General features: G+C 39.8%; 2 protein-coding genes, 1 non-coding gene and 1 pseudogene across 9 annotated transcripts; 1 reads left to right on the forward strand and 3 right to left on the reverse strand.

The window, feature by feature from the left end:
- Nucleotides 1–28,335: 28,335 nt before the first annotated feature.
- Nucleotides 28,336–28,460, forward strand: LOC113603742 (uncharacterized; annotated as a pseudogene).
- A 740-nt stretch (nucleotides 28,461–29,200) lies between these two features.
- Nucleotides 29,201–40,275, reverse strand: LOC106965433 (C-type lectin domain containing 6A). The gene is made up of 4 exons (XR_008300090.1): nucleotides 37,979–40,275; nucleotides 37,121–37,213; nucleotides 35,337–35,438; nucleotides 29,201–30,982 (listed from the first exon to the last, which is right to left on the reverse strand). It is a non-coding gene; the product is annotated as a C-type lectin domain containing 6A (transcript).
- Nucleotides 40,276–44,109: 3,834 nt separating this feature from the next.
- Nucleotides 44,110–98,022, reverse strand: CLEC4A (C-type lectin domain family 4 member A). Of its 7 annotated transcripts, none has more exons than XM_015061342.3 (9): nucleotides 83,227–83,564; nucleotides 82,366–82,461; nucleotides 68,855–68,935; nucleotides 66,296–66,431; nucleotides 61,550–61,666; nucleotides 60,218–60,319; nucleotides 47,891–48,042; nucleotides 46,686–46,801; nucleotides 44,110–45,661 (listed from the first exon to the last, which is right to left on the reverse strand). In XM_015061342.3, the coding sequence occupies exons 4-9, from the start codon at nucleotides 66,375–66,377 to the stop codon at nucleotides 45,514–45,516; spliced, it is 717 nt and encodes a 238-aa protein (XP_014916828.1). In that variant the 5' UTR covers nucleotides 66,378–66,431; nucleotides 68,855–68,935; nucleotides 82,366–82,461; nucleotides 83,227–83,564; the 3' UTR covers nucleotides 44,110–45,513. The 7 variants fall into 7 exon arrangements, with proteins under 7 accessions (XP_014916828.1, XP_053081761.1, XP_053081762.1 ...); XM_053225786.1 differs by having other exon boundaries at nucleotides 82,366–82,560; XM_053225787.1 differs by lacking the exon at nucleotides 68,855–68,935.
- NECAP1 (NECAP endocytosis associated 1) lies at nucleotides 95,942–109,133 on the reverse strand. Its single transcript, XM_027074197.2, has 8 exons — nucleotides 108,981–109,133; nucleotides 103,158–103,258; nucleotides 102,639–102,743; nucleotides 101,637–101,718; nucleotides 100,673–100,781; nucleotides 100,397–100,580; nucleotides 97,949–98,051; nucleotides 95,942–97,654 (listed from the first exon to the last, which is right to left on the reverse strand). The coding sequence occupies exons 1-8, from the start codon at nucleotides 109,073–109,075 to the stop codon at nucleotides 97,606–97,608; spliced, it is 828 nt and encodes a 275-aa protein (XP_026929998.1). The 5' UTR covers nucleotides 109,076–109,133; the 3' UTR covers nucleotides 95,942–97,605.
- Between the last annotated feature and the right edge of the window lie 19,828 nt (nucleotides 109,134–128,961).

The raw sequence follows: 128,961 nt of genomic DNA on the forward strand, positions 1-128,961 counted from the left end.
GTCCCACATCAGGCTATGAGGCTGATGGTGTGGAGCTTGCTTGGAATTCTCTCTCTCTCTCTCTCTCAAAATAAGTATATAAACTTTAAAAAAACATAATGATTAAGAAAACAATCTGGCACTATCACTTCGTGGCCTTTTGGCTAAGATGAAGTAAAGAAAAAATCTGGCACTAAACAGCCACTAATTGGACGGCTTTGACTCTAATTAGCTTTACACTGGATAATTTGCTTTAAATATATTCATCAAGAAACTCAAAGGAGTAAACCATTCTCTTTCGCAATTGGAAAAAAGGAAGGAAGGAGGGAAAGAGGGAAAAAAGGAAATCAGGAAGGAAATAAGGAGGGAGGGTGGGAGGGAAAAGGAAAGAAAAATACTAAAGATAAAGGTAGAAGCCCATAAAACGGAAAATAAAAAATAGAGACATTAACAAAACTAAAAGGTTACTTATCCAAAAGACTAAAAAGATATCCAAATTTCAGCAAGACTCATCAAGAAAATAAAAAATTAAATTTAAAAAATAGAATAGGAGCACCTGGGTGGCTCAGTTGGTTGAGCATCTGCCCCTTGATTTGGGCTCGTGTCACAATCCCAGGGTTGGGGGATTGAGCCCCGAGTCGGGCTCTATGCTGAGTCTGGAGCCTGCTTAAGATTCTCTCTCTTTCTCCCTCTGCCCTTCGCTCCTGCTTGTGCCCTCTCTCTGTCTCTCTAAAATAAATAAAATAAAACTAATTTTTAAATAAATAAAAAATAGGTTAAACATGGGGCAGCTGGGTGGCTGAGTCAGTTAAACAATGACTCTTGACTTCAGCTCAGGTCATGATCTCATGGTTCATGAGATTAAGCCCCCTGTCAGGCTCTTCACTAACAGTGCAAAGACTGCTTGGGATTCTCTTTCTCCTTCTCTCTGGCCCTCCCCTGCTAACACGTTCCCTCTCTTTCTCTCTCTCAATAAACAAACATTTTTTAAAAATAGAATAAACAGGAAGAAATAACTATAGATAGAGATTTCAAAACAACAAACTCTCTTTGGAGTAACTATTTGCTAACATGTTTTTTAAATAGATGAAATAGAAAAATTCTTAGGCAAATAAAGATGTTAAAATCAATGGAAATACACATAAAAAATGTGAATGGATAGATATGGAAATGCCCTACCAAAGTTGAAAAGAGAAGCATAGAATGTTTCTAACATTACAAGGGGAAATTTCAAAGGCTATATATATTTCAAGGGTGTGGAGACATTGCACGTGTCCTGAGGGAATAAGTATGGGTTTCATATTGGATATAAGTGAGCGGCTTTAAAACAGTATCAGTGTTTGGGTGCCACTCCCATAGATTCTGATTTAATTGGCCTGGAATGAGTATCGGACCTCAGAATTGTTTAAATCTCCTGAGATTCCAAAGGGCAAGGTAAGTTTGAGACCCATAACTCCAAGGAAAAAAATGTACAGAAGGATAATTTATGCTAATGGAGCATGAGGAGAGACAACATTGGGTGTGTCATCCCTGAGAGGAAGGGAGGACTCATGACTCATGGGAAAAAAAACCTACCTGGTGGAATCCCATTTTCATTAAAGGGAAGGTATACAGTTGTTATCCAAAGGAAACTCTATCAGACTAATAATGTGTTTATTTTCTACACATAAATCTTAAGTAGAGGAGAAAGGATGAAATAGAAAACATTTAACAGATATCAGACAAAAGTGTCCTAAGGAAAACATGATCATTCTGAGAGAATTGGAAGACATTTTTTAAAAACATGGAAATTCTAGAGATTAAAAAAAATGAAATATCTGAAATAAAATTTTCATTGGATGGAATTAATACCAAATTAGACACTGAAGAAGAATAGTTAAGTGAATTTGAAGACACAGCAATAGAACTTATCCAATTTTTTTCAGAGAAAAAAAAGACTGAAAAAATGAACACATCAGAGACCTGTGGCATAATATCAAGTAGTTTGATACATATATTTGGAGTCCCACAAAAGGGATCAAGAAAACTATTTTGAGTGAAAATATAATTAAAAATTTTCCAAAGTAGCTGAAAACTATAAACACATAAAAAGCTTAATGAACCCCAAGCAGGACACACACACACACACACACACACACACACACACACAAATTCAAGGTACAGTGTAACCAAATTACTTAAAAAAAAAAAAAAGCAATAGTAAGAAAATCTTAAAAGCAGAGAAAGAAAGAAAATACATTATGTACAAAGGAACAAAGTAAAGAAAGACCACAGACTTCTCATCAGAAATTTGGCAGGTTTCAAAAGATTTACATAGACATCTTCAATTTCACTTCTAAGAATTTACTCAAGATAAATGAAAACATGTGCTCACAAAAAGACTTGCACATAAATATTCATAACAAATGTATTCATAATAGCTAAATTCTTGAAACAACCAAAATGTTCATCAACAGGAAAATGGATAAACAATTTGTGTTACATTTGTACGGTGGAACACTAGTCATCAATAAAAAGGAATTAAACTTGCTGTTGAGAATGCAAGCTAGTGCAACCACTCTGGAAAACAGTATGGAGGTTCCTCAAAAAACTAAAACTAGAACTACCCTATGACCCAGCAATTGCACTACTAGGCATTTATCCAAGGGATACAGGTGTGCTGCTTCAAAGGGGCACATGCACCCCAATGTTTATAGCAGCACTATCAACAATAGCCAAAGTATGGAAAGAATCCAAGTGTCCATCGATGGATGAATGGATAAAGAAGATGTGGTATATATATATACAATGGAGTATTACTCGGCAATCAAAAAGGATGAAATCTTGCCATTCGCAACTATGTGGATGGAACTAGAGGGTATTATGCTAAGCAAAATTAGTCAGAGAAAGACAAAAATCATATGACTTCACTCATATGAGGACTTTAAGACACAGAACAGATGACCATAAGGGAAGAGAAGCAAAATAATATAAAAACAGGGAGGGGGACAAAATATAAGAGACTCTTAAATATGAAGAACAAACTGAGGGTTACGGGAGGGGTTGTGGGAGGGGGGATAGGCTAAATGGGTAAGGGGCATTGAGGAATCTACTCCTGAAATCATTATTGCACTATATGCTAACTAATTTGGATGTAAGTTAAAAAAATAAAGTTGAAAAAAAATAAAATAAATAAAAAGGAATTAAACACTGATAGTCACAATAATATGGATGAATCTCAAAAACAGTATGCTAAGTGAAAGAAGCCATATACAAAAGAATATACACTGTATAATTTTGTTTACATGACAATCCAGGAAAGAAAAATCTAATTTATATTCACAACAGATCCGTGGTCTCTTGAGGCTGGGGTTGAGAGTAGAATTGGCTAAGAAGCAGCTTAGGAGAATTTTGGTGTAATGCAAATGTTTTATCATGACTGTGTTAGAATTTATAAGGGTGTAAAAATTTGTCAAAAGTCATTGAAATGTACGTTTAAAATTGGTGTCCCTCCCCCCCCCCCCACCCATATGTTGAAATCTTAACACCAGTGTGATGGTATTAGGAGGCAGAACTTTTGGGAGTTGATTAGGCCATAAGAGAGGAGCCCTCCTGAATGGGATTAGTGGCCTCATAAGAGACCCCAGGAGTGGATACAGTGAGAAGACAGCAGTCTGCCATCTGAAAGAGGGCTCTCACCGGAACCAGACCATGTTGGCGAGACAGGACAACTAAAGGGACACCATGAAAAATGGTTTTTGCTGCTCCTTTTCCAGCTTCTATTCTTGCTAGAATCTACACTTCCATCTTCTACAGGCTTATGAAACAGACAATGTATGTCCTCCTTGTAAAGATCAAGGAGTTAATGATTTCTTTGGAGTCTTCTGGCACAAGTAACATCTAAAAAGTTACTGGGTGGGTCGCCACGAAGTTCTCCAACACCCAGGCTCTGGGGCATAAGTGACTTTTGAAGGACACCTAAACACTCGTCTTTGTTCCTGGATGCCTGAGAAGACACATGCAGCATAACACAAGCCTCCATAAAAACCCCAGACCCCAAACTAAGACTCACTTTTTTCCTTTCCAAGGTCCTGGATGTTCTGTGTCTACACTCTATGTCTTCCATAAACTTTGCTCTCACGTTCTCTCAGCTCACATTTGATTTCTATTCCACACAAAGCCAAGGACCCTCTTGACTGATCCTGTGGGACCCTGTCTGGGTCCTCAGACGCAGTCAGCCTGCACCATTGGAACCCTGATCTCAGACTTCCAGCTTTCAGAATTGCGGGGAAATATGTTCTGTTGTTTATAATCCACCAGTCCCTGGTCCTTTGTTTTAGCAGCCTGAACTAAGGTGTATCTTATTATGTAAGTTATGCCTCAATAAAGTTGATTCAAACAAGGAAGGCAGAGGTGCCTGGGTGGCTCAGTCAGTTAAGTTGCCAACTTCGGCTCAGGTCATGATCTCATGGTTCATGAGTTTGAGCCCCTCATCAAGCTCTGAGCTGTCAGCACAGAGCCTGAAGCCTGCTTTAGATTCTGCGTCTCCCTCTCTCTCTGCCCCTCCACCACTCATGCTCTGTCTCTTTCTCAAAAATAAATAAACATTTTAAAACATTATTTAAGAAAACAACAACAACAACAAAACAAGGAAGACAGCATGGTAAAAACCATTCTCTCTTCTCTGTATTTGTCCTCAATCCCTAAAGAAGAATTTCCACCAATACTTCCAATACGTTTCTGGGTCTCTTCATTTCTCACAGTACCCTAGACTCTTGAGATGGGGTTTGATGCTTTCATTATTTCCGTTGTGAAGAATTAATTAAAAACCAGGATTCAAGTGTCCCTTTTCTCTCTGGGCTCTCTACAGGAAGGTGAAAAAGAGGACTTTTTCTGCATCCAGCCTATACCCCTCTCCCAAAACAGATTTCCATTTCAGACCTGAAGCTGAGACAGTAATAGGAAACACTTTTTAGCTGCAAATTCGATCCACATTTTCCAGTACAGCTTTACCAGAGATAAAGCTGGTATTCGGATCCCTTCCTGATTCCTTTGCCTATTTCATAATTTCCCTAAAACCCAGAGAGTAGAGGGGTGTCACTAATAATCATCTTAAAGTTCTAAGAAATAGGATTTGATAATAGACGAGAGGGTGTAGAGTAAGCACCTGACAATTTATTTTTATGGTAATGCAAATGGCTGACTTAAGCTTTTGACTGAAAACCATCCACCTCAAAGATGGCTATCTCAAACACCTTGCCAACAACGTAACTAAAGAGGCAGGCCTTCTTTTGGCCACAATCTCAGGAGTTCCCTGGATGAAATCTGAGATTGACCCTCATACACAGAGGGCAAGGAGAGACTGAAGAAAGAAGCAGACCACTCCAGACTGGTAGGGGGCGGTTTCAAGAAGCCAGAGAACTTACAAATGAGGCTTGTCTAGGCTGGCTACTAGTAAACCACCACATCTGCCCCCCAGATTTTGAAAGTTTGTATAGAGTCCTTAGCAGGGTTCAATCACGGATTCAGTCCAGATGGTCTCAAAAACACATTACTCACTCTGAACTACATCCTTAAAATGACCCCAAATGCAGAATAAGAGGCAGAACATATGCTCCGAGGACAGGAGAAGGACTGAGGTCCAGTTCCCAGGGCAATCAGTGGTCACATCTTGATGACCTCCTCCAATATTGCAAGCCCCCCTCCCCCACCAACCACCACCACGTTTCCTTTGCTTTAGAGACCTTTGGTTGACTTAGATAACTGACCATTTGGCTGCTTGTTTTTCCCCTTCTACACTTCAAATACCACTCTTCAGTTTTAAATTCATCAGTAAAGAGATTAACTCACAAAACCCTAAAACCTCCCCACCCTCACCCCCAATAAAAGCAGAACCCTAGGCTTATACAGCCTCTCTTTGTCTCTTCCCCTGACCTCAATGTGTGGCCCCAGGCATGCCAGGACTTGAACTAATAAACCTTTTTTTTTTTTTTTAAGTTTCCTGATGGTCATTGCTGGGGGCATCTTGCAATCATAAAAAGAACCACAAAGGCTGGTCCGGACAACATTGATTCCAAAAGGGGAGATAGATGTCTGTGGGGACTTGCCATGGGTCCTTGTGAACTCCCCAGGCCTGTCTAGCTGATAGCACCACTATTGATAGGCTGAGACCAGCACAAAACAGAGGGTAAAAAGAGGAAAATTATTGAAAACTGATTCTTAGATTTATAATTTTGAGCACCTGGGTTTATGTTGAATCCATCTACTTAAGAGGGGAGCTCTAGAAGAGGCAGTTTTTTGGTAAAATCTAGGGACTTATTTCAACTTGTTAAGTTTTAAATTCTTATTTAAGATCTCTAAGTGAAACAGCAGGACCTACTTATTTGGAACGCAGTATGGAGATCAAACTAAATGAAAATTATACATTAGAACAAGAAGTCTGATTACGCACGACAAAGCAGCGTCTTTCAATAGGATTTCACTTCACAAGTGAGTCATAAAAATACCCTTGTCAAGGGTGTCTGGCTGGCTCAGTTGGTGAAGCATGGAACTCTTGATCTCAAGGTCACAAGTTTGAGCCCATGTTGGGCTTAGAGGCTACTTTAAAAGAAAAGAAAAAGTCAAATTTCCATTATGCAGAACTTCGATGAATCATGGGAAAAGAAGAAGAGGTTTATTTCTGTTACACTTCAGTATATGTTAGTCTAGAAAGTTTCATATTTTTATAAACCACCAGAACACAACCCTCTCACAGATCACTTTACCCCTGTTCTCCCGCATTTATTCCATCTCATGTGTTTTAAGATTCAAATCTGCCAGCATGACTCTAACCGTTTAATAATAACTCCCTTCAACCCTAAATATATTGTCTTCTCTGTGATCAACCTTAAGAAGGAAAACTTTGCTATCTCAGAGCTTGCTTATATTTGTTTAATTAATTTATTTATAGGCTTATGTATGTTTTCAATGTCCATTTCATTAACAGGTAAGAGTTACAGTTTTTTGTTTTTTGTTTTTTGTCTTTAAGTAAGCTCTCTGCCCAACATGGGGCTTGAATTCATGACCTCGAGATCAAGAATTGTACACTCGAGAGACTGAGCTAGTCAGGCACCCCAGAGTTATGGTTTAAATCAGGGACTCTTAGGTGCCCCACTGTTTCCCCAGCACCAGAAAAATAGTAAATATTCAATAAAAATGTGTTCGCTTACAGGCTGTCTACTTCTCTGTATTTTATTATTCCTTGTGAAAACTCATGGGCTCTATGGGGCGCCTGGGTGGCTCAGTCGGTTAAGCGTCCGACTTCAACTCAGGTCACGATCTCACAGTCCTCGAGTTCAAGCCCCATGTCAGGCTCTGGGCTGATTGCTCAGAACCTGGAGCCTGCTTCCCATTCTGTGTCTCCCTCTCTCTCTGCCCCTCCCCCGTTCAGGCTCTGTCTCTCTCTGTCTCAAAAATAAATAAACATTAAAAAAAATAATTAAAAAAAAAACTCGTGGGCTTTTTGAGCGTTTCTGAGGTTTTCAGTTAACTAGTAACTACAAAGAAACATAAGGGATAAACTAACAAGGAAGGAAAATTGTCAATGCTTTGAGATGTCTTAAAGGTCTTACAATAAAAACTCTCTCTTTATTCTTTGGCAAAAAGATACACTGATCTGTCTCAGTTCCTCATTTCATTTTCTTGCTTCCTGTATTTATTATTGTTATTTTTCATTTGTGGAGACTCAAACTGATTAATGAAATACCTATCCTTAAACAAATTTTTCTGTCTAGCACTTGACCTTGAAAAACTAAAATGGAGCTACCTTAGGTGATGATGTTATTTCTTTGGATTATACTAAAGTCTCGGAGATTTTTTTTTTTCTAACATTCGAGAAAATTTCAGGTTGCCCAAACTAACATGTTCCCAATTCAGATAAGAAGGCATCACTCCACCCCCCAGGCCAGAGAATCTTGGTGCCAAAAAAGATCCCATCGGAGGAATTTCACCACCACCCCCTACCCAGGGAAAAAGAGAATGGGAGAAACCCAGCAGGCTTCCCCACCATGGAGATGTGCAGCCTTTGTTACAGAGGAACCCCACAGCCTTCACCAACGGGGATCCCAGATGATGGAACAGCCCAGAGTCCCTGCTGCTACATCTCCTTCCCAAGATGAGATGTCCACTGTGATGACACCTGTCCTCAGGGGCCCCAGTCACTGCTGTGCCCCATTCTCCAGGACCAGGATGCCACAGCACCTTGCTATATACAGAGCAGAACGGCTGTGGCTCCACCCACTGGGTACCAAGTCATGCCTCCAATGCCACTATAATGGTGACCTGCCGCTGTCCTGATTCCACCCTGGGATTCCAGTTCTCGGCTCTGACCAGTCATTGCCAGGGCCAGCTGTCACTTCTCTGCCACCCGTCCCCAGGGACCCAGGGACTCCCCTGGGTTCTGACATGTCTCTAATAGGCCACCACCACAAGGGATGTGCAGCTGCTGTCCTGTTACTGCCCTGGGGAAAGAGTTGGACTTTGTTTTGGTTTTTTTTGTTTTTTTTTTTCAACGTTTTTATTTATTTTTGGGACAGAGAGAGACAGAGCATGAACGGGGGAGGGGCAGAGAGAGAGGGAGACACAGAATCGGAAACAGGCTCCAGGCTCCGAGCCATCAGCCCAGAGCCTGACGCGGGGCTCGAACTCACGGACCGCGAGATCGTGACCTGGCTGAAGTCGGACGCTTAGCCGACTGCGCCACCCAGGCGCCCCTAGAAAATTTATTTAAAGAAATAATGAGTTTAAACTACCCAAGTCCGGGGAGTCACATGGACATTCAGGTACCAAAAGTGCAAAGATATCCAAACAGATTCAACGCAGAGATCTTTGCTGTGATACATCATAATAAATCTCTCAACAATCAAAGAAAGGGAATTTTGAGAGCAGCAAGGGAAAACAAAGACTCATCACATACTAGGGAATTCCCAATAATGTTATTAGAAGATTTGTTGGCAGAAATCTTGCAAAACCAGGGAAGACTGGGATAATATATACTCAAATGCTAGGAAAAACAAACAAACGAATGAACGAACCCTGTCAGCCCAGCATACTTGACCTGGCAAAGTTGTCCTTCAGATGAAGAAGAGATACAGACTTTGGACAAGCAAAACCTGAGGGAATTTATCACCACTAGACATGCCTTATGAAAATAAAAATGGCAAAGAGAGGGGCGCCTGGGTGGCTCAGTCAATTAAGCATCTGACTTCAGCTCAGGTCATGATCTCATGGTTCGTGGGTTCAGACCCCCACATCAGGCTCTCTGCTGTCAGCACAGAGCCTGCTTTGGATCCTCTGTCCCCCTCTCTCTTTATCCCTCCCCTGCTCTCTCTCTCTCTCTCAAAATAAAGAATCATTAAACAAACAAACAAACAAAGCCCAACTATATGCCGCCTACAAGAGACTCATTTAAGCTTTAAGGACACTAATAGCCTGAAAGTAAAGGGATGGAAAAAAATACTCCATGAAAACGGTAACCCAAAGAGAGCAGGGTAGCTATACTTTGATATAAAACAAAATACCCATTAATTTAAAACAGTAAAAATAGACAAAGAAAGTCATTATATATGATTAAGGGATCAATTGATCAAAAGGATATACCAATTGTGAATTATATGCATCTAATTTCGGAGTGCCCAAATAGATTACACAATTACAAATGTATCTGAAGGCAAAAATAGGGGCACCTGGGTGGCTCAGTTGGTTAAGCATCCAACTCTTGATTTGGGCTCAGGTCATGATTTCACAGTTTGTGAGACTGAGCCCCACACCGGGGTCTGTGCTGACAGCATGAACCCTGCTTGGGATTCTCTCTCTCCCTCTTTCTCTGCCCCTCCTCTGCTTGTGCTCTCTCTCTCTCTCTCTCTCTCCCCCCACACCCTCTTTCAAAAGAAATAAATAAAAACTTTTTAAAAAATGAAGGCAAAAAGAGACAGCAATGTAATAATTGAAGAGAACTGAATACCTTACTTTCGACATTGAATAGATCATCCAGACAAAAACCCACTAAGGAAATAATTAACTTAAACTACTTAGATTCTGATTTCCCTTCTGATCACCAGTTTCAGTTCTGTATGAAAGTCCAAAATGGGGAGGTGAGTCCCACACCAAAAAGCAATTCTCCAACAGCATTTGAGGGTCCTAAAACTAAACTCGAGTCTGATACTGTCTAAGTGACCACAGCATCAGATCTCATTGCCCTTCCCCACCCCAACCCCAAACTTCAAATGCAAGTGGTAGTCCAAGTTGTCACCTTGCTTCTGACTGATTGGCTATAGATCTGAGGTTCCCATGGGCCCCTCCTTGGGCTTGATTAATTTGCCAGAGTGACTCACAGAACTCAGAGAAAACATTTTGCTTACGAGACTACCAGTTTATTATAATAAGATAGAGCTCAAGAAAAGCCAGACAGAAGAGATGTGTGCATAGGGCAAGGGATGGGGAAAGGACACAGAACTTCCATTCTCTTCTCCAAGCACACCACTCTCTCCAAATCTCCATGTTTTCACCAACCCAGAAGCTCTCTGAGCCTAATCCTTTCATGTTTTTATGGAAATGTCATTATGCAGACACAATTGATGAAATCACTGGTTATTAGTGATTAGTTCAAATTCCAGGCCCTCTCCCCTCCTTCAAGGATGGGGGGGCCGGGAGGAGACTGAAATTTTCAGCTTTCTAATCACGCGGTTGGTTTTCCTCGCAAGCAATGTCCATCCTCAGGTGCTTTCCAAAATCACCTTCTAAATATATCAAAAGACACCTATATCATTTTCATCACTCAGGAAAATTCAAGAGTTCCAGGAGAAAAAGACCAACCATATATTTCTTATTGTAAATCACATCACAATTACACTTTAGATGAAATGGACTTAAACACATGTCTAGAACATTTCATTCAACAGCATCGGGCTACACATTCTTATTAAGTGCGCATGGCACATTCTCCAGGACAGACCGTATGCCAGGTCCCAAAACAAGCTGTAGCAAATTTGAGAAGATGGAAATCATATCAAGTATCTCTTTCAACCACAGTGGTGTGAAAGTAGAAATCAGTGACAGGAGGAAAACAAGATGTATAGCTACGTGGAAACTAACCAACACACTTTGGAACAACCAATGGGTCAAAGAAGAAATCAAAAGGGAAATCAAAAAAATATCTGTAGACAAAGAAAAATGGAAACACAGTATACCAAAACTTATGGAATGCAGCAAAAGTAGTTTCAAGAGGAAAGTTTATAATGAAAAATGCTTACATTAAGGGAAAAAAGGAAAGATCTTTTTTTAAAATGTGTATGTATTTATTTCGAGAGAGAGAGAGTGGCAGAAAGAGAGAATCCCAAGCAGACTCCACACTGTCAGCCCAGAGCCTGATGTGGGGCTTGAACTCATGAACCATGAGATCATGACCCGAGCTGAAGCTAAGAGTTGGACGCTTAACCAACTGAGCCACTCAGGTGCCCCAAAAACAAAAATCTTAAATAACAACCTAACTTTATGCCTAAGGAACTAGAAAGAGACTAATCCAAAGTTAGCAGAAGTAAGGAAATAATAAAGATTCTAGCAGAAATAAACTAAATAGAAACTAGAAAAACAATAGAAAAATGAAACTAAGAGTTGTTTTTCTGAAAAGATAAAGTTGACATTACCAAAAAAAAAAAAAAAGACAGATGACTAAAATTAATTATGATTGAAAGAAGATGCATTATAACTGATACCACAGAAATACAAAGGATCATACGAGACTATCCAGAATAATTATACATCAAAAGTTAGGTAACTTAGAAGAAATTGATAAGTTCCTAAAACACACAACTTATAAGAATCATGAAATGAAATGGAATCAATCATGAAATGATAGAAAATCTTAACAGACCAATAATAAGCAAGGAGATTATATCATTAATTTAAAATCTCATGGGGGCACGCCTGGGTGGCTCAGTTGGTTAAGTGTCTGACTTCGGCTCAGGTCATGATCTCCCGGTCCATGGGCTCAAGCCCCACATCAGGTTCTGTGCTGACAGCTCAGAGCCTGGAGCCTGCTTTCAATTCTGTGTCTCACTCTTCTCTCTGCCTCTCCCCAACTTGTGCTCTCTCTCTCTCTGTCTCTCTCTGTCTCAAAAATAAATAAATGTTAAAAAAAATTCTTTAAAAAAATCTCATGGGGCCCTGGCTGGCTCAGTCAGAAGAGCATGTGACTCTTGATCTTGAGGTCATGAGTTGAAGCCCCACGTTGGGTAGAGATTGCTTAAATAAATAAGACTTTTTGAAAAACTTAAAATTAAAATCTCCCAACAAATAAAAGGGTAGAACCAGATGGCTTCACAGGTGAAATTCACCAAATCTTGGAAGAATTAATACTAACCCTTCTCAAACTCTTCCAAAAAATTAAAGACAAAAGGACACTTCCAAATTCATGTTATTAGGGCAGCATTACCCTGATACCAAAACTAGATAAGAACACTGAAAGAAAACAAAATTATGGGCTAATATCCCTGATCAACATAGATACAAATATCATCAAAATACTATCAAACCAAATTTAAGAGCACATTAAAAGGGTCATACACAATGATCAAGTGGGATTCACCCCTGGGGTGCAAGAATGTTTGAACACATGCAAATCAAGAAATGTAACTAATACAGGGGCAACTGGGTGGCTCAGTTGGTTAAGCATCTGACTTCGGCTCAGGTCATGATCTCGCAGTTCATGAGTTCGAGCCCCACATCAGGCTCTGTGCTGACAGCTCAGAGCCTGGAGCCTGCTTCAGATACTGTGTCTCCCTCTCTCTCTGTCCCTTCCCCACTCGTACTCTGTCTCTCCCTGTCTCTCAAAAATGAATAAACGTTAAAAAAAATTTTTTTAAAAAGAAATGTTAACTAATACATTTACAGAACAAAGGAAAAAAATCATATCATATTTCAATCAATATAGAAAAACCATTTGACAAAATTCAACATGGTATCTTGATAAAAATTCTCAAGAAATTAAATATAGAAGAAATGTTCCTCCACATAATAAAGGCATGTATAACCAGCCCAAAGCTAACATCATATTTAACAGTGAGAGGTTAAAGGCCTTTCCTGTAAGATCTGTAAGATCAGAAACAATACAAGAATGCCCACTCCTACCATTTCTACTTAACATAGTACTAAAACTCCTAGCTAAAGTAACCAGGCAAAATAGTAATAATAATAATAATAATAATAATAATAATAAATGAAATAAAAGGTAACCAAACCAGAAAGGAAGAAGTAAAATCATATCACTTTACAGATGACATAATCCTCTATATAGAAAACCCTGAAGACTTCACCAAAAAAATGTTAGAACTAAAAAATGAAGTTAATAAAGTTGCAGGATACAAAATCAACATACAAAAATTAGTTGCATTTCTATAACAACCAACTATCTAAAACAAATTAAGACAGAAATCTTATATACAATAACATCAAAACCAATAAGATTTAGGAAGAAATTTAACCAAAGTGGTGAAAGACCTACCCTGAAAACTGTAAGACTTTGATGATAGAAAGTGGAAAAAAAAAAAAAAGACAAATAAATGGAAAGATATACTGTGTTCTTGGATCAGAAAAATTAATATTGGTAGTGACCCCAAAATGGTCTGTAGCCTATACTACCCCAAATGATCTACAGATTCAATCCACTCGCTATCAACACTCCAATAGCATTTTTCAAAGGAACAGAATAAACTATTCTAAAATTTGTATAAAGCTACCAAAAAAAAAAAAAGAAAAAGAAAAAACAAACAAACAAAAAACAAACAGCTAAAGCAATCCTGAGAAAGGAGAAAAAATGTAGAGACATCACACTTCCTGATTTCTAGCTATAGTACAAAACCACAGCTAGAAACAGTATGGTACTGCATAAAAACAGGAACATAGACCAGTGGCACAGAATAGAGAGCCCAGACATAAACCCATGTATATATGGTTAACTAATATACACAATGGGGTAAGGATAGTCTCTTCAATAAATGGCCTTAGGAAAACTGAATATCCACACGCACAAGCGTGAAACCAGCCCCTTACGTTACACACTCACAAAATTAGCTTGAAACAGGTCAAAAACTTAAATGTAAGACCTGAAACCATATAGCCCCTAAAAAAAAAGCATAAAGAAAAAGATCCTTGGCATTGGCCTTCGCAATAATTGGGTTTTTTTTTTGATAAGACACCAAAATCACAGGTAACAAAAGCCAAAATAAACAAGTGGGACTACATCAAACTAAAGAGCTTTGAACAGCAAAGAATTGAAAGGGAAAAGGAAACCTACAGAATGAGAGAAAATATTTGCAAAACATATATCTGATAAGGGAATAGTATTCAAAATATATAAAGAACTCATACAACTCGATATCAAAAAAGCAAATTTAAAAATGGGCAAAGGATCTGAATACACATTTTTTTTCAAAAAACACATACAAATGGCCAATAGGTATCTGAAAGGTGTTCAACATCACCAATTATCAGGTAAATGCAAATCAAAACTACGATATCATCTCATATCTGTTAGGTTGGCTATTATTAAAAAGACAAACAATAACAAGCATTGGCAAGGATATGGAGAAAAGGGAATCCTTGTACTCTGTTGGTGGGGATGCAAATTGGCATAGCTTTTATGGAAAATAGTATGGCAAAAAATTAAGTATTAAACTACAATATGATCCAGCAATCCTACTCCTAAGTACATATTTGTAAGAATTGAAATGAGTGTCTCAAGGAGATATCTGCACATTTATGTTTATTGCAGCATTATTTGTAATTGCCGAGATATGTCCTTCATTGGATAAATGGACAAAGAAAAATGTGGTATATATACAATTAAATCTCATTCAACCATGGAAAAGAAGGAAATCCTACCATTTGCAAGAGATGGATAAATCTGGAATGCATTAGTGAAAGAAGTGAAATAGACCAGATAGAGAAAGATAAATACTGTCTGGTATCACTTATTATCACTTATATGTGGATTAAAAAAAAAAAATTTATGGAAACAGAGAATAGAATGGTAGTTGCCAGGGGCTGAAGGGAAGGCAACTTGGGTGATACAGTTCAAAGGGTACAAATTTTCAGTTATAAGTTCTGAAGTCTAATGTACGGTTGGTGACTATAGTTAATAATCCAGCATTATATACTTGAAAGTTACTAAGAATAGATCTTAAGCATTCTTACCACCCACACTAAAAAGGGTTCATTATGTGTGGTGATGGATGTGTTAATTACCTTGATCTTGGTAATCATTCTACAATGTGTATGTATATCAAAACATCACACTGTATTCTTTAAATATATACAATTATACTTGTCAATTATTTCTCAATATTTTTTTTTTTAGAAAAGAATCCAAACTGGGGACATAGCTAGAACCAGGCAAAGTAATTGAAAGTGATAGTCAATGAATTTTTAAAAGGCATATTTTAGGTCCCTGGGGGGCTCAGTCGGTTAAGCAACTGACTTCGGCTCAGGTCATGATCTCACGGTTGGTGGGTTCGAGCCCCGCATTGGGCTCTGTGCTGACAGCTCACAGCCTGGAGCCTGCTTCGGTTCTGTGTGTCCCTCTCTCTCTGTTCCTCCCCTGCACATTCTCTGTCTCTCTCTGTCTCTCAAAAATAAATAAATGTTAAAAAAAATTTTTTTAAATAAATGAAAGGCATATTTCAGTATTTTAAGAGCTGTTGTAAGGTCAAGAAGGAAAATAAAATCTTATTCTATTTGATAAACAAAGGAGGAAGTTACAGTAGAAATTGACATATTAAGACGGAAAGAGAAAAGTATTTTGAGGGACATTTGTTCAACAGGCTGTATTGGAAGTAATGAAGAGATATCTCCATTTCAAGTAAGAATTTATACAATAGACTACAATGAAACAACAACTGAAGGGTAGAATGAAAACCATAGAGGGGTGCTTGAGTGGCTCAGTCAGGCGTATCCAACTCTGGATTTGGGCTCAGGTCATGATCTCGCAGTCATGAGATTGAGGCCCCCATCGGGCCCCACACTGGGAGTGAAGCCTGCTGAGGATTCTATCTTCTCCACCCCTGTGATCGCCCCACTTGCAGTCTCTTTCTGAAATTTAAAAAAAAAAAAAAGTAATTAAGTAATTAAAAAAAGAAACCATCTATGGTACTCAGAGGTTTCTCCTGGGACCACCAGGTCGTCCTTCTGTCAGATCTGCAAAATAAAGGCAGAAAGTAACAATCCCCTCAAGCTAAGAGCTCAGGAACCCAGTTTCCTAGGAGTCTGGAGCATGGAAAGAAATAATTAACGACCTAAGATTAATGATAATGGGTAAAATTTAAGGTGGGAGAATCCTAGAAACACCTGAACAAATGGCCGAACTTAGGCGGTACTGAGAAGTCCCTGCTGCCCATCTTCCTATTCTCTCTTCTTGAATGGCAGTCTCCCTTTGCTGCCTTAACTCTCCCCAAATATAATACTTGCTCCAATTTTTAATCTCCCAGAATTATGAGTTTTTTAACCCTCCTAATTGCTCAGAAGGCTCAGTTATTTCTCTAATTTCATCTTTTTCTAACCTAGTGTCATGCTCTGAGCTCCATTACAGTACCAGAATTATCCAATCTTAGAGTTCTTTCACTCGTTTGCTCGCTTAATAGAACATCACTCTCAGAATCAACACCATTTCCTAATACTCCATTCTTAGTTTTACTTCTCCCCTCCTCTGAAACTAAAAAGAAAGTAAGTTCTCACTTCCACTCTGAGGTTATTTTTCTAGAAATACTTTGTATGCACCCACTTGGTGAGGCATACCAGGAACCTCTTATGTCTGTTTCTCTGACATTTTTATCCAGGAACCCTGGACTTGTTCAGAAAAATTAGACCTTTGTCGTCCTACTCTTAAAGGGAACTTCAGATATAAAATTCACCACAGATAAAGTAAGGGCTAAAGTCCCCCCGCTTCCAAAATTTAAAAGCATTTTCTTTATATTCAGAAAAATATAAGCATAAAAACATTCAAAAATAAAAGAATGCTAAGGACTTCTCCAAATATGTTCACATTCCCTGGTGTTTCCCAATAAGTTTCTCTATTCAATTACCATGTTGGATCTTGCAGAAGATAAGCATGTATATGACATACAGGTAATTCGTTTATATATCTTCCTTTTGGCTTCCAGTAGCCTGATAAATAGTTCTCCATCCCCTCACTCTCAATCTGAAGGTGTCCTCAGATCTAAAATGAGTCTCTTGTAGACAGCAAATAGGTGGGTCTTGTTTTTTTATCCATTCTGATACCCTATGTCTTTTGGTTGGTGCATTTAATCCATTTACATTCAGTGTTATTATAGAAAGATACGGGTTTAGAGTCATTGTGATGTCTGTATGTTTTATGCTTGTAGTGATGTCTCTGGTACTTTGTCTCACAGGGTCCCCCTTAGGATCTCTCGTAGGGCTGGTTTAGTGGTGACAAATTCCTTCAGTTTTTGTTTGTTTGGGAAGACCTTTATCTCTCCTTCTATTCTAAATGACGGACTTGCTGGATAAAGGATTCTCGGCTGCATATTTTTTCTGTCTAGCACCCTGAAGATCTCGTGCCAATTCTTTCTGGCCTGCCAAGTTTCAAAAGAGAGATCAGTCACGAGTCTTATAGGTCTCCCTTTATATGTGAGGGCACGTTTATCCCTTGCTGCTTTCAGAATTTTCTCTTTATCCTTGTATTTTGCCAGTTTCACTATGATATGTCGTGCAGAAGATCGATTCAAGTTACGTCTGAAGGGAGTTCTCTGTGCCTCTTGGATTTCAATGCTTTTTTCCTTCCCCAGTTCAGGGAAGTTCTCAGCTATGATTTCTTCAAGTACCCCTTCAGCACCTTTCCCTCTCTCTTCCTCCTCTGGGATACCAATTATGCGTATATTATTTCTTTTTAGTGTATCACTTAGTTCTCTAATTTTCCCCTCATACTCCTGGATTTTTTTATCTCTCTTTCTCTCAGCTTCCTCTTTTTCCATAACTTTATCTTCTAGTTCACCTATTCTCTCCTCTGCCTCTTCAATCCAAGCTGTCGTCGTTTCCATTTTGTTTTGCATTTCGTTTAAAGCGCTTTTCAGCTCCTCGTGACTGTTCCGTAGTCCCTTGATCTCTGTAGCAAGAGATTCTCTGCTGTCCTCTATACTGTTTTCAAGCCCAGCGATTAATTTGATGACTATTATTCTAAATTCACTTTCTGTTATATTATTTAAATCCTTTTTGATCAGATCATTAGCTGTTGTTATTTCCTGGAGATTCTTCTGAGGGGAATTCTTCCGTTTGGTCATTTTGGATAGTCCCTGGAGTGGTGCGGACCTGCAGGGCACTTCCCCTGTGCTGTGGTGTATAACTGGAGTTGGTGGGTGGGGCCGCAGTCCGACCTGATGTCTGCCCCCAGCCCACCACTGGGGCCACAGTCAGACTGGTGTGTGCCTTCTCTTCCCCTCTCCTAGGGGCGGGATTCACTGTGGGGTGGCATGGCCCGTCTGGGCTACTTGCACACTGCCAGGCTTGTGATGCTGGGGATCTGGCGTATTAGCTGGGGTGGGTAGGCAAGGTGCACGGGGGCAGGAGGGGCAGGCTTAGCTCGCTTCTCCTTAGGTGATCCACTTCAGGAGGGGCCCTGTGGCAGCGGGAGGGAGTCAGATCCGCTGCCGGAGGTTTGGCTCCGCAGAAGCACAGAGTTGGGTGTTTGCGCGGAGCGAGCAAGTTCCCTGGCAGGAACTGGTTCCCTTTGGGATTTTGGCTGGGGGATGGGCGGGGGAGATGGCGCTGGCGAGCGCCTTTGTTCCCCACCAAATTGAGCTCTGTCGTCCGGGGGCTCAGCAGCTCTCCCTCCCTGTGTCTTCCAGCCTTCCCTGTGTCCTCCAGCCTTCCCGCTTTCCGAGCAGAGCTGTTCACTTATGACCTCCCGGACGCTAAGTCGCGCTTGCTGTCGGAACACAGTCCGTCAGGCCCCTCCGCTTTTGCCAGCCAGACTCGGGGGCTCTGCTTGGCCGGCGAGCCGCCCCTCCGCCCCGGCTCCCTCCCGCCAGTCCGTGGAGCGCGCACCGCCTCGCCGCCCTTCCTACCCTCTTCCGTGGGCCTCTTGTCTGCGCTTGACTCCGGCGACTCCGTTCTGCTAATCCTCTGGCGGTTTTCTGGGTTATTTAGGCAGGTGTAGGTGGAATCTAAGTGATCGGCAGGATGCGGTGAGCCCAGCGTCCTCCTACGCCGCCATCTTCCCTCTCTCCTCGCCAAAATAATTTCTCCAGAGTAATTAACAGGCGTTATCTACCCAAGGAATGGAACAAATAGGAAGTTCAGGTTCTAAGGAGCTGCCTTGTTTGTGCCAGTGGCCCCACGCTAGCTCTTTATTAATTGCACCACCTGGGATGCTGATAGCGAACTGAGCTTTGGAACATTTCAGGCCTGGCATGGAATGCGGTTTTTACACAAGCTGCCACAGGGCACTGCTCTCCATGTGCTTTCTTTCCTGACCACTCTTCAATTAAGAAGTGTGTTATTCCCTTTCAGCCGGAAAATTCTGTGATTTCTTGTCTTGTGGTTCAGAAATCCGATTTCACAGCTTATCTTCCATTAGATGAAAGTGTTTACGGTGTGTCTGGAGCTGGAGTAAGTTCCTGCGGGTGCCCAAGAGCAGGGGCCTCCTCTCTCCTCTCATTAATTTGCTGATGCCTAACTGCACTGACGCAGCGGTGAGATACCGGGGAGAGAGCTTATATATCTTCCATGTATGAACAAACATTCACGCCTGTTGCTATTCTTAACATTTTCTTCATGATAAATTTCCATCGGAAGTTGTGCCCATGAAGTAAATGCCTTAGGGGGAAACATAAGTCATCTCATTCTAGAAAGATAAACAACAGTTCAATTTCACAGATGTGAGTTAGAGCTTAAGGAAGGAAATAATAAACGGCATGGATCCATGAATATTTTGTAGTGTGGGATGTTCTTGGAAAAACAGAGTTCTTAAAGTTTCAAGAATCTGAGAAGATTGTTAATTAGTATTCATGAGTCAAGGTTAAGGTGAAGCACATGTTGGAAAAATATTTCATGATTTCCTTGGTTAACGACCAGTAGAATTACCAAAACAAATAAGGGCGACACAAGAGTTTTGGAATGTCAGGGGCAGGTCCCCTGTCTTCAGTATCAATAACTTGGTGGGGCTCTCTAACTTATGGGCCCTTTTTCTCACCCCAAATCATTGACTGAAGCACATTCTCAGGGGAGTAGTATTGAATATACAGAAACTTGAATAAGATGAGTTTTTTTTTTCCTCAGTGGGACTTGTCAAATGGAAGAAGAGTTACTGATAAAATGAAAACTCAGAAACAACCTGGAAATAGTACAAATTCCCGAAGGGTTCAGTGAAGTCAACAGCAATACAGGAAAAAGGAAGAGCAGACTCTGCAACGTCACCATCAGTTTTCAGTTCCCCTTGATAATGGAGGATGCAATAAACCAAAGACTCGAGACTAATTTAAGGTCCAAACAAAAGAGCAAAGGCATCTCTCCAAGTCATGTAAGTTATAGACCAACTAACAGTCCCATTTTGCAACTTGCTTACCTATTCTTCATGCTCTTTTATTTTTTATTTTTTGAGTATCGTTGACATACAACGTGACATTAGTTTCAGGTATCGATTTGCCCTCTGGGTACTGAGGGGAGGAGAAAAACTAAAAACAGGGGAGATGCCAAAGTGAAAATAAATTAAAATAAATCACAGGGGCACTTGGGTAGTTCGGTCGGTTAAGCATCCAACTCTTGATCTCGGCTCAGGTCATGATCTCATGGTTCGTGAGTTCGAGCCCTGCATTGGGCTCTGCACTGACGGTGTGGAGCCTGCTTGGGATTCTCTCTCCCCTCTCTCTCTGTCCCTATTCCTCTCTCTCTCTCTCTCTCTTTCTCTCTCTCTTGAAATAAATAAACTTAAAACTAAAATAAATAACAACATAAAAACACGGGCAGGGTGCCAAATTAATATAAAGCAAGAGCAGATTTAGACGTGGCCTCAAGCCACAAATGGAGACAGCAAAGGATCTTTTGACTCTGACCAGGCACAAGTACAAAAACAAAAGAACAGGAGAGAAAATCCTAGGTAAACTGGCAAGTATGGAGGGAAAAATGTATACAATGTCCAGTGAATAGTGTTCCTTGTGACTTGACCTCCTTTAAAAGGGTAAGAGTTCTTGGGGCGCCTGGGTGGCTCAGTCGGTTAAGCGTCCGACTTCAGCTCAGGTCACGATCTCGCGGTCCGTGAGTTCGAGCCCCGCCTCGGGCTCTGGGCTGATGGCTCGGAGCCTGGAGCCTGCTTCCGATTCTGTGTCTCCCTCTCTCTCTGCCCCTCCCCCATTCATGCTCTGTCTCTATCTCAAAAATAAATAAAACGTTAAAAAAATTTTTTTTAAATAATAAAATAAAATGGCATCCTTTTGCAAAGAGCTATGATTGTTAACTGTTATAAAATAGGCTGGCACTCGTTGCCCAAGACTGGTTTTCCTTGGATTTTTGCTAAAACAACCTTAGAAGTTTCCTCCATTGAAAATAACTCACGATTGCAAATGCCACTATCTCGCAGATATTCGAACTTTTCGTTTCAGCTTAGCCATATATTGTATGAATGTATTAATCTTAGCAGGAGAATGTTTTCTATGCCTCTATTCCAGTGAATAGACCAAGCACCAGATAAAAGGAGTAATTTTTAAAGTATTAGTTCTAAAGACTTCTAAAAAGACAAAAAAAAAAAAAAAAAAAAACCATAATGGCCTAAATCACTTATCCAGAAGGTATACATATTGTACTTTAATTCCATATCACTTTATTATTGAAAGCAAACACCTCTTACTTGAACTTACTTTATCACAACATCCAATGTATGCAAGTCCGTGCTCTGTCAAAATTAGTATCTAATGAAGACACGGTTTCGTTTACTGAGAGCCAAACTGAATGTGATGCTTTCAAATGAACTCAATACTTTTATTTTTATTTTTTTTTTTTTACTGTTTATTTATTTTTGAGAGAGAGAGACAGAACATGAGCGGGGGAGGGGCAGAGAGAGAGGGAAACAGAATCCGAGGCAGGCTCCCGGCTCCCGGCTCCAAGCTGTCAGCACAGAGCCCGATGCGGGGTTCGAACTCATGAATTGTGAGATCATGACCTGAGCTCTTGTTGGACACTTAACTGACTGAGCCACCCAGGCACCCCTGAACTCAATACTTTTCGAAGCGTAATTTATGTGTTCCTGAAGTTTCTAAATAGTATAATAGCAATTTGAGATGAATAATATCCTTTTCAGAGAGTGAGGGAGGAACAAAGAGAAAATAAGAAAAAGAAAGCAATTTGAATGCAATTTCTCTTTTCAATTTCTCTTGAATTTTGCTATACATACAAAGAAATATTCCTTTGTTTTGTGTACAAAAATATGCTATGGAACTCTATAGAAAACAGGGTGCTTTATAATAGATTCTGAAAAATATTAAAATAAATTTGTCAATATTTTCTCCTGAGCTTTATTAAATACTGAGAATGCTGCTTGCAATATTCTATGTGTACATTTACTTTTGTTTCACTATAATATAAATTAACATTGTCAAAACAGACATTCCTCAAATATAGAGGATGCTTTTGAGGTGTTTATATCTACTAGCCAATGCCTTACAATTAACATGCATGCATATTTAAAGTAAAAGTTAGATTGAGTCTTACTACATTGAAATTTTTCATTTTGTCAGCTGAGAACTGTATATATGTCTGGTAGAAACGCAAGCGAAATTCTGAATATTAAGGTGAGCTTTATAAACATTTTTTACAAAATTTTCCTGGAACTTATTACTTATTATATTACATTTAGCATGTTTCTATTTATCAATCAGATCTGATAATTTGTTATTTTTTTGTTTTAGAGATGATTCACCCTTAAAAATATTGACCTTCCAGATGATTGCCATTTCACCAAACAAATCAAAATGCTTGTTGATTGTATGATTAAATGTTGACACTCCTTTGAGAATCTGAGTATGGGGAAAAACAGAATTTTGAAACAGAAATTGTTAATTATTTGCTTGGGAAAGTCCTAATACAGAGAATTATGTGGAACCAGATTTCATTACACATGTTCCATTCATTCATTCATTCATTCAGCAGAAAGAAAATGGAAGGACCATACGGATTTCATCATTCTATTGTGAATGCTGAAAATAAAGAAAGATTGATAGTTTTCTATGTAAAATAAATAAATATTTACTTTTACAAAATGAAAAATGTCTTTTGAAAAATGTACCTGCTCCACTGACATTAGCAAGATGGTGGAATAGGAAACCCCAGGTCTTCATTCCCCCAGGTAGACACCAGAGTTAACAATATACAGACCAACTTGCCTTTATGAGAACTCAAGAAACCAGTCAAGACATTGCAGGGCCCAAGGCAAGTGCGAAGCCAAGCAGAGCTGCATCAAAGGGGGTATGAAAGTTTGTTGAATTTACCCACCACTTCATGGGCAGACTACAAAGCCATCAGGAGAAAACGGCCAGCCCGCAGCTTCTCTCATGGGAAGGAAATACGCCCAATGCTCTGGCTTTTCAAGGGGGGTGCTAGAGGGACTAGTTTTTGCCTTGCTTGAGTGGGAGTACTGGGACTGACTTCCTGCCTTGGCTCCCACCGCTATGTGTGTTGCAACTAGTCCCTGCCACAACGTAGGCAAATGCAGCTGGCCCTCACAGCAAAGTTTGCGCATACAACCAGCTCCAGTCACTACTGCTGCTCGCCCTAATCGCCACTGGACTTGAAACTACCACTGAGACACCATGAGTCCTTGTACCCTCTGTGGACCTCCCACAGTGCTCTCTAAGGGCCACAGAGCTGTCTGCTGTGTACCCTAGTGATCTGGGCCAAAGAAACTTCCTTACCCCCAGACCCTGTGCTTTCACAAGCCCCCATCCTTGATGCCCTGCCCCACTAGACCTAGGTCACATCACACTCCAGTGTGTCTCTACCCAGAGGTGAAAGTCTTCCCTTAGTTAAATCAACCCATAAAGTCTGGATAAGAGATTTTTGCTTATTTAAATGTGCAGACACCTAGGCAAAGTACAGGAATCACAAATGTGTGGAAAAAGTTTCCACCAAAGGGATAGAGTAAGCCTCTAGTATAGTTCCAGGGAAGTGGAGATCAGGAATTACCTAACAAAGAATTCAAAATAATTGCTCTTAAGATGTTCAGAAAGCCCTAAAAGAGAAATTGCATTCAAATTGCTTTCTTTCTCTTATTTTCTTTATTTTCCTTCCTCATCCTCTAAAAAAGATATTACTCATCTAAAATTGCTATTACACCACTAAGAAACTTTAGGAACACATCTACACTAAAAAAAAGAAAGATCACTAAAAACAACAACAACAACAACCTAACTTTACACCTCAAATACTTAGAAAAAGAGGAAAAAAAACCAAGCTCATTTGAGCTTAGAAGGAAGGAAATGATGAAGATCAAAGCAGAAATAAATGAAATAGAGACCATAAAAGACAAATGAAATCAAGAGTTGGGTTTTTTTTTTTAAAGATAAAATGGACAAACCTTTGGATAGACTAAAAAAAGTGAGAGGATTCAAATAAATAAAATCAAGAATGAAAGAGGGGACATTACAATTGATACCACAGAAATACAAAGGATCATGAGAATACTATGAATGATTATATGCCAAAAATTAGATTATCTAGAATAAACAAAAAGATTCCTAAAAATATATAACCTACAAATGTTGATGAATCATGAAAAAATAGAAAATCTTAAGATACCAATAATGAGTAAGGAGACTGAAAAATAATTAAAAACCTCAGAACACAGAAAAGCCCAGGACCAGATAGTTTTACTGGTGAAATTTAACAGACCTTGACAGAAGAATGAATACCAATCCTTCTTGAACCTTTCCAAAAAATTGAAGAGGAGGAACTACTCCAAAATTCATTTTATGAGGTCAGCATTATCCTGATACAAAGCCAGACAAGGATTCCACAAGAAAAGAAAATAACAGGCCAATGTCCCTAATGAATATAGATACAAAAATTCTCAACAAAATACTAGCAAACCAAATACAACAGCACTTTAAAAGGATGGGCACCTGGGTGGCTCAGTCAGTTCAGTGTCTGACTCTTGATTTCAGCTCAGGTCATGATCCTAGAATCATGAGATCAAGCTTTGTGTCAGGCTCCACACTGACCATGGAGCCTGCTTAAGATTCTCTCTCTCTCTCTCTCTCTCTCTCTCTCTCTCTCTCTCTCTCTCCCTCTGCCCCCTCCCCCACTCACTGTAAATAAATAAATACATAAGTATATAAATACATATACATACATACATACATACATAAAAGGATTAGACACCATGATTGAGTGGGCTCTATCTCTGGGATGCAAGGATGGTTCAATATATTCAAATGAATAAATGTGACACACTATATTAATAGAATGAAAGATAAAAATTATATGATCATCTCACTAGATGCCAAGAATCATTTTACAAAATCCAACATCCTGCCATAAAACAAACAAACAAACAAACAAACAAAAACAAAAAACAAACAAACAAAACTCATAACAAATTGGGTATAGAAAGAATGTTCCTCAATATAATAAAGGCCATATATACAACAAGCCCACAACTAACATCATAGTCAGTGGTGGAAGGTTGAGACTTTTTATCTAAGATCAGGAAGAAAACAAGGATGCCCACTCTCACCCCTTCTATTCAACATAGTGCTGGGAGTCCTAGCCAGAGTTAATTATGAAGAAAGAAAGAAAGAAAGAAAGAAAGAAAGAAAGAAAGAAAGAAAGAAACAAAGAAAGAAAGAAAGAAAGAAGAAAGAAAGAAAAAAAGAGAGAAAGAAAGAGGGAAAGAGAGAAAGGAAGAAAGGAAGAAAGGAAGAAAGAAAAGAAAAGAGAGAGAAAGAAGAAAGGAAGAAAAGAAGGAAGGGAGGGAGGGAAGAAGAAAGGAGAGGGAAATAAAAGACATCCAAATTATAAAGGAAGAAGTGAAATTCTGTTTGCAGATGCTTATATATAATCTTATATATATATAAAATATATATATATTATATATATATATAATCTTATATATAGAAAATCTTACAATTCCACCAAGAAATTATTAGAATTAATAAACAAATTCAGTAAATTGTAGAATACAAAAATCAGTTGTGTTTTTAACAATGAACTACCTGGAAAGGAAATTAAAAAGCAATCCCATTACAATAGCATAATAAATACTATACATAATACTAATAATAAAATACTTAAGAATAAATTTATCCAAGGAGATTAAAAATCTGTACACTGAAAATTATAATACATTGATGAAAGAAATTGGGAAAGACACAAATAAATGGAAACATATCCCATGTTCATGGATTGGAAGACCTAATATTGTTAATATGCCCAGATTACCCAAAGCCATCTGTAGATTTAATGTAATTAATCTCTACCTATTAAATACCTATAGCATTTTTCACCGAAACAGAAAAAACAATCCTAAAATTGATATGGAACCATAAAACACCCCAAATACTTAAAGAAATCTTGAGAAAGAATAAAGGTGGAATCATCACATATTCTAATTTTGAACTATATTACAAATCTATAGTAATCAAAACATTATCGTATTGGCATAAAACAGGAACATAGACCAGTGGAACAGAATAGAGAGTCCAAAAATAAACCTATGCACATACAATAAACTAATATATGACAAGGGAGCCAAAAATACTCAAAAGATAGTCTCTTCAATAAATGGTATTGGAAAAACTGGATAATCACTTGCAAAAGAATAAAATTGGACCATTATGTTATTCCACTTACAAAAATTAACTCAAAATGGACTAAAAACATATGCAAGACCTGAAACAAACTTCTAGAAAAAGAAACGTAGAGGAAAACCTCCTTGACATTGGTCTTGACAATGAAGTTTTGGATATAATACCAGAAGCATAGACAAAATTAAAGTGGGACTACATCAAATTTAGAAGTTCTGCACAGTAAAAAAACAAAACAAAACCAAAAAAACAATCAACAAAATGAAAAGGCAACCTATGGAATGGGAAAAAAATTTTGGCAAACCAGCTACAGATAAGGTTAATATCCAAACTATATAAAGAACTTACACAACTCAACAACAAAATTAAATTAAATAATTTAAATCCAATTAAAAATGGGCAAAGGGCCTGAATAGACATTTTTTTTCTTTTTTTCCAATTTTTTTCTTAATGTTCACTTATTTTTGAGAGAGAGACAGACAGACAGTCAGACAGAGCATGAGCAGGGGAGGGCAGAGAGACACAGAATCTGAGGCAGGCTCCAGGCTCTGAGCCGTTTGCACAGAGCCTGATGCGGGTCTCAGACTCACAAACCATGAGATCATGACCTGAGCCAAGTTGGATGCTTAACCGACTGAGCCACCCCAGCGCCCCAAATAGATATTTTTTCAAAGAAGACAAACAACTGGCCACTAGGTATGGAAAGATGTTCAATATCACTAATTGTTAAGAAAATGTAAATCAAAACCACAAGGAGATATCACCTTATACCTGTTAGGATGACTAATCTCAAAAGATATGAAAGAAAATAAATGTTAATATCGAAAGATAATAAATGCCATCAAGAATGTGGAGAAAAAAGGGCACCTATGTGCCCTGTTGATGAGAATGTAAACTGGCACAGCCAATAGGGAAAGCAATACGGAAGTGCCTCAAAAGACTGAAAATAAAACTTCCATATGATCCGGCAATCCCTCTTCTGGGGATTTCCAGAGGAAATGAAACCACTATTTTCAAGACATAGCTGCAACCCCATCTTTATTGCGGCGTTAATTACCAAACCCGGACATGAAAACAACCTAAGAGTCTATAAATGGATGAATGAATAAAGTGTGGGAAATATACAGCGTAACATGACTCAGCCATAAAAATGAAGGAGATACTGCCCTTTGTGACAACATGGATGGATGTTAAGGGCACTAAGCCAAACGAAATAAGTGAGGGAGACACAAGTACAGTACGATCTTACTCACGCGTGAATTCTAAAAAAAGCCAAACTTCCAGAATGAATAAATCACAGGGATAAAAGGCTCAGCATAAGGAATATAGTCACAGGTATTGCAACACTATTGTCGGGTGAAAGACGGTAGGTACCCTTGTGCCGACATAGCATGACATATAAACTTGTCAAATCACTATGTTTGTTGACACCTGAAACCAATGTGACAGTGTGTGTCAACTGTACTCAAAGAAAAAGTAAATTAATTAAATTACATTTATTTCATTTCAATTAAAAAGCCACGTATAGAAATAGACTATAACAGTCTACGGCCATACTACCCTGAACACGCCCGATCTCGTCTGATCTCGGAAGCTAAGCAGGGTCGGGCCTGGTTAGTACTTGGATGGGAGAAATAGACCATGACCGTGGTTCGGGTGCTGGAGTGCGGGGGAAATGGGAAGATGGTAAACATAAAGTTCCAGCTTCTAGTTACAAGATGAATCCAAGTTCTGGAACTGTAACGTTCAGCACGGTGACTATAGTTAACAATGCTGTGCTGGATCCTGCAAAGCTGAGAAGAGAATAGGACTGAAATATTCCAACCGCAAAAACAAATGGTAATTACGTAAATTGATGGATGTGTTAACTAACCTTTTGAGGGAATCATTGTGCAACACATACATACATCGTCCTCACATTGCACACCTTAAGCTCATACAATTTTATATGACAATTATATCTCTTTAAAGCTGGAAAACCGCCGTTGGAACTAATACACAAATTCAGGAAAGTTGGAGGATGCAGCATATACATGCAAAAGCCAGTTGCATGTCTATGCAATAACAATAAGCAATACAAAAAGCAAATTAAGAAAGCCACCTCACTTACGGTAGCATCAAAAGAACAAAATACTCAGGAATAAACTTAGCAAAGAAAGTGGAAATCTTATAATTTGAAAATTACACACAACATTTTTAAAGAAATCAAAGGAGACACAATTTTTTTTTTAATTCCAAGTTTTTATTTAAATTCTGATTAGTTGATACATATGGTAAAACTTGTTTCAGGTGTAGGATTTAGTGATTCATCACTGACATATAACGCTCAGTACTCATCACAAGCGCCCTCCCTAATACCCACCACCCATTTAACCTATTCTCCACCCTCCTCCCTCCACCAACCCTCAGTTTGTTCTCTAGAGTTAAAAGTCTCTCATGGTTTGCTGCCCTCTCTCCTTTTCTTTCCCTTCCCCAATGTTCATTTGTTTTGCTTTTCTTAAAGTCCACATATGAGTGAAATTTGTCTTTCTCTGACGGACTTATTTCACTTAGCATTATAATACTCTAGCTCCATCCATGTTGTTGCAAATGGCAAGATTTCATTCTTTTTTATGGCTGAATAATAATCCATGGTGTATGTATACATATGTATGTATGTATGTATTGAGATACGCACACACACACACACACACACACACACACACACACATACATATCTATACCACATCTTCTTTATCCATTCATCTATCTATGGACATTTGGGCTGTTTCTATATCTTGGTTATTGTAAATAATGCTGCAGTAAACATAGGGGTGCCTATATCCTTTCAAATGAGCATTTTCATATTCTTCACGTAAATATCCAATAGTGCAATTGCTGGATCATATGGTGATTCTATTTTTAATTTTGAGGAACCTCCATACTGTTTTCCCCAGAGGCTGCATCAGTTTGCATTACCACCAACAGTGCACGAGGGTACATGACAGAGTCTTACTATTGCTAACCATTAGAGAAGTGAAAATCAAAACCATAATGGAATATATAATCTCACACCCATTAGGACGGCCGCTATCAAAATAAAAAAGAGAAGAGGGGCACCTGGGTGGCTCAGTCAGTTAGGCAGCCAACTTCAGCTCAGCTCATGATCTCATGGTTGGTGAGTTCGAGCCCCCCATTGGGCTCTGTGCGGACAGCTCAAAGCCCGGAGCCTGCTTTGGATTCTGTGTCTCCTTCTTGCTCTCTCTCTCTGCCCCTTCCCGACTTGTGCTCTGTCTATGTCTCTGTCTCTCAAAAATAAATCAACATTTAAAAAAAATTATTTTTAATAAAAAAGAGAAGAAAATAGCAGGTGCTATCAAGAATGTGGAGAAATTGGGATCCTTGTGCATTCTTTGTGGGAGTGTAAAATAGTACAGACACAATGTAAAACGGTGCAGTTTCTTCAAATAAGTTAAAATTAGAATTACTATATGATCCAGAAATCCAACTTCTGGGTATATATCCAAAGCTACTGAAAGCAAGACTCATGGAAACATTTGCACACCCATGTTCACTGCAGCATTAGTCACAATAGCCAAGAGGTAAAAGCAGCCCAGATGTTCATTAACACTTGAATGGATAAATGATACGTGGTATATGCACAATGGAATATTAGTCAGCCTTAAAAAGGAAGAGAGTTCTGTTACTGCTACATCATGAATGAACTTTGAGGACATTATGTTACATGAAATAAGGCCGTCACAAAAAACCAAACACTGTGTGGTTCAACTTATACGAGGTGTCCAAAGGAGTCAAACTCATTGAAGTTCGATAGAAGGGGGGTTACCGGGGACTGGAGGTGGGGGGCAATGGAAGTTGTGGTTAAAAGGGTATAGAGTTCACTTTTGCACGATGAAAAAGTTGTAGAGATAGATCTTTTTGCAACAATATGAATATGGGTAACACTACTGAACTCTACATTTAAAACCAGTTCAGATGGTAACATCCGTATTTTCTTCCACAATTAAAAACAATTTAATGAAAAATAAACACAAGTACCTGCTCTGCTTCTGTGTTGATCACCACCAAGTGAGCACCCATTGCAACACAGTTCTGTTCACTCTTTGACCAAAAATTCTGCTCAGTAGAAATGAAGTAGCAGCTGGAACCAAATGACTTCCAAGCACATGGGCAACATGCCCAGACATTCCCTGTGTTGCATGAAAGATAAGAATGAGCGCGAGACAGCACGAATAAGATTAAAGAGGTATGTTTCATACACATAAAATTCCAAGAATCTGCATTTCTTTTCTAGAGATGGGTTTCTTATTTCACGTATTTACTGTTTCCCTGAATTATATAGCTTGGAGCCATAGATCTGCTTTTAAATAAACATTGTTTAGCATTAAGCCCACAATATTTAAGCCCTAAAGTTTACCTGCATAATTGCTCTGGATTTCTTGCCCAAAAAAAAAAAAAAAAAGCTATTATCATTGTTTTTCCCTGTCCTTCAAATCCTTTATACATTAGAAACATCAAGGTCTCTCAGGATTTCAAATGACCCGCGCAGGTGAATAATTTGAGCAAATAGTTATACATACATATATAAGATACATATATATGTGTGTGTATTATATATACATATATATAAATAAATAACAAGTCATTTAGATTTGTTGAGGTCTGAGTGTTTTTAAAGCTATTTTAATATATCTGGTCTTCTCGGGCTTAATTTTTTGATCCACATTGCTAAGATTCATCTGTGTTGCATATAGGTCTATTTTATTTATTTTGTATGTTATTACATCATTAAGGGACGACAAACAATGTACAGGCTTTTTTATCTTTTATAATACTATAAGTTGGATGAAATAGGCCACGTCTCTGCCATTTTAATATTAGCCACTTGTAGAAATCTATCTCAAGTATGTATTCTGTTCATTAGTTTTTTTTAAGTTTATTTATTTATTTTGAGAGACAGAGAGCGAGCAGGGGAGGGACAGAGAGAGAGGGAGAGAGAGATAATCCCAAGCAGGCTCCACATTGCCAGCACAGAACTCCACATGGGGCTCGAACCCATAAACTGTGGGATCACGACCGAAATCAAGAGTCAGATGCTTAACCAACTGAGCCACCCAGGCGCCCCTGTGTTCTGTTCATTACTAAAGACTGCATGGGGAGCCTGGGTGGCGCAGTCGGTTAAGCGTCCGACTTCAGCCAGGTCACGATCTTGGGGTCCGTGAGTTCAAGCCCCGCGTCAGGCTCTGGGCTGATGGCTCAGAGCCTAGAGCCTGTTTCCGATTCTGTGTCTCCCTCTCTCTCTGCCCCTCCCCCGTTCATGCTCTGTCTCTCTCTGTCCCAAAAATAAAAAAATAAAAAAATAAACGTTGGGAAAAAAAAAAAAAAAGACTGCTTTTCACAGCACTCCTCAAAGCATGTATTAACGTTATTATTTCAATTTAAAAAGTCTGATTTGGCTGACTGTTTTGATGGTCGGTACCGTCTTGGTCAACTAAATTATATACGGCAAACATTTTGCATATGATGAATGTGCTGAATCTCTAGCTCTGGGGTTGACAAGAATATTGATGAATAGAAGCACTTGTCAAAAAGGTACACTAACATTAATAATATTTTGTGTTCCCAATTGCTCTGAGAATAATGGACTGATCAAGTACTTTGACTAAAAAACAGTACCTATTAAGGTACCTATTAAAAAGCAGGTGTAATTAGAAGTCATTTGACAAGAGTTACTAAAACCTTTTCTAGTGTACTACCTTGAAATTGAGAAAGCAAATGACTACTAAGAAATAACAACCTTTTGCAGATTATCCCATTTATTATTCTTTACTCTCAACAACACTGAAGAATAATCTAATCAATGCTCAGTTAACACACCATTAAAATAATTTTTGATAACAGAAAACTGGATGATTTTTGGCAAATAACTTTTAAAAAGTTTAAAAACTGGTGATATTCTAACAAATCACCTTCTATTCCTACTTATTTATCTAAGTAAGATTTATTGGTATGTGTCACTAAATTGAAAAATAGGAACAGAACTGATGTTGAATTCTATCTCATTCTAGTAATACTAGGATACAACTGATTGTTTTTCCTAAATTTTTTTAATGTTTATTTATTTATGAGAGAGAGAGAGAGACGGATGGAGGGGCAGAGAGAGAGGGGAACAGAGGATTTAAAGCTGGCTCTGCACTGACAGCAGTGAGCCAGGTGCCAGGCTCGAACTCACAAACTGCTAGATCATGACCTGAGCCAAAGTCAGACACGCAACCAACTAAGCCATCCAGGCACCCGACTGATTGTATTTTTTTTTTTAAGATACGTAATGATAAGTCAATCTGGAAGAAATTTTACAACATGTAAAGCCTAATGGCCCTCAGGAAATGAAAATATCAGACATATAGTACATATTTTAGAAAATCAAGGAAGTGTGATGTAAACATTAGTTGAAGAGGGAAAAAGAATAATGTAAAACATCCAACTGTTAAAGAATACATACTTTTTTTTTTTAATGAATGATGGTAGTATTTCAATACCAGCAGAGAGATTTTGAAAGGCGTTGCAAGAGTTTTGTGTTTTAAATGTCAATACTTACAATATTTTATTTTTATTTTTTTAATGTTTATTTCTTTTTGAGAGAGACAGAGACAGAGTGTGAGCAGGAGAGGGGCAGAGAGAAAGGGAGACAGAATCCGGAGCAGGCTCCAGGCTCTGAGCTGTCAGCACAGAGCCTAACGCGGGGCTCGAACTCCCAAACCAGGAGATCACGACTTGAGCCATAGTTGGACGCGCAACCCACTGAGCCACCCAGGCGCCCCAATACTTATATTTTAGAACTTAAACCCTTCATTTCTACAACTTGGTAAAAAAAAAAAATTAATGTCAAAATAAATTGTATAAGAGGGTATGTAGTTTTTCAAAATCCTTGTTGGGACCTGAATTTGAAAACTACAGGTCTAGGTAGAGCTCAGCTCTACTGAAGAAACTTTATACGGGCATCTGAACATCTCAACACTCTGACTGGGACTCAGGGGGAAACAAATTGGAGAAGACACACTGAGACTATCAATTATTTCTTAACTGTAATTGAAATGAAAATTTTGTGTTTAGACTTTTGCTCTTCCTCTTCATTGTAATAAGAATTTGAAAAGATATTGTTAACATTGGGGCCCTTTTATTTGCTGATATGGTATTAAGTAAAATAATTTTATCATGTAAGCTTGAATCGTGTAACTTGAATTAGTTGTATTGATGAGCTTAGTTGACCATAAATAATACCAGGTTGGGTATTTTTTTTTTAGTTTTTTTTTCAACGTTTATTTATTTTGGGGACAGAGAGAGACAGAGCATGAACGGGGGAGGGGCAGAGAGAGAGGGAGACACAGAATCGGAAACAGGCTCCAGGCTCTGAGCCATCAGCCCAGAGCCCGACGCGGGGCTCGAACTCCCGGACCGCGAGATCGTGACCTGGCTGAAGTCGGACGCTCAACCGACTGCGCCACCCAGGCGCCCCCAGGTTGGGTATTTTTAAGGAGTAAATTTGCAGTCTCTTCTGCAAATGTAGGGTTCATTTCATTAATATCCATCTCTGTCTCGTTCATTTCAGAACATTCTGAAGGCAAAGGGTAAAGCACCCATGGCTGCTTCCAAGAAGGCATTCTTTAAAATTCCAGTTGTTGGAGTGCCTACCTCCTCAGTAGGGCCAGCTCCACAATTGTTTGACAAAAGAACCCCAAGGTGACAAGAGAACCAGAAGTCAGGGAGAGTAAAGAAAATCCTCCCTAACCACCCCATGTACCATATTGTTGCCAAATAACATAAAAGGGAAAATTCCAACATCTCTTAGAAATGCAAAGAAACATCTGCCCTCGTTTTACCCCTCATAGGTTTCCGCATAGAAGCAGAGGATTGGATTATTTAGTTCTTGAAAGTAGCAAGAGTCTGAAATCTACTTGGATTTTTTTTTTTTCTTGGAAAGAGTAAGGCCGTAAAGACTACTACAAACATGTACTTTACCTTTTTTTGACTTTCTTCACCAGATATAGTGTGGGGCAAATTATGATTCTGAATTCAACTGCCCCAGCTCTTCACATAGGAAGTTACCAGGACTATAGTTTACAGTGAGGGCAATCTCATCCTGAACCATGTTCCAGGATTCACACTGACCAGTAATATAGCTGATGCTTGGCATGCAGATGGCTATTACTGAGAACTTTAGATAAAAAAAGAAGATTTTCTCCATTTGATAAGGATGCGGTTAACGTGAAAAGAGAACTGTTATGAATAACTTCCAGTGTTAGCTTGAGCAAAGTACATGGTATGTGTTGGTAGCATTTATTGAGGTCAAGCAGTCTGGAGGAAAAATTGTTTTGAGGATGAATCTAAAGCCTGATATGAACATGTAAATTTAGAGATATCTGAAAGCAGAGACTTTCTTTTTTCAAAAAAAAAAAAGAAAAAATGGAATAAACCAATGTTGAACTTGACCTTGACCTCTCTCTGAGAAAAGAGAAAGTCTGGTTAGGCATTGCAACACCTTACCTCTCATGCTTGTCCCTTCACTGAAGCAGGTTAAACCTGAGTGGCGTGTGTGTAGTTCAGACAGCCTTTGGCCAGTTTTGCCATATGTAAGATGATAAGTCACTGTGAAGGAAGCAGAAGGATTAGTATTCATCATTTGTTTTTATTATAGAGAGTCATGCTCTATATCTCTTGCCAAGCTGGCTTGCTTCCAACCCCCACCAATCTCTTCTCTCTAGGCAAGCTCATAAACACTACGCTGAATTACGACTTGTTTGTATTCATTAATTTTGTTTGTTTATATGCCTGCCCGTTTATTTTTTGGTTCTTTCCGCACTGGAATTTAAGTTCTATATTCTTGGGCAGAGATTTGATCTGTTTTCCACATCAATCGATCGCCAACACCTGGAACAGTGATGGTCACAGAGTAATCAATAGATATTTTCTGACTCACTGGCTGTCTGTTTCTCCTTAATGTTAATAATCCTGAAGCAAGCTTGCAGGTTATTTTAATATTTTCTAAAGTTTCTGACTGTTGGTAGCTACAGATAAACGTATGGGGTAAATAACAACCAAGGGGAACTTTTGACATTTAAACATTTTATTTTTTTTTTCAACGTTTATTTATTTTTGGGACAGAGAGAGACAGAGCATGAACGGGGGAGGGGCAGAGAGAGAGGGAGACACAGAATCGGAAACAGGCTCCAGGCTCTGAGCCGTCAGCCCAGAGCCTGCCGCGGGGCTCGAACTCCCGGACCGCGAGATCGTGACCTGGCTGAAGTCGGACGCTTAACCGACTGCGCCACCCAGGCGCCCCAACATTTAAACATTTTAAATGTCTCAGATAAACATTCACTTTTATGCTCAAGGGTGTGTGCCTTAAGCATATGACCTATTCTCTCTCAGGTTCTGCCATGACTCTTCACTTACTTTTTCTTGCCCTTCTACTACTGAAGCTCAATACAGTCAAGACTTTCTACCTTGGGTCCTGAATATCTGCTTCCTTTAATGAAATAACTATTCTTAAACCTCCTTCTCTTTTGCACTTGACCATGAAAAGTAAAGCAGATTTTAACTTAGGTGATAACCGTGTTTTAACAAAGGCTGTGAGATTGGTTTACATCTCAGAAGGTATTTCAAACATGGCCCATTTGACATAGGTAGTCACTTTCACTCCCTCCCAGACTATTCAATATTATTTTTAATTACGTTATCAATGAAAAGAGGACCAAATTGTAGCTTAAAGAGCAAACAGATCTTTGAAACTTCTCACAAAATGAACTTGAAATATTTACTTGCAAGTAAATTGCACAAGGAAAACAAAACTTCATTCCCTTATATCTCCAAGATTGCATTTGAAAACTTTTTCGTCTCATACTGGGAAAGACTCCCATATGAAAATCAAAGAGCCTAATCTATATTATGATTATAAAAGTAATTATAGTTGAAGTCTCAAAATAGAGGACTTTTTGCCCAGAGAACAGTGATCACTAGGGAACCCGGTAGTGGATGATGTGTCTTAAAGGATGTCTACAACTAACACACATTCATATGTGAGGCCATAGTGGGGATCGTGTTAATAAAACCAGGTAAAGTAGATCCGGAAGCAGAGTCAATTATCAAAAGATGGAAAAAGAGGAGGGAAGGAAGGAGGAGGAGGAGAAATCAAATATGGTATTCCAAGTAAGAGCTAACATATTAATGAAATTAAAAAAAACAAAAACAAAAAACATACCCTAGGAAATCTTTATAGAACAGGATAGGAAAAGGAATCAAGGGAAGTGGCACCTGAGTGAAGAACTTACCCACACAGCTCACAATGAAACAAGCACTGAGGAGTGCTATGGAACTCACAGCAACAGACCAGAATCTTACTTGGGACCGCCATACTGCTTTCTCTGTCAGACCAGCAAGACAAAAGCAGTTATCAAGAAGCCAGGAAGTGAAAATTTTTAGGAAGCTTAGAGCAATGAAGAAACCAGATGAAGAATCTCAGAGTAATTAAAAACTTAAAACAAGAGAGAGCTTAGAAACTCCCTCAGAATAGGGGTTCCTGGGTGCCTTGGTCGGTTGAGTGTTGGACTCTTGACTTTGGCTCAGGTCATGATTCCAGGGTCATGGGATTGAGCCCTGCATTGGGATTCTCTCTCTCTCTCTCTCTCTCTCTCTCTCTCTCTCTCTCTCCTCTCCCTCTCCCTCTCCCCCTCACCCCCTCTCTCCCTCTTTCCCTCTCCCCCACTCATGCTCTCTCTAAAAAATAAGGGCGGCAGGGGGGCGGGGAAGACTCTTTCAGAATAAATAAGCAAGTAGTGGCTCTGTAGTCCTAAATGATCTGGGCAAAACTCACCCTCAGCCAACCATAATTCCCATTTCCTTATTCTTTCTTCTCAAATATTATGCTAATCCATTGAGTCTCTGTCTTGCTGAAAACATCACTTTGCCTCCCTCTTCCCATACCACTGTATTAGTATTTGGTTTCTTACTGTTTGAAGTGCTTCTGGCTCTGACGAATTATTCTTTCTTTCAGCTTCCCATCACTCTTACTACAGTGGCCCAATCTTGGTCCCATCAATCTGTGGTCTACCCCTTGTTTCCCAATGACCTTTATGAGCTCATCGTATACTTCTGCCTTCCTCTCTGGAACTGAGAAAAGGAATGCTCACCTCTATCTTGAGGTTGCCCTTCTCGTACCATCATCTTCTGTATTCAGAAGATTCAGGAGGCTCTTTTTTACCACTTGCTCTGAAGATGTCACCAGAGCTCTGCTTCAGTCAAAGAGATCAGAGCTCAGAGACAAACTGCTAAACACTCTTATGAGGCTAAGGGACTTCTGGTAAAAACTGTGTCTTGAAGAAGAAGTTGTGGTTTGGATAAGTTTCAAGTTATTTTAAAAATACTGGGAAAAATAAGAGGAAATTGAGAAACATATCCCAAACTGCTCATTGGAACTTTGACATGAATTTCAGATTATGTGTCAATTCCTGACATAAGATTTCTGATTCCTATTCTGGTGTGCAAAATAGAAAATTTCATATGCCCTAAAAGAAATTTATTTGTAGGCCTTAATTTAAGTGCTCCCAAGCCAAATTGGATTTTATGTAAATTTTAATCCATGTATTGAAGAGGGTCTTAGAAGTAAGCAAAAGTCTGATTGACTAGATATGGCCTCAATAATAAGGGTTAATATAGAAATTACATAAAGATCTATAGACATTGCTCAGGAATATGATCGTAAAATGGAAGATTCTGGAATCTATCTGCAAAGCGATGAAACATTCTTATTGCATCAAGACCAATATTGGGCATAGGTTAGTCATCTTTTTTTTTTAATTTTTTTTTTTTTAACATTGATTTATTTTTGAGAAACAGAGTGAGACAAAGCGTGAGCAGGGGAGGGGCAGAGAGAGAAGGAGACACAGAATCTGAAGCAGGCTCCAGGCTCTGAGCAAGAGGTCAGCACAGAGCCTGATGCGGGGCTCGAACCCACAAACTGTGAGATCATGACCTGAGCCGAAGTCGGACGCTCAACCGACTGAGCCACCCAGGCGCCCCAAGGTTACTCATCTTTTCTTATCTCCCTGAGTAGGTAAGGGGGAGCTTGAAGTGGTATAACAGCAAAGACAGCCTTCATTAATTTCTTCTAATTAAGAGCTTGGGGATCCTTCAAAACATACAGTCTCTAGAATGTAGACTTTTCTCTTTATTAATATCACAAATATCTCCACATTCTCAAGTGAGCAGTCTTGAATACAAAAAAAAAAATCCTAATGTGAATAAGTGCATACTGTACTCAACAAGCTTTTAAAGTGATGGCATAGTTACAGTGAATGATAAAACAGATATTGAGAACAGTAGTAAAAGCCCAGAAAATTCTCCCTGGGGTTGGTTAGAGAGATACAACAAGTCGTAAGAGGGGAAGGAGAAGTGGTTATAAAACATATGCATCTGCCTCCAGTTCCCCTCAGAGATCAAGAAACACAAACCCAAGGTATGAGATGGTCCAAAGAAAATTTGTAAACTTTATATATAGGAAAATCAGTTTAAAGAGCTATTTGCTCATTGCCCATCTCCAGTATGTGCTCCCTAAGTCTCTTTCTGGTCTTGACCACTGGCAGCCCTGTGCTCCATTTTCTTTTGTTCTTTTCATTCCTTATACATTTCTAGATTACAGTAGCAAGACTTTGAATAGAGCGCTGAGATGATATGAGCAAAGGCAAACAGGATCAAAACAAAAAACAAAATAAAAAATTAATAGGGAGAATGGGAGATTAGATCAAAAGGAGACTTGTGGTAGGTTCAGGTCAGATGTACAGACAAATATGGGATATTTGAGTCTAATAAGGGAGCCATGCAAAAACTAGCAATGGAAAAGATAATAACTTGTACGGATTGAAAATAAAATCACATACTATTAGAGTCAAAATGCATATTGTCCTTTTGACTTGAACTCTTTGGAAGGGAACATCAGGAGTGAATCGGCAATTTGAAACAAATGCTTTTAAGAAAGCAGCACTGTGTTGCCCTTTTGAAAATTACTGTCCATGATTGAACTAAGCAGACCCAGTTTGATTCTCCTGTTTAAGAATTTAAAGACAACTTAATCAATAGGTGGAGGCAAGCACTACCTTCTAAGAGATATTTAGACTCCGATATTTTCCCACACAAATGTGTTTAAGATATTTTTGGTCTACAGACTCACAATACAGAATATAGAGCATCTCATTATTTTCAACTCAAGAGATTATTATTGTTGTTTCTTATAATAACACTGGATGATAAGAAATTTCATATAAGTCATTCTTCAGATGATCCTTTGGGATTACATCAAGATTCTAGGGATTACCTAATTCCAAGAAATTAGAGGAAGAATGGCTGATCACTGTTCATGGTTATGTTGTTACCTTCATGTGCCTCAAATCTTCAGTGCCATGATAGCTCCCCAATGCTTTGAAACCAACTTCCTCTTACTAGTGTTGTTATTGTTGTTGTTGTTGTTACAAGGGTTGGTCTGTAACAAAATAGTTCCCCATTACCAGAAGGAGAACAGTTTATTTGTGTAACCTTCAATGATTTTGTTTTTCTTTAGCCCTTATCAGAGGACTGTAGTCGTGAAGATAAGATGTTGGGAAGTTGAAATCAACCAGATAAACAATGATGAAACTCTTCTGGGCCACTAACCCATTTGAAGTTCTGATGAAAACTTCAGATCCACTTAAAGAATTTTTTCATAGGGGCGCCTGGGTGGCTCAGACAATTAAGCATCGGACTCTTGGTTTCAGCTCAGGTGATGATCTCACTGTTCTCAGTTCAAGTGATGATCTCACTGTTCATGAGTTCAAGCCCTGCAGGCTCTGCATTGTCAGTTGCTGGGGATTCTCTCTCTCCCTCTCTTTCCCTCTCTCTCTGCCTCTCCCCTACTCACATGCGTGCTCCCTCTCTCTCTCAAAATAAATAAACTTTAAAAAATTAAAAAATAATTTTTTCATAAATGCAGTAACAAAAATTGTATACTTTTTATTTTTTTAAAGGTTTATTTATTTTTGAGAGAGTGCAAGCAAGGGAGGGGGCAGAGACAAAGAGGAACAGAGGATCCGAATTGGGCTCAGAGCTGACAGCAAGCAGTAAGCTGGATGTGGGGCTTGAACTCTCAAACTGCGAGATCATGACCGAAGCCAAAGTAGGATGCTCAACCAACCAAGCCATTCAGGCGCCTCAAATTATATACTTTAAAAAAAATTTTTTTTTAATTTTTGAGCGGAAATAGACGCTTAACCAACTGAGCTACCCAGGCACCCCCAAAATTGCATCTTTCTATTGAAAATTAATTTCCCTTGGCCAACAGACACATCAAAAGATGTTCAACATTACTCATCATCAGGGAAATGCAAATCAAAACCACAATGAGATACCACCTTACACCTCTCAGAATGGCTGGACTCGACGAGACAAGAAATAGCAAGTGTTGATGAGAATGTCGAGAAAAAGGAACACTCATGCACTGTTGGTGGAAATGTAAATTCCTACAGCCACTGTGGAAAAAAGTATGCCAGTTCCTCAATAATGTTAAACTCAGAAATATCATATGATCCAGTAATTCCACCACAAAGTATTTAGCCAAAGAAAACGAAAACACTAATTTGAAGGGATATACGCACCCCTATGCTTACTGCAGCATTGTTTACAATAGCCACATTATGGAAGCAGCCCAACTGCCCATTGATAGATGAATGGATAAGGACAATGTGGTATACACACACGCTGGAATATTATGCAGCCATTAAAAAATGAGATCATACCATTTGAGACCACATGGATGGACCTAGAAGGTATTATGCTAGGTGAAATAAGTCAGAGTGAGAAAGGCAAATACCATGTGATTCTACTCATAAATGGAATCTAAAACAAACAAAACTCATGGAACTGTGCTCTAAAAATGTTAGCTTCTTTCCTTAGATGACTGAATCCCAATAAAGTTAGGTCAATTAAAAATATACTATTTTATATCGGTCATGACTCAGTCAGACTTAAATTAGAAAACTTATTAGTTTTGATTAAAAATTCAGAGTAGAATATGCTTCAGGAATAGTTGATTCAGTGGCTCAACAATACCCTTAAGAAACCAGATTCTTTCCATTGTCCTACCCCATGGTGTTTCTGTCATTCTAAAGCTAGTTCCCCACATGGTGATAGAATGACTATTAGTAGCAGGCAGGCTACATACTTCTCTGTTCACATTCTTTGGGAGAGGGAGATTCGCTCCCGGATTCATTGGAGAACAAGGGGAAGGGATTCACTGGATTACCTTGCAATGTGTGCTTATTCCTAAACCAACCACTAGGGTGATTATTTTGATTGCCTTGAGTTAATCAGTATCCATTCACAGAGCTGAAAGTGAGGTCACCTGGGCTGCATGAAAGAAAATGACTCTCTGTAAAGAAAATCAAAGTTTTGCTTCTAAGGAAAACGTACAGACCAACAACATGCACCACAGTCCTAACTACTGGTTCTTTATTATGTGCTTCCATTTGCAACAATTTTCACTAATGCAGAGCATTCCATTATGTAGAGAAAATGTGGTTGATTTAATTAAACACATACTGAACAGATGGCTTAATACATTTGAATTGTGACATTATTTTTTCCCTGCCCGAGTCACTGAATTCATCTCTGATAAAGTGGGTACCATTGATGATTTCCATATTGGCAAAGACAAAACTATTATTAATTCATGTTTCAGTATTATCATCAAGACAAAATGAATATTAACAGGCTCAGAAGGGTTTGTCATGTGTCAGCAGATGCCCAGCTTCAGAAAAATCATCCAGGCTGATCATTTTAACTCCACTGAGCAAAAGTATTTTCCCCAGTACTGAATATTCCACAGCTTCTGCTTCCTTTTCCATATTTACTAAGTGGCAGGTTGACTAAAAGGGCTTTAGGTGTTGGTAGATTTATTTATTTATATGTTTGTTTTTAATAGCAACATAAAAATGAATATAGATACTAAAATTCTAAGTATATTTCATTCATAGGCTTAAATGTATCTTCTTAATAAACCAACATAAACACAACTTTCTTCAAATAGTTTTGTTTGTAGCTTGTATTTTTCTTTTTCTTTTACCTCAGATGGAACAATTACCTAAACTTCAATCAAGCATTTTCTTTTTTAAATTTTTTTTTAATGTTTATTTATTTTTGAGAGAGAGAGACAGAGTGTGAGCAGGGGAGGGACGGAGAAAGAGGGAGACACAGAATCGGAAGCAGCCTCCAGGCTCCGAGCCTGGACGCGGGGCTCGAACTCACAGACTGTGAGGTCATGACCTGAGCTGAAGTCGGACGCTTAACCGACTGAGCCACCCAGGCGCCCCCAATCAAGCATTTTCAAATCCATCTTCTAGAATAGTGGTCTGAAAACAATTTTTGTTTGCTCATACTTAATATTTGAAAAAAATTATATATGCACACTTAATATATTGAACTTTAAGAACCACATACCTCTGATGTAATATAATATGCCTACAACACAAGAGTAAGAATTAAATTGTATAAAAAACAAACACTTTAATTTTGCATTTTATTTACTTAATGATAAAATTAACCTACTCTCACTTTAAAACTGTCAACCTTTCTGTTAAAAACTGAGAACAAACTGAGGGTTGATGGGGGGGTGGGAGGGAGGGGAGGGTGGGTGATGGGTATTGAGGAGGGCACCTTTTGGGATGAGCACTGGGTGTTGTATGGAAACCAATTTGACAATAAATTTCATATATTTAAAAAAAAAAAAACTGTCAATCTTTTGGGGCACCTGCGTGGCTCAGTCAGTTAAACGTCTGACTTCAGCTCAGGTAATGATCTTCCAGTTGGTGGGTTTGAGCCCCGTGTCAGACTCTGTGCTGACAGCTCAAAGCCTGGAGCCTGTTCCAGATTCTGTGTTTCCCTCTCTCTCTCTGACCCTCCCCTGCTCACACTCTGTCTCTCTCTCTCTCTCTCTCAAAAATAAATAATCATTTAAAAATTTTTTTAAAAATTGCTTTCACAAATGGCTCGAGTTTGAGGGTGGGTTACTAGAAGCACAGAATGGCTGAGAGTCACAGCAAAAAAGGCAGTGCCCACCAGTTCTCGAGATATTCTCCCCCAAAAAACCCACAAGAAAAGCCCAAAAACTGTCAATCTTTTCAGAGACAGCAATGTGATTGAATATGTTTCATTATTTTGCAGAATCTGGTTCAAATCCACAATATAATTCACAGGTGTTTCAGGTATACATTGCTAAATAATAAACCACCCCAAAACGTTAGTGGCTTAAAGCAACTTTATTTTTCAAAATTCTGTCCACTGATTTGAAGTCAGCTGGATGCCTCTTCACTTTAATATCACTCTTTAAACACAAGTCTTACATAAACTCTGTCACCCACAATCTTAATTTAGTGGTGCTTTATGGAAAATTAAAGAAAATAGGATCTGAACCACATTCATAAGATATAAGGTGGAGATCAGAGAAAGTTCCAGCAATGACTAATGTCACCACTCTCCTTGCACTCCAGTTCAAGCACACCCTCTATTCTGAAAATCAAAAGCATTTTGTAAAGTGGTTCTTTTTGCTCTTCATTCCAACCCCTTATTATTGAAATAATAGTGAGGAAAACTCTTTGTCAATAAAGCTTCCCTGGAATTCTTCCATGATTGTAAGTTGCTCTCCGAGGAGTAAACTGGTAAGTTCTACATACTATGGATAAGATCAGACCTGTATAAAAACAACTCCTTTTTAGATACAGTCAGGAAATGAGTGGCAAATGTAATTACTCAGTTGTATCAAGATATTGGAGCATAATCTCAAGATGTCATACTTGGATAGCCATGGCTAGAATCAGCTTTACTATGATCAATTATAATTAGCATATGAAAGCAATGAATAACAGGCTTCATTATAAATCTATTTTATGTTGTAGTTGAAATAAAATGATCTGTAAGAATTCAGTGCAAAGGGGAATACAAATAAACCAGGAGCCATTTTGAGTGGCAATCTACACACAGATACTATAAAATTTAAGGGGAAAAAAAAAAAACTATCAGAATACCTAATGATTATACATCTATGTCAACTCACTAATAATAACTTCTAAATCTCTAATGTTCAGTTTTGGATTTCCCTCTGAGTGCACCCTGATGTTAAGTGACAGTCCAAGAATGAGCAGAGAATGCTAAGAATCCCAAATGGTCTACTGGGCCAAAGCCAGAAACTAAGTTCCATTGATGTGTATCATATTCCAACTGGCACATAACATGCTTCAGTTAAAGCTGATAAATGTCTGAGAGAAATGGAAAGTAATAGTTGGGATTATTCTGCTTTTGATCACTCTCGTGGAAAAAAAAAAAAAATCCAGACAGAGAGAGGAACCCCATCATATAATTATATCAATATCATATATAATTACGTCAATGCCTAACTCCTCAAAATTAGGAAAGGAGGCTCATGCTTCCTCCATCTGTCTGCAGAAATATGATCTCTGCACATGGAGAAGGAAGAAATGAATGAATGCGTATACTGATTCTCTCATAAATGGAAAAGGTGACGGCCTATGGAAAACTTCTATGGAGCTTCCTTCCACAAGATTTACACATGAATAAAAAGAGCAAATTAGCTATCTCTGTAATGGTGGGTTCCAATTCAACCACATGTTCATGCAGAATGTCCCATTCATAAGTAGATCTTCGTCATCTTGCAAAGTGACTTGTGATGTTCATTACAAGGAACATCATTCCAGCCCCATTCTCTCGGTCCATGACGAAGATGTAATATAACACAACGTTCATTAAGATTACTGGGTTCACTTGAGTGCCAAAATCTGAAAGGGAAAAAAATGGCTGAGGTTGTTTCTCCACACAGGGCTTTGAAAAGGGTTAGAGACAGTGAGGAAGGGGGCTGAGGTTGAACTGTGTGGATGTCAAGGGTGGATATGCCCAAATCATTCCGTCTCCATTTCTCATGCAGGTTCTCCTCCGCCTGAAACTCTGGCATTTCCCTCAGAAACGGTGCGTGCATCACCCGATATTGTGTCATTTCATTGCATTAAACGTTCGCCTAGCAGATAGCCCTTCTATTTGTCCATCATTATGTCCTGTTCCCAGGGGACTACCAGTCCATAAGCTCCCTTAAATGATGAAGAAGAAAAAAAAAAAAGATTTCATCCCAGTCCCAAATATCACTGTAGTGTGTTTCCTTTTTTTAAATATATATTGCTTTTGGTGTCTGAAGAACTAGTTAAAATCCCTAAATCTGCTAACATCCCTGTTATCTTGGACGTATAATTTCATTTTCCTGATTTCCATATCTAAAAAATAGAGACTAGAGTCATATTCCTTTATGATATGAGGATCAAAGGTAGTATTACCCTAAAATGCACTAAAGGATTTAAGAGTTTTAAAAGACCTACATGAATATGAGATATTATAAGTATCACAATTTAGCTTATTTGCTTTATGAGAAATATTAAATCAATAACTGGCCACGACCTTAACTGACGTAAATTTTTGTTATATTTAGAGATATAATGTAGTAGTTAAAAGTACGGACTTTGATGTCAAATAGAGCTGGATTTGAGGATCACTGTCGCCACTGTTGGATAACCTTTGTTGAGCTGTCTAAACTCTCTAAACTCAATTTCCTCAAATCTACGGTGGGAAAAATAATAACGTGTGCCTCACAGAGTTCTTGTGATGACTATATATGAGATAATAAAGAAAATTATTTAAACCTAGTGCCCAAGAGTTAAGAGTGAGCTTTTTTATTTTCATAGCTAATAGCTGGAACATTCTAAAATCCGTGCATGATCCAGGGCCCGGGATTCCTGTATCGAATTCTGTACTCACGTGACACTTTCATTGTAGGGTGTCTGATCAACCCATTGCCAATCTCTTTTTCCCTTTGGGTCTGACAGCCCTATATAATAAGCAGGAGACGTATCCACATTCTGGATGATAAAATCCTAAGGGAAGAAAAGAAAGGAGTTATAGCCTTTAAAGTATTCAGGTAGAACTAAGTTCTTTACGGTAGCCTTAGAAGACAAGAAAAAGAAAGGATCCAGGAAGAGCCACATGGGGCCCCTGCCCAGGAGCCGCAGTCTTCTCTGGCTGAGCAGTACAAGATCAAAGATAACACTTGTGACCATGATGTTTATCTTGGTCTGCTCAGGCTGCTATAACAACATACCCCAGATTGGGTAGCTTATAAACCACAGAAATTTCCTTCTCACAATTCTGGAGGTTGGAAACCGCAGATGAGGGTACTAGCAAGGTCAGGTAGAGGCCCTCCTCCTCATCCATAGACAGCTTTTTCTCACTGTGTATCCACACGACAGAAGGGGCAAGGGAACTATTTTATAAGAACATGAATTCCATTCATGAGGGTTCCACCCTCATTACCTAAACCCGTCTCAAAGACCCTACCTCCAAATACCACCATCTCAGGGGGTTAAGATTTCACCATATGAAGTTTGGTGGGGATATAAACATTTAGAACGTAGTGATGTTCAATATAAATGGAAGCCATTTCTATCCATGATCATAATGGATTCTGATCTCAGATTCACTTCCCTTCTCCACTTAAGTAGTGTTCTTCAAAATCATGCATTAGAAAATTTTTGCAGATTAAATCATTCTCCTTTCGTAACTTCAACTTCATTCATTTCTGATTGTTGACCGTGACTCTTCATGACCGAACTCTGTTTCTCTATTTGATATAATACCCCTTCTCCATGAAATAGTTAATACTTTCTAAAATATTTACAGGTTGAAAGAATAAACTAGTATTTCAGGCTAAGACATTTTCATTCTTCCACTCCAAGCCCACATATTATATTTTAAATGCCCCAATTTATTTTGGGAGAGATTCGTTTTATGGAAACAGGAAGAAGGTGCAGCACGTAATGGCTTAGGTATAGCCTTTCTTATCAATTATACTAAAAGCCTTCTGCCACACCACCAATATCCCCAAACAGTGAAAGCCTCCTTCTGAGACAAGAGAGGTAAACAACAACCAGATGGGACTCCTGGTTCCACCATCTATTAGAAAGCACCTGCTCGTCCTTGGTGTTGACCACCAGCAGGTGAGCCTTCATTGCTGAGCAGTTCTTCTCACTCTCCGTCCAATTTCTCATTGTATTAGAAATAAAGTAGCAGTTGGAACTGAATGGCTTCCAATGCCTTGGGCAGCAGCTCCAATCTTTCCCTGTATTGACAGAAAGGCCATAGATGTCCAATATAAAAGAAAAATTTTAAGTGTGTGTATTATTAAAATTAAGGACCAAGGAAGACCCCATGGAAACTGGAACTTGCATCTTCATCCAGAGGTGAAAAGGAGCCACCCACCAGGTATCAAGGGGATCAAGTCTACCCATACCAGGCAGTAACAAGGCAGGGCCCCCCTTCCCTTGCCAGAGTGGTGTCTGGAAAAGCCAGCTAAAACAGAGGTCTTAAATAAGATCCAGACTACTATACCAAATGTCCAGGTTTCAGTGGAAAATCACCCATCATACCATGAATTACAAGTTCTCAAAGTTAATTTTTTTTTTAACGTTTATTTATTTTTGAGACAGAGAGAGACAGAGCATGAACGGGGGAGGGTCAGAGAGAGAGGGAGACACAGAATGTGAAACAGGCTCCAGGCTCTGAGCAGTCAGCACAGAGCCCGACGCGGGGCTCGAACTCACGGACCGCGAGATCGTGACCTGAGCCGAAGTCGGACGCTCAACCGACTGAGCCACCCAGGTGCCCCTCAAAGTTAATTTTTAAAAAGAAAATAAATACATGCCAATATCAAGATAACAGAAATACCAGAATTATCTGACAGAGATTTTAAAGAAACCATGACAAAGATGCCTCAACAAGAAAGTACAAATATGTTTGGACCAAATAAAAAAAAAAACAAAACAAAACAATGCCTCAGAAAAGAAATAGAAAATCTCAGCCAACAGAGGCACCTGGGTGGCTCAGTTGGTTCAGGGTCTGATTCTGGATGTCAGCTCAGGTCATGATCTCATGGTCGTAGGACTGAGCCACGCATCGGGCTCGGCACTGAGCGTGGAGCCTGCTTAAGATTCTCTCTCTCTCTCTCTCTCTCTCTCTCTCTCTCTCTCTCTCTCTCTTCTGACCTGCCCCCAATGTACTCTCTCTCTCTCCAAAAAGAAAGAAAGAAAATCTCAGCCAACAAATTAGAGATATAAAGGAGAACAAACAAATTTTTATAACTAACAAATATAATAACCAAAATAAAAAGTTCGGTGGCTGGGCTCAAAAGCAGAGAAGACAGAAAAATCAGGGAATTGAAAGACAGAATTGAAATATAGAAATTACTCAAGCAAATAACAGAGCCAAAACAGACAAAAGCAAATAAATAAATAGACTTCCCTTTTCCAGGCTGGCACGCAAGAATCTTGGAAGTTACCATACCAACCTAAGAAGTAAAAAGCTGAACAAACCACAAATCAACAACTCCTCACAAGCAAAGCTGCTGCTCTTAAAATTATGCAGGCAGGCAAATACAGAGGATCACAACTTACTGAAGCAGAAACCCAGGAGCCAAAATTTTGTGGGAACCAGCTGCAGGGTAGGGAAACCTGAGGTGTAAATGGGGAATTGCTACAAGCATAGCAATTTGAAGCGCCCCAGTTTGAAGAGACAAAGCAAGCATCAGAGCCAGACTCGGATGTAGCAGGATATTGGAATTATCAGAACAGAAATTTAAAACAACAATGATTAATATGTTAAGGGCTCTCATGAACAAAGTAGACAGCATACAAGAAGAGATGAACTATGTAATCAGACAGATGGAAATTCTAAGAAACAAAAGGAAACATGATAGATGCTGTAACAGAAACAAAGAATGTCTAGGACGCCTGGGTGGCTCAGTCCGTTAAGCGTCCGACTCTGGATTTCTGCTCAGGTCATGATTTCCCAGATTATGAGACGAAGCCTCAGCTCTGCACTGGCAGCACAGAGCCTGCTTGGGATTCTCTCTCTCTCTGTCTCTCTCTCTCTCTCTCTCTCTCTCTCTCTCTCTGTCTCTCTCTCTCTCTCTCTCTCTCTCTCTCTCTGCCCCTCCCCCACTCCCCACTTGCTCTATCAAAATAAATAAATACACTTAAAAAAAAAAAAAGAAGTGGGACGCCTTGGTGGCTCAGTCAGTTAAGCCTCTGACTTTGGCTCAGGTCATGATCTCGTGGTTCGTGAGTTCAAGCCCCACATCAGGCTCTGTGATGACAGCTCAGAGCCTGGAGCCTGCTTTGAATTCTGTGTCTCCCTCTCTCTCTCTGCCCCTCCCCCACTCATGCACACGCACGCGCGCGCTCTCTCTCTCTCAAAAATAAACATTTTAAAAAATTTAAAAAAAAAAAAGAAAGGAAGGCAGACTGTCTTTAGTGAGCTCATTATTAGACTGGACACAGCTGCAGAAAAAAATCTAAGCATGAGGGTGTCTCAATAGAAGTCTCCAAAACTAAAAAAAGGAAAAGAACTGGGGGGGAAAACAAACAGAATATCCAAGAAATGTGGGACAGCTACAAAAAGTGTTAATATGTGCATGATGGGAATAGCAGAACAATAAAAAGAGAAAAGAACAGAAGAAATATTGAAGCAATAACATTTGAGAATTTCTCCCAAATTAATGACAGATACCATACTACAGATTCAAAAAAGCTCAGAGCACACCAAGCAGGATAAATGCCAAAGAAAACTACACCTAAGATATATCATATTCAAACTACAGAATATCAAAGATAAAGAAAAATCCTTTAAAAAGCTAGAAGGGGTAAACACATCTACAGAGAAGCAAAATAGAAATTACATCAGACTTCTCCAAAACCACGGATACAAGAAGAGAATGTAGTGAAATATTTAAAGTGTTCAGAGACAAAAAACTATCACCCTAATTCTTATCCTGCAAAATTAAACATCAAAGGTGAAGATGAAATAGGGACTTTTTGGACAAATAAAAATTGAGGGAAATTGTTGCCAGTAGAACTTGCAATGTTAAAAAAAGTTCTTTAGGGGGAAGAAAAATATTATAGGTCAGAAACCTGGACCTATATAAAGTAAGAGCATCAAAAAAAAGAATAAGTGAAGGTAAAATAAAAACATATTTCTTATATTCTTAATTGATCTATAGTCTTTTTTTTTTTTTTTTGAGAGAGAGAGAGAGCATGTGTGCAAGCAGGGGAGAGGGGGCAGAGAGAGAGAATCCCAAGCAGGCTCCACGCTCAGCATGGAGACCAATGTAGAGGTCAATCCCACACCCCTGGATCATAACCTAAACCACAATTAAGAGTCAGACACTCAAATGACTGAGCCAGCCAGGCACCCCTGATCTATATTCATAATTGATCTTTCATTTGTTCAAAATAATAATGGCAACAATGTATTAGATTATGTATACAAAGATGTAAATGAAATAAGTGAGAGTATTAACACAAGAGACAGGAGGGAGGAATTAGGATCATTTTGCTATTTTAAGATACTCTCACTGTGTATGGAGCTGTATAGTTATTTGAAAGTGGACTTGGATTAGTTGATAAGTATATTGCAAACTTTAGAGCAACCAGTATAAAAGAAGTATAATTGATATGCTAAGAATGCAATGAAAATGGAATTATATCAAATTCTCAAAACCACAGAAGAGTGAAAGACAAAAAAGGAACAAAGAACAAGGGCAAGATATAGAAAACAATAGAAATATGATAAATATTGATACAACCATATTAATAATCACTTGGGATGTCAGTGGTCTAAATTCACGAATTAAAACACAAAGATTATCAGAGTGGATCAAAAAAAAAAAAACCAGACTCAACTATATGTTGTCTACAAGAAACCCACATTAAAACTTTAGGAGGAGAATATAAAGACATGTGTATATTAAAAGTAAATGGGTAGTAGGGCACCTGGGTGGCTCAGTCGGTTGAGTGTCCGACTTCGGCTCACGTCATGATCTCACTGTTCGTGAGTTGGAGCCCCGCATCGGGCTCTGTGCTGTCACCTGGGAGCCTGGAGCCTGCTTCGGATTCTGTGTCTCCTTCTCTCTCTGCCCCTCCCCCACTTGTGCTCTGTCTCTCTCTGTCTCTCAAAAATAAATAAATATAAATTTAAAAAAAAATTTTTTTAAGTAAATGGGTAGTGAAAGGTATACTGAAAAAAGAAAGCAGGAGTAGCTATATTAATTGCAGACAGTGCGGGGTGCACAGCAAGTAAAGTTACCAGATATAAAGATGGTCATTGCATAATGATAAAGGGGTCAATTCTTCAAGAAGTCATAACATTGTTTAATGTGTATGCACCTAACAACACAGCATCAAAAAGTGAAACAAAATAGAACTTCAATACATATCCATTACCACAGTTAGAGACTTAAGCACTCCTCTATCAGAAGTGGTCAGATCCAAATGCACAAAATCAGTAAGAATATAGTTGAACTCAACAACAATATCAATAAACCATATATGACTGACATCTACTGACTATTCTATCTAACAGCAGAATACACATTCTTTCTAGGTTCACATAGAACATTCATCAAGACAGACCACATACTGGCCATAAATATACCTTAACAAACTGCAAAGAATAGAAATCATACAATGTCTGCTTTCAGACAACAAGGCTTATTAAACTGGAAATCAGTAACAGAAAAATGGAAAATAGTAAGATGGACGAGTAGGAGCATCCTGAGCTCACCTTGTCCATCGACACACCAAGGTAACAACTATCTCTATACAACCAACTCTGGAAATGACCTGAAGACTGACAGAATAGATCTTCCACAACTAGTCATAGAGAGAGGGCCACATCGAAAAGGGTAGGAGGGGCAGAGACACGGTTGGGAACCAACCCCTTGGCACAACTAGCCACAAATGGTAGGGACATCACAAGCATGGAGAAGTGAGAGGATAAGACACTGGTTTTAAATGACATTAGACCAGACGGATCTAGTAGATATATACAGAATATTCATCCAAAAACAGCAGAACACACATTCTTTCCAAGTGCACATGAAGCATTCTCCGGGATAGATCACAGAACAAAACTCAATATATTTCAGAAGACTAAAGCATCTTTTCCAACCACAACAGTATAAAACTAAAGATTACAAGAAATTACAAGAACAAAAAACTAGAAAAAGCACAAACATGTGAAAGCTAAACAACATGCTACTACATAATGAATGGGCCAACCAAGAAATCAAAGAGGAAATTTAAAAATGCAAGAAGACAAATGAAAATGAAAACACAACAGTCCAAAATCTTTGGGATGCAGCAAAAGCAGTTCTAAGAGGGAAGTTTATAGTGATATTGACCTGCTTCAAAAAAACAAGAAAAATCTCAAATAACCTAACTTTTCACCTAAACGAACAAATAAAAGAAGAACAAATAAAGCCCAATGCTGGTAGAAGGAAGGAAATAGAAACTAAAGAAATAGAAAAGATCAATGAAACCAAGAACTGGTTATTTGAAAAGATGAACACAACTGATAAACCTTCAGCCAGCCTTCCCAAAAAAAAGAGAGAGGATTCAAATAAATAAAATCAGAAATAAAGGATGAGAGGGGCACCTGGGTGTCTCAGTTGGTTAAGCATCCAACTTCGGCTCAGGTCATGATCTTGTGGTTCAAACCCGACATCCGGCTCTGTGCTGACAGCTTGGAGCCCGGACCCTGCTTCAGATTCTGTGTCTCCCTCTCTCTGCCCTTCCCTGCTCACAATGTATGTGTGTGTCTCTCTCTCAAAAATAAATAAACATTGAAAAAAATTTTTTTCTTTAAAGAAATAAAGGATGAGAAATTATCAAAATCACAGAAATACAAAGAATTATAAGAGAATGTATAAAAAAATGTAGACCAACAAACTGGACAACCTAGAAATGGATGAATTCCTAGAAACATACCATCTTTCAAAACTGAACAAGGAAGAAATAGAAAATTTGAACAGACCAATTATTAATAACAAATTGAACTGGCAACCAAAAAGTCTGAAGAAAAAAAAGTCCAGGATCAGATGGCTTTATAGGTAAATTCCCACAAACACTTAAAGAAAAGTTAATGTGTATTCTTCCAAACTATTCCAAAACTTAGAAGAGAAAGGAAAACTTCCAAATTCATGCTACAAGGCCAGCATTACTCTGATATCAAAACCAGATAAAGATACTACCTTAAAAAAAAAAACAAAAAACTATTGGCCAATATCTTGGATGAACACAGATGCAAAACCTCAACAGAATATTAGAAAACTGATTTCAACATTAAATTAAAAGTTTCATTCACCACAATCAAGTGGGATTTAGCCCAGGGAAGCAAGGGTGGTTCAATATTAGCAAGTCAATCAATGTGATACATGACATTAATAAGAAGGATGAAAAACCATATGATCATATCAATAGATGCAGAAAAAGTATTTGACAAAATATAACATTTGTTCACAACAAAAACTCTTAACAAAAGGGGTTTACAGGGAACATATCTCAAAATAACAAAGATCAATTTTTAATTTTTTGAGGAACCTCAGAGAAAGACAGATACCGTATGTTTTCACTCATAGGTGGATCTTGAGAACTTAACGGAAGACCATGGGGGAGGGGATGGGGGGGTAAATTACAGAGAGGAAGGGAGGCAAAACATAAGAGACTCTTGGATACTGAGAACAAACTGAGGGTTGATGGGGGGTGGAGGAGAGGGGAACGTGGGTGATGGGCATGGAGGAGGGCACTTGTTGGGATGAGCACTGGGTGTTGTATGGAGACCAATTTGTCAATAAATTATATTTAGAAATAATAATAATGAAGATCATATGACAAACCCACAGCTAACAACATAATCAATGATGAAAAACTGACAGTTTTTCTTATAAGATCAGGAACAAGACAAGGATGTTCACTCTCATCACTTTTATTCAATATAGTCTGGAAGTCCTAGCGGTAACAATCAGACAGGAAAAGAAATAAAAGGCATCCAGATTGGTAACAAAAGAAGTAAAACCCTCACGATTTGCAGCTGATATGATACTATATACAGAAAGTCCTAAAGACTCCACCAAAAAAATCAGAACTGATAAATAAATTCATTAAAGTTAAAGGATACAAATTAATATATTATATTATACATACTGTTGTATTTCTACCCACTAATAACAAAGTAACTGAAAGAAAAATAAGACAATAATCCCATTTATAATTGCACCAAAGACAATAAATTACCTAGGAATAAATTTAACCAGAGGGGTAAAAAACCTATACTCTGAAAACTACAAGATGTCGATGAAAGAAATGAAGATGACACAAATGGAAAGATATACTATGCTCATGAATCAGAAGAATTAATATCATTAAAATGTCCATACTACCCAAAGGAATCTACAGATTCAATGCAATTCCTATCAAAATAACAACAGCATGTTTCACAAAACTGTAACAAATAATCCTAAGATTTGTATGGAGCCACAAAGACTTGGAATAACCAAACCAATGCTTTGAAAGAACAAAGCTGGAGGTATCACAATTTCAGATTTCCAGATATACTACAAACCTTTTGTAATAAAAACAGTATGGTACTGGCACAAAAATAGACCCATCAGTCAAGGGAACAGTATAGAAAGCCCAGAAATAAACCCAAAGTTACATGGTCGATTAATCTACGACAAAGGAGGCAAGAATATAAAAGGGAAAAAAGACAGTCTTTTCAATAAATGGTGTGGGGAATACCGGACAGCTACATGCAAAAGAATGAAACTAGACCACTTTCTCACCATACACAAAAATAAAGTCAAAATGGATAAAGACCTAAATCTGAGACTTAAAACCATAAAACTCCTAAAAGAAAACATAAGCAGTAATCTCTTGGACATCGGCTTTAGCAACATATTTATGATATACCTCCTCGGAGAATGAAAACAAAAGCAAAAATGAACTATTGGGACTATATTGAAATAAGAAGCTTTTCACAGAAAAGGAAACCATTAAAAAAAAAAAAAGGCAACCTAGTGAATGGGAGAAGATATTTGCAAATGATATATCCAATAAGGGATTGACATCCAAAATATATAAAGAACTTAAACAACTCAACACCCAAGAAACCAAATAATCCTATTAAAAATGGGCAGAGGGGGGCGCCTGGGTGGCTCAGTCGGTTAAGCGTCCGACTTCAGCTCAGGTCACGATCTCGCGGTCCGTGAGTTCGAGCCCCGCATCGGGCTCTGGGCTGATGGCTCGGAGCTTGGAGCCTGCTTGGATTCTGTGTCTCCCTCTCTCTCTGCCCCTCCCCCGTTCATGCTCTGTCTCTCTCTGTCTCAAAAATAAAAAAAATAAACATTAAAAAAATTTAAAAAAAAAAATGGGCAGAGGACCTGAATGTTTTTCCAAAGAAGACATACAGATGACCAAGAGACACATGAAAAGATGTTCAATACCATTAATTATCAGGGAAATGCAAATCAAAACCACAATCAAATATTACCTCACACCAGTCAGAATGGCTAGAATCAGAGACGTGGAATCAAACAAGTGTTGGCTAGGAGGTGGAAACAACGGAATCCTCATGCATAGTTGGTAGGAATGTAAGTTGGTATAGCCACTGTGGAAAACAGTATGGAGGCTCCTCAAAAAATTAAAAATAATCACATAATCCAATAATTCCACTACTATATACCCCCCCAAAAAACCAAAACACAAAATCGAAAAGATATATGTACCTCTATGTTTATTGCAGTATTTTTTACAGTAGCCAAGAAACAGAAGCAACCTTAGTGTCCATTGATAGATGAGTGGATAAAGAAGCTGCGATATTTATATACAATGTAATATTATTCAGTCATGAGAAAGAGAGAAATCCTACTGTTTGTTACAGATGAACCTAGAGATTATTACACTATGTGAAACAAGGCAGACAGAAAAAGACAAATACCATAAAATTTCACTTTGTAGAACCTAAAAAACAAAACAAATGAACAACCAACCAACCAAAACCAAAAAATAAACGGACTCTTAAATGCAGAGAACAAACTGGTGGTAGCCAGATGGAGGTTACCGGAAGAACGGGTGAAACGTCCAATTATAAAAGAAATAAGTTCTGGAGATGAAAAGTACAGCATAGGGAATACAGCCAATAACATTGTAATAACATTGTACGGTGACAGATGGTGACTATACTTATCAAGGTGAGCATCAATATATAGAATTGTCGAATCAATATGTTATACACCTGAAACTAATATAACAGTGTATGTTAATTATACTTCAACAAAAATATTTAAATGATAAAATAATAAAATAAAATAAGCTAAGTAAAAACAACTACCAACTGTAATTCCAGTGAAAAGACTACCTACCAACTGTAATTCCAATGATAGGAAAAGACAAAGTAGGCAGTAAAAATTTCAGTGGTTACCAAAAGTTTGGAAAGGAGAATGGAGCACAGGGGACTTTTTGGGCGGTGAAGTTATTCTGTATGATACTGTTTAATAATAGATACAGAACATTATGCATTTGTCAAAATCCACAGAACTTTATATATTTGTTGTATAAAGCTTTAAAAATCCATTTAGGAAGTCAGAGAATCCATGGAAGAATGAAGACTGTGACAAGAGAATCTAACTGTATTACAAATGTCAGACACAACACACTGAAGGGGGTGGGAAGAGGATGATGACCTAAGTGACTTTGGAAATGGAGTCTACAAGAATAAAGACAAAAGACACCGCACACCAGCAATGTATTCTAGTTGATAAAGTTGTTTCCCATGGTGGTATGAGTTTACAATTCCGATACTGCTATATGTGTTCATTGGAATTGAATAATTAAGGAAACGTACTGAGCAAGTTAACGGGACCAGATTTCTCTCTGTTGGAGTAGTCACTAAAGATATCAAGGGAAGTAGGCTAGAATGATGCAATGTGTTAATGGAGAAACATTTCAGACATCAGTAAAAACTGATGTATACCTTATTATAGATATACATAGTTGCCTATAGAAATATTTGTCAATATGTGTACACGCACAGGTTAGTACACACATAGAGATTTCCTTGTCCTGTGAACTGGGAGGGCTAAAAGAACACCTCAGCAGCAGTGAGCATACCTAGTATTCAAATCTTGGTTTCTAATACCATTCTTCAATAACAGGAGCCAGGACTCCACAGAGAAATAGCTGATTCTAAGACTAAGGCAAGAAATATACAATATAAGCCCAGAGAATATTACAATCCCAAAAAGTAAGGAAGTGCTCAAAAACCAAGTAAAACAACAAAGTGATGGGGGCATGTCAAAGGGCCATGGGAGCCAACTGAAAGACTCCCAGGGGCAAAGGCAGAACAATTTGAGCAACAAAATAAATACAGTATTGGATTATAACGCAAAGTGTAAGATAAATATCCATGAGTATATACAGATATAAATAGATGACTGAATAAATTAATAAACAGGGTAGAACAAATATCAAATGCACAAGAATTTCTAGTAAACTACATAGAAACTTGTTTTGCACTGAATTGTGTTCCCCCAACAGTCATGTGCTGAAGTTATAACCCTCAATGTGACTACAGTGGTAGACTTTAAGGAGGTAATAAAGGTTAAATGAATCATAAAAGCAGGGCCTTAATCCAATAGGACTTGTGTCCTTCTAAGAGGAAGAGACACTAGAAAACTCTCTCTCCCTCCCCATTCACACAGAGAATTGGTTATGCAAGGACACAGCAAGAAGGTAGCTGTCTACAAGCCAGGAAGAAAGGCCTTGCCTTTTTTTCGTTATGACACTCAAGCAGGCTAATACAGATTTTGGCTCCAAAGTGGGGTGCTATTGTAACAAACACCTAAAAACGTGAAATGGCTTTAGAACTGGGTGATGGGTAGAGGCTGGAAGAATTTTGAGGTGCATGCTAGAAAAAGCCTAGATTGCCTTGAAAGGGCTGCTGATAGGGGCCCCTGGGTGGCTCAATCAGTTAAGCCTCTGACTTCGGCTGAGGTCATGATCTCAGGTTCAGCTCAGGTTCATGAGTTCAAGCCCCACATCGGGCTCTGTGCTAACAGCTTGGAGCCTGGAGCCTGCTTCAGATTCTGTGTCTCCCTCTCTCTCTGCCCCTTCTCCACTCACAAGCTCGCTCTCTCTCTCTCTCTCTCTCTCTCTCTCAAAAATAAACATAAAAAAAATTTTTTTAAAGAAAAGAAAGGGGGGCACCTGGTCAGTCAGAAGCATCCGACTTCAGCTCAGGTCATGATCTCATGGTTCATGGGTTCGAGCCCCACATGGGCTCTGTGCTGACAGCTCAGAGCCTGGAGCCTGCTTCCGATTCTGTGTCTCCCTCTCTCTCTGCCCCTCCCCTGTTCACACTGTCTCTCTCTGTCTCTCAAATAAATAAATGTAAAAAAAATTTAAAAAAAAAGAAAAGAAAGGGCTGCTGGTAGAAATATAGATATTAAAGATAATTCTGGTGAGGACTCAGTAGAAGAGAGCTGTAGAGAAACGTCCTATCGTCTTAAAGAATATACATACACAATAATGAACAGAATGTTGGTAGAAATTTGAACATTAAAGATGCTTCTGGTAAGGTCTCAGAAATGAGAAACACGTTATTGGAAACAGGAAGAAAGGCAATTCTTATTATAAAATAGCAAGGAACTTGCTGAATTGTGTTCTAATGTTTTGTGAAAGGTAGAACCTGTAAGTGACAGCCTTGGATATTTAGTAGAGGAGATTTCTAAGCCAAGTATTAAAGCTGTGGCCTGATTTCTCCTTACTGCTTATCGTAAAATGCAAAAGGAAAGAGATAAATTGAAGGAAGTGTGAAGTGAAAAGGAACCAGAATCTGAAGACCCACAAAAGTCTTAGCCAGACTGTAAAAAGTGAGAAACTGTGTTCTGCAAAGAACTCCAAGGATGTGGCTGGACAAACATTCCGTAAAGAGATTACCCATGGATTTAAACAGCCATCTCCACAATGAAGACTATTTCTTTGTACAGATAAAGATACGCATATAAGAATTTTAAGTCTTGGGGCGCCTGGGTGGCTCAGTCAGTTAAGCGTCCGACTTCAGCTCAGGTCACGATCTCACGGTCCGTGAGTTCGAGCCCCGGGTCGGGCTCTGGGCTGATGGCTCAGAGCCTGGAGCCTGCTTCCGATTCTGTGTCTCCCTCTCTCTCTGCCCCTCCCCCGTTCATGCTCTGTCTCTCTCTGTCTCAAAAATAAATAAAACGTTTAAAAAAAATTTAAAAAAAAAAAAAGAATTTTAAGTCTTATTTCTTTGTACACCTGAAGCTTGAAATGATCATGAGACTCAACTTCTTACTATGATCTGCCTGTGAATCTTACTGGAAATATTAACTTGGTATCCTTACATAGTGTAGTCAACCACTGAATTATAGGCACATTCATTTTTACCTTCCATGGTCACATTCTCTTTCAGGCATTCCAATTCCGTGTGAGGGAGCTCTTTTGCAGTCTTTTTTTCTTTAAGAAGCTGAGAATATTTTTGGAAGAAAACTGAAAAAAAAAAGGCCATTCATTTTCTGGTGTTGTGACTTTGCTCTCTATTGTTACTTTCTCACATTCTGTTTTATAGGAACAAAATCTACAAATGTCCAATTGCTTGAGTGGAAGGCTCCTGACAATGGAAAAGATTTCTCATCACCCCACATTCAATGTAATCCTAACCCCACTGATTTTGAAACTATAGATTTCTCCAGGAATAGCCAAAAGATCAGTAGTTGAAGGGAGACATGATGGTTCCATTATAATGAGTGCAAAGGGATTTATCCATATTTCCCTTCAATACTAAATGCAGAAGGTGAGCCCTGAAGGTGGGAGAATGGAGTGAAAGCAAACAGTTCTGTCTGAGGATGTACACAGCATAGGTCTGTTGTGGCGGAAGAGGGTGGGGGCCGTTGCAGACTGAGCTAATTCTGAGTTCTGGGTTACCTGTAAAGTGAGATTTTTTTTTTTTAAGCCAACATTGATCAGGAGATATGGGCATTATTTTCCTCCTCCTTCTTCCTTTACTCTATCCACTCTCAACTGGCTTTTTTTTTTCAGCACACCAATATACTCAAATATGTCACAACTTAAAAATAACTTACCTCTTCCTCCAGAAAGTGAATTTTCTCTTTTTTCCTCCTTACCTCCCATTTGCTCCCTGCCCCACTACATGCTGGCTTCGCTACTTCTTATGCCTTTTAAAATTTTGATATGTTCTTAAAGCCAGAGATATGAAGAAATCCACCTATTTGCCAAATTGGCTTTAGATCTTACATAGTCTTGGGCAGGAAAGACATGATTAAGGTGAAATTTCAATGGAAACTCTTCCTGGAATATCTCTTCCCATCGCCTTTTGTCCACCTGCTCATCTCACAATATATGTCTGTGCAGTCAAAAAAAAACCTGGCCTTATAAACACTAATAGGCAAACACAGATTTGTCCTCACTTACATAACTGTCTAGTGTAGAAATGGTACCTAATATATGTCCCTCTACAAGACACACACACACATATATTCAATTTCTTTATAGGGTGGATACCATTATTTTTATAAGGAAGTAACTAAATTCAAATAAGTAACAAAATTTCTAACAGATTCCCATTAATTGTGTCTCTCCCTCCCAAAGAAGACTTCTTTTCCAGATTTCTGGATAGACCCGTTATTAAATGTCAGTATCTAATGATGCCATCTCTTCACGGAAGGCAGACATTCCATATGGCTTCAGTTGGATACTTACTGATAAAAGCGATAAAAAATGAGATTGCCAATAGCAGCAGAAGCACCAGCAATGAGGCAAAAAGTAGCTTGGGAAAACTGGGATTACTTTTGTTCAGGCTGGTCTTCTCTTTGGGAGCTGAACGAGAAATCAAAGGAGTTTCATCAGTAACAAATTCTGATTTTTACTTTCCTTCTCCTCCCCTTCCTCTTCTCCCTTTTCTAGGATGACATACTATTACCAAGAATATGACATCTGAAATAATAGGAAAATAGGAAAAAAAAATGTTCACTGTAGAAACGTTGGAAACTACATAAAAACACAACCTCTTACCACTGGGGGAACTGTTGCTAATGTTTTGATATATATCCTTCCAGTAATTTTCAAAGTGTATATACATAAGTACACATTTTCCCACATGATTGACATACCATAGGTACTAGCTTCAGACCTACTATATTGTTATACACTAGACCATGAACATTTTTCATACAACCATATTTTTTCTTTAACGCTGTCTATTGTGGTTGTATAGAATTTCATTATGTATTTAAATAATCTTCCAGATTGTTTCCAATTTCAACTACTATAAATAATGCCATAGCAGATAAATCGTTATTATGGTCATCCCTCATCACATTCTTAAAATAAGGTCAGACCTTTCTAGTTACTATTTCATGGTTAAGAATTATTTTCTCAGGGTGCCTGGGTGGCTCAGTGGGTTAAGCTTCTGACTTTGGCTCTGGTCACGATCTCACGGTTAGTGTGTTCGAGCCCCGTGTGGGGCTCTGCACTGAGAACTCAAAGCTTGGAGCCTTCTTCAGACTCTGTGTCTCCCTCGGTCTCTGCCCCTCCCGCCCCCCACACTCTGTCTCTATCAAAAATGGATAAACATTAAAAAATAAATAAAAAGAATTCTTTTCTCAATGGCTAGTATCAAAAAGAAAAAACGTTTAAGGAGGGTACTTGTGATGAGCACAGAGTGTTATACATAAGCGATGAATCACTAAATTCTATACCTGAAGCCAATATTACACTATATATTAACTAACTAGAATTTAAATAAAAACTTAAAAAAAAAAGACAAATAACAAGTGTTGGTGACGATGTGGGGAAAAGGCAACCCTTGTGTACTGTTGGTTGGGATGTAAATTGGTGCAGCCACTGTGGAAAACAGTATGGAGGTTCCTCAAAAATTTAAAAATAGAGGGGCACCCGGGTGGTCCAGTCAGGTAAGCATCGACTCCTGATTTCAGATCAGGTCATGATCTCACAGTTTGTGAGTTCAAGCCCTGCATCGGGCTTTGTGCTGACAGTGCAGAGCTTACTTAGGGTTCTCTCCTTCTCTCTCTGCCCCTCCCCCACTCATTCTCTCTAAAAAATAAATAAACTTTAAAAAAATTAAAAATAGAAACATCATATGATCTATTAACTCCAGTACGGGGTATTTCCCCAAAGAAAACAAAGACATTTAATTAACTAAATCAAAAAGGTATATGCACCCCTATGTTTATTGCAGCATAATTTACAGTAGCTAGGAAAAGCAACCTAAGCGTCCATCCATCCACAAATGGATATACCAAGTGTGATATTTATATACAATGGATTGTTATTCAACCATAAAAAAAAAAAAGAAGGAACTCTTGTCATTTGTGACAACTTGGATGGGACTTGAGGGCATTATGCTAAGTGAAATAAGTCAGACAGAGAAAACAAATACCATATGATCTCACTTATCTGTGGAATTCAAAAAACAAAACGAAACTCACAGATACAGAGAACAGATTGGCGGTTGCCACAGGTGGGGTAAGGAGTGGTGGGGAATGGGTGAAGGGGATTAAGAGGTGCAAACTTCCAGTTATAAAATAAAGAAGTCATGGAAAATAAAGTAAGATAATAACAGAGAGAGTGTCAAACCATAAGAAACTCTTAACTATAGAGAACTGAGGGTTGCTGCAGCGGTTGTTGCAGTGGGGGGGGGGCGGGGGGGGCTAAATGGTGATGGGCATTAAGGAGGGCACTTGTTGGGATGAGTATTGGGTATTATATATAAGCAATGAAGCACTAAATTCTACTCCTGCAACCAGTACTACACTATATGTTAATTAACTTGAATTTAAATAAAAACTCAAAAGAAAAAAAAAGAAGTCATGGAGATGTAATGTACAGCATATCGACTATAGTTAATATTATAGATTATTATAATATTATCAACTATTAAATATTATTACATATTTGAAAGTTGCTAAGAGATGAAATCTCAAAAGGCCTCATCACAAGAAAAAAATTGGAGTGACTATGGTGATAAATGTTAACTAGACTGATTGTGGTGATCATTTCACCAATATATACAAAAATCAAATCACTACATCCTATACCTGAAACTAACACGGTAGTCCCCCTCCCCGCCCCCACCCCCGCAGTTTTGCTTTCCACAATTTGTTACCTGTGGCCAACTGTGGTCTGAAGGCAGATGATCCTCCTTCTGATGTATCCTCAGAAGGTACATAGTAGCCTAAGGCTAGGTCACAATGCCTAGGTCATTCACCTAACTTCATCTCATCACATAAGAATTTTATCATCTCACATCATCACAAGCAAGGTGAATACAGTTCAATATTTTGAGATAGACCATATTCACATAACTTTTATTATGGTATATTAATACAATTGGTATGTTTTATTATTAGTTATTGTTGTTAATCTCTTACTGTACCTAATTTATAAATTAAACTTTTATCATAGATATATATGTATAGGAAAAAAACCCACAATATATAGGGTTTGGTACTATCCACTATTCAGGCATTCACTGGGGATCTTGGACCATATCCCCCCAGATAAGAGGGGACTATTGCAGAATGTTTTATGTCAATCATACCTCCATAAAAAAATAAAGAATAGTTTTCCCAAAGTTATGAGGTATTGACAAGCAGGGGGACAAAATCCTCAATAATGTATAACATAATCTCAGCTTTAGAAAAAATAAAGTTAGATACAGCATTTATATCTGGAAAGATCTACACTGAAATGTAAATTATAGTGATCTCTAGATGGTAAAATAAATATAAATTCGTGTATGCCTCTAGTTTTTAATTTTTTCTTTAATGAGCCTTTCAACATATAATAAGGAAGTTTTACAAAAAATTTTAAGGGGAATGACCCAGCAATAGCACTACTAGGAATTTACCCAAGGGATACAGGAGTGCTGATGCATAGGGGCACTTGTACCCCAATGTTTATAGCAGCACTCTCAACAATAGCCAAATTATGGAAAGAGCCTAAATGTCCATCAACTGATGAATGGATAAAGAAATTGTAGTTCATATATACAATGGAATACTACGTGGCAATGAGAAAGAATGAAATATGGCCTTTTGTAGCAACGTGGATGGAACTGGAGAGTGTTATGCTAAGTGAAATAAGTCATAGAGAGAAAGACAGATACCATATGTTTTCACTCTTATGTGGATCCTGAGAAACTTAACAGAAGACTATGGGGGAGGGGAAGGAAAAAAAAAAAAAAGTTAGAGATGGAGGGAGCCAAACCACAAGAGACTCTTAAAAACTGAGAATAAACTGAGGGTTGATGGGGGTGGGAGGGAGAGGAGGGTGTGTGACGGGCATTGAGGAGGGCACCTGTTGGGATGATCACTGGGTGTTGTATGGAAACCAATTTGACAATAAATTTCATATTAAAAAAATAAAAAAATAAAAAATAATAAGAAGAAAAGAAAAAGAAATAAAATAAAATAAAATAAAATAAAATAAAATAAAATAAAATAAAATAAAATAAAATAAAATAAAATATGCAAGAAGAAAAAAAAGCTTTTTAAGGGGAAAAAACAGTTTCCCTGAGCGTTCTCCCTATCTCCACCAAAGTGTTTTGGAAAGCATGCGCAATCATGACCTCCCACTCACAGCTTCTTATAATACACATGCTTTTTTTCTCTTTTGCTCTATATCTGATATATCATAAATGATAACCATATTACCTTTTATCTACTCCCAAATTCAGTTAAATCCATCCTGGGGAGGCAGGATGCAATGGATTTCCTGAATTCACGGAAGACTCCCTTTGCAACTTTCTAGTCCTTCTTCTGCAACGGTCTTGGGTTACACTTTAGTCCCACGGTAACAAAGACGCCCATAACGCTCTCCACCCAAACTCTTCCCCTCTAACCGAGCCTGAGTCCACGGACTCATCAACATCCTCTGTATCTGGGCTGACGGTTTCAAGACCTGTACCCAATCTCTCTCTCCCTCTCTTTTTTTTTTTTTTTTTTTTTTAGAGAGAGTGAGAGAGCGTATGCAAGTGGGGCAAAGGGAGAGAGAAAGAAAATCTTCAGCAGGCTCCATGCTCAGCGCAGAGTCCAACCTGGGGCTCAATCCCACGACTCTGGGATCATAACCTGAGCTGAAAGGAAGAATCGGACGTTCAAGTGACTTGAGCCACCCAGGCGCTCCTCTACCCAATCTCTTGATTGCAGTCTCACTCAGCCTCAGAAGGCACAGGAGAATAACCTCAGCATAATTAGCATTCTCCTTAGCTCAGGACCTTAGTGGACTTGTCACACCTCAGTTTGGTTAGCGTATAACTACACAACCCCTTAATGCTTATCTTCAGATAACTCAATCTTCTGAGAATCCTAGGTGCCCCACCTGTGGCCAGAGAACCAGCAACTAACACTATCATGCTTCATTTACAATATTCTCTCTTCATCCTTCTTCTCATCACTAACTCTAACCACCAGAAAATGTGCTTACCTGCAGGAGGCCTTTCTTTGGTGCCTGAGGACTTCAATTCACTTTTGAAACTCAATTCAGCATAAGTGGTCTCTGAAGTCATATCGAGAAGAAATCTGCTCTTCAAAAAATCCTTTACATCTCTTCCTTAAAACATCTTAAAATAAAACCCAAACATGGTGGCAATTTGTCATACTTCCTATCAAGAACAGGGGCCCCATATAGGCAAATAACTCTGAGAGGAGTCTCATGAAAATTAGAAACCTCAGAGGCCAAATCTCCAGGATCAGCACGATGAGAATCACAGCATTTGAACATACGTCAGCAAATGTAATAAGGAACTTCTCATAAATTTATAAATGTAATAAGGAAATGGAAAGTAGGAACTCAAAGCATAGATTTAAAAATATGTATAGAAAGGAAAGACACAGAGAAACTAAGCAGTTAGAGAACGCTTTCCTGAGACCTGTATTATCTGAGCTCACCAGCCAAGAATGAACTTCATGTATTTGTGTACATCTGTATGCAAACATAATTATTTATAGACCAATCTGTGCATAGATTCATTCATGCTGTATTCTCATCATGTGTGGCTGATCAGGCAACTTTTGGTGACCACATTCTAAGAGGATCATTGACAAAAAACTCACATGTCAGCCTCCCCACTTTCAAGAGTGTATGTAGGAGGGAAGTCAAAGCTTACGTCATACGTGTTCTGAAGCTGCTCCCCAGTGCTCTCTGCTTTTCCCTGTTCTTAACTGACTCCTTCATGGATCTCCATTCATTTTGTTATAGTCGCTTCCAGAAGCTCCTGAAAGCAGCTCTCTTTGCTGGATGTTAGTGGAATAGGCCAGCCTGCACACCACCCTTCTCAATCCCTTTAATCCCTTACACCACCACAACAAAAAGACTCTACAGGCCAATGTGACTGTTTTTTAACAAGTTAAGATAATTTAATAGAGTCACAAATTAGGAGATAAAGTCAGTGACAAATGTGACTTTTTCCAAAGGACAAGAGGAAAGCATTCCAAAAACTGAATCCTTCAGGTAGAATCTTCCGAGATGTGCTCTTGAAAGCTCACTCCCTAGATTCAGCTCTCCCCAAAGGATCCTCCTTTTAATCTCCTGCACCAAACTCCTCCATCTCCTGCATAACACACACACACACACACACACACACACACACACACACACACACACTTACTTCTATCTTTCCATATCAAGGTACATTGCAAACCGTGCATTCACACTAATAACCTCTAATTCCAATCCAACGCTAAGGAGTTCATTCTAGTTTTCTCCCTTCCATATTTCTAACTCCCTTCTGTTACAGTAAGAAACCGGCTTCCATTGTCTTTTACTTACTTACTTATTTATTTTAGTTATTTGAGTAATAAACACGTTTAGTCAATTTTCTATCTTTGCCATTCCCTCCTCTAAGATGCTCTTCTCTTCCTGACGGGGCTCTGACTTGCCAATCCAGGCCAACATTACTACTGGGGCCTTTAACCCGCTTGGGTGTTCTTGCACAGAGCCAGCCAACCCCCATGGACCTCATCCTCAACTTGCTCAGGTCTGACCCCACGCCGGGCCATCCTCCATAGGAAATCCCTCCTCACTCTGCTTAGACTCTGACTTCTGATGCCGGCTCCCTAACACCCACCTGGAACGCATCCTTACCCTACTCAGGTTCTAAAACCCGACACGAGATCACCCTGACGTGTGGAAGCTCTCCTCGCCCTCCCTGGGCTCTGAGTCCCCACGCGGGGCTATGCTACCATGTGGACGGCTTCCTCATCCCGTTTGGCTTCTGAAACCCACACCGGGTCTGCCACTTTCCTGACCCGTGCCGGGTCCCCGACCTCCCAGCAAGGACCATCCTGCTTGAGCTCCCTGCACCTGGCCTCCCCACCACATAGATGTCTTCTTCACCTTTCAGGCCCTGGCACTCCAGACCAGGCTGCTTCTGACACCCTACACCAGGCCGTTGCCACATGTGGACACTCTCCTCAGGATGCAAAGGGTCTGATGCCCGAAACACTTTCCAATCCCTGCAGGGATGTTCTCCTCACTCTTTCGGGCTCCAACACCACCATCAAGCCAACCCCCCTGCAAAGTCACCCTTCTCACGCTGCCTGAGCTCTGACAACCTGCACCAGACTACTGTTGCTCTCCACCCCACCCTACAACAGACACCTACCTTGTTCTGCTCTACCTAATGTTTCATTTAGGACTGAATTGTTTCGTAAGGAAAAGGAAAGGGTTTTGAAAAGAGGTAAGAGAGGGGAAGAGCTAATTCTTGCAAATTTTCTAGCAAATTACTAGACTCAACAAGTACTTGCACACTTGCCTGTGTGCGTGCCTACACCCTCCTCCCGAGAATAATCACTGATGATCAGAGCCTCAACAACGTAAGTTTGTAAAGATAGATAGATAGATAGATAAATAAATAAATAAATAAATAAATAAGTTCCCAAAGGTATCTCTGTTTCCCTGGGGTAAATCACATGATAACTGGATTATACTATATCACAAATAATCCCAAAACCTGAATGGCTTACAATGACAGTTATGTCTCACATCGCGGGTAGGCTTATGGTCTGCGTAAGGTTGACTGTAACTGTGCTTGGCTCTTCTCTTAGTATTTTCTCATTCTGGAACCTAGGATCATAGAGCAGCTCCTTATGAGTTGAAACATACAGTAACACTCAAATCCTCTACTCAGATAAGGGACACATTACATCCACTATGATTCCTTTGGCCAGTGGAAGTCACCTGGCCTTGATATGAAGAGGAAAATACACTCTACCTATGGGGAGACATGTCAAGGGCAGCAAAATTCCCACAGACTAAGTGGCTTAAATAACAATCTATTTCTCACAGTTCTGGAGGCTGGGAAGTCCAAGATCAAGGTGCCAGCAGATCGGATACCCGGTGAGGATCCCCCTTCCTAGTTCATAGATGGCCATCTTCTCACTATGTCCTCCCATGGCAGAAGAGGTGAGGGAGCTCCCTGGGGTCTCTTTTATAAAGACACTAATACCATTCATGAGAGTTCGACCCTCATGACCTTATCGCCTCCAAAATGCCCCATCTCCTAATACCATCACATCAGGAATTAGGATTCAACGTATGAATTTTGAGGGGGGCCACATTCAGGCTATAGCACTCTTTACTTTTTTTAATTTTTTTAATGTTTAGTTTTGAGAGAGAAAGAGAGGAGCAGGGGAGGGGCAGAGAGAGGGGTAGAGGATCTGTGCTGACGGCAGAGCCCACATAGGGCTCGAACTCATGAACCATGAGATCATGACCTGAGCCAAAGTCAGATGTTTAACCAACTGAGCCACCCAGGTACCCCTAGCACACTTTAAATAATTTAGCCAAGGGATCTCTAGAGCAGTGATCTCCAAAATGGGGCACAATACCCCCGCTGGTATTAAAAAAGGATCCTCTAGGGGCGCCTGGGTGGCTCAGTCAGTTAAGTGTCCGACTTAGGCTCAGGGCATGATCTCGCAGTTTGTTGAGTTCGAGCCCCGCATCAGGCTCTGTGCTGACAGCTCTAGAGCCTGGAGACTGCTTTGGATTCTGTGTCTCCTTCTCTCTCTCTGACCCTAACCTGCTTACACTCTGTCTCTTTCTTTCAAAAATAAAACAAAAACATTTAAAAAAAAAAAAAACTTTTAAAAAGGATCCTCTAGGGCACATAAATAACATACTAGAACATCTATTTTTAGATATTTAAAATGTTAAGTAAAATAAGCTTTAAAATGTTAAATAAAATAAGTTTTATTACTATCATATGAGTTTAGTGTTTGTTGCATGTCATGTTGGTACAGGATCTATCATGAGGAAAGAGTGGAGGTTCCACAACTTTCTTTTTTTATTTTTTTTCTAATGTTTATTTATTTTTGAGAGAGAGAGAGAGCATGTGAGCAGGTGAGGAGCAGACAGGGAGACACAGAATCCGAAGCAGGCTCCTGGCTCTGCGCTGTCAGCACAGAGCCTGACACAGGGCTTGAACTCACGAACCGTGAGATCATGACCTGAGCCGAACCGACTAAGCTACCCAGGTGCCCCAAGGTTCCACAACTCTTAAGAAGTTGATGTTGTACCTATACTTGTCCATTCATTCTCTGCATGTTGCATCATATTACAGTTTAAATATCTGTATAGTTAAAAAGTTGGCTGACCTTTGGACCCAGTTCCTGGAAGGTAACTTCTAAATCCTTAGAATTTCCTGAGTAATATGAATGTCTTTGTTATTCATGATGAGCCCTGACACTTTATGGTAATGAAGTCACTCTTTGTGAGCCCCTAGTTTGTGCTAACAAGATGACGCTAACAAGATAGGGACTGACCAAGTCAGAAAAAAGCCATGGGATTAGAGGGTTGAGGCTTTGAGCCATGAGATGCCAGTCCAGCCAGGGAAGAGACGGAGACTGAGCTCAGCCTCATGGCAAATGACACAACCAAGCATGCCTATGTAACAAATGCCGATTAAACTCTGAGCACCAAAGCTCAGGTGAGCTCCTCTGTCTGGCAATACTGTGTGTACTGTCACATATTAATGTGCCAGGAAGGTGACATATCCACAGGGACAATGAAAGCTTCACACCTGGGACCCTCCCAGATCTCACCCTACGCGTGTCTCCCTTTGGATAACTCTGATTTGTATCCTTTTGCTATAATAAAACTGTAAGTATAGCTGACTTCTGAGTCCGGTGAGTTATTCTAGCAAATTACCAAACCTGAGGGAGTCATGGGAATCCCCAAATTTGTAGGAGGTTGATAAGAAGTATGGGAAGCCCGAGAAACCCCCAAACTTGTGACTGGTGTCTGAAATGAGAGCAGTCTTACACAGGACTATGCCCTTAATCTGTGAAATCTGGCCTAACCCCCGGCAGTTGGTATCATAAATCATTACAAGACCACAATATGATTAGTTTCATAAAACAAGATATTAGAATATTTGTGATTTTTTTTTTTAACAAGATGGGAAGTGACCATCTTGTTCACTTTGGCAAATTACTTAAAAGAATTGGGAAACTTACTTAATATTGCTATGCTTAAAAAAAAAAAAAAGACGTGTTCTTATTTTGCTCACTTTTTCAGTGCTATGTAATAGCTTCCGGTGGTATGCTAATTAGCAGATATCAAAGCATATGAGCACACACGTACATGCGTGCGCACACGCACACACACACACACAATTAACCTGTGCTTTCAAGGTAAAGGTGACGTTTCAACAGTGAGAAGATGACTACCTCAAAAAAGGAACTGTGTTATGGAGAGAGCGGATGGAAAATTGATAATTAGAAAAAAATTAGTTCCTCCATGTTATGTTTTTCCTTTTGCCAAAAATTATATAAGGACGTGGTTTAGACATCTTCCTTTTTGAAATCTTCAAAATCTGGTTTCAGTGGGTTTTGAACTCATTTATCAATGAATTTAAAATGAACACTCTCATTAGTCTGCAAGAACAACTGGATTAATAACAGGAAAAAAGATATTTACTAGCTGGTTTTAACAGAAAGACTTATAAAGAGAATTGAAAAACAAGAATCACAACTTGTTAAGTACAGCTAATAATACACATCCCTTTTGAGCCATGTATCGTTATGAGGTATGTTTCACAGTTTATAGTTACTAAAAGCAAGAGCTGAAATAAACAAACTTATAACTAATCAGATACTTTGCTCTCATAACAAGTAACACTAAATTTAAAGTCATTCGAAAATATTATTTACTTTGCCTTTACCACATCCTTATTAACTTTCATTTTTATTATAATATACATAATAGACTTGCTCGGGAGAGCATCAGTTATCTATATAACCAACCATCTTAGTAGTTTAACACAACAACCATTAATTCAGCTCAAATTCCTGATTTGGGCAAATTGGGCTGGGCTCAGCTGCATAGTTCTGGTTTGAGTCAAGTGTGGCCGATCTCAGCTCAGTCTATTCACATCTCAGCTCAGTCTATTCACGTATCTCTGGTCAGATACCAGATTGATAGGCACTTATCTAGGATGGCCCCGACTGAGACAGCTTATATCTGCTCTGTGTGGTCTCTCATCCTCCAGCCGACTAAGCAGGGTTCCAAGAGCAGCAAGAGAGCAAGTCCAATGCACATAATCCCTGCTTGCCTCACATCACATAGTCTTTCCTTGGCCAAAGCATTGCACCATCAAGCCCAGAGCCAGTGCAAATGCTACAAGACAAAAACTGTAAGAAGGTGTGGACAAATTAGAGTCACTGCTACATTCAGTCTCGTTCAGAGAGGTAAATAAATCTGGATCACAAGATGCGGTACCAATTCTCCTTGGGATTTCTCCTGGTTTGATGCTCACATACGTGCTCTGGTTGAGACAATGATAGTATAGATCCTGAAACATAAACCATCCTTTGTTCCAAGACAGCAAACAGAGAGACTCAGAAATACTCCTGACACATGGTACTAAGGACACCAATGATCAAAAGGGGTGTCAAAAAGAAGGCTGACTGCGAGACGCCTCATTTAAATACAAAGAAATATACCAAAAAGGCGTGGGATGTGATCAATGAATGCAGACTAGAGGTCCCTGTCTGAGGGGCCATCATAACCTGGAACTGGGGAAGGACAACACACACGAAAAGCAGACAATTAATACACCAACCACTTTTTAAAAATGGAAGCCCACAAAGTATGGCAGGAAAACAAACACACATCAACAGTTTTATATGTGACTAGCAACTGATAGGCCCTCAAAGTGACATGTTAATTACAAGATCAGATAATCGATGACTGGAAAGCACTGATGTGCACTGAAAAGAACTAAGAAAGCCTGGACTGCCATATTTTTCTTCTTCTGACCCTACCTTTAAAAAGAGGGATAAGGGGCGCCTGGGTGGCTCAGTCGGTTAAGCGTCCGACTTCAACTCAGGTCACAGTCTCGCGGTCCACGAGTTCGAGCCCCGCGTCGGGCTCTGGGCTGATGGCTCAGAGCCCAGGGCCTGCTTCCGATTCTATGTCTCCCTCTGTCTCTGCCCCTCCCCCGTTCATGCTCTGTCTCTCTGTCTCAAAAATAAATAAACGTTAAAAAAAATTTTTTTAATAAAAAATAAAATAAATAAATAAATAAAAAGAGGGATAAGTTAATATCAGTTTTGGGAAAAATAAACCTGTTGGTTTTCCATTGCAGGTTTATGATACTTCCATCGAAGCTACACAAAGAGTGACAATCAAGAGTCCTAAGGCTCCTAAATATGGAGGCTTATTTAAAATAATAAGGCTCCTATGAATTCATAGGACACCACAGCCATATAAAAGCAATCCTTGCACTGGTGCGAACCTATAAAGAAGTTCGTGGCACCAATCACTCTAAAGACCATCTTCACGCTTGCCCTTCCTGGCAAGGTTATTGCTTATTTAGTTATTTGTTGTTATGACTCAACCTGGGTTTCCTCTCCTTAAAAGCGACCAGTCCTGCTTTTAGTCATCAGCAGTGAAGAAGAATGCCAATAATGGTTAAGGCATTTGAGCTTACCACGCCCTGTGCTGCGATGAATATATTGCTTTTCTCATTTCAATATTCAAAATAATCCTGAAAAATATGCATTGCTACTCCCCATTTGACCAATGAGAAAACTGAGAGTTTGACAAGTTATTAAACTGGCCACGGAGCCAACAAAATTAGACTTTTAATTAATTTGAATCCAGGCCTCATTCCCAAATTTGTATTCTAAAAGGTTATCTTTCGGAGTGGCTTCAACATGGTAGAGGAGTAGGGGGCACCAAAGTTCCCTTGTCCCTCAAACAGAACAGAAACATCTCTAGGGGCCCACGGGGACAACTTGGTGGGCCATCGGCGCTTAACTGCAAACTGGGAGAGATACAACGGGTGGCGAAGGCACAGAGGGGAGAGATCCCCTTCTGTGGAGAGAGAAAAGGAAGAGAAAGAGAGGCTGTAGAAGTGTAGGATTGTATGTGGACAAGAGAAACACTACGGACTGGAGAACGGAAAAAATGGAGAAAGCACCAATTTCTAACACGATCCAGGATTGTGGGTCTTTCTCCGACTGGGGTGGGCTGCCCTGCACTGGCACCTCGCAGGGAGGAGAGCCAGCCCTGGGCTGGGTAGTGTGCTCAGAGGCACAGTCAGACAGCAGTCCCCTCCCTTGAGTGTGGAAGAAGGTACATAGCCACTCTAAGGGCGCAAAACCCCGCAGCACCCACCAGCCGGAGGCCTTTTGTCAGCTGGCTGGGCAGAGTGGCTCCGGCTCTACCCCAGAACCCCGGGCACACAGAGCAGGATCCTTTAAGACATCGGGGTTTGAATCCCAGCTGACTGCCAGAGAGGCACGGGAGACTTAGAGCAGGACAAACCTGTCCCACTCACTCCCATGCAGAACTGTGAGGATGGCCTGAACAGAGTGGTCTGGGACACCCGGTCCATGGAGGAGAGACTGGGGTGTCGCCATTTTTCTCCCTATCACCAACAAGGTGGGGCTTCAGGGAACAGGACAATGGGCCCACAGTGGAGGTGGGACCTGCCTACACCAAACCACACCCCTCCCTGCCTGGTAACTGCGTATCTAGGAGCAAGACTGACACTGACCAAACCAGACAGCCCCTCCTCCAGACCACTGGCTCCAAGGCACCATCAGACATCAGTCCAACGATTTTGCATTTTCTGATTTGATTCTTCGTCTATATCTATCTATATACCTATATATATTAATACATATTGTATATTTATACATAATAAAAATATGTAATAATATATATTTTATAATTTATATATTTAATTTATATATATAAATAATTTATTTATATTATATATTATTATTATATTATTATAATATATTATATATAATATAATATATAATATATTATTATATATATTTTTTTTCTTCCTTTTCTTCCTCTTATTTCTTCCCTTCTCTATTCTGGTTGTTGGTTTGTTTAAGCAGACATTTTTAATCTATTCTTTTTACACCTCTTCTGTATCTCCTTTATTTTTTTTCCTCTCTCTCTCTCTCCCTCTGTATTAAGCTATATAGTTTCTCTGATTCTCTGCCTGGTCTTTTTTTTTCTTTTCTTCTTCCCCGCCTCTGTCATTTCTCTTTATATGGGATAAGGCTTCTTCCAGCACCTCTGCCTTTTAAAATTTTTTCTAGGGTTATTTCAATGAACAAATCAAAGCATACCTGGTGGAGGGTCCCAACCACCACTACAAGTTGGGAGATAAAGCAACCAAAGTCACAACAATGGACAACGCACAACACACTCTGAAAACACCTCCTGAAGAGCCAGGCCCTATACAGTGTATGATCCCTTTTTAATATATCAGTGCTCACAGCTGCAGGACACATAACAAGCTATTAAAACATGTAAAAGATGGAAAACTAGCCAAAATGATGAAATGGAAGAATTCTTCTCAAGAGAAATTCCAGGAAGAAATGACAGCTAGAGAACTACTTAAAACAAATATAAACAATATAATTGAGCAAGAATTTACAAAAATGGTCATAAGATTCATCACTGGGCTTGAATAAAGCATAGAAGACAGAAGAGAATCTATTGCTGCAGAGATCAAGGAACTAAGAAATAATCATGACAAATTAAGAAATGGTGTAAATGATGTACAAAATAAACTAGACGCAGTGACAGCAAGGATGGAGAGGCAGAAGGGAGACTAAGTGAAATAGAAGATAAAATTAAGGAAAATTATGAAGCCAAGAAAAAGACAGATACGAAAAAACTAGATCACAAGGAGAGAATTAGAGAACTAAGTGACTGAATGAAACATAATAATATCCATACACAGGAGTTCAAGAAGGAGAGACAGAAAGGGGCAGAAGGTTTACTTGAACAAATTATAGCTGAGAACTTCCCTAATTTGGGGAAGGAAGTAGACATCCAGGAGGCTCAGAGAACTCCCTTAAGATTTAACAAGAATAGGTTTTCTCCACAGCATATCACAGTGAAACTAGCAAAATTCAAAGATAGAGAATTCTGAAAGCAGCTACGGACAAACCAGCCTTAACCTACAAGGGTAGACACATATGGGTAGTAGCGGACCTGTCCACTGAAACTTGGCAGGTCAGAAGGGAGTGGCAGGAAATATTCAATGTGCTGAATAGGAAAAATATGCAGCCAAGAATCCTTTATCCTGCAAGGTTAACTGCAAGGTTATCCTGTCATTCAGAATAGAAGGAGAGATAAAGGCTTTCCCAAACAAATAAAAACTGGAGTTCATGACCACTAAACCAGACCCTGAAAGTGATCCTAAAGGGGACTCTGTGAATGGAATGCTGCCAAGACTACAAAGGACCAGAGACATCACCACAAGCATGAAATTTACAGATAACACAATGACACTAAATCGATATCCTTCAATAATAACTCTGAATGTAAATGGACTAAATGCCCCAGTCAAAAGACATAGGGTATCAGAATGGATTAAAAAAAAAAAAAAAAAAAAAGATCCAGCTATATGTTGTGTACAAGAGATTCACTTTAGACCTGAGGACACCTTCAGATTGAAAGTAAGGGGACAGAGAACAATCTTGCATGCTACTGGAAATTAAAAGAAAGCTGGAGTAGCCATACTTATATCAGACAAACTAGACTTTAAACTAAAGGCTGTAACAAGAGATGAAGAAGGGCATTATATCGTAATCACAGGGTCTATCCATCAAGAAGAGCTAACAATTGTAAATGTTTATGCCCCCAACTGGAGATAACCCAAATATATAAATCATTTAATCACAAATATAAGCAATCTTATCAATAAGAATACGGTAACTGCAGGGGGCTTTAATACTCCACTTACAACAATGGACAGATCATGTAGGCAAAAATCAATAAAGAAACAATGACCTTGAGTGATACACTGGACCAGATGGACTTGACAGATATATTCAGAACTTTTCATCCAAAAGTAGCAGAATACACATTCCTCTCAAGTGCACATGCACCACTCTCCAAGATAGATCACATACTGGGTCACAAAACAGCCTTCAATAAATACAAAAGAATTCAGATCATACCATGCATATTTTCAGATCACAACACTGTGAAACGAAATCAACCACAAGAAAAAATTTGGAAAGCCTCCAAATGCATGGATGTTAAAGAACATCGTACTAAAGAATGAATGGGTCATCCAGGCAATTAAAGAAGAAATTTAAAAATATATGGAAGCAAATGAAAACATGACAATCCAAACTTTCAAATGCAGCAAAGGCAGTCATAAGAGGAAAATACATTGCAATCCAGGTCTACCTCAAGACACACACAAAAAAACCCCAAATACAAAACCTAATCTCACACCTAAAGGAGCTAGAAGCAGAAAGCAAAGAAACCCCAAAGCCAGCAGAAGAAGAGAAATAATAAGATTAGAGCAGAAATAAATAATGTAGAATATAAAAAACGGCAGATCAATGGATCCCAGAGCTGGTTTTTTGAAAGAATAAACAAAACTGATAAACCCCTAGCCAGACTTCTCAAAAAGAGAAGGGAGAAAACCCAAATAGATAAAATCACAAATGAAAGAGGAGAGATCACAACCAACACCACAGAAATACAAACAATTATTAGAGAATACTGTGAAAAATGATATGTCAACACACTGGACAACCTGTAAGAAATGAACAAATTCCTAGATACCCACATACTACCAAAACTCAAATGGGAAGAAATAGAAAATTTGAATAGGCCCATAACCAGCAAAGAAAATTGAATCAGTTATCAGAAATCTCCCAACAAATGAGTCCTGGACCAGACGGCTTCCTAAGGGAATTCTACCAGACATTTAAAGCAGAGTTAATACCTATCCTTCTCAAGCCATTCCAAAAAACAGAAATAGAAGGAAAGCTTCTGGACTCATTCTATGAAACCAGCATTACCTTGATTCCCAAACCAATGAGAGAACCCACTAAAAAGGAGAATTACAGGCCAATATTCCTGATGAACATGGAACCAAAAATTCTCAACAAGATACTAGCAAATCGAATTCAACAGTATATTAAAAGAATTATTCAGGGGCGCCTGGGTGGCACAGTCGGTTAAGCGTCCGACTTCAGCCAGGTCACCATCTCGCGGTCCGTGAGTTCGAGCCCCGCGTCGGGCTCTGGGCTGATGGCTCAGAGCCTGGAGCCTGTTTCCAATTCTGTGTCTCCCTCTCTCTCTTCCCCTCCCCCGTTCATGCTCTGTCTCTCTCTGTCCCAAAAATAAATAAATGTTGAAAAAAAAATAAAAATAAAAGAATTATTCACCATGATCAGGTGGAATTCATTCTTGGGCTGCAGGGCTGGTTCAACACTTTCAATCAATACATCACATTAGTAGAAAAAAGGATAAGAACCATATGATCCTGTCAATAGATGCAGAGAAAGCATTTGACAAAACGCATCCTTTCTTAATAAAAACCCTCAAGAAAGTCAGGATAGAAGGAACATACCTTAACATCAGAAAAGCCATATACGAAAAGCCCGCCGCTAATATCATCCTCAATGGGGAAAAACTGAAAGCTTTCCCCCTAAGATCAGGAACACGACAGGGATGTCCACTCTCACCATTGTTGTTTAACATAGTGTTGGAAGTCCTAGCCTCAACAATCAGAAAACAAAATGGCATCCAAATTGGCAAAAAAGAAGTCAAACTTTCACTTTTTACAGATGGCATGACACTTTACATGGAAAACCCAAAAGACTCCACCAAAAAACTGCTGGAACTGATACATGAATTCAGCAAAGTCACAGGATACAAAATCAATGTACAGAAATCAGTTGCATTTCTATACACCAATAACGAAGCAACAGAAAGAGAAATCAAGAAGTTGGTCCCATTTACAATTGCACCAGAACCATAAAATACCTAGGAATAAACCTAACCAAAGATGTAAAAGATCTGTATGCTGAAAACTATAGAAAAGTCACGAAAGAAATTGAGGAAGACACACAGAAATGGAAAAACATTCCATGCTCATGGATTGGAAGAACAAATATTGTTAAAATGTCAATACTACCCAAAGCAATCTACACATTCAATGCAATCCCAATCAAAATTGCCCCAGCATTCTTCTCAGAGCTAGAACAAACAATCCTAAAATTTGTATGGAACCACAAAAGACCCTGAATAGCCAAAGTAATGTTGAAAAAGAAAACCAAAGCAGGAGGCATCACAATCCCGGACTTTAGTCTCTACTACAAAGCTACAATCATCAAGACAGTATGGTATTGGCACAAAAACAGACATAGACCAATGGAATAGAATAGAGAACCCAGAATTGTACCCACGAATGTAAGGCCAACTCATCTTTGACAGAGCAGGAAAGAGTATCCAACAGAAAAAAGACAGTCTCTTTAGCAAATGGTGCTGGGAGAACTGGACAGCAACATGCAAAAGAATGAAATTGGACCATTTTCTTACACCATACACAAAAATAAACTCAAAATGGATAAAAAACCTAAATGTGAGACAGGGAACCATCAAAACTCTAGAGGAGAAAACAGGCAACAACCTCTTTGACCTCAGCCACAGCAACTTCTTACTCCACACATCTCTGAAGGCAAAGGAAAAAAAAAGCAAAAATAAATTATTGGGACCTCATCAAGATAAAAATCTTCTGCACTGCAAAGGAAACAATCAACAAAACTAAAGAGCAACTAAAGGAATGAGAGAAGATATTTGTAAATGGCATATCAGATAAAGGGTTAGTATTCAAAATCTATACAGAACTTACCAAACTCAACACCCGAAAAACAAGTAATCCAGTGAAGAAATGGGCAGAAGACATGAATAGACACTTATCCAAAGGAGATATCCAGATGACAAATAGACACATGAAAAGACGCTCAACATCACTCACCATCAGGGAAATATAAGTCAAAACCACATTAAGATATCACCTCACACCCGTCAGAGCGGCTAAAATTAACAGCTCAGGAAACAACAGATGCTGGCGAGGATGTGGAGAAAAGGGAACCCTCTTGCACTGTTGGTGGGGATGCAAACTGGTGCAGCCAGAAAAGTGTGGAGGCTCTGCAAAAAATTAAAAATAGAACTACCCTACGACCCAGCAATAGCACTACTAGGAAATTATCCAAAGGATACAGGAGTGCTGATTCACAGGGGCACATGTACCCCAATGTTTACAGCAGTGCTATCAACGATAGCCAAATTATGGAAAGAGCCCAAATGTCCATCAAGTGATGAATGGATAATGAAAATGTGGTTTATATATATAATGGAATACTACTTGGCAATGAGAAAAAATGAAATCTTGCCATTTGCAACAACGCGGATGGAACTCGAGGGCATTATGCTAAGTGAAATAAGTCAGAGAAAGACAGATATCATATGTTTTCACTCATATGTGGAATTTGAGACTTAACAGAGGACCATGAGGGAAGGTAAAGGGAAAAAAATAGTTTCAAACAGAGAGGGAGGCAAACAAACCATAAGAGACTCTTAAATACAGAGAACAAACTGAGGGCTGATGGGGGGGGAGGTGCGGAGGAGAGGGGAAAATGGGTGATGGGCATTGAGGAGGGCACTTGTTGGGATGAGCACTGGGTGTTGTATGTAAGCAAGGAATCATGGGAATCTACTCCCAAAGTCAAGAGCACACTGTATACACTGTATGTTAGCTAACTTGACAAGAAATTATATTTTAAAAAATAAATACATATATAAAAATAAACTGCTACTTCTTGCAAATACATATGTACATACATACATACATACATAAAAGGTTATCTTTCAAAGAGTGAGCTACTGAAGCAGATATTGGATAACTATCTTTCAAAGATGTTATGGATGTTTTCTATAAAACTGTCATTAAATCTCTTTTGAATCAAAAATTTTGATTCCTTGGAACCTATAAAAATATTAAGGATTTGGATTTTAAAAAGATGGAGTTTATGTGGTGGCTGGTGAGAAATGGAAAAACTGTGTGTCTCCAGTCCCCCTATTGCTGAATATTATTTTTGCAGAAGTCCCATGCAACTAAATATAGGTTGTGGCAACCTGCCAATGACTCAAAGATACTCCTCCTGCCAAGAAAATATCTCAGAATCAGCCCCTTAGAGTTTCCCCCTGAATAATTCCAGTCTGACCTTCAACCACCAAATGTGAAGCATACTCTTGGCAAAAAGCAGCTAACTTGGGGCACCTGGGTGGCTCAGTGGGTTAAGCGTCCGACTCTTGATTTCAGCTCAGGTCACGATCTCACCGTTCATAGGATGGAGCCCCACATCGAGCTCCTTGCTGACAGTGTGGAACCTGCTTGGGATCCTCTCTCTGTCCCTCCCCTGATCACACTCTCTCTCCTTCTCTCTCTCAAAAATAAATAAACTTTAAAAAAAAATTTTTTTAACCAGCTAACTTGCCAGTAAGTCGCTTATCTTACAGATTGAATTTATTGTGTACTTGTTTCTCACTAAATTTAAGGACTGTTAAAGACATCTCAAAACAATATCTGTACTTTTTTCTACATCATATTTCCCTAGCAAATAATGATGAAATAACAACCTTGGAGCGCCTGGGTGGCTCAGTCGGTTAAGCATCCGACTTTGGCTCAGGTCATGATCTCACAGTCTGTGGGTTCAAGTCCCATATCAGGCTCTGTGCTGACAGCTCAGAGCCTGGAGCCTGCTTCAGATTCTGTATCTCCCTCTCTCTCTGTCCCTCCCCTGCTTGTGCACATGCGAGCACTCGCGCGCTCTCTCTCTCTCTCTCTCTCTCTCTCTCTCTCTCACAAAAATAAATACATAAACAGCAAAGACACATCTGATTAACATCACCAAGCTATGTCTAAGCTCCTGAGCATAGATTAATGTAATAAGTCACCTTTATTTGTACTTTTCTTCAGGCTTTATTGAGATAAAAATGGACATATAACTTTGTGTAAGTTTAAGGTGTACAATGTGATAATTTGATATATGGATATATTGTGAAATTATTACAACAGAGTTAGTAAATACCTCCATAACTTCATATAATTGCCCTTTCTTTTTTTGTAGTGAAAACATTTAAAATCCATTCTCTTAGCAAATTTCAATTATATAACACAGTATTTGACAATATTAGACTATACTCACAATGCTATACAGTAGATCTCCAGAACTTGTTAATCTTAGAGCTGGCAGTTTGTACCCTGTGACCAACATCTCTCTATTTCCCTTGGCTCCCGGTCCCTGGCAACCATGATTCACTCTATGAGTTCAGTTTCTTTAGATTCCACATATAAATGAGATCATACAGTATCTGTCATTTTTTCCAGCTTTGTGGAGATACTATTGAAATATAAAAAATGTAAGTTTAAGATGTATACGGTAATGATTTGATACACCTATATATTGGAAAATGAATACTACCATAGGGTTAGTTAACACATCCATCCCTTCACGTGACTGGTCTACACTCTTAACAACTGCCAAGTATATAACACAATAATGTTATTTGACACACAAGCAAAGGCAACAAAAGCAAAAATAAACAACTGGGGCTGCAGCAAACTAAAAAGCTTCGACACAGCAAAGCACAGACCACCCATCAGTAATACCTCCCCCCCCGCCCCCCGGGGCTTTAGATCAAAAAAGAAAAACCAGTAGTTAAGAACAAGAGGAATCTGGAATATCTTGTTCCATCAGATATAAAGGAACTGAATAATTATTTTTCACATCACCAAAACGGGTGACCCGTTGAGATTCCCAGCCTCGCTCCCCCCGCAAAGATCAACAGCTATCCATGAACAAAAAAAACTGCTCTAGGAGAGCTGTGAAGTCTACTTCAGAAACTTTAGCAACACGGTGGAACAAAAAACCTGAGCATAACCACACAGGAAGAGAACAAACAGCTTCATTTTGCCTGCACTTTCCCACCCTCCCACCCCGGACCACCCAAGGCAACACTGCTCAGCACCAAGAGGGTTCTTCCCAGCTGGAAAGAGTTCTCCTTACCAGGGAAGGGAAAATGGGGTGAATGATCAGCCTCCCTAGCCTTTCAGAGCGCTTCAAGAAGGTCTCACTTCAGTTTCAACCCACCCAGACTGGCAGAGCCGAGTTGCATAGCATCAGCTAGGAACAAGGAAGAAAAGCAGAAGCTACCAACAGCAGCCACACATGGTCACAGGTCACATTTCACAGCTCAGCGACATGATCCGCAGAAAACCCAGATCGTGCCACTGCAAAAACTAACGACCGCGGCAGACTCCCTGTAGATTTCACCAGCGTTTGCCTCACAGATACTCACATTTGCTGACACCAGACATCCGAGTCCCTCCCCGTTCCAACACCTCTCCGTGCACACCACCCCCACCCCCCACCAGAGCCCCTGAACCACACCAGCAGTCAACCATGGCCTCTGCAGCTGTTCCAATACAAGATGCTAGCATGGACCCCAGAGGATTACCCCAAACGTCATATGTGCACTGAAGTGTAGCTTCTCCAGCTATACACTTGCACGTGGCCAGCCTGATGCCTATCACTGGCCACCACTACCATGCACACACCCAGAGGGGGAGACAGTGCAACTAGAGGAGAATGCACCAACGGCCCAGGCTGTTGCCGGTGAGCCCAAAGCTGGCTCCCACCCTTGCGGCCTGCCCTGGTCCCCACTACTCCATGTGGCTGCAACTGGTCCTCACTGCTTAACTGGCTCTCGCAGCTGGTCCCCACAGCCAAGTGTGTGCATACCACAAGCCCCAGCCACCACCACTGCCTGCCCTGGCCCAAACTGCTGGGGTCTCCAAAACAAGTGTCAAAAACGAGTGTCAATGCCGTGGACCCCAACGGTCTGAGCCAAAGACACATCATGCCCCACCCCATCTATGGCACAACTACACTTCCCAGCAGTTGGCACCCTGCACCACTAGAACTGGGGTCACAGCATGCTCTAGCATATGCCCACCCACAGACAAATGCCTTCCCTTAGGGAAGTTAGGCCATAGGTCTAGACGAGGGGCTGTTTCTTCAAATATTCAGACAACTATACTAGGCTACAAGGATAATGAAGAATCAGGGAAATATGCAGGGAAGTACAGTAAACCTCTAGTAACTAGCCCCAAAGAAATGGCAATCTAGGAATTACCTGACAAAGAATTCAAAATAATTGTTCTAAAGATGCTCAGAGAGCTGTAAGAGAACTGAGAGAAACAATTTCATATAAGAAAAACAATACAAGAAAAAAGAAGTCCAACAGAGATCATAAGAAAAAATCAGAAATTTTATAGCTGAAGAATTATCACTGAAGAATTCAACAGAAAGCTTCAACAGCAGCCTTAACCAAGTAGAACAAAGAATTTTGATCTAGAAGATAGATCAAATGAAATCTAGAGAACAAAAAGAAAAAAGATGAAAAGAGAGGAATAAAGTCTACAAGACTTATCGGAAACCATTAAAACAAACACACATCATTGGAGTCCCAGGATACAAAAAGCTCTTTAAAGAAATAATGCTCTTTAAAGAAATAATGGCTCTTTAAAGAAATAAAGAAAGCTCTTTAAAGAAATAATGGCTAGGGGCGCCTGGGTGGCTCGGTCGGTTGAGTGACCGACTTCGGCTCAGGTCATGATCTCATGGTTTGTGAGTTCAAGCCCCGCATCAGGCTCTGTGCTGACGGCTCAGAGCCTGGAGCCTGCTTCTGATTCTGCGTCTCCCTCTCTCTCTGCCCCTCCCCCACTTATGCTCTGTCTCTCTCTGTCTCAGAAATAAACATTTAAAAAAAAAAAAGAAAAGAAATAATGGCTAAACATATCCCAAACCTAGAGAGAGATTTGGACATTCAAATTCACGAAGGAAGACATCACCACAAAAATGCAATTCAAAATGATCTTCTGCAAAGAAGAACAAAGGTAGAGGTATCATAATTCCAGATTTCAAGATGTACTACAAAGCTGTAGTCATCAAAACAGTAGGGTACTCGGGTGCCTGGATGGCTCAGTCAGTTAAGCGTCCGACTTTGGCTCAGGTCATGATCTCACGGTTCAAGAGTTCGAGCCCCACATCCAGCTCTGTGCTGACAGCTCAGAACCTGGAGCCTGTTTTGGATTCTGTGTCTCCCTCCCTCTCTGCCCCTCCCCTGCTCATGCTCTGTCTCTCTCTCTCTCTCTCAAAAAAAGTAAATAATAAACATCTTAAAAATTAAAAAAAAAAAAAAAGCACAGAGAAGAAATATGCAGTCTTCTCTGTGGCACTTAAAAAAAAAAAAAGAAAGAAAGAAAGAAACAGTACAGTACTGGCACAAAAACAGACACGTAGATCAATGAAATGGAATAGAGCGCCCAGAAATAAACTCAAACTTATATGGTCCATTACTTCATGACAAAGAAAGCCATGGATATACAGTGGGTAAAAGACCATCTCTTCAACAAATGGTGCTAGGAAAACTGGACAACTACATGTAAAAGAATGAAACTGGACCACTCTTACACCATACACAAAAATAAACTCAGGTTAAAAACCTAAGTGTGGGGGTGCAGGGGGCTCAGTTGGGTGAGTGTCAAGCTCTTGATGTCCACTCAGGTCATGACCCCAGGGTCCTGGGATTGAGCCCCCATGTCAGGCTCTGTGCTGAGCAGGGAGCCTGTTTGAGATTCTCTCTCTTTCTCCCTCTGCCCCTCTCCCCAGTTTGTGCTTTCTCTCTTTACAAGTAAAAATAAAAGGGGGGCACCTGTGTGGCTCAGTTGGTTAAGCATCTGACTGTGGCTCAGGTCATGATCTCACGATTCGTGAGTTCAAGCCCCGCATGGGGCTCTGTGCTGACAGCTCGGAGCCTGGAGCCTGCTTTGGATTCTGTCTCCCTCTCTCTCTGCCCTTCCCCCACTTGTGCTCTCGCTCTTGCTCCTCTCTCTCTCTCTCTCTCTCAAAAATAACCAACCAGTAAAAAAAAAAAAAAAAAATTTAATAAAAAAAAAAAAAAAGAAAGGTGTACCCGGGAGGTTCAGTCAGTTAAGCATCTGACTTTGGCTCAGGTCATGATCTCATGGTTCATGGGTCCGAGCCCCACGTCAGGCTCTGTGCTGATAGCTCAGAGCCTGGAACCTGCTTTGGATTCTGTGCCTCCCTCTCTCTCTGCCCCTCCCCTGCTCGCTCTCTGTCTCTGTCTGTCTCTCAAAAATAAACATTTTTTTTTAATTTTTAAAAAGTAAAAATAAAAAATAAATAGGGATGCCTGGGTGGCTCAGTTGGTTAAGCATCTGACTTCAGATCATGATCTCATGGTTTGTGGGTTCAAGCCCTGCATCGGGCTCTGTGCTGACAGCTCAGAGCCTGGAGCCTGCTTCAGACTCTGTGTCTTCCTCTCTCTCTGTTTCTCTCCTACTCTCTCTCTCGCTCTCTCTCAAAAATAAATAAACATTAAAAAAATTGTTTTAATTTAAATAAATAAAAACCTAAATATGAGACAGGAAACCATAAAATTCCCCACAAAAAAAAAAAACATAGGCAATAATTTCTACATCAGTTATAGAAACGGTTTTCAAGATATGTCTCCTGAGGCAAGGAAAACAAAAGCAAAAATAAACTATTGGGACCACACCAAAATAAAAAACTTCTGCACAATGAAGGAAACAAATCAACAAAATGAAAAGGCCACCTACTGACCCGGAGAAGAAATCTGCAAATGATATATTCAATAAGGGGTTAAAATCCAAAATATATAAAGAACTACAACTCAATACCCCCCCCAAAAAAAAAATCCTATTAAAAATGGGCAGAGGACCTGAATATTTTCTAAAGAAGACACATGTATGTTTTCATCAGAGAAATGCAAATCAACACCACAATGAAATATCACCTCATAGCTGTCAGAATGGCTAGAATCAAAAAGACAAGAAATAACATGGGGAGAAAAAGGAAGCCTCGTGCACCATTGGTGGGAATGCAAATTGGTACAGCAACCATGGAAAACAGTATGGAGGCTGCTCAAAAAAATTAAAATTAGAAATAGTGTATGATCCAGTAATTCCACCACTGGGAAAACAAGAACACTAATTCACCCCTTAAGAGGCACCCCTTATGTTTATTGCAGCATTGTTTACAGTAGCCAAGAAATGGAAGCAACCCAAGTGTCTACCAATAGATAAATGGATAAAGAAGATGTGGTGTGTGTGTGTGTGTGTGTGTGTGTGTGTGTGTGTGTGTATAATGGAATATCCCACAGCTGTAAGGAAGAAAGAGATCTTGCTATTTGTAATATGGATAGCCCTAGAGCATATAATGCTAAGTGAAGTAAGTCAAACAGACAAAGGCAAATACCATATGATTTTATTCGCATGTGGAATTTAAGAAAAACAAACAAACAAACAAAGAGACAAAAATAAAAAATAAAAAGACTCAAATACAGAGAATAAACTGGTGGTAGCCAGAGGGGAGGTCGGTGGGGGGATAAGCAAAATAGATAAAGGGGATTAAAAAGTATGAACTTCCAGCTACAAAAAAAAAAAAAAATAAGTCACAGAGATGAAAAGTACAACACAAGGAATACAGTCAATAACATTATAATAACGTGGTTTGGAGACACATGGTGACTATACTTCTTGTGCACTGAGTAATATGTACAACTATTGCATCATTACGAGGTATACCTGAAACTAATAAAACACTGTGTGTTAATACTTCAATTAATAAAATAAATTATCTTCTCCAGGACACATCATGGTAAAACTGTCTAAAATTAAAAACAAAGAGAGGATTTAAAAAGCAGCAAGAGAAAAAATATCTCTCTCACACAAAGCCATAAGCAGATTTGCCAGTAGAATCCTTGCAAGCCAGGAGAGAATGGGGTGATATATTCGTGTTCAAAGTGCTGAAAGAAAGAAACAGTCAACCAAGAATATTTTACCCACCAAAATTATCATTCAGAAATGAAGGTGAGGGGCGCCTGGGTGGCTCAGTCAGTTGAGTGTCTGACTCTTGATTTTGGCTCAGGTCATGACCCCAGGGTCATGGGATCAAGCCCTGCATCAGGATCCATGCTCAGCTTGGGATTCTCTCTCTCTCTCTCTCTCTCTCTCTCTCTCTCTCTTTGTCTCTCTCCCCCTCTTCCTCTCTCTCTCTCTCTCTCTCTCTCTCCCTCTGCCCCACTCACACACTCTCCCTCTCTCTAAAATAATTTTTTTTTTAAAGTTTAAAAATGAAGGTGAGAGAAAGACTTTCCCTAAGAAACATAAGTTGAGGGTGCTCATCACTACTAGACTTGCTTTATAATAAATGCTGAAAGGAATTCTTCAAGCTAAAATGAAAAATTGCTAGTTAGTAATATGAAAGTATTCAACACACTGGTAAAGATAAGCCTATAGCTATATTCACTTAATTCTAGCATAAAGGTTAAACACAAAGGCATTACAAACAGCTATAGCTAGAATAATTAAATAGATATACAGTATAACAAGAGGTAAACAGTGACATCAAAAACATAAAAGGGGGAATAAAAGGGTAGAGTTTTTGTAAGCAAAGTTAAATTGTTATCAGCATAAAAGACTATTTCATATATGTGTATACACACACATACATACATATATATGGTGCTTTATGGAAGTTTCTGAGCCTACAGTAGAGTCAAAAACATTAAGAGAGGGGCATCAAAGCATACCACTACAGAAAATCATCAATTCACAAAAGAAGGCAGCAAGAGAAGAAAGGAACAAGGGAACTACAAAACAAAAAAACAATTTTAAAAATGGCATTAGTAAATCCTTACCTGTCAATTACTCTAAATGTAAATGGATTGAATTCCCCAATGAGAAGACATAAAGTGACTAGATGGATAAAAAAACCAAGACTCAACTATATATAACCTACAAGACACCCACTTCAGTTTTAACGATACACATAAGTGAAGAGTGAATGGATGGGATAAGATATTCCACACAAGTAGAAACCAAAGGAGAGTGGGATGGCGATCCATATACCACAAAACAGACTTGAAGCCAAAAATGGTAACAAAAAAATAAAGTCATTAAATAATGTCAAGAGGATATAACAACCCCAAATATATATGCACCCAACAGCAGAGCACCTAAATATATTAAGTAAATACTAACAGATTTGAAGGGAGAAATAGATGGTACAGTAATAGCAAGAGACTTCAGTATACCACTTTCAACAACAGATGGATCACCCAGATAGAAAAATCAATAAGAAAATGTTGGACTGCAGCCATTCTTCAGACTAAGGGACCTAACAGACATATACAGAACGTTCCATCCAACACCAGTAGAATACACATTCTTCTCAAGTGCAAACATAACATTCTCCAGAACAGATCGTATGTTAGATCAAAAAAAAGTCTTAGGAAATTTAAAAAGACTGAAATGTTCTCCAACCACAATAGTATGAAACTAGAAATCAGTAATAGAAGAAAACCTAGAAAATTCATAAATATATGAAAATTAACACATTCCTGAATAACCAATACATCAAAGCAATCAAGCAAGAAATCAAAAAATATCTTGAAACAGAAGTAAAAACACAACATACCAAAACCTATGCAAGGCTACAAAAGTAATTCTAAAAGATAAGTTTCTGGCGGTACATTCTTACATTAAGAAAAAAGAAACATCTCAAATAACCTCACTACACCTCAAGAAATTAGAAAAAGAAAAACACACTAAGCCCAGAATTAGTGCAAAGAATGAAATAACAAGAGTCAAAATGAAAATAAATGAAACAGAGACCAGAAAAACGATAGAAAAGATCAACAAAACTCTGCTGGTGTTTTGAAAAGATAAAATTGCCTTGCCTTTAGCAAGACAGAGAGAAAAAGGAGACTCAAATAAGTACACTACAAAATGAAAGAGAAGACATTACAACTGGTACTACAGAAATACAAAGGATAGTAAGAGACTACTATAAACAACTATATGCCAAGAAACTGGATAACCTAGAAAACTGAAAACATTCCTAGAAACATACAGCCTACCAAGACTAAATCAGTAAATAACAGAAAATATGAACAGACCAATAACAAGTAAAGATTTTTAATCAGAAATCCAAAACCTGCCAACAAAGAAAAGTCCATAACCAGATGATTTTAAAGGAGAATTCGACCAAAAATTCAAGAGGGAAAAACACTCCCAAATTCATTTCATGAAAAAGAAATAAAGAAAACAATCCCATTCACAATAGCACCAAAAACAACAAAATTGGAATAAATTCAACCAAGAAGGTGAAATTTCTATACCCCAAACACTGCAACTTTGATGAAAAAAAACTGAAAACAAAACATGAAAAGTCATCTTGTGTTCATGGATTGAAAGAGTTAATATTGTTAAAATGTCCACATTTTTTTACAACACTCTCAAAAATTAACTCAAAATAGGTTAAAGATTTAAATTTAAGACCTGATATAGTAAACTTCTATAAGAAAACATAGGAAGTTCCCTGACATTAGTCTTGGCAATGATTTTTTAGATATGATACAAAGAGCACAAGCAACAAAAGCAAAAATCAACGAGTGGAACTGTATCAAACTAAATGGCTTTTGCACAAGAGAAACATTAAAAAAAAAATGAAGACAACCTACGGAATGGGGAAAAATATTCGCAAACCATATATGTGACAAGGAGTTCATACTCAAAATATTTAAGGAACTCCTACAACTCGGTAACAAAAAAACAATCCAATTAAAAATGGGCAGAGGAACTAAACAGACATTTTTCCAAAGAAGACAAAATGGCCAACAGCTCTTTTTTTCTTTCATTTACAAAAGGTTTATTTGGTCACAAGCAGTTGACTGTCTCAACGTGACTCAAGACCACAAAGATACTACTTCTACTTTACTCCCTTCCAAGCCCTAGGGCCCAGCCTGGCAGGAGTGATGCTTGGGGCCCATTCACAAGAAAGATGGTCAGCATCAGTAAACATCAGGGAAATGCAAATCAAAACCACAATCAAATATCACCTCACACCTTGTCATCAAGATGACAAGAGTTAACAAAAGTTGGCAAGGATGTGGAGAAAAGGGAACCCTTGTACACTGTTGATGGAAAGGAAAATTGGTACAGCACTACAGAAAACAGTATGGAGGTCTTTCAAACCATTAAAAACAAAACTACGATATGGTCCAGCAAGTCCACTTCTAGATATACATCCAAAAGTAATGAAAATAGGATACTGGAGAGATGGAAGCACTCCAATGTTTTGTGCAACATTACTCAGAAAGATCAAGATATGGAAACACCCTGTGTCCATTTATGATGTGGTGTATATATGTGTGTGCATATGTATATATATGTACACACATACATAAAAAATCTTATGGCAAGGGAAATGAAAGCAAAAATGAACTATTGGGACCTCATCAAGATAAAAAGCTCCTGCACTCCAAAGGAAACAATCAACAAAACTAAAAGGCAACCGACGGAATGGGACATCTGCAAATGGCATATCAGATAAAAGGTTAGTATCCAAAATCTATAAAGAACTCACCAAACTTGACACCCAAAAAACAAGTACTCCAGTGAAGAAATGGGCAACAGACGTGAACAGACATTTTTCCAAAGAAGACATCCAGATGACCAACAGACACATGAAAAGATGCTCAACATCACACATCATCAAGGAAATACAAATCAAAACCACACTGAGATACCACCTCACACCAGTCAGAGTGGCTAAAATTAACTCAGGAAACAACAGATGTTGGAGAGGATGTGGAGAAACAGGAACCCTCTTGTACTGTTGGTGGGAAGGCAAACTGGTGCAGCCGCTCTGGAAAAGTGTGGAGGTTCCGCAAAAAATTAAAAATAGAACTATCCTATGACCCAGCAATAGCACTACTAAGAAGGTATCCAAAGGATACAGGAGTGCTGATTCATAGGGGCACATGTACCCCAGTGTTTATAGCAGTGCTATCAACAATAGCCAAATTATGGAAAGAGTCCAGATGTTCATCAACTGATGAATGGATACAGAAGATGTGATTTATATATACAATGGAATACTACTTGGCAATGAGAAAGAATGAAATCTTGCCATTTACAACAACGTGGAAGGAACCAGAGGGCAATATGCTAAGTGAAATAAGTCAGTCAGAGAAAGACAGACACCATGTTTTCACTCGTATGTGGAACTTGAGAAACTTAACAGAAGACCATGGGGGAAGGGAAGGGGAAAAAATAGTTTCAAACAGAGAAGAAGGCAAACCATAAGAGACTCTTAAATACAGAAAACAAACTGAGGGCTGATGGGAGGGGGTGCGGGGGAGAGGGGAAAATGGGTGATGGCATTGAGAAAGGCACTTGTTGAGATGAGCACTGGGTGTGGCATGTGAGCGATGAATCATGGGACTCTACCCCCAAAACCAAGAGCACACTGTATACACTGTATGTTAGCCATTACTTGACAATAAATTGTATTAAAAAGAAAACACTAAAAAATGTTTCAGTAAAAAAATAAAAATAAAAAATATTATTGTGACAATAACTCTAGAAAGTAGGAACTATTATATTCATATCACATAGGAATAAACCAAGGCAAACAAATGTTAAGTAACTTGTCCAAAGTTAAAAAACCAATGGGGCGCCTGGGTGGCTCAGTCGTTTAAGTGTCTGACTCTTGATTTCGGCTCAGGTCATGATTTCATGGTTTGTGGGTTCGAGCCCCACGTTGGGCTCTGTGCTGACAGCTCAAAGCCTGGAGCCCACTTTGGATTCTGTGTCCTTCTCTTTCTGTCCCTCCCCCTGCTCATGCTCTGTCTCTCTCAAAAATAAATAAACATTAAAAAAAAAAAAAAAAGTAAGTGGCACAGCAAAATTTTGCACTGTGGCAATTTGTTCCCTCCCAAATCCATGGTCATAACCACGACTACACTTTACTACCCATTAAAGTCTGAAGAAAGTATTATTCTGTACTTCATTTTCTGCCTACTTAAAGAGCTACCTTTCTACATTCTCAAAAAATGCATCAAATGCATGGTTAGACTCCATAGATATGTCCCTTGACAGTCTTCATGTACGTCTTTCTTTTTAAACACCTTCCGTCACCAGGATGTATGAGTAGTATTTCCTACAGTTGCTGGAGTTGCTAAAGGGAGCTTGCCCTCTAGTGGCCCCATGCTGATATGCAGCCAGAGGTAGCATTCACAGAAAGTGCTTCAGTGACATTCTTTCCCAGTATAGGTTCAGTGGCAGAATACATGTAAGGGAAAAGAAAATATTAAAAAGCAAGTAATCCACAATGGGTCTTAACGCATTATTGTGAGTTTTTTAATGTTTATTTACTTTGAGTGAGAGAGAAAGAGAGAGAGCATGAGGAGGGGCAGAGAGAGAGGGAGAGAGAGAATCCCATGCAGGACACGGAGCTCGATCTCACCAACTGTGAGACCATGACCTGAGTCAAAATCAAGAGCTGGACACTCAACCGACTGAGCCCCCCAGGCACCCCCCGCGTTACTGTGTTTTAATTGAGCTGATGCTTAGACTTAGACTTTTAATTGAGCTGATGCTTAGACACTGTGCTTAGACTGAGTAGACCGATAAGGCAGAACAGGAGGGCACTGTGGGCAATTACGTTACTCCTGGCTCAGATGTAGCCAATTCAACTATACCAGAGCTTTTTCAAAAAAAAACGAACTACCGCTCTACTTTGATATCTTTCAAAACGGGACTGAAAATGACAATAATGGCAAAATCTGAAATAAATGCCCAAAACAATCACAAGCCTATACGTAAGTCCCCCAGGGTTAAGGGACCTGAAAATCAAGATAACTCTCATTTTTCCTTTCTTTCTCAAGAGAATATGTGTGTGATTGATGGGGAGCTCTTGAGTAGGAGCTGTTGTTTGGTTTTTTTCTTCTTTTAAGTAGGCCTCACACCTAGCATCAACATGGGGCTTGAACTCAAAACCCTGAGATGAAATCAAGAGTCGGACGTTTAACCAACTGAGCCACCCCATTGCCCCAAGTGGGAGTTCTATAGTCACATACCGTATGTGTGTGTCATGCACAGTTAAGAGGCAATAACAGAAATGGTGTGTTTTTTAAGCTACAAGATAACTAAAACATAACCAAAGTGCAATGTCATCTTAAGACAGTGATGGTCATCAAAATGAGACCGTAAATTACCAAGCGTATCTGCAGCTGTGCTTTATTTACAATACCATTTTTCTTTTCCCAGGTCACAGGGTTTATGTACCAAAGTAAAATTTTTCTTCATCACTGCCTTTTTGATTCCCTAATAGTGATGGATTTTGAAGCACATAAATGAGATTTTCTGCAACTATGACGAGGCATACAAAGAACACTTACGTCATGTAGCTAGGAACAACCCTGAGAATGAGTAAAAGAAGGAAAATACCCAACTTACTGATTTCTAATCCATCTTCACTGAAATCACCGTTAATTCGACAAGTATTTAATGAGCATCTACTATAACACAAAAGTATAGGGAAGTATGGTTTGTAGATAAAAATGAAGACATGGTCCTTATGTTCAAAGAGCTTAAAAACTAATATTCTAACTAATATTACAAACTAATATTAATTAGCATAATTAATATTACAAAGTAATGTTATTAGAGAATTTCAACAGCAACCTAAACAAAACAAAGGAGATCATTTTTCAGACTGAAAGAATAGGTGACATTTCACGAAGTATTATTCGCGCCAGCTTTACGAAACGGGAAGGATTTCAATAGGCAGGAAGGTATTGTAGGCAGAGGGAATTTTAGCAAGCAGTCAATGCTCAGGGTGCTAATGGCATTTGAAGAATGACTAGTATCCTGGTTTCAGGAGCATATTTTGAGTGAAAGGGAAAACAAGGTTGAGAATGAAACGGTACTTTGGACTTTATGATCTAAGCAGAGGAAAATCATTAAAGACAATGAGTCAGGGAAGAAAGGGCGTGGGCAGGGCTTGATTTAGGAAGGTGATTCCGGTGGCAACAGGGAAGGTGAATTGGAGCTAGAGGAAAAGAAAAGAAAGCTAGAGACAGGCCAACTGCCTAGAAGGTTATCAGGATGAAGTGGAGTAATACAAGTTCACACTACAACTGTGAAGGCAGATTCTAATGTATAACTGAGGGGGTTGAGCTAAAAACTAAACAAAACAAAACAAAAAAACAAAAAGATTGTCCACTTTCTTCCCCAAACAAAACCTGAGGTTTATGATACACTTCTATCAGTGACAGTGCCTCACAACCTCAGTAATGATAAGAAAGGCCGTGGGTGGGAAAGACATCTAGGCCCTACTCTAGGAGGTACATCAGAATCTCTACAGAGAGCAGTGTGTTACTTTATTTAAAAAAGCAAGCACACGTATCATTCTGATTCACCTTCTGTGAAAAGCACTGAATGAGAACTCCAAGATCCTTCTGGCTTCCAAAGTCTATAACTCTGTCTTTAGTTCCATGTCTTACAGATCCCCCTCATTGATGCTGATTATAGTTCTGGGACGTGAGTGGTGGCCTCGATCATGAAGATAATCTGAAGCAAAAGAAATGAACTGTACCAGCAAATAAATAATTAATATATACGATCTCTATAAGGAGTGGAGTGCTCTGTGGGTTTAGAACCATGAGTACCGAAGTCTAGCCTGAACTGCTGAATGAAACCCTATTTCTTGAAAAAGAGTAATAGATATAAAATGTCCATTTATTACCTACTGGCCCGTTTATATTGGGTCAGTTGAATTAAAAAGGCACTGAAATAGGCAAATTAAAGATAAAGGAGACACTACCTTTTTCCATATTTTTAATTACCATTATTGCACCAATACAGCATACGCTTTATATACATATATCTTAAATTTCATTTTCAGTTTTTCAGCAATTCAAATACATAATATATTATCATCTTGAGAATACAAAGAACACAACATGGAGGAAGATTGAGAAAATAGTTTCCCAGTAGTCAGTCACTAGTGATTCTATAGACTTTCCACTTAGTGTTTTCTATTGGAATTTTAAAAAGCCCTGCCATGGCTCTGTAAGAATAGAGCTGCCTGGAACAGGAGGCAATGAGAAAAAAATGGACCCAAAGTTAAAAAGAGTCAAGAAGGAAATCCAGGAGAGAGACTATATTTTGAAACTAAACACGAGCCTCCCAAAGTGTACACATCCAAAGAAGTGCTGAGGGAAGAAACGAGATCTTCCCATTTCACCCTCAAAATTGCCCATTAACAAACACAATTGATAGTGCCCATTCATTTGAGAAAGGGAACTGTCTTCACAGCACTGTAAAAGGAATGGTGGGGTAGAGGGAAGGGAAAGTGGTGGGAGAGCAACTTGCTTTCGAGATACCCTCTGTGATGGTTTAGCGAAGCGGTCACTCGGGCAGAACCCAGGACGGCTAGTGCCGTGGACTCTCCAGCTTCCTTCATAAGTGACAATGTATGTAATAGCAGCTTTCTATGAAAGGGCTAGATGCACTGAAAACGAAATGTTCACGCAAGGGGCCAGATACCCAGGCAGCAAGGCAATGTGGGTACTGAAAAAGAGTTACGTGCTTTTCAACCCGTCTGCTCTACAGATCAGGTTAAAAACTCTAAACCCTTCAACTCCAGGTCAAATAATGGGGCAAATGCAAAGTAATGCCGCGCTTCAAATGCAGCCACCAGATGGAGCTGCAAGAAAGTCAACGCTTCTCTACAATATAACTTGGAAAACACAGCCCCTTGAACCTCCTTCATCCAAGAGACACCCACTGATCAAAGATGTCGCACTATTCAACAAATAAAAGAACAGTGGAGGTGCCACCAACAAACCCTCTGAGCACAGGAGGAAACAATGTAAACACACGAGGGCGATGGAGCTGCCCCCGGCCATGGATGTTCACTGGACAGGATAAGCCTGCAGGAGGGTCTATCTCAGAGACCCAGGAAACAGGTCTTTCTTCACACCTATCCCTGTCAAAACTCTGAATCTGTAAACACTGAGGTTGGCCAGTCCATTTGGAGGGTCGTAGGCTAGTGGGAAAGGAAATGTCAAGGTTTTTGTCTCCCCTGAAATTGCTAAATAGGGCTTCACAAAGAGGCACACAGGGTCATGAGATGATTCTGAAATAAGTTGAAGAACTGAAAAGAACAACTTTACAGATGTTAGAATTCATTTCTCCCTCAAAGAGATCTGGCCTTTGGGGCCCTGCATAGTCAGCCACAAGTATGAGAAGACCCACCACTCCCCTGCCTTAACAGTGAACAGGAGATGAGAGATTCTTCCTCGGCTGTACGCAAGTAACAACATAGGGGGTGACGTGATCCAGCTTGAATGCAATGGAGGAGCTATGAAAAAGATTGTCCAGTAATTTTGGTTCTGGGAAGAGAAGGGGTTCCTAACTTCCCTCACAGATTGGTGCCCTCAAGGTCATTTTTTTTTTTTTTCTTCAAGTCTGTCCTTAATGCTATTCAGAACTGGACCCAGTTGGATGGCTGTGGTGCCTGGTTTGGAACAGAGCTGCAAGACAGGAGAACAGAGAGAAAGCCAAAGGAATTAGGACAGCTACTCCATTCTTCACTTAATAGTTTCCAAGAAATCACTGCCCAGAATTTCTGAAACTATACCTCACAGAAATTCTACTTATCAAGGCTTGAAACATCCCAGTCAAACTTCACCCTACAGCTTTCTTATCCCACCATCCCCAGCACTAACTCTACTTCCTTACCTAAACTTCCTGCCTAAGACGTTTCATTGGACGGTAACATTCCCTGTACCCTGATTGACAGTATGCTGGTTTCACTATGCTCCTACCTGGAAGCAGTGCTAAAGTCTCCCCACAAGTCATTGCTTGCAGACACTGGAGCTGGTGCTGGTGCCGGGACAGGAGCAGGAGCATCCAAATCTAAAAGGATATCTGAATACAGGGCAGACGGAAGAAAAAGAAAAGGGGAAGCATAATAAAAATCTTAGAAATAAAACCTTATGCTTACACCAAAATCTATACACAAATGTTCCTTGCAGCTTTATCTGCAAGAGCCAAAAACTGGATATGAGCCAGATGTTCCCTCGTGGGTGACGACGGTTAAACGCGCTATGGTACATCCATACCATGGAATACTACCCAGCAAGAAAGAGAAACAAACTGCTGATGTACACAACTTGGATGAATCTCAAGGGAATTATGCTGAGTGGAAAAAGCCAATCCCCAAAGGTTATGTACTGTATGTTTCCACTTATATAACATTCACAAAGTGACAAAACTATAAAGATGGCAAACAGCTTAGTAATCGCCAAGGGTTAGAGGAGGCGTGGGGCAGGACTCGGGGGGAGGTGTGGGTATAAAAGGATGATGTGAGGGATCCTTGCACTGAGGGAGCTGTTCTGTATCCTGACCGTGGTAACAGATCCAGGAACCTAACACGATCAGAGTGCAGAGAACTAAACACACATATACACACGAATGAGAACACGTGTAGCTGGTGAAATCTACATAAGATCAGTAGACGGTCTCAATGTCAATTTCCTGATTAAGCTGTTCCACTTCGGTTTTGCAAACAGTTACCATTTAGGGAAAATGGGTAAAGAGGATCCAGGATTTCTTTCTGTTATTTTTTACAACTGCATGTGAACCTACAATCATCTTAAAATAAAAAGCTTCATTCAAAAAAATTAAAAATAAATCTTAGACGTTATCCCCCCAGTGCCTTCTGGAGACACTTACGAAAAGAAGTAGGTTACAACCATTTTTATCTCAAAATTCCAGAAAGAAAAAGTTTACTCTTAGTAGTCAATTATATGAATAATCTCAGGAAAATTCCTTTTCACGTTCTAATGTTCTCACTCTTTTATTTTTTTTTTAATGTTTATTTTTTGAGAGAGCACACACATACATACGCATGTGAGAGAGGGGAAGGGGCAGACAGAGAGGGCTACAGAGGATCAAGGCAGGCTCTGCACTGACAGCAGAGAGCCTGACACAGGGCTCAAACAAACGAACTATGAGATCACAACCTGAGCCGATGTCAAACCCAGGCACCCCTAATATTCTCATTCTTGAAATGGAAAGAACTAGATCTATTCTTTTTTGCCATTAGATGGTACAGAAAAGTGAAAATGTATTCACGAACCCAGATGCTGTCTAACGGTCTCCCAGCTGCCCTAGCGAAGAAACAGGAAAAATGAAAACATCACGTTTACTGAGTGGCTGCTCTGCGCCATGGACAGTGTTAGGTGGCGTCAGGCCACCTCACCTTCACAATCTGGGTGTAGTTTTAAGTCTCCATTATGTAGACAAGGATATTAAGACAAAAAAAGGAAATAATATTACCAAGTACACTCAGATATAAAATAGCAGAGCTCAGGGCACCTGGGTGGCTCAGTCGGTTGAGCGTCCGACTTCAGCTCCGGTCATGATCTCGCGGTCCGTGGGTTCGAGCCCCGCGTCGGGCTCTGTGTCAGTCCAGAGCCGGGAGCCTGCTTTGGATTCTATGCCTCCCTCTCTCTCTCTGCCCCTCCCCCACGCAGGCTCTGTCTCTATCAAAAAATGAATAAACGTTAAAAAAAATTTAAAAAAAAAAAAAAAAAGCAGAGCTCTCACCAAAATCTGAGTGCATCTGACTCTCAGGCCTACTAGCATCTAACCAAGGTACAATGAAGGAAATAGTCTTTTTCTTAATAACCACTCATTTTCTTTTTTTGGGCGGGCGGGAGAATCTCAAGCAGGTTCCACACCCAGCTTGAAGCCTGATGCGGGGCTCAACCTCACAACTGTGAGATCAAGAGCTGAGCTGAAATCAAGAGTCAGATGCTTAATCAACAGAGCCACCCAGGTGCCCCAATATCCACTCATTTTCTGACAAAGAACCTACCAAATACCATGACTCTCGGTTCAATAGAAAAGCTGAAATCCCTTGCTAAAGGCTGTCAGAATCACCTTTCAGTACCAAGTGTCACTTAATAGCAAAAACATCAATACTCTCCTTGGCAAACAGGGGTACGGTACCCAACTGAAACTTAAGATATGATGATTTCTTGATGTGTAAGTGATGAATCACTAAATTCTACCCCTGAAATCATCATTACACCACATGTTAAACTTGGATTTAAGTAAAATTTAAAAATTAAAAAAAAAAAAAAGAAAAGATAAGATGATTTCTCAAAGTTAAAGGTAACAGAGACGGAGCGCCTGGCTGGCTCAGAGGGTGCAATGTGCAACTCTTGTTCTCAGGGTCTTGAGTTCAAAGTAACAGAGAGATTTACCTGCATCACTACCTCCATGGTTAGATTTTGGAATGGGTGGTGGAGTGACATGATTGCTGATGGCAACTGAGGAGGATGGTGGGGGGATGGTGACTTTGCCTCCAGGTGGGGGCGGGAGCAGGCTCAGGCCCCCAGTTCCCGCAGCCTTGGGCTTGGAAGCACCACCTTTCTTAGTTGTAATGTTCTATAAAAAAGAAAACAGAGAAGAAAGAGAAAGAAAAAGTCACAAGCTTATTATGGAAATTCAGGGAGCGGGAGGAAAGAAACCATACTCACCCCAATACTCAACTTGATGGTCTGTCCTTCCTTGAAGCCCAGATCCAACTTGGGACGAGTGTCCATTTCCTGAGATTCTCTGGAAATCTCAGATTCCTGCTTTACCCACCTTCAGTAAAAGAGTAAATTATCTCAATTTGGGACTACCTGAAAGCAGAGCTGACACACAAATTTGAGTGTAACTGGCTTATGTGAAACAGGACTCCAGAAAGCAGAGTGAAGGAACATGAAAAGTGAGGAAGGAAAAGAAGAAAAGCCAAAACAGGGCAACAGGGTTCAATACCACCGAGGAGCCATTCAGAATGCATATTTAACTTGTCCCTCCAAAGGAGGGCATTTAGCCGCCAATTTCCACCCACCACGGGTGAGGGCTGCCCCTGAGGGGACGTTAATTCCTCCATCCTTCCGGGCTGCATCCCTGTGCCAACTGAGTGCACTTCCACAATTTCAGAGTTCTGAGGCAGAAAAGCAGACTTATGCCTGCCCTTGAAGTAGGAAGCTGACAGTGCATGGCACTGTCCACCACAGCTGTGGCAAAACTGAAGCAATGTCGTTGCAGGAGACATACAACACGTCAGCTACACAAAGCAACAAAACTGGCATGTAACTCCTCCTCTCTCACATACAGTCCTGCTGTGACTATATGCCTCCCTCGGCCACTTAAGAGAGCAAATGTCAATTCCTCCAGAGGCATAGGCAAAAGCATCATCTCAAAACACCGTACAAAGGACCAAAAACATATCCTGGGCTATAAGGAAAGGACAGAAGAGACACAAAGATGATGTAAGGAAACAGTGAATGGGAAGATTCAAATTCATAACAAACTAGTTTATCAAATACAGAAACCAGCAGGTAAAAGAGGTAGTATCCATTCAACTGAGGAGGAGCATTTCCAAAACCCTTTAGCTTGGTTCAGGGTTAACTTAGCCAAGGTTTAACTCGGTTAAGGACAAGAATCACTCACTTGAAATGATCTTGCAAGGAGACATTAAAGTCAAAGGCATCACCCCGATCTGTGAAGCCAATGCCAATGAAAGCACTACGCCCTGTGAAAAAGACAGGAATACTCAGAACAGGAAGTGTCCCTTAGGGAAAATTCCACCCAATGAAAATTAACAGTTACCTTAACTAGATAAAGTCTGTGAATGTGAAACATTTCTCACAGCCCAGGGGTCCACACCCTACGTATTGCCCAAGAGACAAATGCTGCCATACTTGTTTTTGTCAATAATGGGGCGCCTGGGTGGCTCAGTCGGTTGGGTGGCCGACTTCGGCTCGGGTCATGATCTCGCGGTCCATGAGTTCGAGCCCCGCGTCGGGCTCTGTGCTGACCGCTCAGAGCCTGGAGCCTGTTTGGGATTCAGTGTCTCCCTCTCTCTCTGACCCTCCCCCGTTCATGCTCACTCTCTCTCTGTCTCAAAAATAAATAAACGTTAAAAAAAAAAATTACAAAAAAAAATAATATTTTACTGGAACACAGCTATTCCCATTTGTTTACATATTATCTGTAGCTGCTTTCATACTACATCAGCAGAACTGAGTAGCTACAATAGAGACCATTTGGCCTACAAAATCTAAAATATTCACCATCTGTCTTTCCAGAAAGTTTGCCCACCTCTGATATAGACTATGGAGAAAAGAGAGAAAATGCCCTAGACATAGATGATTTCAGACAGTCCCACCAAAACCCACCACAAACAATGAATGAGTGGGCAATATGTATGAATTCTTTGGTTGGATAGACATTTATTTATATCCACCTATTAATTATCATATCTTGAACTTGTTTTTATTTATTACAAACAACATGTTAATCCTTGTCCTTTAGCAACCATAGTTAACTATGGAGCAAGGGGTGAAAAAATTTAGTAAACTGAAGTTAAGATAAATGCAACTGAGACGCACTTTACTGAAAGGCATTACCTATTTTCCTAATCTCACCCATTCAAAATCCCAGATCCCTTACCAGTACCATCCTGGATCCGGATTACAAAGTAGCGGCTGGAATCTGTCACTGTCTCCACAGCAATACCAGGATATTGTTCTACTGGTGCCTGAGCAAAGAGCTCCCCTAACAGGTAAGAAAAGGACTTCCTTGAGCTAAAGAAGCAAAAATCTAAAACTCTAACAAATATTTCCATTCCAGTCTCCAACTTAAATGTATTTATAAAAGTTCACCAAAAATGGGGTGCCTGGGTGGCTGAGTCGGTTAAGCATCTGACTCTTGATTTCGACTCAGGTCATGATCTCATGGTGTGTGGGTTCAAGCCACGTGTTGGGCTCTGTGCTGAAAACTCAGAGCCTGCTGGAGATTCTCTCTCTCTCCCCTCTCTCTGTGCCCCTCCCCTGCTCACTCTCTCACTCTCAAAATACATAAATAAACATTAAAAAAAAAAAAGAAGAAGAAGAAAAAAAGAAAAAGGAAAAGAAAAGGCACACCAAACTAATACCCTTAATATGTTAGAGGGTCACCAGCACAGATTACCTGAAACTTTATCCTCAAGCTTGATATAAGCAATCTTCCCTTTTGAAGTGATTCGGAGGCGGCCAGTCCAATCAGGCTGGTCTAATTTCCAGTCAGATGCCCTAGGACAGGAAAATAGGAAGCCTCAAGTCTATGGCTTTTATTACGAAAAACCTACACAGAATCATTTGCCGTATTTCTATTTCCCTTCTTGCTTATTCTACCTATTAAATAATTAACAAGAATAACTCATGATCCCTGCTGCCCAGATGCCTCATATGACATATAATCCAAAGCAAACAAAAGACAGTGTTACTCCTTAAGAATTCTGGAGTCTAATAAGCATCAATAAAAACACGTAAAAGTACAAATACAAGCAATTAAAACTAACTCTCATAATGGTACTATACTGCCACACTGCAGATGATAGTTTATATAATAGTGTTTTACTGATCAAGTAATAACAGAGTCTACTGAATGAACTATACTGGGTAACAGAAGGCTTCCCAAATCCCTAAATGTATTATCATCTTTCACTGAATTCAACCAGTACTTACAGAATGCATATTAAGTCACAGGCACTGTTCTAGGTGAATGAACAAAACAAAGACTCCTACCCTCGTGAGGTTTATAGTCCAATAGAAAATAGACAATAAAAAATAAACATAACAAGTAAAATAATTAGTATCTCAGAAAATGGTAAGTGCTAAAGAAGAAAGAAAATGAAGAAACACAAAAGGGAAATCGGGAGGGTAGTGGGAGAGTAAACAGGTTGCAGCATTCAAGAGGGTAGTCAGGGGAGGCCTTATTAACAAGGTGAAACGAGGGGCACCTGGGTGGCTCAGTTGGTTGAGCGTCTGACTTCAGTTCAGGTCATGATCTCACAGCTCCTGAGTTCGAGCCCCATGTCGGGCTCTGTGCTGACACCTCAGAGCCTGGAGCTGCTTCAGATTCTGTGTCTCCCTCTCTCTCTGCCCTGAACCCACTCGCATTCTGTCTCTGTCTCTCTCCAAAATAAACAAACATTAAAAAAAAATTTTTTTTTTTTAAACAAGGTGAAATGTGGGCAAAAATGTGAAGGAAGCAAGAGAGTTACTCATGCAGATATGGGGGGGAGGGGGGGAGGAGCTCCAGGTTTGAAACAATTAGTGCAAAGGTGCTAAGGTGCGAATGTACCTGGAATGCTTGCCCTCAAAAAGAAAGCCACTGCAGCTGGAATAAAATAAGAGATGAGGTGGGGGTGAGGTAACAGAGGGGCAAATTTTATAGGCCTCGTGCGAACTTTAGCTTTTACTGAGTGAAAAAGGAGCCAGTACCAGTTTTAAGCAGAGGTGAAACATGATCTTCCTTTGACTTTAAAAGGATCACCTTGTCTGTTGTACGTAGAAGCAATGTAAATACTGAAGCAGGGGTATTATAGTTAAGAGACTACCACCACAATCCAGGAGTCATGACGGTGGCTAGGAAGGGACAGGAGCAGAAGCGGCTAGATTCTAGATACATTTAAAGCAAAGAAATGGGGTTTTCTAAAGGACTGAATGTGAGGTAGGAGGAGTCAAGGATGACGCTGAAGTTTTTCGCCTGAGCAAAGGAGCTGCCAATAACTGAGACAGAAAGGCTATAGGTAGAGCATGTCTGAGAAGCTCAGGAGTTCAGTTTTGAATATGTTGAGCTGGAGACGTCAAATTGATTTCTCAAGTGAAGATACGGAGAAGGCATTTGAATATGAGTCAGGAGTTCAGGAAAAACATGTGGGCTAGAGATACAGATGTCCGTGGAAACATTACAAAACACTGAATACTTATAATCTGTGTGATACACGAATTTGAAGGAAATCTAAGACATTATTTAAATATGACCAATTTTACAAAGCTCTGAATTTGTGAGTTTGTTTTTGTCAGCGTGTGGAAAAGAGAGGGCAAAGTAAAAGTTATTAAGCAACTCATCATGGGGCACCTGGCTGGCTCAATCCCTAGAGCATGTGACTTTTGATCTTGAGGTTGTGAGTTCAAGCCCCGTGTTGGGTACAGAGATTACATAAAAATAAAATCTCAGGGCACCTTGGTGGCTCAGTCAGTTGAGCACCAGGCTCTAAATTTCAGCTGCATTCGCGATCTCGCGGTCACAAGATCGAACCCCGCATGGGGCTCCACACTGAGGGCAGAGCCTGCTTGGGATTCTCTCTCTCCCTCTGCCTCTATCCCATGCTCTCTCTCTTTTTGTCTCTCAAAAAGAATAAAAATTTTAAAAAAATAAAATATTTGGGGCGCCTGGGTGGCTCAGTCGGCTAAGCGTCCGACTTCAGCTCAGGTCACGATCTCGCGGTCCGTGAGTTCGAGCCCCGTGTCGGGCTCTGGGCTGATGGCTCAGAGCCTGGAGCCTGCTTCCGATTCTGTGTCTCCCTCTCTCTCTGACCCTCCCCCGTTCATGCTCTGTCTCTCTCTGTCTCAAAAATAAATAAACTTTAAAAAATAATAATTAAAAAATAAATAAATAAAATCTTTAAATAAAAAACCTCATCCCTCAGAAACCTGAAGACTAATACTTGCAAGGCAGAAAGGTAACAATAAAATATATCTAAACAAGAAGCAAAGGTGGAAAGGAAAAAAAAATGAAAATTAGCACAGGTTTTGAACAGGATTTATAAATCCTTGTCATGCCCTCATCTCTTAATGCGGTGCCTCAAGTACTTGAATCTGATCCACAGTATAATGCTCTAAAGGTCCCCGAGTTTTAATTTTTTTTAAGGAGTCATTACTTATTCTACCATCACACCATGAGCTAAACACTGTGTACTGAATATATCAGGAACAAGCCTACTAGATGTGTTTCCTGGGACAGGTTCCTTGGCTTATTTATCTTGCGTGTCCAGTGGCCAATATTTAACAAATCCTCAGTAAGTGAATGGATATCCCCAGCAGCAATTTCCCTCAGCCCTGAGCCTTAGTTCCTTTCCCATTCCCAAGACCTAGCCCGAGGAACTCTTGGTTTCGCTGGTCTTCTGAACTGACTTCACAAATTTTCACTGACATCAGTAATAAACCCTTACAGCAACCATCTGGAATAGGCAATGGAAAGCCTACCATCTCTGTCCGTCTCAATGAAGAATAGTAACACAGGAAGTAATGCCTAACTTCGAAGTCCAGCATTCTTCTCATTACATTAAAACAGGCTATTGAGTTTACTAATGATTTAGCTGAGGGGAAGGGCAGTGATGAATATGACAACAGTTTCATAGGTTGGGAAACCATTTTCTAATCATTTCTAACATTCTCATCGATCTAAATTGTCAGAGAAAGTCTGCGAAGCAACAGCTTACACTACGTGAATCAAAGTCATTCATTCCCTCAATCTTACTAATACTCAAACTATTCCTCCTGCTTCCTAAAAATCCCAGTTTTTCCTTTAAAGGCAGCCTAAAGAATAAGTCATGCTCATAATGTAAAATGGGTTCTGTAAACAAGATTAGGCAGACAAAAAGGCATAAAAGTAACATTTATCAAGTACCTATTATGTGCCAAGCATTATGCCTATTCCTATGAAAATTAAGTGAAAGGATACTGCAAGGTAAGTAGTAGGATATCCGTTTTTACAAACGAGGAAACTACAGTTCAAGAGAGGTGTGGGGCGCCTGGGTGGCTCAGTCGGTTGAGCGTCCGACTTCGGCTCAGGTCACGACCTCATGGTTTGTGAGTTCGAGCCCCGCGTCAGGCTCTGCGCTGACAGCGCAGAGCCTGGAGCCTGCTTCAGATTCTGTGTCTCCCTCTCTCTCTGCCCCTAACCCACTCGCATTCCATCTCTGTCTCTCTCAAAAATAAATAAACATTAAAAAAATTAAAAAATAAAAAAAAATTAAAAAGAGTTAGGTGTCTTGCCAAGAATAACCCAGCAAATAAATGGGAATCTCGATGCACACTTAGTTCAGCTCTCTTCACTCACTATACTAAGAGTGGCTAATGATAAAATGCCTCTTGAGGATAAGAAATGTCAATAATACGCATAGAAAACACAGACAACAAGAAATAGAGGAAAATTAAGAAATTGTTTTGATGGCTCAGTGCAGTTAACTGACATGCAGATAAAAGGCTGTGGATAAACTAGAAAGTGAAAGTTGAGAATGCAGGTGGGTGAGAGGAGGAAGGTCGCTGAAAAAGCTTAAAGTAGAAGAAAGAGAAGAGAACCCCACTTTATGATGTATCATACCCTTTCGGAAGTCTTAACTACTGAACAGTTCAATCACTGCTAATTTATGTGATGAAGTGGAATCTACTAATTTCTCCCAAGTTTACAGAGTGCCTGCTATGTGCAGGACACTGTACTAGACCCTGGTACTATAAACTTAGAAAAGACCTCAAGTCGTTCACAGCTAGTCTGGAGAAACAGCAGACGGAACAATCAATTACAATACAGAAGGAAGAGCACTAGGACAGAGATCAGCAGTGGTGCTACGGAGGCCCGCACAGAGCGTACCTAAGCCAGAATGGCAGGGTCACTCCTTCGGGAAGCCCAAAGCAGCAGATGTCCCTGCTGACTCACACACCACTACCAGTAACTACCATCGAAAAGCACGTAGATTCCTATTCGTGGTCGATTTGGGGCCTGACTGAAAAACTGGAATTAGGACCACCTCCGCCAAAACGTGCAACCCACAGTGTCTAGTGCACAGGTCAGCAAGCACGAGGAGCGTGATCCATGATGAATGAAACCCCAGTAAGGAGGCAAGCTAATGGCCACAGGAGGAGGACAAGAGCCAAAGCAATGATAAATGCCAAGAGGAAAATCATGATGGTGAGTTGGACGAGAGAGGGGTAAGAACAGTGCCTTGTATTTAATATGCTGCTTTCCTGTTTCCTAAATTTTTTCACATTTCTTATATTACGTCACGTAACCCTCCAAAAACTTCTCTGAGGTACAGAACCAGAGCAGGTTTTCTGATCACTTTTTTTTTTCTATTTTACAGATGAGAAAACTGAGGCTTGCAGAGATTAAGCGATTTGTCCCAAATCATACAGCTGTTAAACTGTCAGGGTTCATACCCGTATTTCTGAATATGTAACCCGGTTAACGTGTTAACTCCTTCCACTACATGACTTCATGACTGCCTAGAGCATCCTCAGAACCTCACCAACACGCGATCACAAGGTGGTTGGTTAGCCCTACAGAGAAAATGCTGCATTAACTTTGGAGAGAAAGGCTATAAGAGAGATTAAGAAGGGAGGAAAGGAAAATAGAAAATACCATGTAATCATCAAGAAAATGTACTGGAAAAAAAAAAAAACAGAATGGACAACCACTGGAAAACCTACCATCATAACCTTTGCCCACTAGCAAAAGAAGTGAAAGGAAAACCAAACGGCGGATCATGCTTGGTGGCAAGACTGGCACAAAAGATTAAATCGTATCACCTAGAGAGCGGCCGACACGATGATTACCCACCATTATGCACGGGGTACTGGAAATGTTTATGAGAGACAGGGAGGTCAGGAGGGGGTACGACGAGGAGGAGAAACCGAAGGACGCAAGAAAGAACGAACCAAAGGTGACAGGCGATGGAGCAGGCACGACTGGATGGGTATGATGGGGAGCAGATGGGTAACCCCGAGAGGCCCAAGGGAGGAGGAGTGGGAAGACGCAGATGGTAAATTTTTTTAAGCGGCGGAAACCAGGCTGCCATGCCACAGTGGGAAAAGAACAGGAGGACGGGGCGAGAACAACCCTGGTGGGGAGGCTAGCAAAGTGACAACTCAGAGGTGGCAGTGGCGGGGACTCGCAGCGTGCCACCTGAGGAGGACACTGTCATCCCCGACCCGGTATGCATGTACTGCAGAGCCTCGGGGCTGGTACCTGTAACCGCGGTTGGAGGCCCGGGGAGGGATCCGGTAGACGCTAACATCGGGCTTCACACACAGAACAGACTCGTACTCCAACTCTGCCGCCATCTTGGCTCTGCACTCCGCGCCACCGGGGGCGGGGCGTAGGAACGGGGGCGGGCGTAGGGGGGGGTAGGAAGTTGGGCCAGGCGCAACTTCCGCTGACGCTACTTCCGCGCGAGTTTAGTTTGGTTCCTGAGATTAACCTCCGGTGGTGCGGGTTGGGGAAGCCATATTGAAAGCTGGAAACCGTGAAGCTGCGCAGTTCGCCATCTTGGGTAATGGCAAAACTTCCTTTCCAGGGCGCGGCGATTCGCGTTATGGAAATCTCCGTTTCGGAAAGGTGGTTGGGGTAATCGCCATCTTGCGGCTGGCAGGTTTCCGTAGTGCTTAGGAAGGAGGCGGACTGTCTTGGCATCTGGAGGATTTTTTTTCTGACAGAAGTCACTATTTAGCCGTAGTTTCCTGGCAAAAAAGGGGTATCTGCCCGTCGGTAATCTCAAACTGGATACCTATGGTAAATGTATCCATATGTCGTAGACGTGGTGGATTTTAATCCTCCAGCGTCTCAACGTTTAAAATGCGCAGCCTGATGAGTTCCCTGATAGCACCTTTTAATCTCGGATTAAAAGCACTTGTTGAAATAGTTTGCCCCACTTCCGATGTGCATTCTGGTTATCTTTCTGGAAAATGTGAACCTCTTAAACTCTTAAATAGGACCCTCAATTCCTGACAAATTCGGGAAGAATGATGAACAGTTATTTAATGCCCGCTATTTGCTCCCAGTCCTATAATGATAAATCCAACTGAGTTCTTTCCATAAATATGTTTCTTGTACACTCCACAGGTAAACTTGCCTCAACACTATCGCTTAGAAACTGTTTAACGTGGATGGCAAATGTCAAAACCAAGATACGAACTCAACTGTGACTACAATACAAGAGTGGTCTTAACCACTTCGTTATCTTGACTGGTTGAAAATGGGTCCTTAATTGTCTACGTAGCTAAGGGATAATCTTAAAATTCAAAAAGCCTTATGATGTATCCCTGTCAAGGATGTGGGAAATCAGCTACTGTCAAATACTGGCACCAAGAATGAAGTGAAATTTAGCAGAATTGATCAAAATATTGTAAATAACATTCAATTTAGTAAATCCACTCATACTTATGTTAGAGACATTCTTACATGTGCAGAAAAGTAGGGACAATGTTTATTACAGCATTGTTTGTAATAGTGAAAACTACGAAACAACATGAACGTCTATCAATCGAAAAAATATATATTTAAAACATATATAACATAAAAATTTTTAAAAATATGGCTTGATATTAGAACCATAGGAAAATATTTAAGATAAAAAACAGACAAAAAGAAAAACAGCAAACTTTCACTTAAAATTTCAGTAATCCTCAACTATTTCTCATTCCAGAATTCTGTTCTTCATATTCTTCAAACACTTACTTGCGCTTAAACCTACTATCTTGAACACTTTCCCCCGGGCCTGTCAATTTGGCAAACTGATACATTCACATATCTGCTCAAATATTACCTCCTTTGTGACTTCACCAATTATCATATTTTTTTTATTCTAATTCCAGTGTAGTTAACTAACATGCAGCGTCGTATTAGTTTCAAGTGTACAATATAGTGAGCCAACGGTTCCATATATTACTCACTGCTCATCAAGATAAGTGTGCCCTTGGGGCACCTGGGTGGCTCAGTCGGTTGAGGGTCGGGCTTCAGCTCAGGTCATGATCTCGCGGTCCGTGAGTTTGAGCCCCGCGTCAGGCTCTGGGCTGATGGCTCAGAGCCTGGAGCCTGCTTCTGATTCTGTGTCTCCCTCTCTCTCTGCCCCTCCCCATTCATGCTCTGTCTCTCTCTGTCCCCAAAATAAATAAACATTAAAAAAAAAATTAAAAAAAAAAAAGATAAGTGTGCCCTTAATCCCTTTCACCCATTGCAGCCACCCCTCCACCCACCTTCCCTCCGGTAACCATCTATGTGTTCTCTACAGTTAAAGAGTCCGGTTTTGGGGGGCACCTAGCTGACTGAGTCAGTAGAGCATGTGACTCTCATTTTCGGGGTTGTAAGTTCGAGCCCCATGTTAGGTGTAGAGATACTTAAAAATAAAATCTTTAAAAAAAGTCCGTTTTTTGGGTTGTCTCTTTTTTTTTTCCTTTGTTAGTTTTGTTTCTTAAATTCCACCTAAGAGTGAAATCAAATGGTATTTGTCTTTCTCTGACTGACTTTCACCAGGTACTTACTTCAAATGAATTTTCTCTAATGCTTCCTCTTGTTTCTGTTATACCTTTTTGTTATACATAATGGGTGTATATTATGTTATACATAATACTTCAAATATCTCCCACTATACCACAAGCTCCATAAAGGCAAAAACTTTGCTTTTTCAGCACCCAGCAAAATATCGTTCACATAGTAGGCAATACTTATTATTAAATAACAGAAGATTTGCATTTAACTATAATCATTTAACTTATTACTTTCGCCACTTCCCAACATTTTTCAACTTCAGGCACCTTCATATAGTTTTCAAAATATTCAAAGTGTTGGGGCACCTGGGTGGCTCAGTCGGTTAAGTGGCCGACTTCGGCTCAGGTCATGATCTCGTGGTCCGTGAGTTTGAGCCCCGCGTCGGGCTCTGTGCTGACAGCTCGCAGCCTGGAGCCTGTTTCGGATTCTGTGTCTCCCTCTCTCTGACCCTCCCCTGTTCATGCTCTGGCTCTCCCTGTCTCAAAAATAAATAAAACGTTAAGAAAATTAAAAAAAAAAAATATTCAGAGTGTAGAAGGGGATAAAACGAAAAGTAAAAGTCCACATTTCTGTATTATAAACAACTTTATGCCAAAAAATTCGATAAATGAAATGGTCATTAATGTGCAAAAACTTACCTAATATTATTCAAAAAGGCATAGAAAATCTGAATAGTCCTATAACTATTAAAGAAATTAACTTCATACCTGAAAACCTTCCCACAAAGAAAACTCCGGGCCCAGATGGCTTCATTATTGATCAAACATTTTAGGAAGGAATAATATAAATCTTATGCAAGCTTTCTGAGAAATAGAAGAGGAAGGGGCACCTGGGTGTCTCAGTCGGTTAAGCATCTGACTTCAGCTCAGGTCATGATCTCAAGGGTCATTGAGTTCGAGCCTCCCGTCAGGCTCTGTGCTGACAGCTCAGAGCCTGGAGTCTGCTTCAGATTCTGTGTATCCGTCTCTCTCTCTGTCCCTCCCCTGCTCGTGCTCTGTCTCTCGCTCAAAAATAAAAAAATAAGTAGTAAAAATATTTCCCAACTAATTTTTATGAGACAATCATTTACCCTGATGCTGAAACCAAAGATATTATAAGAAAACTGTAGGCCAATATTTCCTCATAAGCAATAACTCTTACCAAAAGACTAACAAATCAAATCCAACCATGTGTAAAAAAAGAGAATGCATCATGACCAAGTGGGATTTACTCCAAAGAGTTTAAGGTTCCGTTATAAAGAAAAAGCACATAGTCAACCCAACAGACGCAGAAAAAAGAATATGAAAAACTTCAGTACTCATAAAAACTCTTACCAAACTAAGAATGGAAAGGGAATTCCTCAGTGTGATAAAGGACATCTGTAAAAACCCTACAACTAACATCATGCTTACTGATGAAATATTGAATGCTTTTCCGCTAAGATCAAGAACGAGTGAAGAACGAGGCAAGTTTATGCCTCACCACTTCTGTTAATTATCGTCCTAAAGGTCCTCGTCATTACAATAGGGTAAGAAAAAGAAATACAAGTATACACATTGGAAAGAAACAAAGAAAACTGCTTTGACTCGGGGATGGGGGTGGGGATGGGGAGGGGGGCACCCGGATGGCTCAGTTGGTTAAGTGCCCAGTTGATGGGATGGAGCCCTGCATCGGGCCCTGTGCTGACAGTACAGAGCCTGCTTGGGATTCTGTGTCTCCGTCTGTCTCTGCCCCTCCCCTGCCCATGCGCTCCCTCGCGTGCACGCGCTCTGTCCCTCTCCAAATAAATAAACATTCTTAAAAAATTTTTTAAGTTAAACATACATTTATCACATAACCCATCATCCCACTCCAAAATATTTACCCCAGAGAAATTAAAACATAGACCCACAGTCGGGGCGCCGGGGTGGCTCAGTGGGTGGGGTGTCTGACTTCAGCTCAGGTCATGATCTCCCAGTCCGTGTGTTCCAGCCCCACATCAGGCTCTGTGCTGACACCTCAGAGCCTGGAGCCTGCTTCAGATTCTGTGTGTGTGTCTCTCAGTGCCCCTCCCCTATTCACACTCTGTCTCTCTGTCTCTCAAAAATGAATAAATGTAAAAAAAAAAAAAATTTTTTTTTAAACTAAAAACAAAACATAGATCCCCGGAAAGGAAAATGTTCATAGCAGCTTTGTTTAAAATAGCCAAAGGGGCGCCTGGGTGTCTCAGTCGGTTAAGCGGCCGACTTCAGCTCAGGTCACGATCTCGTGGTCCGTGAGTTCGAGCCCCGCGTCGGGCTCTGGGCTGATGGCTCAGAGCCTGGAGCCTGCTTCCGATTCTGTGTCTCCTTCTCTCTCTGCCCCTCCCCCGTTCATGCTCTGTCTCTCTCTGTCTCAAAAATAAATAAAACGTTAAAAAAATTTTTTTTAAATAAAATAGCCAAAAACTGAAAGAAAATACCAAATGTCCATCAATAGGAGAATGGATAAACAAATTGTGGTGTATCCATATAGTGAAATACTGTCATATGGATATTCAACAGTATCAAGAAGGATAGCAATAAATAGCCTCAAACTAAACTCAGTAATAGCAATAAAAAGATTTGAAGTACTAATACCCATAATGACATAGATCGATCTCGAAAATATTGTACCAAACAAAAAAAGCCAGCCCCATACATACCATATGACTTCATTTTTTTTTTTTTTTTACATTTATTTATTTTTGAGAGAGACAGAGACAAAATGCGAGTGGGTTAGGGGCAGAGAGAGAGGGAGACACAGAATCGGAAGCAGGCTCCAGGCTCTGAGCTGTCAGCACAGAGCCCGACGCACACAGAGCCCAATGCACACATGTATACTTGAAACAAAGGTTTCCCAAAATGATAACCTTATTAAACATGATGGCAGTTTATAATTTTTTTATTTTGCTCTGTTCTATTTTATATTTTTGTTCTCAACCCACATAACTGATTTTAATACCGAGTAGTACATCTTGACTCACAGTAAAAAAATAAATAAATAAAAAGGGATCTAACTCTGCTCATCATTTTACAGGTTAAAAAAAAAAAAGTAATGGAAAAAGACCAAGAATAATTCTGATAATTAGATCATATACTAAGATTATTATGTACATTATACTCTGCCTTTTAAAGAATTGTCTTATAAACTCTCCACCAGCTGTACAATAAAGTCGAATTTTCGTAGCTAGTTGATTCTTCATAATCTTGCCCCAACCTTGCTTTTCAGGCTCACAGAGAGCCTCTTTTCTCATACTGTCTTCCTCTCACTCCCAGTGTCCCCTCTAACCTAATCGCATTGCTAATTTTGTAATTTTCCAAACACGTCTTTGTTCATGTTACACATATTTGCATAGACCGAAATGCCCTTCCCATTCATTCCTTGGTAAAATGCCTTCAGATGTAATTTAAATATCAATTTATCTGAGCAGTTATTCTCTCTTTTATTTAGCTTCCCTAAATAAAACTAGTAACTCCCTGCTCTATGCTCCCACTTATTTATACTTATCCATACTTGGACTTACTTATACTTAGTTTTAATTCTTACCACATTGCATTCAGCTGTTTATAGGTACATCTATTTTACAAAGGCAAGAAACCCATTTGTATTTACCCAGTATCTATCACAGCTTTCAGAATGTAGCAAGAACGCCATATTTTTTCGTTGTTGTTAAATGAATGATCATTTCTATCCATCTTTACTGGGATAATTTGTCCTTGCCCTGATCAAGAAAATTTTAAATGTCTTGGCTGCAATTCACCTTTGCCTACCAGTAGGGGGCAGCAGCTACACAATTTAAAAGTTCTGGACTGGAGACTCTCCTAGAAATCGAGAATTTTCTCATATGTGTGATTTTTCCAAGTGTATGTGATTTAACCAAGTTCAACAAAAACACTCTTGTTAGAAATGACAGAGGCTTCATCCAACTCAAATTTTTATTACTTTTAGATATATTTTAAACATGAAAATAAAAGTCAGAGTTTCTTGACTCTTTTCCACCAGTAACATATTTCTCAGCTCTTTATTCTTTGTGCGCATACAAAAAGCAGTTTATCACAGGGTTTTCAATTCCGTTTTACCTTTGCTCAGGGTACTGTTATCTATCACGAAATGGTACTTGTTAAAGTATAACTTTCCTAAATCCTAGGATTGCTACAAATGCACTGATAACAATTGTAATGAGCATTCAATCATAGTTTACAAATCTTCCTAACTTAGAATGGACCTTCGTGACCTTGTAGTTGAAATCTTGCACTTTACATATGACAGACTTGAATCCCAGACTTATTAAGTCATTTGTCCAGACACATTTGGTGATGCAGTCAGAATTGAAAACTCATGCCTCATGATTTACAAATCAACATTCTCTTCACCACACCATACATATTTAATACAAGAAGCACTTAAGATACTGGTTCAAGGAAAAAAAAAAAAAAGATATGGGTTCAAAAATAGTACACTCATGTAGTTTTGTATGCACATCTATTCTTTTCATTTGATATAAACCATAAAGATAAGTTCGCCAGTACATAACATACATGGGATATGTATTGCAAAATGTTTGTGATTAGAAAGTGGAAATAATCTAAACACCCATCCATTTAGAATTGATCAATTCCATAAATAAATAAATTACGGTACATCTATCGATAAAGTATATGCACCTATTAAAAATTGAGGTTGGGGCGCCTGGGTGGCGCAGTCGGTCAAGCGTCCGACTTCAGCCAGGTCACGATCTCGCGGTCCGTGAGTTCGAGCCCCGCGTCAGGCTCTGGGCTGATGGCTCCGAGCCTGGAGCCTGTTTCCGATTCTGTGTCTCCCTCTCTCTCTGCCCCTCCCCCGTTCATGCTCTGTCTCTCTCTGTCCCAAAAATAAATAAAAACGTTGAAAAAAAAATTTTTTTTAAATAAATAAATAAATAAATAAAATAAAAATTGAGGTTGACCTATATGCTCAGATATGAAAAGGTGAATTAAATAAGTAGAAAACTGCAAGTATAAAAAAAAGTGTAATATTAGGTCATTTGTATAAAAAACTAAATATAAGGGATGCCTGGCTGGCTCAGTTAGTAAAGCATACGACTCTTGACTCTCGACCTTGGGGTCCTAAGTTCAAGCCCTACATTGGGTCTAGCACTTCCTTAAAAAAATGATAATAAAATAAATAAGTAAAGAAGTATAAGATATTTAGACTTGCTAGGCACAAAATATTTATGGAACTACAGCCAAGACGCTTAATACAGGCTATTATATCTGGTAAATGGAAAGTAAAGAAAGGAAAACTCTTTTCCATTTTATATTCTTCCTTTTTTTAATTTATTTTATTAAAAAAAAAATTTTTAGGGGCGCCCGGGTGGCCCAGTCGGTTGAGTGCGGACTTCGGCTCAGGTGATGATCTCACGGTCTGTGAGTTCGAGCCCCGCGTCGGGCTCCGTGCTGTCAGCTCGGAGCCTGGAGCCTGCTTCCGATTCTGTGTCTCCCTCTCTCTCTGCCCCTCCCCCGCTCGTGCTCTGTCTCTCTCTCTCTCTGTCAAAAATAAATAAACATTAAAAAAAATTAATTAAAAATAAATAAATAAAATTTTTAAAGTTTATTTTTTTAAACGTTTATTTATTTTTTGAGACAGAGCATGAACGGGGGAGGGGCAGAGAGAGAGAGAGACACAGAATCGGAAGCAGGCTCCAGGCTCTGAGCCATCAGCCCAGAGCCAGATGCGGGGCTCGAACTCACGGACTGCAAGATCGTGACCTGAGCTGAAGTCGGGCGCTTAACCGACTGAGCCACCCAGGTGCCCCTAAATCTTTATTTATTTTTGAGAGAGAGAGAGAGAGAGACAGTGAGAGCAGAGGAGGAACAGAGAGAGAAGGAGACAGAATCCAAAGCAGGCTCCAGGCTCTGAGCTGTCAGCACAGAGCCCAATGTGAGGCTCAAACCCACAAACTATGAGATCGTGACCTGAGCTGAAGTTGGATGCTTAACCAGCTGAGCCACCCAGGGGCCCCTCATTTTACTCCCTTCCTTATGTTACTCTTGTAATAACTAACTTGTAATAGTAAGTCAAGAGCTATTCATATAAAATTTCAAAGCATGAAAATAAAGCTACATATTGCTGATGAAGTCATGTATATGTAATAAAAGTATAAAAGCAAATTGGGGGGAAAGTGGTTATCTCTGGGAAAAGAGAGACATAAAAGATTTGGGGAAGGAGTATATACCTTTTAAAAATATCTGAAGTAGGGGCACCTAGGTGACTCAATCAGTTGGGCGTCTGACCCTTGATTTCAGCTCAGGTCATAATCTCACAGTTCATGAAATTGAGCCCCTCATCAGGCTCTGTGTTAAATGTGAAGTCTGCCTGGGATTCTCTCTCTCTCTCTCTCTCTCTCTCTCTCTCTCTCTCTGTCCTCCCTTGCTCATGCTCCTTCTCTCTCTCTCTCTCTCAAAATAAATAAAAGTAAATAAACATTTTTTTATTAATAAATATACATATATATATCTGAAATAAATATTAAAACCTTAATAAAGGTGAATAGTCACAACTTGATAAAGCTGATACTGATCCTATTTTTTATGTCCTTATACATCTGTTTTAAATATGTGATTATAATAAAATAGAGGATGGGAGTCCAAGAGTTAAAAATTTTTAATTAAGTAATGAAGAAATGACGTGGTAAATTACTGAGTGCTATAAGTGAGCTGTTGAATTATATGTATAATTTAAAGTGAGTATGTGAAATATTCAAACACACATACACATATACTTCACATATATTTCCAGGTATGTAGAAAACTTTGAAAAGGGTATATTTAAAGTTTATTTATTTTGGGGCGCCTGGGTGGTGCAGTCGGTTAAGCGTCCGACTTCAGCCAGGTCACGATCTCTCGGTCCGTGAGTTCGAGCCCCGTGTCAGGCTCTGGGCTGATGGCTCGGAGCCTGGAGCCTGTTTCCGATTCTGTGTCTCCCTCTCTCTCTGCCCCTCCCCCATTCATGCTCTGTCTCCCTCTGTCCCAAAAATAAATAAACATTGAAAAAAAAATAAATTTAAAAAAAAAAATAAAGTTTATTTATTTTGAGAAAGACAGAGAGAGAGAGAGAGTGCTAGCGGAGTATGGGCAGAGAGAGAGAGGGAGGGAAAGAATCCAAAGCAGGTTCTGTGCTGTCAGCACAAAGCCCGATGTGGGGCTTGAACTCACACACTGTGAAACCATGAACTGAGCTGAAATCAAGAGTCGGATGTTTAACCGGATGAGCCACCCGGGCGCCCCTGAAAAAGGGTATATTTAATAGCAACAACTTCTTGGGAAATGGACTTAGGAAGTGGAGAAAGTAGAGAAAGAATTTTCACTTTCACTTTCAACATGTCTGCATTCAATTTTTTGCAATGAGCACATATTAGTTGTATAATTCAAAAATGAGCATTGTTAAAAGTTAGAAACACTGTACTGGTTTTACAATGATTTCGTGATGTTTTAGTTAAATAGTAAATAAAGCCAGTCATTCACCTAAATCTACCTCCTCCTACTCCTGGCTTCCCAATGTGGTGCTGTAGCTACTGGGTCAAGTTAAACTGGCCTAGTTTGTGAATTTGACAGTCTCTAAATCTGAAAGGTAACGAATTCTAACTTTGTCCAATTGATTTACTCCGTATCCCACACACAGAAGACATGCCTGGCACACGGTGTGTTCCATCAACATCTACAGTTAGAATGGGAGTGACCTAGAGGCTTAAGGGGGGAAGAAGCCTGAGCAAGTCCTAGAACTACAGAGTTTAAGATCCAAGCCACCCTAGCATTTGTAGAGAAAGCTCTACCAGGTCCTACAACCCTGAAAAACAAAGGCTATGTCTCACTTGAAGTTCCAGATGAGAACTCTTGAGTTAGGATTCTTTTTTCTGACTTAAGAAAAATGCCTGTTTCTTCCTAGGTGTCCAAGCCTTAATGGCTGCAGAAGGTGGAAAATGATTTGGCTCCACGGAGGTTTGTAGCAATAACTCATCGTTTGAGAATCTTCATTCCATCTCAAGGACATGAGGCATGTGGCAGGTGTGGGATGGAATTAGGAGAAGGACCCGACACGACAGCTCAAGATGTCTGATTTTCCTCCCAACTCTGTTATCTTATACTGCACTACCAAATGCAAGTCCAATGGAAGCAATTTCTAGTGCCTCCTATAGCTACTAGAGTCTGTAGATGCTTTTTTTTTTTTTTATGTTTATTTTTGAGAGAGAGAGAGAGAGAGAGAAAGCATGAACAGGGGAGAGGCAAAGGGGGGCGGGCAGAGGATCTGAAGCGGGTCTGTGCTGGCAGCAGAGAGCCCGGTGCAGGGCTTGAACTCACGTACTGTGAGATCATGACCTGAGCAGAAGTCAGACGCTCAACCAACTGAGCCACCCAGGCGCCATTATCTAAGGAAACAGTTGATCTCCAGAGGACTCTCCTTATTTAATGAAGAGTTTGGGGTGACATTTCTCACAACCCAGAGAGTCAAACATTTTTAAAATCGGTCCACATCCAATGTTGGCAAGGATATGGGGCAATGGAACTGGTGGGAGTTTGGCGATATCTAGTAAAGTTGAACGTGCTCCTACCAGGAGTTCTCCACTGAAGCAGAACAAGCCCTGCATATGTCCCCCAGGTGCAAACATACAACCAGGGGCTGGAGGTTGTTAGGAAAATTGCACAAAATATTATCGCGGCATTGTTTACCATTTGTGACAGCAAGGCATTGGAAATAAATGTCCATCACTAGAACAAATCAACTGGGGTATATTCCTACAATAGGGTAATGTAAACAGTGACCATGAGTGAACTGCTCACCACGTGCATCAAAAGGGATAGATCACAAAAGCATAATGTTGACTGGGGAGAAAAGTGAGTTAAGAAACAACAAGATTGTCCATTTGGACAATATTCAAAAACAAACAAACCTAAAATCGTATGGTTTTGGCAAATACATTTAGGCGGCAAAGCCATTTTCAAAATGAAGGGAAATGCTGAACACGAAACTCCCAACTGTGGATAGTGGGGAGGAGGAAGGGAGGAGGACGATCAGGATGTACACAGAGGCTGCTTGAGTGATACTGGCCAGCATTCTGCTTTTAAAACTGGATGATAAGCTCATGGTAATCATTTCATTATTGTTTAAAACGTACATGTTCATTACAGACTCTTTCAAATGGGTTATATACCTCCCGGTAACATTTAAACAGTGATATAGGAAGCAAGCAAGTGGTCAGTTATTGATTTCAACAACAAATAATCAGTAGAACAAGAATAATGATATTGAGGGGCGCCTGAGTGGCTCAGTCGGTTGAGCGTCCCACTTCGGCTCAGGGCATGATCTCACACTCTGTGAGTTTGAGCCCCACGTCAGGCTCTGTGCTGGCAGCTCGGAGCCTGGAGCCTGCTTCCAATTCTGTGTCTCCCCCTCTCTCTGCCCCTCCCCTGCTCATGCTCTGTCTCTGTCTCAAAAATAAATAAAAACATTTAAAAAATTAAAAAAAAAAGAATAATGATATTGATCATCTGACTCTTGGTTTCAGCTCAGGTCGTGATCTCTGAGCTCGTGGGCTCAGGCCCCAGCATCGGGCTCTGTGCTGTTAGCGAGGAACCTACTCGGGAGTCTTTCTCTCTCTGCCCCTCCCCCACTCTCTCCAAATAAATCAATAAATAAACAAAATAAAAAAAAACAATAATATTACCTGGTATTTATATAGCACCTTTAAAATTACAAAATGCTTTCGCATACACGATTTCATTTATTTCTCACAACACTGTTGTCTGCTAGATAGTATTAACCCAATTTTCATCAAAAATATGCTGAGATAGGGGCGTCTACGTGGCTCAGTTGGTTAAGCATCCGACTTAGGCTCAGGTCATGATTTCACAGTTCGTGAGTTCAAGCCCGGCATGGGGCTCCGTGCTGACAGCTTAGAGCCTGGAACCTGCTTTGGATTCTGTCTCTCTCTCTTTCTCTCTCTCTCTCTCTCTCTGCCCCTCTCCTTCTCACACTCTGTCTCTGTCTCCCTCAAAAATAAATAAGCATTTAAAAAATTTTTATTTTAAATATGCTGAGATACAGAAAGATCTATTGAGTTGCTCATTTAATAGTTAAGTGTCAGGAAAAGAAAACCTTAAATTTCTGATACCAACACAACAGTTGCCTATAATTTATATGTTTACATGTATTATTAGTAATACTGTGTCTCTGGTTGAATTATAGTAATGAGTGACATTTATTGAGTACTGAGTACTATTCTGCATGCTTATGTGCTTTCTATCATTATTCCTCGCAACAGACAGGTACTATGATTATCCTGCCTGTTTTATAGGTGAAGAAACTGGTACAATGTGATTAAGTAACTTGTCCACAGTCACAACTGGCAAACAGATCTAAATGTCTCCCAGCTCGGGTCCTTTTTTTTTTTTTTTTTGTAAAGGTTTAATTCTTCTTTTTTTAAATTAATTAATTTTTTTAAATTATTTCAGAGAGAGAGTGAGCAGGGGAGAAGGGCAGAGGGAGAGAGAGAGAGAGAGAGAGAGAGAGAGAGAGAGAGTCTTAAGCAGGCTCCACACCTGACATGGGACTTGATCTCAAGACGTTGGGATCATGACCTGAGCCAAAATCAAGAGTTGGACACTCATCTGATTGAGTCACCCAGGCGCCCCCAAGTGCAGGTGCTTAACCAGCATGCAACTCTGCCTCCGTAATTTTTTCTTCTCCCTCCAACCTCCCATTCAGTTGGTGGGCAGAATATGCAAGACTTTTAGCAGTTATGGTAGATCCTCATTATTCACGAATTCCATGTTTGTGAATTTGCCTATTTGCTTAAATTTATTTGTACCCCCAAGATTAATATTCACTAAACTTCCCACAGTCACTCTCAGACAGGCACAGAGTGGCAAAAGACTCACCAGAGGGGCGCCTGGGTGGCTTTAGTCGGTTGTGCCTCCGACTTTGGCTCAAGTCATGGATCCAAGGTCCATGAGTTCGAGCCCCGTGTCAGGCTCTGTGCCGATGGCTCAGAGCCTGGAGCCTGCTTAGGATTCTGTGTCTCCCTCTCTCTCTCTGCCCCTACCCCACTTTCACTCTGTCTCTCTCTCTCAAAAATAAATAAACACACACACACACACACACAAAAAGACTCACCTGAAATGCACATATACAGCTGAGATTGAACAAGATAGTGCCATGCCTTCCTGTTTCGCTTTTCATATTGCAAACAAATGCCCCTCGCAGTCTATGTAGTGCTAAGATTTTTGCATGTTTCATGCTTTTTCTTGGAAGTTTTCCTGTTTAAAATAGCCCCCCCAGGCATAGTGCAGAAGCTGTGCTATGTTTCTAAGTGCAAGAAGCCCGTGATGTGTCTTACAAAGAAAATACATGTGTTAGGTAAATTTCATTCAAGCATGAGTTATAATGCTACCGGTAGAGAAGTCAGTGTTAATAAACCAAGAACATACACTGAGGCTCATGGGTGGCTCAGTCAGTTAAGCATCGGACTCTTGATTTCAGCTTATGTCATGATTTTACGTGCATTGACAGCACAGAGCCTGCGTGGGATTTTTCTCTCTCCCTCTCTCTCTCTCGCTCTCTCTCAAAATAAATAAATACACATTTTAAAAAAATTTTTTAAAAACACGATGTATGCCGAGTAAGATGTCTTTCAACAGAAACACATATAAAACAAGTTTATGCAGTTGACCTTTGAACAACACGGGTTTGAACTGTGCAGTTCTACTTGTACACGGCTTTTTAAATTTTTTTAATTTTATTTATTTATTTTTTTACATGGCTTTTTTAAAAAAAATAAATACAGGACAGTACTATAAATTTATTTTCTCTTTCGTATGATTACCTTTTTTTTTTAATTTTTTTTTTACCGTTTATTTATTTTTGAGACAGACAGAGACAGAGCATGAACGGGGGAGGAGCAGAGAGAGAGGGAGACACAGAATCGGAAGCAGGCTCCAGGCTCCCAGCCATCAGCCCAGAGCCCGACGCGGGGCTCGAACTCACGGATCGCGAGATCGTGACCTGAGCTGAAGTCGGCCGCTTAACCGACTGAGCCACCCAGGCCCCCCTCGTATGATTATCTTAATAACGTGTTATTTTCTCTTGCTTACTTCATTGTAAGACTACAGCATATAATACCTATACAAAATGTGTGTTACTCTACTGCTAATTCGCAAGGCTTCTGGTCAATGGTAGATTATTGGTAGGTAAGTCTAGAGAGAGTCAAAAGTTATATATGGATTTTTGACTGTGTGAGGGGTCGGCACCCCTAACCTCCGTGCTATTCAACGATCAACTGTATAGGGATCTGTTGACCAAAATACTGTGACCAAATGACGGAATGTAAATCTGCATTCATTTCCCCAAGCAGCAATCTTTCTGTATCTGCTAATTCAGTGTTCTTGGCCACTCTATACAGCATAAATTACCACTAATACCAAAAGAATAGAGCATTCACGAGGGAACATGGTGGCCAAGAGGAGGGGGTCTGGAGGCCAGCTGTCTGGTTCTAGTTCTGGCCATTTACACAGTAGTGTGAACGTGGGTAACTCCTCAGCCTCTTTGCAACTCAGTGTCCTTTTTGACAGTGAGATACTAGTATTAGGATCTTTCGCATCACTGGGGAGTGCTGGTACTTAGCACAGTGTTGGTAGATGTGTTCTCAGTGTGTAAGGTCTTACTATTATCGATACCAATCTACGTTTGAGATAAGAATTCTCATGTTTGTTTAGGTAAAGATAAGCATTGACGCATTTATTTTCAGTAGATCAGTAGTTCTGCTGCTTGACAGCAGAGAACATAATAACTAAAGGGGAGTTACCATTCTGACATCATTTTTTCCTTAATGGCGGGCAAAAGTGGTGAGTACATAAGGAGCACTGTATCTGAAATGGCTATGTGTGATACTGCGATTTATAATAAGAAATATATATCCTGATCTCTGCCCCCAGTTCCTTACACAGAGTTCCTAAAACCCTTGTAAATTCCTAAGTGGGAAGAGCATTGGGAGCGTTTGTTCTAGGAGTGCTTGGGTGGCTCAGGCAGTTAAGCCTCCGACTTCAGCTCAGGGCATGATTTCGGAGCTCGTGGGTTGGAGCCCTGCATCGGGCTCTGTGCTGACAGCACGGAGCCCGGAGCCTGCTTCCGATTCTGTGTCTCCCTCTCTCTCCGCCCCTCCCCTGCTCACACTCTGTCTCTAGCTCTCAAAAATAAATAAACTATATTTAAAAAAAAAAAAAAAAAAAGAGCATTTGTTCTGTATGTTTGGTCTTTGAACCTGATTCCTGACACAGGGGTCCTGAAATTCTTGTAATCTCTTGGGTGCTAGAGGTGTCTTGGGTTCTTATGAGGCAGCTCTGGGTGGGCTCCCGGGTAGCTCCTGGATGAGGGCTCCGGAAAGACCGAGCCATGGTTAGAAGCTTGAAATGTTCAGCCCCATCCCCCATTTTCTCGAGAAGGTAAAAGAGTGGGAGAAGGCATTAATAATTGATCTCGCCTAGGTGAGGAAGACTCCATAAAAATCCCCAAAGTATGAGGTTCAAAGAGTTACCAGGGTGGTGAAGACATCCACACTGGGAGGGCTCTAGTAAGTAATGGAATCCAAGGGGGAGAAGGTCATGGGAACGTCCGACTCGTAGCCAAGAGGGACAGAAGTTGTGGGTAACCTGGGGACCTCCTACTTGGGATTGGCACCCGAAGTGAAGCGCAGTCTTGCGGGACTCGGTCCTTGATCTGCGGGATGCGATACTATCCAGGGAGACAGCGTCAGAATGGAGTTTAACTGACACCGGCCGGCCTCACAGAATGGTTTGGTTGTGGGAAGAAAAATAAAACCCACAAGTGTGGTGGCCAGACGTGTCAGAAGTGAAATGTCGGCTGTATGAAAATAAAGGAGACACGCAAAAGATGGAGAATTGGGTTTTTTCCCTCTACGGAGGGGAACGCTGGGTGGTTTCCCAACTCAGTAGCGCCACCTTCTGTCCCCTGCATCCTAGTGAAAACGAAATGGGGAAGAAAAGAGAAAGAAGAAAGGAAATGGGGAAGACATTTTCTAAGTAATGCACAAGTAGGATAACTAACCTACAAAATCCACCAAAATTTACTCACAAAATTGTGTAGAGACCTGTGTGCCCCACAAGGGTCCTGAGTCCTGTCCCCAACAGAAAAAGTCCCTATGGTTTCTCATCAGATTAGATAAGCACAAACGGAAAGGCTTGCCCCCATGTCCACTTTCAGTTCATGGAATTAAAGTCACAGAGGGTGTTCTTGAAAAATGCAGCTGCACTCAGTTTACTTCCCTTTCAATCTCCCTTCCTTGGCTCTCCTCGGTACATACTATAATAGAAAATTAATAACCAATAGGGCTGCCTGGCTGGCTCAGTAAGAAAAACATGAGACTCTTGGTCTTGGGGTGGTGAGTTTGAACCTCATGTTGGGTGTAGAGATTACTTAAATAAATAAAACTTAAAAAAAAAAGAAAATTAATAACCGGTAAATCAATAAAATATTTAATTTTCTTTAAGTCACTCAGATTTGAGTGACTTACCATGTCAAATCTGGCTGACTTCTTTCAAGATCCACGACTATGTGCATCAAATATTTGATATATTGATGCGATAAACTGGTTTTTTGTTTTGTTTTATTTACTTGTCAACTGAATTGTTTTCATTTCTGGGTGACTTTGTTCTTCAAATTGTATTCCTACTTGGTTTTATTATAACTATGTGCATAATTTGTCAGTTATACTAGAGGAAGAAGAGAGTACATCTAATCTACATCCTTTAGGGCCAAAGGTTAGGGTTTGATTTGGCAGAAAGGACATGACTTAACAGTCAGAAAAGAACATTCTGTAAATTATTTGTTACACGTCCAAGATGGGAGAATGGCTGTGATATAATAGACGATTAGAAGCCATGTGATTTTTTTTTTTGGCATAATAATCGCTACATTTATTGAGAGCTTATGTGCATGTATTAATTTACTCCTAACAATCCTACAGAGTACAGGGAATATTCCCCCAATGGGTCATTGCGCAGCCAGTAAAGTACAGACCATTGTAGGTACTTCAAACAGGGTATTTGATAGAAGGACTTGGTTACAAAAGTGTCGGAAGGAGTAGAGGAATCAAAAGGGAGGGGGCGCCTGGGTGGAGCAGTCGGTTAAGCGTCCGACTTCAGCCAGGTCACGATCTTGCGGTCCGTGAGTTCGAGCCCCGCGTCGGGCTCTGGACTGATGGCTCAGAGCCTGGAGCCTGTTTCCGATTTTGTGTCTCCCTCTCTCTCTGCCCCTCCCCCGTTCATGTTCTGTCTCTCTCTGTCCCAAAAATAAATAAACGTTGAAAAAAAAATTTAAAAAAAAAAAAAACAAAAACAAAAGGGAGAAAATGATGTAACCGCAGGAGATGGAATTCCCTAGAATTGGAAGAGAAACACGGAGAAGGGTGTTACAAGAATGGGCAAGTGTGCACTTGTCTTTGAGGCTGAGGGCTCTTGGTGCTGCTTAGCAGGAATGTAGGAACTGACAGGCCTGAGACTGCTGCAAGAACCAGTAATCCCGCTAGAGCCCACGGCTGCCAGCAGCTGCCACAGCCAGCCTCCCACCTCTCATCTCCATTGCCGGAATCACCAGAGTTGTCTCCTGCTAGGGCGGCCACAATCTAAATGATTCCACTTTTAATCTCTTTCCGTGTGTGTATGTTATATATATATATATATATATATATATATATATATATATATATATATATATATTTTTTTTTTTTAATATGTATTCTATTGTACAATTTTTGTCCTTTTACCTTTAAAATAGGTTTGCAATATCGGGCGCCTGGTTGCCTCAGCTCGTCGGGCACGCAGCTCTTGACCTCTGGGTCATGAGTTCGAGCCCCACATCGGGCTTAGAGATTACTTAATAAATAAATACGTAAATAAATAAATAATAAAATAGACTTGCAGTCGTCGCGAACAAACTAAGTTCCAGAATTAAATCTGATTCCCTTCACTTTTCACCGTCCATTAGCACACGAGCATGCCCCTCCGACAGAGCCTATCCAGAACTCCACCCGAGAGAAGGTCTACAGAATGTGGTTCCCAGGCTTCCAACAGAGAGATCATAAGGAAGGATGGGAATGGGCTTAAGTCTCGATAGATAAAACCTGACACGATCCCTGTTTTGCAGGTGAGGAAATGAAATCACAGAGTTTAAATCATTTCTGTACAGTCACATAATTAAGGGGCAGAGCTGGGATTCAAACTGTTTTCATCAAAGTCCTTAAGGACAGAAACTTCGTTGTATTTTGATTTTTAATTCTCTCAGACAAAACAGGCTAGAGATTCTATGACTCCAAAATGTTCAATTTGGCCAGGTGAGTACAAATTGCCATCACCGAAGACGTAGAATTATCAGCAGCTCATAGAAGGTTTTAATACGACTGACTTTGAAATATACATTCAAAACTTCATTCTTTCTAAAGAACGCATCTAATCTCTGCTTACATGTTTATAATCAGATATGTAAAAGAAACAAAACAGAAGATCACCACATAAATCTCCCCAAATTTTCCACATTATACCTCAAAACCACCAGCATGTTATAAGACGGGACAGACATCATCCAAAAACAGGAGTACTATTTACAAGATGTTTTCAGTAATTTTCTTTCCGATCTGAAAATCTAAGGAATACAACTGGAAGTTCTCTAACTGGTTTTAATTGCTTTATAATCTTTAGAAAGGCAGGAGTCGAGGGGTGCCTAGGTGGCGCGGTCGGTTAAGCATCCGACTCTTGATTTCTGCTCAGGTCATGATCTCACAGTTCGCGGGTTGGATCCCCACATCAGGTTCTGCACTGACAGTGTGGAGCCTGCTTGGGATTCTCTCCCTGCCCCTTCCCTGCTCGCGTGTGTACACGCGAACTCTCGCTCTCTTTCAAGACAATAAATATTTAAAAAATTAAAAGTCAACATCCTTTTCAACCATTCCTTCCTTCATTCATTGGTGCCCCAAACATGTGTTATATATACCAAGCACGTAGCAGGTACTGGAGATAGAAACAAAGTCATGGTCTAGTAGGGAAGTAAGACAGACAAATTATTTTTTTCTACGCTACTGGCACCTATAACATTTCTACCCATCTTTAAAGTTCAGCTCAAGTGCTACCTTTTTCAGGGCATCATCTTTCTCTTTGCTTCAAGAAGAATTAGCCTTTCTCTCTTCCATGTTTACAGGGCAAATTGGGAATCTCCTAGCAACCCTTAGTATGTAATAATTACGTAACTCTCTCATTGCTTCTGTATCACCTAGTGCAAAAGCATAGTGTCTATAGTAGGAACAGGGTAGTGTTTGATACTGAACTTAATGATAAAGACCTCACCTTTTGCAAATGGAAAAAAAAAAAACCCTCTCACCACTGTTGGTGGGAGTGAAAATTGATGGAATCTCTTTAATGGGAAATTATATATCTTTCAAAAATGTAAATGCACAAACTCAGCTTTAACAATTATAACTCTGGTAACCTATTCTACAGAAATATTCACAGATGTGTAAAATAAAAGAGTATTCGTTGGAGCATTGTTTATAACCGCTTTAAAATTTCATGGGGTGCCTGGGTGGCTCAGTCGGTTAAGCGTCCGACTTCGGCTCAGGTCATGATCTTGCAGTCCGTGAGTTCAAGCCCCGCGTCAGGCTCTGTGC

Source organism: Acinonyx jubatus, chromosome B4, assembly GCF_027475565.1.
Source record: "Acinonyx jubatus isolate Ajub_Pintada_27869175 chromosome B4, VMU_Ajub_asm_v1.0, whole genome shotgun sequence".
In the NCBI taxonomy this organism is placed as follows: domain Eukaryota; kingdom Metazoa; phylum Chordata; class Mammalia; order Carnivora; family Felidae; genus Acinonyx; species Acinonyx jubatus.

What these genes read in the sequence shown, in the direction of transcription:
- CLEC4A (XM_053225788.1), bottom strand. Translation starts at nt 66,377, where the DNA reads ATGACTTCAGAGACCACTTATGCTGAATTGAGTTTCAAAAGTGAATTG. An exon ending in ATTTTTTATCGCTTTTATCA is followed by an intron (nt 60,320 to 61,549) that starts GTAAGTATCCAA and finishes TTTTTTTTTCAG; the next exon opens with TTTTCTTCCAAAAATATTCT. An exon ending in CCCTACAATGAAAGTGTCAC is followed by an intron (nt 45,662 to 46,685) that starts GTGAGTACAGAA and finishes TTTCCCTTTCAG; the next exon opens with ATTTTGGCACTCAAGTGAAC.
- NECAP1 (XM_027074197.2), bottom strand. Translation starts at nt 109,075, where the DNA reads ATGGCGGCAGAGTTGGAGTACGAGTCTGTTCTGTGTGTGAAGCCCGAT. An exon ending in TCCTTGCAAGATCATTTCAA is followed by an intron (nt 100,782 to 101,636) that starts GTGAGTGATTCT and finishes CTTTTACTGAAG; the next exon opens with GTGGGTAAAGCAGGAATCTG. An exon ending in CCATGGAGGTAGTGATGCAG is followed by an intron (nt 98,052 to 100,396) that starts GTAAATCTCTCT and finishes CCCTGTATTCAG; the next exon opens with ATATCCTTTTAGATTTGGAT.